This window comes from Rhinolophus ferrumequinum, chromosome 3, assembly GCF_004115265.2.
Source record: "Rhinolophus ferrumequinum isolate MPI-CBG mRhiFer1 chromosome 3, mRhiFer1_v1.p, whole genome shotgun sequence".
NCBI lineage: Eukaryota > Metazoa > Chordata > Mammalia > Chiroptera > Rhinolophidae > Rhinolophus > Rhinolophus ferrumequinum.
The window spans coordinates 36,512,855-36,627,627 of NC_046286.1; the positions used below are offsets into that span (position 1 = coordinate 36,512,855).

The 114,773-nt window shown below is 34.4% G+C and overlaps 2 protein-coding genes across 2 annotated transcripts; one reads left to right on the top strand and one right to left on the bottom strand.

The window, feature by feature from the left end:
* Positions 1-5,895: 5,895 nt before the first annotated feature.
* Positions 5,896-6,159, bottom strand: LOC117016477 (ATP synthase subunit f, mitochondrial-like). The gene has a single exon (XM_033095763.1). The coding sequence runs from the start codon at positions 6,157-6,159 to the stop codon at positions 5,896-5,898; it is 264 nt and encodes an 87-aa protein (XP_032951654.1).
* A 22,862-nt stretch (positions 6,160-29,021) lies between these two features.
* MYO6 (myosin VI) lies at positions 29,022-111,425 on the top strand. The gene is given in 36 exon segments (XM_033095751.1): positions 29,022-29,138; positions 34,078-34,147; positions 38,384-38,457; positions 41,438-41,567; positions 43,524-43,629; positions 48,352-48,407; positions 49,220-49,317; positions 49,637-49,801; positions 53,731-53,811; positions 56,501-56,681; positions 60,859-61,003; positions 63,602-63,759; positions 66,068-66,159; positions 67,996-68,068; positions 69,567-69,694; positions 72,041-72,136; positions 72,420-72,593; positions 76,405-76,443; positions 78,013-78,106; positions 84,850-84,980; positions 85,077-85,154; positions 87,289-87,418; positions 89,411-89,501; positions 90,289-90,319; positions 90,321-90,440; positions 92,038-92,246; positions 93,072-93,150; positions 94,051-94,211; positions 96,340-96,366; positions 96,931-96,960; positions 99,773-99,811; positions 102,656-102,759; positions 103,720-103,851; positions 106,249-106,275; positions 108,840-109,058; positions 109,589-111,425. Coding segments are annotated over 36 exon segments (3,885 nt in total). The 3' UTR covers positions 109,789-111,425.
* The last annotated feature ends 3,348 nt before the right edge of the window (positions 111,426-114,773 follow it).

Sequence of the window (114,773 nt, forward strand, 5' to 3'; positions counted from 1 at the left end):
TGGACGGTGGCTTTTTAATGGAGTTGACTGATGCTTTCTTGGTAACAGTAATTATTAGCATTTACAAGGTAGTTTGAATACAAGGTGGTTTGATATGTAGAGCACATAGGTGTTTTGTTTTGTTTTCCTGGAATGTGTAGCATAGCATTGCTCTATTCTACTCATCTTTTCATACTTCTTTCAAAGTGGCGCTCCTTTGTCCTGGTCCTGCCCTGCGCCCCTCGCCCTCAGTCCCCATGGCTGTGAATACTTTGTGTTAGCATTTTAAGTGTTACTATACTGCAGTTTACTTGTCTTTCTCCTTCAAAGGTTTGTAAACACTCTGGTTTTACTCTTGTATGTTCAGAGCCGAGTACTTTGCCTGTTATAATAGATGCTCAGTAAATGTCTATTCAGTGAATAATTTCGTCACAAATTCACATCACAAATGTGAATGTATTGTCTACTTCTTTAAAAAATTTTCTCCAATTATAAATTGTAGGTCATCCCATCAACATAAAATCTCATAGAGGTGTCGAGATTGGGATAGTCAAGGGCTTAAGGAGCCTGAGCACCAAGAATATTGCTAAAAAAAAAAAAGAAAAAATACCCCCAAACTAGTAGAAATGGTAAAAAAAGGTTTTTTTAGGGAAGATGAAACTGTAACTGAAAGTATATCTCTTAAGGACCCTTTCTTTAATAATTTGGGAGGACGTGGTACAGGATGCATAGCTGAGACGAGATCATTTCTATATGTGAGGAAAGTTTAGCCTCGGATTATTGTGTAACTATTAGGGTTGGAGCAATCATTTTGAAAAATTATGAAGCTAAAATTTGTGCACAATCCCGTTTTTTACCCTCCATCTTGAGGTTTTGTGATCATTAACATTTTTGGGTAATGGCAAAAATTGTTGTTAAAATAGGACACTTTAAATATATATGTTGAAATTCTACTTAAGCATGTTACGAATTTTTTGTTTTTTACAGAGACAAGGTACGGTATGTGCTGGATTTGAAATTCTATAGAGATGAACTAGTAATGGTACACATCTGCTTCCTTGGAAACTTTCCTCTTAGTATCTGACACTACTATATTGTTTGTACACATTCTAACCTAACATACAGCCTTGTTTAGCTGTTTAGGTTGAAGAGGGCGTTTACCACGCATCTGTTCAATCAACAAATATTTAATAATTCCCTATATACGACATACTATATTCAGTGATGGCAGTATATAGACAAGCAGGATATGATTCTTGTCCTTAAACTCTAAGGAAAAATTAAAATGTAACAACAAAGTACAAAACAAAACAGAGAGAAGCTAATGCTATACGAGTTATAAGCAGGTGCAGAGGAAGAAGCACCTAATTCTGAGAAGGATTATGGCGGAAGACCTCAGGGAAGAGAGATTGGCTTAATTTTTGAAGCAGTGAGTAGAAATGCAATACTTGAAGAGTAAGAGAGAGGCTTTTCTTGCAGGAGGAGTGCAAATTGTGTGTGTGAAATGGTGACTGTTCAGTGTGCTTGGGACACAGAATGCTAAGTGCAGAAGACACCCTTGGAGAAATTGACCCATTCATTCCAGTGGGAGGGATACTGTCTGCTTCATCTCCAAAATGGAGTTGGCATGATGATCTGTGTTGGGTGATAACTCAGATTTCCAGGTTTTCAAGATTGCGTGTGTTTCCTCTAGTGTCACTTGGAGAAACGGTTTCTGTTCAAGATAAGATAAAGGGATGGGGGGAGTGGGGTGTCACCTAAACCACACAAGGACAGATGAGGAGCTGTGCTGGAGTTCAGAGCAAAACTAATTATTGTGAGTAATCTTATTCCAAGTATTAAAGTGAGGTGAGTCTTATAAAGTTAGGCAGGATAATGGAGATAACTTTCGAATGGGTTTCACAGTTCATTCTTTGGCTTAATGGAATTTTCATAAATACATTTCCTTTGCAGTTTGAACCTGAATTTGTATTGGGCATTTTTGGAAGTTAATGATAGTTTGAAATGCAGCTAATATTCATTAATTACCTTAATTCATATAAGTTTAAAACAGCTTTATTTTTATTTAATTTTTATTTTTATTTTGTTTGTTGTGGATTTATCTTGGTTTCTGTCTCTTCTTTTATCCTCACATTCAAGAAGATGGTTAGTATCTTGTTGGCTGCTTCTTCCACAGAATCTTGTTTTTTATCTTTAAAGCTGGTTAAAAAGTAGAAGAAAGACTTACGATTGATTAGTCATTTAGTATGGTGATGTTTACAAATCTCCTCTAATTTCCCCTTTACCTGCTATTCATTTAGTTTACCATGCTAAATGAATGACTGTTTTCTTAACCAAGTTTGTGGCTCTGGTTGTTAAACTTTTCATCCTTGCTCTGATATCCCGTCCCTTGATTCATGTTTATTTTTTCTTCTTTACCTGTTCCGTTTTAAGGCTGTTTCCCATCTGTCCTTGTTTCCTTGCCCCATATTTATTATTTTTGTGCTCACTGTCTCTTAAACTGAAAATAGTTTCTCTGTTTGGCCAAGGATTCTGGCTATCTTCATGAATATCTCTGAAAACTACTTGTTGCAAATGTAGTTTTTCACAAAAGAACAAGTTGATAGTCTTTGATATCACCAGATAGCTTTTTAGTCTCTTTTTCTGCAAAGTACCTCTAGTTTTCTCCCAAAGTTTTATTTTTTCTTTCTCTTTTGGAAAAGAGCTTACTGGTATAAGGTCTTGTTTTGATTTAAAATGAGAAATATTGTGTGGATTACATGATTGGGTTCACTGAACCGGTAACCCCACTTGTGAAATTAGGACATTGAAATAGCCTTGTTAAATGAGACTTTCAGCATTCCTCCTTTTGTCTCTTCCTGTGTTTTGATGACAGCTCACAGGGTGGAGCTCTTTATTTTAATAATGAAATATTTTACAGAGGGGTTAGTTTCTACTCTAAGATAGCATTTGACATCACATTTGTTATTGTTGTTTTAAACATTCTACTTGTCTAAGTAATACTGACATATACGTGATTAGACAAGGTCTTGGGCTGTGTCAAGAGGTCCATAAAATCAATTATTTTGACAGTAAAGGCCTTTCTATAATCATTTTTGGTCATTTAGTGTTTGCCAGCATTTTTGATAGAGTTGGGAATTATCATCTAGATTGAAACACAATTACTTGAATTTTACTTACATTTGTGAATCATCTAAGTCAGGGAGAGCAAAAACGTAGGTTGTGTTTTAGGGAGAAGTGATGACGTGATTCCCCGAAAATAAGACCTAACCGGAAAATAAGCCCTAGCATGATTTTTCAGGGTGACATCCCCTGAACATAAGCCCTAATGCATCTTTCGGAGTAAAAATTAATATGAGACCCAGTCTTATTTTCAGAGAAACACAGTATTTCTGCTTAAAAGTGAAGGGATAGAGGGAAGAAGTTTAAATATCGTTCTTGTTCATCAGAGTTTGCCTTCAGTAAGATCATGGTAGAAGGACCTTTTGTATGAGTGGATTGAGAGATCCTGAATGGGGGTGACTTTATTTGAGGGGCTGGGGATTAAGGAGAAAAGTTTGAAATATGGTTGGGCACAGAATGGAGGTGAAGTTGAAAGCCAGAATTAGGGGTGAAATAGTAGGATCAGGCTGGGGAAAACCAACAGACCATGAGACGTGGCAGTAAGGATCAGAGCAGAGTGAAAGGGAAGTTTATACTTTAAAGAGGCAAAGAAAAAGGAAGAGGACGGAGCAGAGGAATAAAGTACCAATCTGCTTGAGATGGAAGACTTGCTGTAGTTTGAAGATTGTTGCTGTAGTTTGATTCGGTCATAGAAAAACTGAAAGCCATTTTTGTTTAATTTGTGAACCCTTGGAACTGCTGGAGGAGGCATGAGTATAATTATGTAAAGAGTCACTTTGTAATTCATTATGCATTAGTATTCAGTGCACACGTTTACTTTCCAAATATGGATTTGTCGTATGTATAACATTTTTCATTAACTAAATGTAAATTTTCAAATATTCATCTAGTCGTTTATTCAACGATTACTTTATTGAGTGCCAACAATACACCGGGCTCCTACGTCTCAGAAAAAGGGAGTGAGAAATGTAAAAATCCAGTCTGTTTTATTGCTGGGTAAACAAAGGAACAAGTTCCGTATAAGATGGAAATTGCGTTGGTTCATGTGTGATTTTTCCACAAGTTAATATTTTGAAGCACAGGGTAGCCACCTTTCTCATATTAAGGTAGAAAGTCATAGCAACATTATACGAAAAGCTGAAAATTCTGCTAAAGTAACTTCTTTGGGAGAAAGTAGTGGTGTAATAATTAAGAACACAAATACTTGATTTGTCAGATTTAGGCATCTTTTTCTTTTTGGTTAATTTTACTCGCTGTTTTAAGTTTTTCGCTATTCTGAGATCATGAAGATAATCTGTGTAAACTTACAGAAGCTTTATTATTTGCCTTTCACATGTAGATTTACAACCCATCTGTGTATAATTTTTGTGTATGATGTGAGATAGGTCTCAAATTTAATTTTTTTCTGAATGTATAACTAGTTTTCCTAGTAGCATTTATTGAAAATGTAGTTTTTCTTATATGGTGATGGAAGGAGAACTGACTCTGGGTGGTGAACACACAATGGGATTTGTAGATGATGTAATACAGAATTGTACATCTGAAATCTATGTAATTTTACTAACAATTGTCACCCCAATAAATTAAAAAAAAGAAAGAAAATGTAGTTTTTCTCCTGCATTGCTACTTTTGTTGTAAATCAAGTATATTAGCATATGTACTAATCTTTGTTGTTTCATTGGTTTGTCTATTCATGAGCCATTAGCACACTTATTATTGTAGTTTTATAGTAAATCTCATTTTCCCATTTAGTTTCGAGATTGTCTTAGTTATTTTCAGCCCTAATAGTTCTGTATGAATTTTAGAATAGCTTGTCAAGTTCTGAAAAGAAAATCTATTGGAATTATAATTGAAATTGCATTGAACCTAGAGATCACTTTGGGAAGAATTGTCTTCTCATCTAGGATCGCTGTGTATTGCTTAGTTTACTTAAGTCTTTGTTAATTTCTCTTAATGATTTATAATTTCATAGTTTTCTCTATAGTCTTACATATTTTTCTTTTTAACTTTTAATTTGCTCTGATTTCAGATTTTCAGAAGAGTTGCAAGAGTACTTTATAAAAATTCCTGTGTACCCTTCACCCAGATTCCTTAAATGAACACATTACTGCATTTTCTTTATCCTTCTCCCTCTTCTCTCTCTCTCTCTCTCTCTGTCTCTCTCTCTCTCCCCCGCTCCCTCCCTCCCCTTCTCTCCCCCTCCCTCCCTCCCTCCTTCTCCCTCTCCCTCTCCCTCTCTTTTGCACTTAGAATTTTTTGAATGTAAGTTGCAGACTTACACCTCCTTTACTGCTAAACCCTATCAGTGTGTATTTCCTAATAACAAAATAATTCTCCCACGTGATCACAGGCAATACTTATCATTTAAAATTTGCAGACTTTATTCAGCAATCACGAATTGTCCCAAATAATCACAGCAAAAGTACATCCAGGGTCATGTGTTGCATTCAGTTGTCATGCTGCTTTGTCTCCTGTAACCTAGAACAGTTCCTTATCTTCCTTTGTGTTTCATGACCTTCACATTTTTGAATAATTTAAGCTAGTTATGTTGTATAAATTCTCTCTATTTGGGTTTGTTTGATATTTCTTCATGGTGAGATTTAGATTATGCATTTTGGCAGGAATACCACAGATATGGTATGATGTACTGACCAGAGTTTTGTTTTGTTTTTTGAAGCAGCCCAGAACCAGTCATCTTTTATTAGGTGTTAGTTATGATATGAAAGGATTCCGGGGTGCTGGGCAAAGGTCATGGTCAGGAATGCGGAGTGTGCCCTCCTCACTGAGTCCTCTTCAGTGGTACTTGTGTCGCTGCTCATGTTTGAGTTCCTTGTAAGGACAGCAGTCCTTGAAAAGCACATAAGCTGTCAGTACCATAGAAACCCCAGAGATGCTCGCTTTCTTCACATTGACATACTTGTAATACCAGTAATAACCTCTTTGAAATGCTCCAGCAGTGCCTGTAAGGATGAAATCCTGTATCAGTATCCATCTTGGCAAGTCCCCTGTTTTGACATCCGTGACTTTCTTCCCCTTTAACAGTACAACTGACACCATCTTGGAATCTGGAGTGTCTGCTCTCCAGAGTTTTGATTGGTTAAGGTGCTGTCTGCCTCCTTACAAGTAAAGTTACTGTTTTCTGCTTTATAATTAATAAATGTCTGGGGAGATGCACATGTTTTTAAATTATATTTATTGTTAGGTATTTGATATTGTTTGATGCTATTGTAAATGATATTTAAAACATTTTAAACTATTGTTGGTATATAGGAATGTAATTCATTTCTGTACATTGATCTTATATTCCACACTTATTAAACTCATTTATTATAATTTATTTGTAAATTTAAAAACTATTTTCTTTGTATGCAGTTATGTCTGCAAATAAGACAATTTTATCTCTTTCTTTCCAATCTTTATATCTTTTTCTCCTTTTTCTTACCTTACTGCACCAACTAAGATCTCAAGTATAGTGTTGAATATATGGTAGCAGGCATCCTTACCTAGTTTCTATTTTTAAAGGAGAAGCTTTCTATGCTTTAGTGATAATTGTGATTTTTTTTTCCCCTGTAGACATTTAGATCAGATTAAGGAATATACCTTTCCTTCCTGGTTTTCTAAGGGTCTTTAAAGAAAAATCACAGTTGACTTGAATTTTATACTTTTAATGTGGTGAATTCTAATGATTGACTTTTTTAAAAGTCAAGTTTATGGAGGTATAATTTACATAAAGTAAAATTTACTTTTTTAGGAGTACAGTTTGAGATTTAGGATAGTTCTGTTTCCCCAAAAAGTTCCCTCCGTCCCCTTTGTAGTCTGTTCTATTCCCCTTCCTCAGCCCCTGATCTTACCTGATTTCTGTCATTTTAGGTTAGTTTTACCTGTTCTGCCATTTCACATAAATGGAATCTTACACTATATAGATATTTGCTTATCCATTCATCTGTTAATGGATATTGGAATTGTTTCCAGTTTGTGGCGATTATGAAAGAAACTGCTATAAACATTCAGATATAAGCCCTTGTGTGGCTATTTCTCTTGGGTAAATACCTAGGAGTAGAATTTCATGTAGTATGGTAAGCAATATATGTGAGTTCTAGTTGTTCTGCTTCCTTGCTAACATTTGGTATTGTCAGTTTCGAAAATGTTAGCCTTTCTAGTGGATGTGTAGTGGTTTCAATGTACATTTCTCTAATGATTATAGTATTGAACACCTTTTCCTGTGTTTCTTTGCCATCCATAATAATTCCGAGTGTCTTTTCATTTATTTGTTTTTTTGACTATTAAAACTAAGTTGATTTCCTGGAATAAAGCAAATATGGTTGTGATATCTGGTACTTTTAATTCATTACTGGACTTGGTTTGCTAATATTATGTTTAGGATTTTTGTATCTATTATTTATGAATTTTATTATTAAGATTACTCTACCTTCAAGATGAGTTGTGGAATTCTTTGCATGAAGGCTGTATAAGATGTGTCATATTAATTCCTCAACCATTTTCTTTTGATAAAATACTGATAAATGAAATATGTAAGAAAAGTTGAACTATGTTTTGTTTTTGTGGTATAAACATTTGTTTCTGATGCCTATTTGAATATTTCTGGAGTATACAGGATACAGTTAGTTTTGCAAGTTTTCTGTGGTGCATGCTAAAGGATATATGCAAATTATATCCTTGGCTTGGGGATACATAGGTGAGTGGGAGTGATCCCCATCTTCAGGGTGCTTGAGTGTAGTAAGAAGGACAGAAGTAAGTATTAGTAATAACATTTTCTCAGGCTTTGTTGGAAGACGGTATGTAGGATAAAGTGGGAAGAAAGATGAGAAAGAGTCATGGGAAGAGATTGGGCTGAGGTACGAGAAACCTTGGAGAAAGGGGATGCCAGAACTTTGTTCTGAAATGATTTTGTCAGCAGAAACTATTTGAGCAGAGGTGTGGTGATCGATCAGCCTGTAGTACTTGGGGAACGTGGAGTAGTTGAAAATGGATGGAAAGTGTGGACCTGAGAAAGAAGTCTAGAGAAAGTAAAGAAATTAGCATTTGCCATGCTATTAAACAAATGAAAAAAGTTAAGGCAGTATGATGTTCCTTTATAGGCAATATGCACTTTAACTAAAAACAGTAATAGATTTACTCTGTATGTTAAAAGTAGGTACAACTGATGAACTGAGGAAAGATGCTGTAGACTCTATATGCTATATAGATGACTAGTTTTAAGTCACGAATCTCAAAATATGGTATGTTTTTCAGATTTGTACCAGGCTCTTTAATCCATTACCAGGTTTCATTGAATCTGAATTCTACTCTAGTAACCATCAATTCTAAGGTGCACAATTATTTTATCACAATCTTAAAGGAGATGCCAAGGAGTGCAATAACTTTTAGGACCATTGCTCTGATTTTACATACAAGTTAAGTGATGCTTGAGGTGCAGCACAAAGGTTCTCCCTTTGTGTGGAGCAGGAAAAGCCTGATGTTCAAGCTGAATTCAGAAGAGGAAGAAGCACTTGGGATCTAATTATGAACATTTATTGGATACTGGAGTTCTCCAAAGAATTTCAGAAGAAGGTTAATCTATGTCTTACAGACTGCAGTAAAGCCTTTGACTGCATGGATCATGAAAAGCTATGAAGTTGCTGTGAAAGAGAAGGTTGTGCTTCAGCACTTGATTGTCCTAAGGCGTAACCTGTTTGGTGGACAGGAGGCCGCTGTAAAGCCAGAATATGGAGAGACAAACTGGCTTCCTGTCGGTGAAGGTGTCAGACCAGGGTGCATTTTATCTGCCTATATGTTTAATTTGCGTGAAGAACATACTATACGGAAAGCTGAACTAGATTCAGAGGAAGGAGGAGTGAAAATTTATAGAACATGAATAACTTAAGATAGGCAGATGACACCATTTTACTGGCAGAAAGTAGCAATGATGTGAAACGACTTTTGTTGAAAGCAAACAAAGAAAAGTGCCAAAGCAGAGCTACATTTGAGCACGAAGAAGACAAAAATCATGACTATGGAAGAAATACACAACTTAGAGACTGAAGATATTGAAATTGTTAAAGATTTTGCTTACCATGGTTCAGACATTAATTCAAGTGGAGACTGCAGCCAAGACATCAAGAGAAAGCTGAGACTTGGAAGGGCAGTGATAGAGAATTAGGAAAGATCATCAAGAGCAAAGATGTGTCGTTGGAGACCAAGGCTAAGGCCATCCATACCCTCATCTCCTCAATTGCTATGTACGGATGCAAAAGTTGGACAGTGAAGTAGGCTGATAGGAAAAAAAAAAAGGGCTCATTTAAAATATGATGCTGATGGAGAACTTTTTGCATACCCTGGACCACCAGAAAAATGAACAAGTGGGTCCTAGAGCAAATTAAGTCTGAAACAATGCAAAACATTGCTGGAGGCAAAAAAGACAAAACTGACGTCCTATTTTGGGCATATCATGAGAAGTGAGGTTCTGTGTAAAAGATAGTAATGTTGGGAAAAATAGAATGCAGCAGGAAGAAAGGAAGACCAAATATGAGATAGGTTGATTCCATAAAAGAAGCCATAGGCATGAGTCTACAGGAGCTGACAGGTCTGTGAGGACAGGACACTGTGGACACCGCTCATTCATAGGGTTGCCAGGAGTTGCAGCCAGATCAGTGGCACATACCACACACATTGCTGAAAAAGAAAAAACAAAACACGTAAGTAATGACACACCATTGATTACTAAATGCATCCTAGTTTTAAATATGTTAGTTAGCATGTGAAAAAAGTGCATATTAGAATTGTTGAGATATATGGTATTTCATTTAATCTTCACAATAAATTTTAAGTAGGTGTTACCCCCTTATAAATCACCAGTATATGCCAAGTTTTTGCAGAGTAGCTTTTACTGAATAATCAAACTTGTGGTTGTTGACTCCTTAAATGCTTAATTATACAGTACTATTATTTAGTTAATTATTCTTTAGTATTAAACATTTAGCTTGTTTCTAAGTTTTCAAATTTCTTTTTCTGTTTGTTTTCTTCTTTTTCTCCTCCTCTTTCTTTTCCTTCTTCTTTTTTTTTTAAAGCCCCACTTCAGGTGGACTTCTGATTATTTTCTTAAGTATAGTTGCCTAGAAATAAGAATAATAGATCAAAAAATCTAACCATTCTTAAGACTCTTGACATATGCATATAACTATGTTGCTTTTCAAAATTATAGTACCAGTTTACATTTTTCACAACAATGCTTAGAAAGATATAAGTTCCACTGTAACTTCTTTAGTATTACTTATTACAGTAAGTTTTTTCTAATTCTGTAGGCAAAAATCTCATTTTAATTTGCATTTTTCAGATTACAAGATTGAATACTTGATCCCATTAATTTTTATAGGAGCTCATCACTGGTGTATAAGTTTCTGGCATTTTTTTGTGGTTATGAGTAAATTATAAATTAAGTACAGATACAATTATGTAGCTGTTGGGACATTTTTAATTACTAGATTTATTTTCCCCCTACAGTAGCACAATAGCTATATTTTTAATTGTGAAAAATAATTGATACAATTAGAAAATTTTGGAATGTTGAATTTCTCATTTTGATCTGTGGCTCAGTTGTGTATTTTTCTAGGTAAGATTTAATGTTTTAAAGGATTAATGAACTTACTGTGTATAATGTTTATGAACCTGTTAATGCTGTGATTAAATTGCAATTGCTGTGAAGCCTGATTATGTACCTGAAAATTATTAAAATTATAATAGTTTGTGCTCAAAATGTAGTAAGATGTGCTATACTAAGTGATAACAAATTTTGGGACTTCAGTAATAAAGATTCTGCTAAGATCCTTTCCTCTTAAGCTTATTCCATTAGTAAAAAGTATTCTGTCAAGGAGACTGATTTTTCAGCTGATTTAAGAATGAAAAAAAAATATTTCCACTCTGATCTTTTACAAGGATCTGTTTGAATACTTGTAAAACAGAAGCATTTGGGTTGAACATTTTAAAAGATTTCTTTTGAGCCCCACTAACTGCTAATTATGTTTAAATGGCTTTCAGCAGTATATATTGTAGTGCATACTTGAATCCTTTTTTTGGGGAACAAAAATGGGATGTTATGTAATACATATTAAAATGCAGAATTTTCTTCTAGCACAATATTTCTACCAGGGAGTTCTGATAGAAACAGATTTTTAAAAGAATGTAGAAGTGTTGGCACAGTTTAATTGAAAGCAAATAGATGACAAAGGAGAGCTTTGTCTTAGTACTCTGTGTTATGTGTCTGTGGATGAGTCATTTAACTATTCCTGACCTTTGTTTTTGTATTTGGAAATGAATACAACAGCATGGTTCATTGATTGTTCAGATTGTAAAAATAGCCAAATTCTGATATTCTTTTGAAGAGTTTGTATACCTGTCACTATTGTTATTTGGCTCTAAGTTTGGGGTTAAGGTGGATTTATTTCATGGCTTGATCCAATCTAGCATGTTTTAAATGATTTTGCTTTTTAGATGTTAAATGAGGTACCCTGGATGATAAATAATATGGATTATCAATATTTGTAGACAAAATATTAGATTTGAAGACAAATTGGACTGTATAATTATTTTCTGCAAAGTTTAAAGAGGAGAATTTGTGCCACAGAAATTAGGATCCCCAAAATGTATTTTTGTCATTATTCCAAAAAACAACAGGTGTTTTCTATCAAGCTTATCAAAGTGGTAGAGCTTCTATGAAGTTTCTTGGATATTTCTACATCTGTTTTTATTCAGCTGTATACTCTTCATTTAGAATGTAGTGTTTATCAGTATTGAAATAAAGTAAAAACACTGATGTTGTAGGCCTTTTGTGGGATTGTGGCTATGTGGTGAATAAAATAAGTGAAGAATGATGAGCAGTAGTAAGGGTTCTGCTAGCTTTGGGTACTTATATTTTTCCCTTATTGTGTTTTCTCATCTATTATATACATTTGAGTATTTCTGTTAACATTTCTGTGAAACTTATTTTCTTTTCATGATGATTTTAAAATTTAAAAGATCGTAAATGATTTTACTCTACCTTAGGGTTAAACCTTTTTCCTCTGAGGGAACCATTTCCAATTTTATATTAAAAGTTAGTGAGAATACAAATCAGAGAACATAATTCACTTAATCTGAAATGCATTTTATGGCAAACTTCTAAATATTAAGTTAAAAAACTCTTAAATAAGGAATAACTGTGTTAATAAAGTATTGAGGCTTATTAAAGAGCAATGATTAAAATTTCATATGTGAAATTTTCAGATTAATACGCTTCATTAAAATTCCCAATGCAATGATGAAAATAACAGTGAATTATTCTATAAAAATCTTTTTCCTTGTTAAATATGCATTTCCTGTTTGCATACATTTATCTGTTCTTCCTCTTCTGATACTTTATTAAAATGATAGTGCAGGAATTTTTTTAAAAAAAGGTATAAATTTACAAGGGGATAGAGATTAGAAGAAGGTAATAGTAGATAAAGGATTTCAGCAGATTTGAATAGAGGAGTATCGTCTGACGTGGTTAAGCGGAGGAATGTATATTTAAGTTCTTACAGAGGGGAAAACCAACCAGAGGAGATCAGAGGCTTAGGTTTTGGAAATGTCAGTACTACAGGAAGGTGGGGGTGAAGACTCAGAGCTAAAGACAGTGGGGTTGGTTGAAAGGCTGTATGTGAGGAGGTTAGACCTCCAGTTCCTTAACTGTCTTGCCAGAGACCCGAAATTACAGAACTCTTAGAAAGAGAGAACAAAGAACAGGGAAGACATTTTAAAAGAAATAATATGAGAACATTCCTCAGCTGTGTATGACTTGTGCCTCCAGACTGAATGTACCCTTAGCGTGTGTAGCCCATGAATTGAAGCATAGCACAGTTAGCCATGTTCTCGTGGAAGTTTAGAGCATCCATTAAGGCAAGATCCTTTATGCGTGCAGCTTAGAGGCGAGAAACAAAGACGGAGTATAAAATGATCAGAATCTGAAAGGCGGGGTAGTTCTGGACACTAAAATACTTGTCATACCTTTAAAATCCTTAAGAAAAATGACTTTCAACCTAGAATTAACGAAGGTAGAATAAAGACATTTTTGGGGACATGAAAGCACTCCAGTATACATCCAGGAGAGAGCAGTGAAAGGAAGTGCCAGAATGACAGCTGGCCAGCAGGCCTAGAGAGCAACCATGCAAAGTGTGGGGCGGGGTCAGGAAGAGGGGAGAGGCACCCCCTAACCCCCATTATTGCTTATATAAACCTTTTTTAGTAGTATATTTGGACTAACAAAACTTGTTCTTATATCACTTTAATGAAATATTTATTATAAAGTATATCTTCATAAAACACTATCAGTATTGAATACAAATTGTTAGAAAATTGTACCTCATACTACTTTAATGAACAACTAAAATGAAGGAAGAAAAGCAGGCTCAAACCATGAGTGTGAAGAAATTCTTCCTTCATGAAGAGTACTCAATAGTTCTAATGGATTCTATTCTAGGATGGTAATTCTTGTGAACTGAGACCGAATTGTAGCTGAGTTGAATTTTAATTGTTGAATAATCACTGTGTAATTAAGTCCAAAAAAACGTATGAGATTATAAAAACAGTAACTGAGTGCTTGAACTACTCTCGGATTTTGGATTCAATTGACCTTAGCTAGGGACTTTATAAATAAAGTTGGTGCTGTAAAAACTCAAGATTGGATTTTGATGTAGGTTGAAAGCAGCAGCTTTAAAAGAAACTATTCATAGCTACATTGGTGGTTAGGAATAAAGGCAAAATGCCCAAAGTGCAGTAGAGGAGAAGGTTTTCATTGTAAGATCTACTTAAAAAACAAATCAAAACAGTTTGCTTACTTCCAACTCTGTTTAGGAAAACTGAAGCCCTTTAATCCTATAAATAGCATTCCTTTGCGATGTCATGCTTTATGAGCTGGGAAGATGTATGAAGCTTTGAATCACATAATCACTATTTTACATTTTACAGTGATTATTTTTGTTTGTGAAAAGTTAGCTATTTGGTTAACTTTTTAAATGCCTTGACAAAACCATTATGTTTTTATGAAACACTTTTTTTTTAATAAGGGATAATAGTAGCACATAAATTGTGTTTGTCTGAAGTCTTGCTGTGAAAAATCAAAAGTCCAAGCTGACTTTTCCACTCAGAGAAATCCCCATAATAGTGATTTATATGGTTACTTATAAATCCACTTTTTACTGAAGTCTACTTTAAAAAAATTTTGACTCACCTGTCCTTTACCAACTATTTGGTAAAATTATTTTTTTAATCATGTCTTGAGAATTTATTATGATACTCTATTTCCTTAATTTTATTTATCCAACACATTTGTGTGAAATGCTATGTTGGATGGCAAGCAATGAATATACGTATCTGATTTGAGGGATAGTTACAGTCCAAAAGATTGTAACAATCAGAAAAATCCAGTTGCTGTAACAATCAGAAAAATCCAGTTACTGACTAATAACCTTGAAATACGATTGTCATACTGAATTTGCTATTTAGTGGACTTATGAGACAGTCTCATACAATTAATGGTGAATTAATAATATTTACACGTAAGGGATTACATTTTTCATACAGTATTTTTATTTTAATTATGTTTGAAACACCCAGTGAGGTGTTAAACCTATTCAGTTTATTTGTTTGTTCATCCATGCATTCACAATTTATTTGCTGCTATCTTGTATTTATCCCATTCTGTCATTCTCTGATACTGCCCTAATTTTGACATTTTTTTCCCCCTCTCATCACTTGTGTTCTTACATACAATCACTTCTGTTAGAACACAGTGATTTTCTAACATGAATATCTAATCAGATGGCTCTCCATTGCCTGTAGAATAAAGAATTAGAGCTAAGGCCCTTATACTTTGGTATGGATCTGCCTTTCCAGCTTCACATCCCACAGAGCTTCTTTTTTTTGTCCTTCTCCTTCAGTTGGTTTCACATTTTTGAATTTCTGCTTTTGCTATTCCATTTGTCTAGAATACTCCTCCCTAATTCTCTTTTTGTTGAAATCTTTGGAACTTCACGATCTGCCTAAATTGCTCTCTATATCTCTAAAGTATCAGTTCTCCTGGTTGACTTCAGTTAGGCAGTCAGTGATCCTGTCTTAATGCGCCTATATAAGTGTGTTTTACTTTGGTCCGTTATTTATGTGGATGAAACTCCTCGGCCAGGGAAGAACACAGATGTTTGTAGGGGAGGGAGAGACAGGAGGATGAACCCAGAAAAAGCAATGTGAACATAGTGAATATCGTCAATGTTTGAAATGTTCAAATTAATATTTAAAGAAACTGTTAGCCCTAGGGAGTTAATAAGTCAAGCAAATGTAGATTATTTATAAAGCAAAAACAAATTTGCTTTGTTTCCTCTGCCCACATAATTTACTTACTAACAAGTGAGGTTTGTATAGCGGGGGGTTGGAATCTTCATCTTAAGGAATTAAGATAGCCCTTACGTGTTGCTTTTTGCCTTGTTTTGGAGGGTGTGTGTGTGTGTGTGTGTGTGTGTGTGTGTGTCTAAGTTATTGTTCTCAGATGGGGCAAAGATGAAACAAAAGGTGGTGCAGAATAACTGGACTCACTTTAGTGTGCTTAGGAACAGTGCCCCGCCTCCCCCCACCGCGCGTTAGGGTACTCACTTTAGTTATTCTACCCCCACTCCCAAAATAATTAGCTTGAATTCGTTTAATGGCAATGGGAGATAACTATAATTTTTGGAGTTTTAGGGTCTATTTCTGTATGTGCCTTTTTTTTTAAGGAAAAAATGTGCCTTTGTTTTTTGTTTAGGATGAGAAATACTAATTTTTTTTTTTTTTTTGGTGGTTTGTCTGACATAATAGGAATTCGGTGAATGTTTGTAGAATGCTGCTTTTGTAATAATGCTGCTTCATGATTCACAACCCCCTTGAGACTCTACTCTCCCCAAGTATTCCCCCATAAGTGTGTGACATTATGTACTGAAGAATTTACATTTTGTAGGTATAGTTCTTCCAGTAATAAAAGTGAGAAAAAGTGGATGTGGTACTAAGAACACCAAGGTTGCCGGTTTGATCCCAGCATGGGCCTCTCTGAGCTGCGCCCACCTTAAAAAAAAAAAAAAAAAAGTGAATGAAATTAAGTGAATCATTTAGTATTTTCTATAGGAGTTATTTCAGAATGGATTTGTTAGAAACTTAAAATTTTAGTGTTCTAATGTGTCCCTGTCCTACTGGTGGTTGATAGTTGAGAAAGAAAAAGTGTTCCTGAAGTCCATAAATGTTTTCCAGTTTGTCCTTCCAAAGCTTGTGAAATTAACTGTTACCAACAGGGGTTGGAAAATGTTATTAAACAATATATGATTGACTCTAAGGCTTCCACTCATTCATACTGGGACACTTGGTTGAGGACTAATTTTGTGAAGAAGATTTGTTGATTCTATTGTACTTGCTTTTTTGTTTTCTTTCTAAACTCAAGTGTTTGGAGGAGTCAAGTGTAATATTTACTCTATGACTCTTAATTAAAAGTTAACAATGTATGTATGCCCTGTTAAAAAACTGCTTCCTGAAAGCCTTTCTAGTTATTAAGAACGTTTCGTTAGAGCCCCATCTCAGTCAACAATGAGCTCAACTGTGTCAAATGATGCTTCATATCCCCACTTCAAAGTGGGAATACCAGCTAACAGTGAACATTTACCTTCTTTTTCTTGGATTCGTATTTGCTTTATATTGAGTCACATGAGACATGTGACATCAGCTTTAAGCAAAGAAAATTCAGAATTGGTATGAGGCTGAACAAATATGAACAGATCAACACTACTTTTCAGAAGCACATATCATGAGGTATGTTCCCTTACAAAATCAAGAGGAACCAGAAGCCGGATGCTGCTAAAAAGGTCCCGCAAGGGCCTTCATGTACACGTGGTTCTCCTTAGTCTATTGTCAGTATTTTTAAAAGTCTGATAGAAGGTTTATATTTGCTGTGATGGAACTCGCGTAGGCTAACTAAAGTGTCAGGTTTCTCTGCTTTCGGTTTCTTATCTCATTGCAGTAACACTATTTTATAGTTGTCAGGATTATAAAATTAATTTGTCAATTTAATAATCACCTATATTGTGCCAGCCTCTGTTCTGGGCTTCTAGATTCATAGCAGTGAATAAAACAAAGTCCCTGGATTGCAGATGCCTCTATTCCAAGGAAGTGAAATACATAGATATGTCAAATGTGAAGTACTATAGGAAAAACAAAGTAGGGAAGGGTGTTAGGGTGTGCTGGTTTTGGGTGGATGGGTGGGGGCTAAAGGGCCACCACCGTAAGAGTTAGGCTTTTGTGTGAATGAGATGGGAAGCATACGGAGAGTGTTGAGCAGAGAGATGATATGACATAGGTTATAAAAGGACCAAACTGAGAACTGACTCTGTGTAGGCAAGAGAGGAAGCAGGAAAACCAGTCAGCAACTACTGTAGAGCTTGGTGTGAGATGACGTTGACTATGATCAAGGTGGATTGGTTGCTTTGGGGAGATCTGGTCGGATTCTGGATATAATTTGAAGATAGTCAACAGGATTTGCTGAAGGATTAGATGTAGATTGTGGGAGCAAGAGGAGAGTTGAGATGATTTCAAAGTTATTGGCATGTGCAGGAGTAAAGATGAAATTGTCATTTAATGAGAAGAGGACTATGAGAAGAATAGATTTGAAAGGGAAGACAGGAGGTCTTGATTTTGGGATATGATAAGTTTGAGATGGCTGTTGGTCTCCTAAGTAGTGATGTTAATCTCATTGTTGACCCATTTATTGTTTAGTAGCATGTTATTTAGCCTCCATGTGTTTGTGTGTTTTTTCAGTTTTCTTCTCGTAATTGATTTCTAGTTTCATACCATTGTGATTGGAGAAGATGCTTGATATGACTTCAGGCTTCTTAAATTTGTTGAGACTTGTTTTGTGGCCTAACATGTGGTCTGTCCTGGAAAATGTTCCATGTGCACTTGAAAAGAATGTATATTCCGCTGCTTCGGGGTGAAATGTGCTACAAATATCAACTAGATCCATCTGGTCTAATGTGTCATGTAAAGTCACTGTTTCCTTGATGATTTTCTGTCTAGGTGACCTATCCATTGATGCCAATGGGATGTTAAAGTCCTCTACTATTACTGTATTACTGTCGATCTCTCCCTTTATGTTTGTCAATATTTCCTTTATTTAGGAGCTTTTATGTTGGGTGTATAAATGTTTGCAAATGTTATATCCTCTTGTTGGATTGATCCTTCTATCATTATGAAATGTCCTTCTTTGTCTCTTGTTATAGCCTTTGTTTTAAAGTCTATTTTGTCTAAGTATTGCTACCCCAGCTTTTTAACATTTTGTTTCCATTTTAATGAAATCTCTTTTTTCATCCCTTTACTTTCAGTCTGTGGGTGTCTTTCAATCTGCAGTGGGTCTCTTGTAGGCATCATATATATATATATGGGTCTTACTTTCTTATTTATTTAGCAATGTTATGTCTTTTGATTGGAGCATTTAATCCATTTACATTTAAAGTAATTATTGATACATATATAATTATTGCCATTTTATTATACATATTTTTTATCTTTTCTACTCCCCCACACCCCTTTAATGTTTCTTATAATACTGGTTTGGTGTTGATGAACTCCTTTAGCTTTTTTCTTGTCTGGAAAGCTCTTTATCTCTCCTTCGATTCTAAGTGATAGCCTTACTGGGTAGAGTTACCTTGGTTGTAGATCCTTGCTTTTTATCACTTTGAATGTTTTGTGCCAATCTCTCTGGCTTGCGAAGTTTCTGTTGAGAAATCAGCTGACAGTCTTGTGGGAGCTCCCTTGTAGGTAACTAACTGCTTTTCTCTTGCTGCTTTTAAGATTATTTCTTTGTCATTAATTTTTGGCATTTTAGTTATGATGTGTCTTGGTGTGGGCCGCTTTCAGTTCATTTTATTTGGGACACTTTCTGGATTTGTATGTCTATTCCCTTCTCCAGGTTAGGGAAGTTTTCCATCATTATTTCTTCAAATAGGTTTTCAAACCCTTGCTGTCTCTTTTCTCCTTCTGGTACCCCTATGATGCGAATGTTGGTACACTTGATGTTGTCCTGACGCCCCTTAAGCTATCTTCATTTCTTTTTGTTTTTTTTTTTTTTTTCCTTTTTGCTATTCTGATTGAGTGTTTTATGCTACCTTGTCTTCCAAATTGCTGATTCTGAGCCTCTGCTCATCTAATCTGCTGATTCTCTATAATGCATTCTTCATTTCAGTTATTGTATTCTTCATTTCTCACTTTTTTGGTGTGTTTTCTATCTCCATTTTTATATTTCCCATCTTCAATTTTATATTTCCTATGTGCTTGTGAAATTTCTTACTGAGTTAATCTACTCTTCCTCAAAGTTCATTGAGCATCCTTATAATCAATGTTGTGAATTCTGCATCTGGTATTGCTTGTCTCCATTTCATTTAATTCTTTTTCTGGAGTTTTGTCCTGTTCTTTCATTTAGGACATGTTTGTTTCCTCATTTTTGCTGACTCCTTGTGTTTGCTTCTATGAATTAGGTAAATCTGCTACATTTCCCAATTTTGGCAGAGTGTCCTTATGTAGTAGGTATCCTGTGGGGTCAAGTGGCACAGTCTCCCTGATCACATGAGCTGGTGGTCCAGGCATTTTCCTTGTATAGGTTGTGTGTGCCCTGTTGTTGTATTGAGCCTTTATTGCTGTTGGCATGTCAGTGGGAGGGATTGACCCTCAGGCTGACTGGCTGTGAATAATGGCTGTGACTACAGTGGATGAGCTGTTATACTGAGGCTGACCCACGTATTCCTTGTAGTGAGGCTTTGGTGCCTGCCCAGTCTGCCCTTTGGATGTGTTTGACTAGCTGAATTGAACTTCATACCAGCTGTGAGAAGAAAATTCTGTTTGTCTTCAGTTCTTTTTGTGTGATATATGTGTGAACACACAACCCAAGTTATTAGAGTTTAAAATAAAACACTTAGTATTATGAATTACATGAGTTCATTGAATATCCTAGATTTTATTGGCTCATTTATGAAAGAATGATAGAGATTACAATGGAACAATACCTTTTACCCTTCCTTTTTAATTTGTATGTCTCTCAGAGTTTATTCTTCCTGATCACAGCATTTGAGATTTTTTTTTTTCCATTTAATGGGTTCTTATCTCAAGAGAACTATGTGACCTGAATTGGGTTGAACTTTGGGGTCACCTCTTAAAATGATCCTGCTGATTGTAGGTGACAATCTTCAACTTCTATTTTGGAACATTTTAGGATAGTTAAAATGCCAGAGATGTCATAGACATGTTTAAAAGGTTAAGGATTTTTCAGACTTCTTATCACCTTGATTAATATAACATACCATCTAGATGGTGGTTTTTGCTCAATCCCTGAAAAATCTGAGTAACATTGATCTAAGACCTTCAATTTAAGGTCTACTACAGAGTGTTTCAACTTGAGCAGAGTGAGGCTATTTTACACAGGCAGGATCCTTCTAGAGAAGACCTTTTGGTTTGAAGACCAACTTGGTTTCTTAAAATTTGATTGTTCTTTTCATTAACCATTTATTAGGGGAAAAACATTGTCCATTGATGGAGAAAATGAATTAAAGTCTGTAGCCTCTTACAAACTTTTTTGAAAGACCAACAATCTTAAGAAGTAACTTTTCAATCTAGCACTAATATAAACATTGGACAATAAATAAGATTAGTTACAGTGTATGGGAAATTTAAATCACATGGGATAATATCATGCTATTCTAGTATTTTAACGTCTATAAAAGAAATTTTGAGCTTCTGAAGTTGAGATGTTTGGTCTCTGAAGAATGGTTTTCTCTATAATGGTCTACATTTGGGCCATATTGTTTTATTATAGATTGTCCACATATGTTATTTGAAATATGCCTAAATTCAAATGTGTTTTGTGGTAAAATTTTATGTAGCAGTTTATTATATCAGAAATATAGTTTATTATTCTTGTCTGAAAATCTGTAACAAAATCATATAACCAGTTCTTACAATTCAGGTTGTATATATTTGGAGTAATTTGCCTGATAGTATCACTTTTCAAATCATCTTATACATAATATTTTTAATATTTAATAACTGTATAATAAACTTATTAATAAAATATTTGTTTTAATTTTTTACCCTCTTTTTTGTTAGCAAGTTAATCCTAGCTATATCAGTTAAATTGAAGTTAGCTTTGGTGTTCTGGGGCTGTTTCTAAGAATCATGTGGTAATGGGCCTAGCTTTAAATGCCCATTGGTACATTGGGCTTTCTAAGGTTATATTTGAAAGTACAATTTTGTAACCTTTATAAAATAAAAAAATGGTCAGTCATTAGAACTGTAGCTATGATCAAGTGGACCTACTATTAAAATCATAGCTGGATTAGACATTTTTCTTTTCTAAGATGTCTTAGTCTGCAAAACATTAGAGTTCTGTATTTTCTCATCAATATCTAAGCCTGAAACAGTGACTGGCACATATTAGGTGCTCAGTAACTATTCAATGAAAAATAAATGAATCAATATCAAAATGACTTACTAATTAAATTGAAGTAGTCAGTTTTTAGATCTTGTTATCTTGAGATGTTTTCTTATTTTATTTCTTTGTCATGAGTTTGGAATTAGTGGTAGGTATTTTCTCCCCATTGTTAATGAGTATTTACTGTTGATGAAACCAAGATATTTACAACAAAGTTCAATACTAATGTTAAATGATGCATAATACACTATTATAACAATTCAGTAATTCTCATACTCTACAACTAGCTGAACAAGATTAACTTGGAAATGTTTTCTAGGAAGGCCTTTTCAAAGGTAATCTAGTGACTAAAGGGAACCTTGCTGAAATGTTTTTGAGAATTCTGGTGTATAAATAAGTTCTTATGAAACTGAAGTGCTCAATGAAAGATTGTGCTAGATACACACAAAACTTGCCAGCCACAGCCAACTGTTATCTGGTGCCCAGTTTTCTCAGTGTCTGGACACCGGGGAAGCTAATAGCCTTCAGGACACACTGATACAGATGAGAGAAGTTGCCAGTTTGAAGCGTATGTGCCAAAGGTGCACATAACATTCTTTTGATCAGCAAGGCCACGGGCCTTGCTGGCCAGATGAAAGAGTAGTCTTTTTAGAAGGCAAATTTGATACATCCGTGCCCCCGTCTTACCCCCAGTGAGAATTTAAGATCCTGGAGGGCAGGGATTTTTGCCAATTTTGTTTACTGCTCTATTCCAAGTGATTGTTTTCCTGTTTTAAAGATCCATGAGGCCAGACCATGTCTCCTTTTGCCCGCCATTATATCCCAGCACCCAGCAATATGGGGTACATAATAGGTGGCTAAATAAATAAGTTAACAGAATGAATGACTGTGGAACTGAGTGTTATTCGTACCTTATTAAGGGTTCTTCTTACCCTGTTTAATGCTCGTTTTCTTCCTTTTTGATATCTTATTTCTGCTCTTTCAGCCCAACTCTAAATTACTTGTAGCTAGCTAGTGTTCAGTTTCTAATACCCTAGATAATAAATGAAGACATTATATAATTATCACAGCTATAATTTTTAAAGGATAATTTTTTAAGGTAAGGGTAACATAGCAGGTGATGGCTCATATTTTGTGATAAGGATCTACTTGTTCCACTCGTGGCACGTGGCCATTATTGGGATCATCACTGCAGTTGCGGGGGAAAATCTTACCATGTGTGACAACATGAATAGACCTATAGGGTATTATACTAAGTGAAATAAGTCAGACTGAGAAAGACAAATACTATATGATCTTACTCATATGTGGAATCTAAAGAACAGAATAAATGAACAAACAAATCAGAAATAGACTCATACCCTGTTTCCCCGAAAATAACAAAGTAAGGGTAGATACAGAAAAGAAACTGATGGTTACTAGATGGGAGGGGGGTTCAGGGAATGGGGGAGAAAGGTGGGAGAAAGGTGAAGGGATTAGGAAGCACAAATTGGTAGTTACAAAAGAGTCATGGCATGTGAAGTGCAGTGTGGGGAACGTAGTCAAAAATGTTGTAAAACTGTATGTGTCAGATGGGAGCTAGACTTGATGGGGTAGGGCTTCACTTATAAATTGTATGGACGCCTGGCCACGGACTGCGCTGTACTCCTGAAACTAATATAAAATAGTATTGAATGTGAACTATAATTAAAAAAATATGTATATATAGTATATATAGTCATGGGATGTGAAGTACAGTACAGGAAGTATAGTCAATGGTATTGTAATAGCTCAATGGTGTAGTAGACTTGGGAGTTTATTACTTTGTGAGGGGTGTAAATCATTACGTTGTTTTGGACATTTGTTTTGGACATCTGAAATTATGTTGTTTTGTACACCTGAAATTAATAATAATAAAAAAAGAAAAGAATAATATGGATGTGTAGGTATTTGTCACTCTAGCCTACAGTGTTTGCTCCCCAAAGCCTCTTGGTGATACGCTTCTCACCTTTCAACAAGAATATATGAAAGATTAGCATAGTTCCTCTGAAAGGCTACATATTGCCTTCTATAGGTTACTTCGTGCTTCTGTAGATTACTTCTACAGATTACTGGGGTGTTTACTTTAAAAATATCAGTTTTCAATTAAATACTAAAAATGAGATAGTTTTCAGTTGATGATAGGGTATTGTAGGGTATTTCCTTTCTTTTCCTGAATAACAAGGAATTCCTTATACCACATTTCCCCGAAAATAAGACCTAGACAGACAATCAGCTCTAATGCATCTTTTGGAGCAAAAATTAATATGAGACCAGGTGACATTATGTAAGACCCGGTCTTATGTTATAGTAAAATAAGACCAGGTTTTACATTAATTTTTGCTCCAAAAGATGCACTAGAGCTGATTGTCTGGCTAGGTCTTATTTTCGGGGAAACGTGTGTGTGTATTTATTTCTTTAAGGAGGGCGCAGCTCACTGTGGCCCATGTTGAGATCGAACAGGCACCCTTGGTGTTATTAGCACCACACTCTTAACTAACTGAGCTAACCAGCCACTCAAGAATTTTAAATTTGGTTAACTGATTGCAATGATTCTTAGTTTATTTTTAGTTTGTATTCCTGCATTGCATATGTAGTCAGCCTTTAATGTGTTTAAGTACAGTAGCACTGGGAATTGAGAATGTCTTTTAAAAATTCCCTTTATAATATCTTTTTAAGTACTCTTCATATGCAAACGTGCTTAGTGAGTATGAATGTTAGAATAAGACAAATTCAGATAAGAATCTAGGCCAGATTCATCTGGTCCAAGTGTAGTGGATGTCTGTGATGACAGCACTCAGTGTGGCTGTCTCTTGGGTCATACTGCTTTTGTTTGGATGGGTAGTTTGCCTAAGTACAGAGTTCTAGGTTGGAAATAATTTTCCTTCAGAATTTAAAAGGCATTGCGTTGACTTCCTTCTTTCAGTGTTGCCGAAGGCATTTTGATTCAAGAACTTTTGCTATGACCTGTGTTTTTTTTCCTCCTTTTCCCTCCTATTTCTCTGGAAATGTGTAGCATCTTATCTTTATTTCTGGTGTTCTTAAATTTGACATGGTGTGTTTTTTGTGTGTGTGATTTTTCCGTGATTGTGTTGAGGACTTAATGGGCATTTTGGCTAGTTTCTAGAAGATCGTTTGGGTAAATTTTCTTTGGATATTTCAAAGCTTTTTTCCCCTCTATTTTTTAAGGGGGGGGGCAGGATGTTTGCTTTTCCTGGTATTTTGATGCTGAATCTTTCTGTCTCCTTTTCATATCTTTTTGTTTCCTTCTATCTTTTTCACCCTATTTCTCTTTTTTTTTCCCTTGGCTTTTTGAAAAATTGAAACTTTGTTTCTATATTTTCTAGGGAGTATTTCATTTCTGCTAGTAGGTTGTTGAAAGTAAATTATTCGGACAGTAAATTAAGCCGACAAGGAGGACTTTATTTAGGACTATCGCGATAAGAGTGTATAACAAAATGCCATCGGTTGGGTGGTTTAAATAACAGAAATTTATTTACTCACAGTTCTGGAGGCTGGAAGTCCAAGGTCAGGGTGTCAGCATAATTGGGTTCTGGTGAGGACTCTCTTGCTGGCTTTCAGTTCGCTGCCACCTTGTTGTAAGTTCACATGGCCTTTCCTCAGTGTGGAGGTGGTGGGGACGGCAGGGAGATGTAGGGAAGGGAGAGAGGCAGACTGAGTTCTCTCTTCTTTTTATAGGGCCACCAATCCTAATGGGTCAGGACCCCACCTTTATGACATCATTTAACCGTAATTACCTAGTACAAGCCGTATCTCCAAATACAGTCACATTGAGGGTTAGAGCTGTGACATATGAATTTCGGGGGTTACAATTTACTCTATAGCAAACATATGTATTCAGTCTGTAGCAAGGGGTATTACAATAGGGGAGAGAGATTAGGTTCAAATTCAAATATAGCAAAGACAGCAGGGGATTTATAGCCAAGGAGCAGAGTTAGGTGGGTTGGTAGATGTGAAATAATTAAGGAAGCAGCCAGGGTAGGGGATTCTTGCTAAACTGACTTAAGGGAACTCTTGTTAAACACAGGTCAAAGGTAGGGGATAAGGAACTTGGTCAGATATCAGGAGTAGAAAAATTTCTCTAAACTAGCTTAGCAGGATTCTTGCTATAACTGGCCTACGCCGACCCAGTGACATGGAAGGCCTAGCCGAGGCCTAGTCCAGGAGGCTCAGCGGAGCCTGACTGAGTTTGGTCCAGGAGAGAGTATCAGCATGTGCTAGTTTTTGTATGTACACCCTTAATTGTTTCTGGGATTTTTCATTCCAGACACCCTTTCTCGTCTCCAGAGAATAACCTCTAGGCTTCTCTTGGGGTAGTGTGGGAGCGGGAAGTCATTTACCCAGCAACATGGCGTGTGTGTGTGTGTGTGTGTGTGTGTGTGTGTGTGTGTGTGTGTGGTTGGTGTTAGGAAATCTCTTTCTCAAACAACTTTTACTTGGTCTTCCTTATACGCCCTCTTTTCACCCTTGGTTCTAGAAGTATCTTTATACTATAGTCCTTGTGTCTTTTGAGATTCAATGGTATAATTTGGGTTGTTTCTCATCTTTCCTCATTCTTGGGGATTCAGTTCTCTTAGATTTGCTGCCAGTTGCCTCTCAGTCATTTGCTTTCCAACTTCCAAAATGTTGTCCTTACTGTTTGCTCTTTGGTTCTCCGCATCCTAGTGGACTGATGTACTTTTAAGGAATTGCTTAGGGTTGGAAGCAATTTAGGGTTTAAAGAAGAAGAATATTAGGTGTGTGCCTTTAAATCTGTTATCTGGGAAGCCTGCAGCAAGTGGTTCCAAATGGGAAAGCAATTTTAATAGATCAAGGGAATTTGCCATTCTTTTCTGGACTTGGGGGCTTTGCTTGCTGTGATTTTTTTTTCTTTCGGTTACTCAGTTATTTCTAAATGATCACTCATGACTATTCTGTAGTTTCCCTTTGTATTTAGACCTATCACAAGACTATTTTCTTGAAATTTATTGGTGGCTTCAAACAAGGGATATGGAGGGAATATAAGAGGAAGAGGTGTGACTAGCATCTATTGGGTGTCATTAGAATGGTGATCTCAATTTTATGTCACTTAATCCTCATAGCAATTCTGTAAGGTAAGTGATATTATCACATATGGGTAAGGATAATGATAATGATCAGAGAGATTAAGTAACTTGCTTAAGAGCTAGTCAGACAGTGGTAGAGCTTAGTTTCAAGCCTGAGTTTTAAGACCTTTCTTTTTTTATTTATTTTTTTTAACTCTTTCTAGTCTACCATTTCCTTTTACTCTTCCCAAACTCTGTGGACAATTTATTCATTCACCCAGTGAATATTGACTTGCCTGCTCTGTGCTGGGCCTCGGGGTCATTGAGAGGACTGTCCTTATGGAACAGAATGACATCAGATTTACCTTTCAATAAGATTTCTGATGATCAGTGCTAATTGGCAAGAATGGGAGCAGGCAGCTAAGTTAATTACAGAAGTCCTGGTAAAGCGCCATGCTGGTTTTGACTAGGATGGCGGAGGAGAAACAGAGAAGTGGGTGGATTTAAGAGACTTATTAGAGATAAAGCCAACAGGATGGGGAGGAGGGGTGATATAGATTTAGAAGAAGCTGGAAGAATTGAGGATGACTCCAGGTTTGGTTTGAACTGAGTGTTGTTGGTGCCTTTACTGATATAAAGAAGAACAGGCTGGAATAGAGTAATAATAAAATAATAACCATGTTATATCTATTAGTTGTATCTCTAAGGAGGTATCCAGTAGGCAAGTAAATATCTGGGAACTCAGCAGTGTTCTGAGTTGGAGAAATAAATTTTGGCATCATTCACTTACACATGGTATTTAAGGCCATGGGATTAGGTATGAATATCCAGGGAAGGTGTGTAGTTGTTGCTGTTGTAATGTAGGTTTGAAGCAGTGTTACTGATTCACATCTATAGAGAATCCACATTTAATTTCTTAAGTCGAAATTATACTTAAACCTAATAGAATTTGCTGCATGGGGAAAGCAAGTCCCACTGTATAGCCATGTCATGGAAGATATTAACCAAAAATCATACTACAAACATGCCAGTAGTTAGCAGCTTTTTGATTGAACTATATACCAAACACCCGTAACTTTCATGAGAGACGAGGTCTGCGATCATTGACGTGGGAAATCCCAGATTTGAGAATGCCACACAAGAGGAGAGTAATGGCACATGCATCAGTTCTTCTTAAGTATAGATAAGTACCGAAAAATAAAATCTCATCGAGATGTTAAAACTAGAACCTCTGGGATCACTCACTAGCTGATTCACTGTCACACATTAGTCACATAGAATCCAAGCTCATTAAAATTAAATATTTTACATGTCATGGACCTTTCAGGACACTCTTAAAAAGCAGAATGGTAAATGTTAGATCTGCGAATGCCAAGCATGAAAGAAGCTTTTTAGGAACACTTGAAGAATTAGGTTAGAATTTACAGTAGGCAAAATCTGGAAACAATCCAAATGTCCGTCAACAGGACAACATATAAACAATTGTGGAATAGTCATTCAGTGGGCTAGTGTACACAATAACATGGTTGAATATCAAAAACATTTTGTTGAATGAAAGAAGCCAGATAAAAAAATCATATATCCTGTATGATTTCATTTATATGATGTTCAGAAAAAGGCAAAACTAATCTATGATGATAGAAACCAAAACAGTAGATGTCTGCGGGGAATAGAGATTGACCAGGAGGCATGAGGGAACTTTCTGTGATGAGGGAAATGTCCTCAGTATTAATTAGCTTTTTGTGACATGGGTATATCTTGTGAATGCTTGGGATTTGTACATTTCACTGTGTATAACTTCTACCTCAGTATAGGAACACTTGGGTGAAGCATCTCTGTAGTCTCAGGTTGTCAGGGAAAGTTTCCAGAGGAAGCAATCTCACATCTTTCATTTTTATCCCTTCAGGTCTAAAATGACTTACTATTTAACTCCAGTCTAACTCCACACAGTAACATCTATTCCTGGGACAGTTGTTTTTGCAATCTAGAATACTGTAGGTAGTAAAAGGGAGTGCTATTATAAATCACATTGGGACAATAGATTGACCATTGCTCTCTTTTTGTACTGCTCAAAGTAGAGTGCTTCCTGCAGTCACAACTGAAAGAGTGCTGTAGCAGAGCAATTGTTACCTGAGGGTAGAGCAGACTCTGCCTGGTCCTTATGTAAAGGTGGATACAGGTCATGGCTGGGTGCTACAAGATGGGAGGGGCTGGGGATTACCTGTGGGAGGGGTTTTATGAATTGCAATTTTCATGTTAACTTTTAAAAAAGATATGTTATTTGTTTTTTATTTCCAAGTTATTCATGTTGCTTTATTTATTCCTTTGACACAGGAGATAGTGGATAGCTCACTTCAAAAATGGAGGATGGAAAGCCCGTTTGGGCGCCACACCCTACAGATGGATTTCAGATGGGCAACATTGTGGACATTGGCCCTGACAGCCTAACAATTGAACCCTTGAACCAAAAAGGCAAGGTGAGTATCTCAGAAACATTTCAAAATTTGATTTCTTTCTAAGGTGTCTCCCTTCTCAATGAAGCAGATACTCCTTAGTACAACGTAGGGAAAAGCAGATTTCTGGTAATTGAATCTTAGTTTTCTACTGCATTATTTGATTAAATCAGAAGTACACACCCTAGGGGGAAAAATGTTGCCCTATGATAAAATTACACAGAAATTTAGTGAGCCTTTCATTATTACATTTTAAAGAAAAAAATAGCATTATGATAAAATGGAAACAGCATTTTTATTCCTTATACATATTACTAAAGTTACTAATATATTTGTGATGTTACAAAACAAAAGTATTAAAAGCGAATGGCGGGTGGCCGGATGGCTCAGTTGGTTAGAGCGCGAGCTCTGAACAACAGGGTTGCCAGTGCGATTCCCACATTAGCCAGTGAGCTGCGCCCTCCACAACTAGATTGAAGACAATGAGCTGCCTCTGAGCTTCCAGAGCGGGAGCTCTCAACAAGGTTGCCGGTTCAATTCTCTCTTGAGATGGTGAGCTGCACCAGTGACTGGACTTGGAGCTGAGCTGCGCCCTCCACAACCAGATTGAAGGACAGTGACTTGGAGCTGATGGCCCTGGAGAAGCACACTGTTCCCCAATAGTCCCCAGTAAAATTTATTTAAAAAAGTGAATGGGATTATGTTATCAAATTTTGCTTTTTACTTTAGCTCCTAGACAATTCCTTCTTTTAAGCTTTTTATTTACTTAAATTTATTAACATGGGATTGGAATAAATTTGTTTCTATTAAGTAAAGATACTTAAGTCTTATGATAGTTTTTAAAACATGAAAACGTACTTTAATTTTGTGCACATGGTATCTCTCTCCTTTTATGCTTCGACAAAGACCAGGCAATATTACAAATGGGAGTTTAGGGGTAAAATGACCTGGAGTCTCTGTCAGTCTTTATGGGGATTGTAAGGTCTCTTTTTGTGGGAGATCTTCACAATATTCAGTTTAATAAATATTCCTGTTAAATAGGTCTTCTGACTAAATTAAATTTGTTGATGTCATTTCTGTTTACTTTGGACTCTGCAAATATTCATGAATAATTTATATTCTACAGATACATGTTTAACTAATGCCATATGACTACCATCCTTCTGGGAACCTTAGAAAAACAAGGTGGATCTCTCATGAGGCCTTTTCACAGAGAAAACTATTCTGTTACTGTAAACAACCCAAGAACCTAAATGCATAATATATAATGTGGCATGTTAGAGGAGACCAATTAAAGATACCCTCAGGAAAGAAAAGACAAAGTGTTTCTGGTTTTTTCTCTTATTAACAAGTACCTATTTGTACTTACAATGCAGTACATGTTAAAAAAAAAAAAAAGCAAGAATTAAAAAAATAAGCTCAGTTATTTTTTTTTGTTTGAACTTATAGTGGAGAAAACATTTTCCTCTCTCAATTTGATTCTCTGGCTAGGCCTGAGAATTAAACTGACATAAAACAGATTTACAGTGGGAAAAGCATAGAAGTTTTATTAAATTTTCATATGCATATAGGAGCCTTCATGAGAGAATGAAGAACTGAAGACGTGCCCAGAGCAGAAAGCTTTTATATTTTTTAGACAAAGAAACAGTTTGTAAAGAATTGATAAGACAAAAGGGTTTGGGCTAGGGACAGTATATTGTGGAGAGTTGCTTAGGAAAATAAGGGTTAGTTTGACAAGGTTTGTTTGTACAGATTTCTCTTGGCCTTGATTCCTCTTCTCTGGTGATAAGATTGTCTTCCTTCCTTCTGGTTCAGGGAGGGCACCTTTCACATGGCAGTTCTATGTCCTGCTTTCAGAAATAAAAAGGACAGAGTGCCTTTCTTGTATCGGCTATTTCTCAAGTGCCTTTAGCTCACAATAATCAGTATGTCAAAGTAGCATGTTTTGGGATGACAGAAATTGAGTGAGCCTTCATTATCCTTCAAAGTCTTTTTTTCATTTTTGTTTAACATGTTTTATAATCACAGTAAATCATAAGGTTGAAATTAAATAAAAAGTATATATGCTAGGTATATTCTGTTATAGCCACACGTGACAAAATAGTTCAAGCATAGAAGAAATTGGATTTATGGATGTATGCTTTTTATATTTTAAATAATGTATGTGCTTTCAACTGTGCCTTATTAGTATTAATCACATACATGCATAGAACCAATAAAAATACTTAAAATGTAAATTGTGAAGCCATGAAAAGTATGCCTCTATAGAAAATTTTATAAACTAAAGTTGAAGTTTCTTTTCACAAACATTTTTTGAGGGTTAACAAAAATCTCAGAAATTGCTTTTAATCTTAATTTCTTCTTTGCTTTCTGATTGGGATCTTAATAAATTCTAAAGTGTAATAATAACTATATATGGTTAAAAAGATCCACAAGAGAAGCAGTTTTTGCCTAGATAATTAATGGTCTTGCGATCATAAATTTTTAAATATTAAGGAATTAAGTGCATAAAATGATGGACAAATCAAGTAGATCTGTTTGCTGATACAGTAGAAGCATAGACGAGGGAATGATTTAGCTCGGGTCTTCCGCGATAGCAATTGCTTTTAACGTTTTTTGATTGTGACCCATAGGAAGAGATAGATTTTACATTGCATTAGGTATGTGTGTTGTGTGTGTGTGTGTGTGTGTGTATGAAAAATAGATTTCACATTTCAGCAACTGTGTGTATTGTGTGCATGTGTCTATGTATCCATAAATGAAACAGAGTTGGTCAAATGAAACATCCTTACTGCATGTGATGCTTTCTGGTGTTTTCTAATATCTTTTATTCTGTTAAAAATGCTGTCTCGAATCTCTAAATTGATTTTATGTTCCCTATTTGCAGCAGATTGGCCTTCAGGCTAACGCCCTCAATATATGGCATTTAAGGGTCGACAGTCTCTCTTCCCTGCCTACTTTACTAGTCTTATTTTTTGCCAACCAACAATTGCTCCTTCATACTCTTGCCATATGCTTATTCTTGTGAATCTGTTTCTCTTTCGCTTCCACGCTGCCCCTCCACAGTGTTTATCAGGCCCTCACTGTGAACTAGGTGATGTTGGGTGCTTTGTGTTGTTCACAGTACCCTTTTTGCCAGGAATACCACCGTCCATAGCCCTTTGCTTAGTGAATACTTCTCTCTCTCCCAAGACTCTGATTGAGGTCACCTCCTTTATGAGAAATTTTCAGTTATCCAATCCCTCCCTTATTCCCCTCCCATGCCATAGAATTTACTGTTGATTACTCCTTTCTTTGAAGAGTGGTATAAATTCTTAGCCTCCTGTAATACTTAAGTGGAGATATTTATTTTCTCTCCCCCTCCTTACTAGACTGTAATCTTCTCAAGTGCAGGGACTGTTTGATTTGTCCGTTTCGTCATTGGAGCTTGATGCTCTGTGTGTGATATGTGGGAGATGTTTACTGCTGGGGGGCATCGTGTGCTTTTGTACGTGATCTTCTCTTGACAGGAGAAAAAGCCTCCTCCTTTTAAGAGAAAACAGTTGCCTTAATGAAACAAATTTTCTCTTTCTCATTGAGTAGGCGGTGAAGGGGAGAAGATGATGGGGGCTGGAGATAATTTGGGGGATGAAGAAATAGGAGAGAAGCTATCTTGTAGGACTCACTACTTGCCTTTCAGCCTTTATCTTAACTTTCTCATTCTAGCGACTCTTTGTCTTCTACCTCTCCCCATTTTCTGATCTCCTGGAGCCTGTTTTATTCCACATGGCTCTAACAGGATATAACCAACATCTGGAGTCTGGGGAGATCTTACCCCCATTTCTCTGGCTGTGGAAGTGGGCATGTAGGTCTGTGACATTAGCAGTTATTTCTGAATGCATTTCCCGATAGAATCATTTTAATAATTTGTGGGTTGTTCTATATTATCATTAGTATACTTAGCATACATTATGGATTAGTTCTGATTTTCTGATCTATCCTGTAAACCTTTCCACATTTATAATGTTAAGAACATGTACTGGGATCCAGATTATAAACTTCCAGTGTATTTAGAGCATAACAATTTTCTGATTTGGGTATGACTCTGAATTGAGGTAGTACCAGCAGCCTGGATTTACTCTGTAAACTATAGAAGTAGCCTTGTCTTATATGTGTATGTATACACACATATGTAGACCTACAAATATTATTTTAAAATAATTAAACAATTTTTTCTTAGAGTTTTATTTGATATGGATGACAACTTCAACCAATTGTAATTGTTTGAGAACTGTAAATTAATAGATAAGTCAGAATGGCATGGACAAAATTTAATTCTCTTTAAATGTAATTTGAGATTATTTCTTCTCTCTTACAAGATACTATCTTAATTCTAGAATTTCTACCATAGCAGTTAAGTGATATGACAAATACAAACTTATTCATACACACCTATAGTTTTATGGACCAAATAGCTTTGGGTACTGTTTATATTTCTGGCACATTATCTGTACAAGAATTCGTGTCAAATATGTTTTACTTAAAAACGATTAACAGTGAAATAATAATCTGTGCTGTTAGTATATCTGATTGAGTGAATGTTACTTTTTTCTTTTTAAAAACAATACGATTGCTATATGTACAAATGTTAAAATTTTTATTTTTAAAAAGTTGTTAAATAGCATACCTATATAAATTTAATATACTTCACTTTTTGTCCTACTCTAGGTATTAGAGCATAGTATTTTTTTTTATTGATTTCCATTATTGATTTCATGGTCATTGTAATAATGGATAAAGTTTTTGTGTAAAGTTATTATCCTGATTTTTGGGTTTGTGTCTTGTTAAGTAATAGGATCTTGTATTATATTTTAATGAAGAACATATTGTTGCTATTATTACAATATATGCAACCAGTTAAGCTTCTTTATTTTTCTTGCATTTATAAACCTCTACTTTAATGAGTTCTTGTTTTGTTTGTTAGACATTTTTGGCTCTCATAAACCAAGTGTTTCCTGCAGAGGAGGACAGTAAAAAAGATGTGGAAGATAACTGTAAGTATCAAATTGAAAAATAGTTCTCATCACAGAAAAGGAAACTGTTCCTCTAAAAAATAAATTAGTGGTTATATTACTAGGTACACTATCCTGGTTCAGAAGAAATGTAGCGTTTTGACATGAAGATTCATATAAATGGAGGAACTCAAAAGCCCTAAATTCATTATTGTCTCACATTTGCACTTTGGTGAAAGACTCTCTTGAATGTCCTTTTAGTTTACTTCAGTTGTATAGATGTGGGGAATGGTAATAATTTACTATGGAGCCTGAACTAAAGATCTCTTGTTAACGGTTTTGAAAGAGTTATTTTGAACTTCATCTAGAATCAGATGATATTTATAGTAGTGTATGTGTTTCAATAATTTGGAAGTTGAGTCAAGATGACCCATTTAATGCCACTGTTTGATGGGAAAAAAAACATTTAAAAAGTACTGTGTTACAATTACTAATGGAAAAATTGATTTCAGAACATTAAAATAAAACATTAATTTCATATAACTACCTTAACGTGTTTGGTGGAAAAAACTTTATCCAGTAAACAGGCCATGTTTATTCTTGCATTTTTAAGATTAATTATTAATCATATTTCATTTTTTTACCTGGCAATATTTAAGTATCATGTCCAGGGGTTGGCCGTTAGCTTTAGTTGGTTAGAGCTGGTGTTAATAACACCAGGGTTGCCAGTTCGATCCCCACATGGACCACTGTGAGCTGCACCCTCCTTAAAAAAAAAAAAAAAAAAAGAATCATGTCTCATTGTCAGGGATTTCATTAAAGATATCTTACATTAAAAACTTAACATTTAAAGAAAAATTATAAGAGAAAGGAATATATTTTGTCCTTGTTGATTTTCTCTGGAGTTCACATCTGTGTAAGCCTGTAAGATTCCCATATGTGAATGGGCAGTGTGGAATAGAGTAATAGGAGAACTTTGGGCTTAGGGAGCCTGAATTCAGATTCTGACTATGCTGTTAGGAACTGTGGCTGTGGACAATTTCTCTCTCCTCTTTGAGCTTTTCATCTGTCGAGTGGGAGTAACAATGTGTGTATTGCGTGCTTGGAGATGATATATTTAAAATGCTTGGCACTGTGCAGTGCTTACTCTCTAATAGTCTCTCAATAAATGGTAGCTGTTATTAGATGTAAGAGTTTGAGGAAAAATGTGGAGCTCCCTTCCTTTTCAAAACTACTGGAAAGTTTGATGGGATAATATTTTTCGTAATAGCAATCAGAGCAAAATAAAAGGAATGAGATTCTACCCTATCCAAAATAAGAGGGAATATCTCTTTTCTTAGAACTTGCTAGGGTATTCCGAACTAGAAATTAATCCTTTTCATATATTAAATGTTTTTTTGGTTTATATAGCCACGTGTACCTAAACATAAGTGGTTTTGAATTATTTTTAATCATTTTTTAAATTAACACTTTAAAGCATTCTCCTTCAGGTTATTTCATCTTGATATGATATTTGTATAACTATGATACTTGTCCAGCCTTTTAATTTTCCCGGTCTCTGTAGTTTTGCTGGCTCTTGCAGGTGTTTTCTTAGATGATGCCAGCTGGCAGCAGTGTTAATATGTGGATGTTAACTAGCCTTATCATTCAGTAGCCCAGCCCTACTTGAAGTCCCTTTTTTGAAACCATACCATTAATGCAACTTTGGTTGTTGAGTTTAGAATGTAGGTTTTCCAACTAAAGTGGTTCTGTCACCTATTCTTTTGTCTAGACTTGCCACTATACCACTGTCCTCTGCCAAATGACACATGGCATTGTTCCTTAGGGTTTCACATGCATAGTTCTAAAATCCTTTTCTCTATTTCATGGTGGTAATGTGTTTATTAAAAGTTTGATGTCTGTAGAGTGTTCTGAACTATGTGATAAAAGTTCTGTTGAAAGAGATGCATGAGTTGTCTTTTGATAGTGCACTAATAATATAGCAAAATTTTATTACCTAGTTTTAGCTCTAGATTTTCTGTGTGAAGGGTTTTATATATGGAGGTTAGTATGTTGATTTTGCCTTTTTACTTGACTTTTGGATATTAATGCCATGAAAGCTGTTAGGAGGCCCCAGCCACTTCTTACTGCTTTATTCTGCCGTAAGTGGCATTACAAAACAGTGATGCATGTGTTCTTGAAAAGTGAATTGGCTACATATGAGTGTACAAACATGGGTAGTCTTTGAGATAGGTATATCAAGAGGCTCTTGTTTGACAGAATTGGCTCGGCATTGAATAGTATGTTATGCATACACCCAGTTTAAGCATATATACAACTCCAATGAGGGATCAAGCAAACAAGCAAGTGAATCAGGCAGGGTCCTATTCTCAAAGATCTGCTTTAGTAGCGGAAACCAGATATACTAGTATAATATTATAATTGCAATACTGGCAGTCCTTGGTAAGCACCATAAAGAAATTACAAAGAAAGTAATTCTAGTGGTGGTGAGAATGGGGAAGTACCCTGTTTCCCCCAAAATAAGATCTAGCCTGACACTCAGCTCTAATGCGTCTTCTGGAGCAAAAATTAATATAAGACCCAATATATTATATTATACTATACTATATTGTGTTATATTATATTAGACCTGGTCTAATAGTAAAATTAATATAAGACCCGGTCTTATAGTAAAATAAGATCGGGTCTTATATTAATTTTTGCTCCAAAAGGTGCATTAGAGCTGATTGTCCGGCTAGGTTCTTATTTTTGGGGAAACGAGGTATCATTTGTGAGATAATCTTTGAACTAACTTTAAAGGATAGGTAAATTTTTAACACCTGGAGATGTAGAGATGGAGTCCAATGCGTTCATGATACTTGGGTTTGATAAATAGTTTAGTCTGCCCATAAGTTAGACCACATTAAAGGGAACTGTGGAAAATTACATAAAAAAATCAGTTGAATGCAGGTTTAATAAGGGAGTACCAGATGTGAATATGGACTTTGGTAGTAGATGGAGATCCACTGACGTTTTTTGAGGAGGAGAGAGATTTAATTAGCCCTCCAGTTTAGTTAATGTGCTGAGCAGTCTATATTAGGCAGGAGAGAGACTGATGCAGTAGACAGTTAAGAGGCTACTATGATTACAAACAAGGTAATGTGACCTAAACTGGGATTGGGGCAGTGGAAATGGAAAGAAAGGAGAGACATTTCAGAGATTCAGATTATGCTAATTTTGAGTGCCTACTGTGAATCTGGTATTGTGCTACCTACCCACTTTATTATATGGTGTGAAGAGTTGGAAACTGGTTTAGAGCAAGGAGGGAGGGAAAAGATGATTGTAAGTATTGACTAAGGTTTGCAATCTGTATGACTAAAAAAATGGTGGTACTAATAGTAGAAACACAGTGACTGGGAAGAAGAGTGGTTTTGTCTACTCTAGCATGTGGTAGCAATTTAGAAATGGAGCTCAGATGATTGGAGAGCTGGGAGAGTAGATTAGGCTGGGAGAATAGACTGTGTCAGAGTGTGTGTGTGTGTGTGTGTGTGTGTATATAAATGTATGTATATTCTGACAAATTAGTAGAACAGACATCAGAAAAACAAGATTTCCACCCTGATTCTGATATTAATTAGCTGCATATCCTGGGTTAAGACATACATGTGTTTTCAATCTGTGTTGGGAATTCGAGTATGCAGAGAGATGACATAGTTATTATAAGATGATATAAGTTATACGCAGATTTTCAATTGAGAGAGTGGTCAGTGCGCCTAACCTCCGAGTTGTTAAAGGGTCAAGTGTACAATTTCTCTGGGACTCTTATTTTGTCCTATCAGTTGTGAGGCACTGGCTGAATGGTCTAACGGTCCCTTCCCATTCTAAAATTTTATCTTCTGTGTTTTTGCTATAAAATTTTGTCAGATTTTATTAGTATCATCCCTTTGTTGTGTCAAAGTGTATTAAAATCGGCACTATTTAAACTAGTACTTTCTTTCCACTTGAATTGTACTCAACTTTTTAACCAGATTTCATTAATGTATACTCACCTGGTACTCACTAGATGTACTTACCTGGTTGGAAATTCATTGTTTATAAATATCACTGTCACACACATGTAAACTGGATATATTTTAAATTGGCCTCTTGGGTTTCCATGTACCATGGTTTTAAAAAGATGGAATTAAATCTAACAGGTGAATTTTAGCTTGGACCAAAGTGACTCAGATTAAGATAGTGTTTGTGTTATTTTACTTTTTTCCTTCAAATATCTAATGATTTATACATTTTATGTCTCAGGTTCACTAATGTATTTAAATGAAGCCACACTCCTCCATAATATCAAAGTTCGATACAGTAAAGACAGAATTTATGTAAGTATTTTATCTATGGTTTAAGTTTCTGTGGGGATAATTACTTTACATACAACTGTTTGATTTTGTTGAGCTCAAAATTTTCTGAAAGGAAATCATATTAGATTGAGTGTGTTGAATAAAGTGTGAGCTCCGTGAAGATAAGGAATTTTTTTCTAATTTACTACTCTAACTCCAGGAACATGCATGGTACATGGTAGGCACTTGCTAAATATTCTGACTTAAAAATGTCCAATTTTTTTTTCAAAAACATACTAATTATTTTGGGTTTTGAGTTTTTATTTTTGGTATATGTTTATAGATCCATTTAATTCATTTTCCACATTGTTTTGCCACAAATTTAAGGCAGACTGTAAAAAATGTATATTGAAATTAAAAACTTGAATAACCTAAACAGTACCTGAGGAAATATCAAGAACACTGAAATGCTGATCTTAGAGCCTAAATAGTTACACTATTTCATTAAGCCCTAAGGAGATACCTTACCTTAGAAATACAGAATATTAAAAAATGAGAGAGCATGCTTTTAATGTAAATATGGTTTGTACCAAATCATTCAGATGGATACTTAACTAGTATGTTTTAATTATAATTACTCATTGGGCACATGAGAGGTTTTATTTTAATATGACCTAGTTGTAGATTCCTTTGTTGGCTGGAGATAAATTACGCCACTGTAGTTCTCCTGTTATAAAGATGCGACTCTTCATTATTTTTGAACGAAGAAAACACATGGCTTCTTTGACACCTCCTAGATCAAATGACAGTCTTAATCTTTTATATCACTATCAGTTTGCCTAATTGTACTTACTTAATTCTGACTAAATTACCTTTAGTCTTTGCCATCTGTCCAAGTGGTGACAGCTGGGAAATAGAACTAATCTAGTCTTTTCCAAAAGAGTTCACTTGCCATCTTTCGGTTATACATAGCACAGTATTAAGTCTTTACGTTCCTCTATTTTTTTTCTTTTAAATCAACTAAATAAAGAGCCTATATGGTTATTCTTGATTAAAAATACATTTAGAAGCAAAATTCACTCAATCAGCAGACTAATACTGAGCATCTGGTGTGTGCTAAATGCTGTTTTAGGTACCAAAATAATAAAAAAAACTTTTAAAGTTTGTTTTTAAAGCAGTTTAACTTGTAAAAAGTCAATAAAAGTTGATTTGGATTTAACCAGGAACATCATCTTTCAAGTAGAACTGGCCACTGTTTTTTCTTATATCTCTTGATGGTGGTGGAGCAATCTTATTTATTTGATCAAATTTTGATTCTTTTAAATCTTTTTTCTTGAAGTTCAGACATTTTTCATTACCTTAAAGAATCATTATACTTTTAAAAATTGATAGAAAAAATTTTTTAAATTGTTTTAAAAATTATTTTTACTTAGGATGTTTATATAAAAGTTTAACACCCAGGGGATTTTAATTGGTTTTTTAATGCTTCCTGTGTTGCAGTGATACTATCCTTACTGAATGTGATGTTAATTGAAGGTTTTACATGCAGTATTAACTGTATTTTAAAAATTAGTTGCTTTTTTTCCACATTGAATTTAGTTGACCTGCAAGCCTTTGCTAAATTGCATGGTTGATAGAAAAAAATATGTGAAATTTAAGTTTTTGTTTCTCTTGTATAATGTCTACATCACTCTGGAGAATTTTAGGGGTATTCCTAGCTTTTTTGACCCTTCTATTCCTAAGATATTGTATGCAGTTGGACAAATGACCTCTGTTAAGTGGCTCTTTGGCATCATCAGCTCCTTTTAGAAAACCAGTATTTTCACGTTAACTGAAGCCATGATTGGTATGTTTTTTCCTAACCGATTATGCCTTTAGTTAATAAAGCCATTAAAATTAGCAATACATAAATATAGTTATTACTGCTATAGTATATGTAAGACAAGGAAGCATTGCAATAAGAGTTGAAATTTGATATTTTTATATTTTTCACCGACCAGAATTAACACTATTCTCCCTTACATTTGAGTAAAACAATAGCTAACTCACTTTAACATTTTCACTGGTTCCTAAAATCTCTTTTACTTTCTTTTTGTCTCCCATAGAAAGGTTATTACCTGGAATTTCTTATTTGTTTACTCCAGGATACATCTTTGGGAACATTCACTGAATTTTAGATTAGTAGTGGGAGAGTTCAAGCTTTTTGCATCATTTCCTTTCCACAACTAGAAGCAGAAAAGGGGAAAATGTGGTTCTGTGTGCCCTACTTTGGCCAGTAAACCACAACTAATTGCTAAACCACAACTCGCTTCCTACCCACAAGGAATTTTATAGATCCTATTGGTGCATTTTTTTTGGTCTTTTAAAGCCACAGTTAAATTCCAATTTTAAAAGCAAGCTTAAGTTGCTCATTAAACATTTTAGCCTGTCAATATTCTAGGGAATGGTTAGCATGTGTTGTTTTGCAAAATCAGGGACCAGAAGCTAAATCAGTCCTTGGTATTCAGTGATGGGGATAGGCCTAGAGGTTCTTATGACCTATGTTAAACGCTTCAGTAACAGTGAATAAAATAGTCTAGGTGAGGAGTATAAATGACCAAAACTCAGGCTGTAGGGCTAGAACTAGGAGAATAGATTTCACAAGTAGTCAACAGAAGAAGGATGATTGAAATAGAGGCTTAGAGCCTCTGCTTGGTGATAATGGTGTAAACCAGGAGAGCATATGGGAGGAGAATGTTTTCTTTGAGGCAAAGAGAGGTCAAGAGAGCTAATGTTGATTTTAGATGTGCTGAGTTTGAGATGCCTATGGGATGAGAAGATGTAAATATTTATTAAACATTAGAGAAGTATGGGTCTTGTAGAGATAGGGAATGTTTAGGCTAGATATGCAGATCTGAGAGTCCAAGTTACATAGAGAATTGAAGGTATCTATTTCCTGTATTTTCTTTCTTCTATGAGCCTTATTTAGTTTTAAATGAAAATAGTAATTGGAAAATTTTATGTTTATGCTTTTCTTGTTTAGACGTATGTGGCCAACATTCTGATTGCAGTGAACCCATACTTTGACATACCTAAAATATATTCTTCAGAAACAATAAAGTCGTATCAGGGAAAATCTCTTGGGACAATGCCACCTCATGTCTTTGCAATTGGTAAGTAATTTAATAACATCTTAATTTTTACTTTTCCTTGCATTGTACAAATTTACTCAGTTTTCTTATGGTTTAATAGAAGATACCATTAACTGAATATATCTTTTGGAGGGTCTGCATGCAATTTGAATGTATCACCATTGTTGGGAGCATATACTTTACACAGGGTGGGGAAGAATACTTTTACAGCCAAATCATGGGGCAGTTGTACATCATTATCTTTGTTCAATGCCCGTGTCCTCTTAAGAGTGTCCACTCAGTTGAAAGTAGGATGTATAAAAAGCTGACCTAATGGTTCTTTTTAATTGCGCAACATGATCAACTCCTTAAAAATGTCCTTCTTTATGGCGTTCACACCAGAGTCATCATTTGTGAACATGTTACTTGGGCTTCATATGAGCTGTAAGAGCAGACAGCTTCCAGGCATTATCTTGGCTTTACAAAGGGCTTTATAACATTTAAAGGGTTGAAAATGGTGTATACTTCATATCTCTGGGGAATGTGTGTGGGAAGACAGCAGTGTCTGTCTTTGCCTTTCCCAGGCTCTCTCATCTTAAAGCACTCGAGCTCTGAGGAACACAGAGATGGAGTTATGTAAACCTCCCCCTCCCCCAATGGCTGATAACTGCAAGTACAGAGATGTTAGCTAATCCCTTGGAGCCAGACATAGCCAACAATTACATAATGACATGTTTTGGTATTGATTCTTAGTGCAGTCTGTTTTTCTCTTTGGGCTTTCACTTCATGCCTGTGTTTTGGCCGAACCAGGCTTCATGAACTTTCAGATTTGGCTAACTTGTGTACTAGGCAGAGTGAGTATGTTAGCCAAGACCAGTGCGACAGCTGATTGACTTCTGGTTCTCAGATACTCTAATGAGCGTTGGTTTGTTTTCTGTGAGTTACCAAAATGGTGCAAAAGCCTTAGAACCTGAACGTGAGCAAGCTCATCACTGGAGAGAGGTTATATGTCTACAAAGTAAATAAACTGTTTTTTGGTTTTTTAAAATTTACTGTTAAAAAAGTATTTACAGTGATTCCACAAGAATGGGTGGGACATATTACAAAACTGATAGAAAGAATGGGTATACTTTTGCATGTAGTTTGCATTTGGTCCTTAGAGTAAAAGTCATTTGTAAAGCCTTCAATATTAGTATAGGTAGCATGTGTCTGAGGTGAGAAGTAGTTGTGTTACAGGATTAAATTGGTAAGGACCTAATTTTGAATTAAAGTAGTTTTAATTTGAGATGACTTTAACAGAATTAAATTGTGCTCAACTTATCTGTATAGTCTTAAAATTTAAATGTCTTAAAATTTAAATGTCTTAATGTCTTAAAATTTAAGACATTTATAGCCTAAATTGTTGGAGTATAATGAAGTTAAAAATTATATATGTAAACCATTGCAAAATTAAAAGAAATTATAGCAGTGAATTTTGCCCGTTTTTGAAATGCTGATAAATTCTATATGATGTTTAAATTTGATACTAATACTGCAGGAAAACACAGATTTATTTGGCAATTATTTTGCAAGTATGTATTTTTTTCAAGCTGAATTTTTGGTTGCAGATTTTTTTTTCAGATTTCTTTATTGATAGCTTGTTACTTCTTGTTTTTCTTTGAGAACTTCATTAGTGACACATAGTGAGATTTTTTTTTTTAATCTCCAGCTCTTTGGGAAGAGCTGAATCACAGCTCTTAATATGGAGACATTCTAGTACAAACATAAGAGTTGTTTATTTGGATTTCTTACTATTTAGCTGTAAGGATAATAAACCAGAACATACAAAAAATTTTAGAGATGTTTTGAATTCTTTTGAATGATTTTTAAAATTTTATTAACTGTAAACAAACAATTTCTTTTGGAGGAAGGTCTCTTTGCTAGTAAACAAACTTTCTGTCATTTAGTAAATTGGTATTTAATAACTGTTCATCATTAATGTATTATTTTTGACTCTAGCTGATAAGGCTTTTCGCGACATGAAGGTGCTCAAGATGAGTCAGTCCATCATTGTATCTGGAGAATCAGGAGCTGGCAAAACAGAAAATACAAAATTTGTTCTCAGGTGAGAAATATTTAGCTAACCTGGAGTAATTTGAACAAGTTGATTTTTTGTATTATGGTTAAAAAATATATATCATAAAATTTACCATCTTAATCATTACTAAGTGTGCAGTTCAGTGGTGTTAAGTATATTCACATTGTTGTTCAGCCAATCTCCAGAACTTTTCCTCTTGCAAAGTGGAAACTCTGTACCTTTAAACAGTTCCTGGTTATCCTCTACCTCAGTCTTTGACAACCACCGTTCTACTTTCTGCTTCTGTGCTTTTAACTGCTCTAGATACCTCATATAGGTAAATTATACAGTGTTTGTCTACTTGTGACTGGCTTATTCCACTTAACATAGTATCCTAAAGGTTCATTTATGTTGTAGCATGTGTCAGAATTTTCTTTGTAAGGCTGAATAATAGTCCATTTTATGTACATATTACATTTTGTTTACCTATCTATTGTCAGTGGGCACTTGGATTGCTTTCACTTCTTGGCTATTGTGAATAGTGTTACTATGAACAGAGAGATACAAATGTCTCTTTGAGATTTGAACAGGTTGACTTTGAATACTTTTGTATACTTTATGACATAGTTTAAAATAGTGGACTCTATCCCTTTTAAAAACAGACACCTTATGTGGAAGCCTAGGTGTAGATTGAAAACTGCTCTGTCTTGGTATTTTTATTTTTTATTTTTATTACTTGTTTCGGGTGCACAAAACAAAGTAATACTTAGACGTTTATCATTTATATCCCTCACACAGTGTCAACCCCCCTCCCCCCATCCACTATCCCTCTGACATCACATACAGCCATTACATTTCCACTGTCTCTATTCCTAATGCTGCACTCCGCTTCTTGTAAGTGTATACACACAAACACACACACACACACACACAAACTTGTAGTTGACATTCATTATTGTTCAGCTTCAGCTTCAGGTGTACAGTGTAGTGATCAGGCATCTACATCATCCCTGAGGTGATCTCCTTAACGAGACAAGTGTCCATTGGATACCCTACAGAATGTTTACAACATTATTGATTACATTCCCCAAATTAACTTTCGTAACCCCGTGGCCATCTTGTGGTTACTGACTGCTTTCTAATCCCCTCACCTTCCCCCTTATCCCCACCCCCCCATCTAGCAACCCTCAGTTTTTCCTCATTGTCTCCCAAACTGTTTCTGATTAGTTCATTCACTTATTCTTTTCTTTAGATTCCACATATAAGTGAGATCATATGGTGTTTGTCTTTCTCTGTCTGACTGATTTCACTTAACATAATGTTCTCTAGGTCCATCCATGTTGTTGCAAATGGTAAGATTTCTTTCTTCTTTATGGCTGCGTAAGACTCCATTGTATAAATGTACCACAGTTTCTTAATCCAGTCATCTACCGATGGGCATTTCGGTTGTTTCCATGTCTTAGCTATTGTGTATAGTGCTGCAATAAACATAGGGGTGCATAAAATTTTTTGAATTAGAGTTTTGGATTTCTCTGGATAGATACCTAGGAGTGGAATTGCTGGACCATAAGTTCCATTTTCAGCTTTTTGAGATACCTCCATACTGTTTTCCATAGTGGCTGCACCAATCTGCAATCCCACCAACAGTGCACAAGCGTTCCCTTTTCTTCACATCCGCGCCAGCACTTGTTGTATGTTGATTTATTGATGATAGCCATTTTGACTGGGGTGAGGTGGTATCTCATTGTGGCTTTTATTTGCATTTCTCTAATGGTTAGTGAGGTTGAGCATTTTTTCATATGTCTGTTTGCCATCTGTATGTCCTTTTTAGAAAAATGTCTCTTTATGTCCTCTGCCCATTTCTTAGTTGGGTTGTTTGTTTTTTTGGAGTTGAGTTGAGTGAGTTTTTTATAAATTTGTGATATTAACCCCTTATCGGATATATCATTGGCAAATATCTTTTCCCATTCAGTAGGATCCCTTTTTGTTTTATTGATGGTTTCCTTTGCTGTGAAAAAACTTTTTAGTTTGATATAATCCCATATGTTTATTTTTTCTCTTATTTCCTTCACGCGAGGGGATATATCAGTAAAAATCTTACTCCAGGTAATGTCTGTAAAGTTTCTTCCTATATTTTCTTCTAGGAGTTTTAATGGTTTCAGATCTTACATTTAAGTCTTTAAGCCATTTTGAATTTATTTTTATATATGGTGTAAGGAGGTGGACCAGCTTCATTTTTTTGCATGTGTCTGTCCAGGTTTCCCGGCACCATTTATTGAATAGACTGTCTTTACCCCACCATAAATTCTTGCTTCCATTGTCGTAGATTAAATGGTCATATAGGCATGGATTTATTTCTGGGCTCTCTCTTCTGTTCCTTGATCTATGTGTCTGTTTTTATGCCAGTACCATGCAGTATAATTTGATGTCAGGTATCGTTATACCTCCCACTTTGTTCTTATTTCTCAAGATTGCTGAGGCTATCCGGGGTCTTTTATGGTTCCATATAAATTTTAGGATTATATGGTCTATTTCTGTGAAAAACGTCGTAAGTAGTTTTTTTTGTTTGTTTGTTTTTTTAATGGGGTGACAAGTGTTAGTAAAATTACATAGATTTCAGGTGTACAATTCTGTATTACATCATTTATAAATCCCATTGTGTGTTCACCACCCAGAGTCAGTTCTCCTTCCATCACCATATATTTGATCCCATTTACCCTCATTTACAACCCCCCTGCCCCCCTTGTCTTCTGGTAACCACTAAACTATTGTCTGTGTCTGTGAGTTTTTGTTTCTCATTTGTTTGTCTTGTTTTTGGTTTATATACCACATATCAGTGAAATCATATGGTTCTCTGCTTTTTCTGTCTGACTGATTTCGCTTAGCATTATACTCTCAAGATCCATCCATGTTGTCACAAATGTTCCTATATCATGTTTTCTTACCGCCGAATAGTATTCCATTGTGTATATATACCACAACTTTATCCATTCAGCTATCAAAGGACATTTTGGTTGTTTCCATGTCTTGGTCGCCATAAACAAAGCTGCAATGAACATTGGAGCACACGTGTCTTTATGTATAAATGTTTTCAGATTTTTTGGGTAGATACCCAGGAGAGGGATTGCTGGCTCATATGGTAATTCTATTCGTAATTTTTTGAGGAACCTCCACTCTGCCTTCCATAGTCGTTGGTAGTTTGATAGGAATTGCGTTGAATGTATTGCTTTAGGCAGTATGGACATTTTAACTATATTAATTCTTCCTATCCTTGAACATGGGATGTGTTTCCATCTATTTGTATCTTCTTTCATTTCTTTCTTCAGTGTCTTATAATTTTCTGAGTACAGATCTTTTACTTCTTTGGTTAAATTTATTCCCAGGTATTTTATAGTCTTTGAAGCAATTGTAAATGGGATTGATTTTTAAATTTCTCCTTCTGATGTTTTATTATTGGTATATACAAATGCAACTGATTTCTGAATATTAATTTTGTATCCTGCTACTTTACTAAATTCATCTATCAGCTCTAATAGCTTCTTGGTGGAGTCTTTAGGGTTCTCTCTATATAGTATCATGTCATCTGCATATAATGACAATTTTAGTGTCTTGTTATTCTTATGAGGATCCTGTAGGAGATCGTGCTGTTTAGGCAAAGGGAAATCTACAACTATTCTTTATATTCGGTTCTCAATAGTCCTGCTATTAGTGTGGTTGAAACCATTTTTTACATTAGGCTTATAACGATTAACATTATTTCTACCTCCCCACAACCCTTGTTGTAATGTATCTCCTTTGCTGCCATCAAATTAAATTCTACAACTTGTTTAAAATCCTAACATTTTAAATATGGAAGGAACCTTCGTGCGCATTTATAGTTTAATTCTTTCAATTTACATAATCAGGGATTTTTAAATCTAGTGTAGAGGCTACGTGCTAGGACCAGTGCATTCTGAGTTCTTGCCAGTGGTGTTCTCATAGTATTACAGTTCTTAGTTGATTGCTGCATGGTGGGTCCCTTTTTGAAAATTTGCTATTTTTTAATGCAAATATGTATGCTATTTAGAGTTACTTGTGTGAAACCAATTTGAGTTTGTTATTGTCAGATATGTATATGCAATTCCGGTTAAGGGAATACTTTCTAATACTCTTGGAATTCTAAGTGATTCAGAATTTGTAATAATATGTAATAATTATGTGGTGAGTTTGTAGTTCATATACACCTTTGAAAATGAACAAATAATTAAGAAATGGTAAACTTAACACTGTAACCTTATGTTGTAAATCAGAGATTGCTCTGTTTTGAAATGTAGCAGGCAAGGAGTTGTTCCATCGTGTTTTATCTTTCACTATAACAGAAAAAGTGGTAACTGCCTAGTTGTTCAATGGCAGATTACTGTATTTTATCTCAGCGGTATGAGTTAATAGACTGTCACAAAAGACTTTGGAGTCTAATGCAGAAGATTAATATTCCTATGTGAAACGTGGGGCATATTTAAAACCAAATGGTTGATAAAGTCAGAATATTCCCGAAAACAGTTTTAAAAAATAATGCTGATTGAGATGTTAAAGGTAATCCAAATAGAATTTTACATCTTTACAAAACTATAACAGAATAGTTGCATTTAAATATAAATTTGTGATTTTTAAATAAATAATTGCAATGATCCAGGGTTAAAATTTTACATATGTTAAATAAAATTAAATTTATAAATTTAATGTGTGCAATATTATTGTCATCTAAATTTTTTTATCCTATATTTTAAACAGATATCTGACTGAATCCTATGGAACAGGTCAAGATATTGATGACAGAATTGTTGAAGGTATTGTTAATTTTAAAAATTTACAATTATGTAAAACATGCATGTAGATGCATATACGAGTAAATCCAACTAATAAATATTTTTAAAGTTTGCATCAATAAAGTTTTCCATGTTTCTTTTTTTATTTTTGACTGATAAGGAATGTTTTTATTTTCATAAAATATGTACTCCACTTCTTGTGACTATATATGTAAAATAATGTATATTTATATATATATAAAATTATAATTTTATATATATTATAATATACATATAAGACTATATATGTAAAATTATAATTTTATGTATATATAAAATTATAGTTGACATTGATTATTATTCATCTTCATCTTCAGGTGTACAGTGCAGTGGTCAGGCATCTGCACCATCGCTGAGGTGGTCTCCCTAATAAGACAAGTGTCCATCGGATACCTTACAAAATCTTTACAACATTATTGTATAATCATTACTCATTGGCTGATGTACCTGTGAAAACCTTCAAATTTTTAGGGAGTGATTTTTAAATTTGAGTCATAAATTTTGTAAACCAGTGACTTTTAAAAATTCAGTCTTTCCCATTACATTTACATTTAACAAATGTATTTTGAGTAATTTTCTCATTTCTTACACTTTAGTAGGTTCTGAACATAGTGGTAGTCAATAAGTATTTGTGGGATTTGACATTACATGTGAATTTTCATGTTAGTATTTTTGAGAACATTTTTTTCTAGCTGTGTATATTTATTAGTAAATGGAAACATACTATGCATATTGTTTTTAACTTTCCTTCATGCTAAGTTTTTGATGGAGTGTTTTTATTTCTTTTTCAATAGCTAACCCACTCTTAGAAGCCTTTGGAAATGCAAAGACTGTTCGCAACAATAATAGCAGTCGATTTGGAAAATTTGTAGAAATACATTTCAATGAAAAGGTAAGTGAGAGTCAGTTTTGCGATGGTATACTTAAAAAATACAAGGATCTTGATAGAATTAGTTCTGTACTTGAACTCACGGTAAATTTATTTAAGTTTCTCTCTGTCACTTAAGAGAGCTTGGAGAATATATGTGCATTATGACCTCTATAAATACTCTAATTTACATTTAGTTATCTAATGTTTTTCCCCCTTTATTTGATAAATACTGCAGTCTTTTGATAGACCAAATGTTTATTAGAAAATATAATACTTTAACATTGTTATACTTTAAGACTTTCAATGCAAAAATGTGTTTTCTCTCTGTTTTGTTTTTTAGAGTTCAGTTGTTGGAGGATTTGTTTCACATTATCTTCTAGAGAAATCTAGGATCTGTGTTCAAGGCAAAGAGGAAAGGAATTATCATATCTTTTATAGGTTGTGTGCTGGTGCTTCTCAAGATATTCAGGAAAAACTTCATTTGAGCTCCCCAGATAATTTTCGGGTAGGTTGGATGAAAAAATTTCATACAATTTTTGCGTATTGAATTGCTTTCAATTATAAAACTTGTATCAGTGGATTTTGATACCTAGTTTTATGTAACTTGCATGAAATCTAGTTTAATGTGATAGAATGACTTCTGTACTAAGTAGATCTCTATTGAGGTTTGCTGCTGAGTTTGTAATACAACATTATATGAAGAGGTAAGTAATAGGATAGGTAAAAGGATGGATGTTAAATCCCCCTTATCAATTTACATTCAATAAGAAATTGAGTAATGCTGGCTTTAAAGTTTCCTTTGACTTTTTGTTAAAAAAAAAAGTTTGACCACTGAATTAATATTAATAAAGGACCTGTGATTATCTTTCTTAATTCAATTCGACAACAAATACTTATTGCTTGCCAGCTGGGTACCAGGCATAATGCCAGGGTTAAAAAAAATAAGTGAGACACAGTTCTTGCTCCTGAGCAACTTAGAATCTGGTGGAACTGCATGTGTACACACACACACACACACACACACACACACACACACACACAGTCTGATATGTTTAATGATAAGAAAGAGATATGCATAGGATGCTGTGGCATAGGATGCTGGGTATTTTGGAAAAGTTTATGGAACAGTGATGCTTGATCATAACCCTGAATGATTTTCAAGTGTTAAATAGAGGAGAGATGCAAAGGGTATTCCGGGTGGATGCAAAAAGATGAACAAAGAAAGGCAAGAAACAGTGTAAAAGGTAGGGCAGGAACTGGTAGGAGGTGAGGCTAGAGAGTTGAGACATTTATAGTTAATAAGGAGCTATTGAAAGCCTTTAAGGAGAAAATTGGATGTCAGATCTATACTCACCTCTGGCTTTAATATGGAGATGCCTATAAAGGGGAAGAGGATGGGATAGACAGAAATTGAAACCATGGGTAAATTGTTTGGGAACCTATGGCTATGCATGAAGTAGCAGTTACTCAGTGCCCGAATTTGGTTTATTTATGGCAGGGTTGTAGAGGAGGTGATGTGTAAAATATTAGGAGGTAAAATTGATAGAGTTGGAGACTGGATATGGTTGGGATAAGGAGTAATCTGGAAAAGTTTTCCAAAATTTTACTAGGGGACCTGGGTGGATGTAAATACCATATTGGGACCAGGTGGAAGATTTAGCATATAGGGTGAGTTCAGTTTTGGAGCCTGTGGATCATCTGAGAAGAGATGTTCAGAGGACAGTTATGTATACTAATCTGTGTCAGTGTTGGAGTAACAGGTTTGGGAGATGCCAGGACTCTGGTGGTAGTTGAAACGATGACAGTGGTAGATGAGATTGTCTAGAGAGATTGCGTAATGTAAAAAAGCCTGTGTCAGCATCCAAACTCTGGAGATGAAGAGGATGAGCAGATGAAGAGTTGCCCAAGAAAGAAAGCACAAGTGAAGTTGTGAGATAAGTACAAGGAAAATTAGGCTTGCCACGAATCATAAGCCAGTAGAGTTTCAAGGAGCGGTGACTGGGGATGGTTAGCAGAACTTACAAGTTCTCAGCTAGGAAATAGTGAAGGATATAGGGGAGTTATGAGATGGGGGTAAGGCATGTAGTTTGTATACATTTCTCCAGGTGATTTTCATAGTCCTCTTTGGACAGGCGTCCTCCATTTGGGAATCATGACACACATATTTAATTGTTTTGTGTGTGTGTGTGTGTGTGTGTTTGCAACCCAGCTTCTCTCTATTACTTCAATCAGTTTCTTTTAATGTGTGTTTGGAAATTTTAAAACTTTATTGTTTTAAAATGCTTTATAACTGCATCTATTTATATACTTCTAAAATGTCTAAACTCTAGAACTCACCAAATTCACTGGGATTTGAAGTTACTTGCCCATATTATTTTCATGAAAGTAGAAGAGGCATATCTCTCTATGGTGATTTTTGAAAAGAAATTACTGTGAATCATATAAACTGTAATAATGATGACGTGGCTTTGTTCACAATGAAGTAAAAATAAAGCGATATTACTATTCTTGTCTTAATGTAGCATTTTTTTCTGCTTGGAAGCTTATGAGTATAGTTTTTGTGTGTCTCAGAATAGATGGCTTTTCCTGGCACAGTGGCAGGCATCTGAAGAGGGCAGCTGCTGAAATCCTTGATCAGATCAGAGTTTCCTGCCTCTGTAGTGTGCACTGGGAGGCGTGATTTCCTCTCTTACAAGAGGAGACTAGAGGAGAACAGCATTACCTTTCATCCAGACATTCCTTTCATGAATGCACACACACACCTCTGTTTCCCTCCCCAGAAAAATTAGACCTTCAAGTGATTTGAAAGTGTGTTGGTAATTTCATCAGGTTTTTCTGTAGTTTAGTTTAGGCCTCCGATTATAACTCATAAAGTTGTAAAGCAAAGGAAAACCCTATAGTGGGGTGAACACTTCCATTTTTTTTTTTGTCACTACTCTACCCAAATTAGTATGTAAAGAATTGTAGACACACCTGTTTGAAAACATTTGTATTAAAAATTTGTGTTTTTATTTTGCAAAATAAAAGGTGTAAAATTCTTGCATTATTTAAAATTTTCAAATATTTTGGCATGTTTTATGGAAGCATTTGTTATAGTCATGCAAAGGTCCATGAACATAAGTCAAACTTGCAGAGAATGGGTGGCAAGAATAGTTTGCAGCTTTCTAGTTACGGAAAAGTTAGAAGAAATGAATATTTTTCCTTGGTTTTAATATTAAGTCAATCTGTCCAAAAGTCAGGTATTTGATAAAACAATTGGGGTGGGGGGATAAAACTCTTGCTAGCAAAGAAAGCATTTGTTTGGGCTCTTTATATTTAAGTAGTATTATATTACTAAATAATAGAGTTCCTTTTTGAAATAGTTAATTGGAAATGCTGACCAGTATTATTCTCCTCCCTTCTCTTTTATTTTTCCCCCCAAGATTTTAGGGTAGAAGGAAAAACTCATTACATGTCATTTTCTGGTTTTAACTAATTTTAATATTTCATTATAATAGAGGGTGAAAGATAAATGCATTGATCATCTAAAATATTAATTTATCCCCAAATTATTCAAAATTTACTATAATTTTTCCTTTGGTGTCTGTATGATGTGGTATATATAATCTTGGAATTCATGCCATGATGTAGTGTAATCATAGTAACCTGATTTAAGAGAAGCTGAGATGTTTTTAAAAATTTGCCATCTTGTCCCCATGTGTACTTCCTTCCTGCCTCCCCTCCCCTAAATGTGGCTAATAGTCTCTTTGAGACCAGTGTAGTGTTATTTTCTTCTCGACTGCTTCCCTTGTTCTGTTTTGAAAGCACTTAGCAACAAAGTAAATCCTTGAGATAAAAGCTGAAATTATTTGAATAACTATGAAGGTTCATAAAGCAAGTATTGTAATTTATGTATAGTCAGTGTTCACTATCAGTGAATATGAAAGGCATGTTTTAAAGAACTGTTTCTAAAATCAAAAATTAAGAAACTCAGGGATAATATGTGTTCATTATTTAAAATTTAAAATATTACTTGAAATATTAAACCACACCGTGTTCTTTTTTGAGACTCTGCATATTTAGTAGGAAGGTGATTTTCATTATTGCCTGTAGTACTTATGAACTATATATATCTTTAATAAGATATTTGACACTGAGAATATTTAAAATTGCTATCTTTTAAATATAGGAAAACTTTATGGTATCGATTTTTATGTTAATCATTTAATTTAATCTACTTTCAGGAATTGGGATTTTCAACATCCCTGGTTTGATTAGTAGGAGTAAAATATTTAAAATAGATAGAAGGATGGATTTTAATTGAGAGGTTAAATGATACTCAGGTGATACTTAGAAATTCTTTATGGTTAGTACTATTTGATAAGTGGTGTTTTCTTCTGTATTGTTTCCTGAGGATCATATTTGTTAATTATATTTTACCTTTCTTTGTCATAGTATTTAAACCGAGGCTGCACTAGATACTTCGCTAACAAAGAAACTGACAAACAAATTTTGCAGAATCGAAAAAGTCCTGAGGTATAGTAGACTGTTTTTTAAATTAAAATCTTTAGTACAAAAATAAATCATGCTGAAAGATATAATTTTTATTTTGGAGTCCAAATAAGATTTCTTACTTTTAGGCTTGTACTTTAAAAAACTAAATACTCATCCAATCTCTTAGCGTGTATGTAATACTTTATGCCTATGTTGGTATCCACAAAAGCTATAGGTACCTTTTCTTCTTGGTTAGGTCTCAATGCACTGCCTTCCTCTTGTTCTTTTTCCCAGCATGATGGTGTTAAATTGGAGAGAATTATCCTTCGCTAACATTTTTGAAACTTAGTCTAATATTATTGATTTGGGATTAAGTATAAAATATATCCTTTATAACTTATTCCACGCTGAAAGTAAGCTTTGTAGTAGACACTGAGTGAAGATTCTTGTGAATTAATGCTTATATATTACTGTATTTCTCTTTAGAACATCATATTTCTGTGATATATTATGAAAAGTTTTATATATAGGTCTTGCTAAATATATATGTCTTACATTTTTAAGAGTAATTGCTTATAATTATACCATTATTTTAAAAACATTAAATCCTTAATCTAAAAATCTACAATTCTTATAAATTTTAATATGCATTGTTTAAATAATAAGTGGTATTAAGTTATATTTACTCAAGGAGCTTAAATGATGAAATACTAAGTCAGGATTAATTATAGGGACTAGTTCATATTGTCTGTATTAATTTTATTAAAAGATTTATATTGAATATTTAATTGAACAAGTTTTTATTATACTTAGTTTTTAATGCTTCTGCATTTGTGAGTCAGATCTTTTGGACTCCTTTCAAAACTGAATGAGATGAATTACGTCTTTATTACATTCATGGAACAGAAAGCAAATGAAAATTCCCATTATTTTGAATTCTGAGCAGATGACCCTACAGTTAATTTTTTTGAAGTTGACATTTTGTTTATTATTTTAGACACATTTTGTCTGAATTATAAGTCGTAAACTTTGTCACAACAATGGTTGAAACTTTAAGAAATAACATTAATGTTTATTATGGGATCTTCCTTTGTCATGATAACCTATATTTTTATAAGACATCATCAAAGTATAGAAATTGTATTATTTCCACTAAGATAATGGAGGCATTTTTTAGTGGGTTATTGCAGCTGTCCTCAATGAAAAAATAATATATGTATATATGTGTAAATTTGATCTTTTGGCATGGAATAAACTGAGTAGAGAGGAAAGAACTTGATTTTACTCTTTTAAAGAGTGACGTATACATTTTGTACTTTGCTAAGAAGAAAGTGTACTCTTTCTGATTCTGTCAGCATACTGTGTTAGGAATCTCATTTATATTATTGAGTGTATATATAAAGATACATAAGTCAGCAATGGATTAATATGTTTAAATTACTTTTTATGTCTTCTTTATCAGGAGGATGAGGTGATCATTTTGACTAATTAAAATCCTTTGCCTGGTCCCATTTGAATGTCTTTCAGCTGTGTGTAATTTTTAGGAGAATGCAGTATTTTTAGTCTGCCATAACACCAATATATTCATTAACATTTGATTAGAAATAGTTTCCAAATGAAGTAACTATTCAATTGCAAGACTGAAAATTCTGCATGATGTGTGTATTCTGTTAACTTTGGCTGCACGTGATTTCCTTTGCTTTTAAGAGTAAAATTAAATTTCTTTATCTAGACATTTTCCAGAAATTTCACACAAATATACTTGAACATTTTAAAGAATTTTGTGGGAAGAGAATTTCAACTTAGCTTGGAAGCAACTGGCATTTGGGAGGAAAAAAACATCTCCTAGTGGTGTCTTTATTGGCGAGTTAATTTTCATGCTGTGTTACCTAATGTTTAATTTTATTTATTTATTGTCAAATTCTGGAAAATTCCTAGTTCAGCCTTTCTGTGTCCAGTAACTTTTATTTTTCTCTTTCTAGTTTTTGTAGGCCTGGCTTTTCCTTTCTCTGAATTTGTTATACATCTAACAATTGAATACTTTAGATGCAAGTTCTTTTAAGAGAGAAAGCAAATTTGCTCCTCATTTTTTCTGAAACGTTTTCACTCACTGCATAAATTCTTAGAGTAAGCATAATACTTGCTAATACACTTTACCGTACATTTACATATGCAAAAAGATTTAAAAATAATTCTCAGGCCATGAAAATTGTTATTAGCCTGTTTGTCCACTATTTACTACTGTTGAATATTGGTGTCGTTCATGGCAGTTAACCTAAAGGGGCATAATGCTGTCAGATTAAAATTTTTATTACAATTTTTCATCTCAGTTTTTTTTGACCTATGGTTCATGTTGACTGATTTTAACCACTGGCATTCCCTTCTTTTGTACTCAATTTTTATTTTTACCTAGCATTATAATTATAATATTGTAGCATTAGAATGCTATAGAGTTAAAATTGTAGTTCAGTTGGAAAACATCTCATTCCATTTTGACTGAAATTTTTATTGAGATAATTGAAGATTCACATGTAACTGAAAGAAATTGTATAGAGAGCCTGTGTACACTTTTTCCAGTCATTCGGTGTTTGAATGTGTTAGAATACTGAAGTTTTTCCACTGACACGTTTTATTTTTGCATGTTACATAGTGCATCAATAGATTTCATGAGTTTTTAAAGTACACTTAAGTAAGGTAAAGTGCAGTTAATCGATGTATTTTTATTTTGTAGTATCTTAAGGCAGGTTCCTTGAAAGATCCTCTCTTAGATGACCATGGAGATTTCATTAGAATGTGCACAGCCATGAAGAAGATTGGTTTGGATGATGAAGAAAAGCTTGATCTGTTCCGGGTAGTAGCTGGTGTCCTGCACCTTGGAAATATTGATTTTGAGGAAGCCGGCAGCACTTCAGGTTTTTTTTATTTTGTTTTGTTCTTGAAGAGGAGTAAAATTAGTTCTGTCATTTTTTTGTCATTTGTAAATTGAATCTATTTGTGTGCAAGTTTGTTAATATCCTGAAATTTCTAGAATATACTGTGTTACATGGCGAATCATGCAAATGAAGGATGCTTCATTATTAGTCATTATGAGCTCTGTTTTGAAGAATTTTTTAGTGATGCTGAGGAGGAATAAACTCATTTTCTGAAGGACAAGTAGCTGATTACCATGTTTAGTTAAATTTTTCAAATGATATTGTACTTTCCAAATAAGTGAACATAAAAATTCTGTACCATCTGTTAAGGTATTTTGACAACTTCTCTGGTTAATTGATTAAAACTTGCATCGGTTAATTAGGGCAGCTGAATACATAAAAGTCGATATCCTTTATTACTGGAAAATGAGACTAGGCTAAACTTTATGCAAATTAAAAAGAGCATTTAAATGCCTGCATGATAGTAACTTTTTAACTCAAGTGTTTCAGTCCCTACATAAGAGTAAGAATTTTTGTATAATCTGAAGTTTGATGAATGAGTACAGGGGTTGACAAACTATGGCCTATGGCTAAATTTGACCAGCTGCCCGTTTTTGTAAAAATAACGTTAGAACACAGCCATACCCATTTATTTCTGTCTCGTCTATTCCAGCTTTTGTGCTGTAATGGCACAGTTGAGGAGTTGTGACAGAGACTGTAACGGCTAGCAAAGCCTAAAATCTGATGCTTTAGAGAAAAAGATTGTTGACTCCTGCATCAATACATTATTTAAAAATCTTTTACTGAGTTAAAAAAAATTGAATGCCCCATTTAATGTAGTAGTCAGCAACACGAGCCTTAGTGTTAGATTCCAGAAGCTCTCTGAGCCTTGGTTTTGTGATTTGTAAAATAATGAATAAACAGTCCATGATAGTTATCCAGCAGTAGTATGCATATAGGGAAGGGGCATGAGAGTAAGGGAAAGGCATTTAAAAAATGGGTCTGCTTCGTGCAAGACCCTTTTTATATATGGTATTTCATCATAATCTAAACTTCATAAAGATAATCAAATAGGGAATATTATCTCCATTTTACAGAAGTGAAACCTGTGTATAAGTTAAGTAAAATGGTTATTAATGAAGTTGTACGTGTGAGAGCCAGGTTTTACCCATGTCTAACTGACTCAAGTACTTGTGGTAATTGCCCCTCACTGTCCCCAGGCACTGAAGCTTCCGGAGTGTCCTGATCTGTGAATGAGCAGATTGACATACACAGTCCTAATGACTTTCAGATTTAATGTCCTGTGATGCTGTGAAGTCAGTAACGTCAGATGCAACGTAGTATTTAAGAGCACTCGCTCTTGAGTCAGACTGTTGACCATGTGTTAACTGCCTGTGTCACTTTGGGCCAAGAACTTAACCTCTCCATGTCTCAGTTTTCTTACCTGAGGATAACTGGGGATAGCAACATTCCCTAACTCATGTTATAAAGGGGACTAAATGACTTAAATATTTGTAAAATGATGTGGGTACGTACTACGTGTGGCACATAGTTATCCCTATTAAGTATTGTTAATGAATAAGTAAAATAAAAATAGAGATTGTTACCAGTTTAAAATGCAAAAAGAAAGCAAAATCAGATATGTTTTTAGTGTGCATTCAAATTTTGTCATTAGTTTTGTTTTGAGGGATTTTAAAATTTATTTTGCAAATGTAATGAATGTTAAAATTAATTTCATGTGCTCTATAGCATGGTTATAGGAAAGGAGCATGTGGGAGTTCTAAGTAACACAGAATAGGTTTAGAATATTTAATGCATTCTTTGGAAGGGTTGTTAGAAGTGCTAAGTGTCATTGTCACACCTCATGTTATTACCCTGTGGTAGAACATACAGGTGTATACAGAGGATCGTAAATGTGGCATGATCTAGTTAGTTGAAAAGCACTTAATGATCAAAAGACACATAACACGTATTTACATTATCTTCTATTTTTCTTCTCAAACTTTCTTCTGTTGAAAGGAAAATGAGCAGAAAGCAGAAAGTATTGGAATGAGGCAGTGAATCAAGGGAATTAATAAACTAGGTTATTTTTATTTTAATAGCTAAGGTTTTATTTATTACTCTGTATCCTTCCTATAACCCTTCCTATGATCCAAATGGTTTGGATCAAAAGACCCAAATGGTTTCCTTCTAATAGAATTGATTTTTTTCCCTGCTAGAGAACTCGTTTTGGCATGTCCTCACAATCTGAAAAAGCTCTTAAATTTTTGTAATATTTTGTCAGAAAATTTATTCTGCAATAGATGTTTAGAAGACTCTTTCTATATTGAAAAGTTTTTGCATGATTGAAATACAAAAAATACCTTTTGGGACTGCCAGTGTTTTTAAATTTCATGTAACAAAAGTATGTTATTATGTATAACAAACAGTTTTTAAAATATTTAAAGTTCTCTTTTGGAAGGGGAGTAACATGAAAATCTTGCATTATTTTATAATATTTTCCCTTTTTAAAACTTTAAATGTTTTCTTATGTTAGCCTTACATAATTCCTGGAAATGGGTAAGATACTTTGCAAAACAGTAAAAGAGAAGTGTTTAAATGAATTAATATATTATTGGTTGTCAATTTTTCAGAGTAGTAATAAGCTTATTTTCATGTCTTCTGCGTATTCTTCCCTTATTTTTTCGTAATAGCTTTATTGAAATATAATTCATACCATACAGTTCACCGATTTCTAATGTACAGTTAAGTGGTTTTTAGTATACTCAGTGTGCAACTGTAGCCGTAATTAGTTTTAGAACATTTTCATAACCCTAAAAAGGAACTCCATACCCTTCAGCGGTCACCCCACCCATTCCCTCACAAATCCCTCAGCCTTAGGCAACCACTGTTCTACTTTCTATTTGTATACATTGGCCTCTTATCACATTTCATATAGATGGAGTCATACAATATGTGGTCTTCTGTGACTTCATTTTTGTCTTTATTTATTTTTATTGTTGAGTAATATTCCATTGTATGGATGTACTGCATTTTCTTCATCCTTTCATCCTTTAATGAATGTTTGGGTTGTTTCCACCTTTGGCTATTATGAATAATGTGCTGTAAACATCTGCGTACAAGTTTCTGTGTGGACATATGTTTTTATTTCTCTTGGGTATTCTAAAAGTGGAATGGTAACTATGATTAACCTTTTGAGGAACTGTCAAACTGTTTTTCAAAGTAGCTGTACCATCTTACATTCTCATTAACAGTGTATGAAATCTCCTGTTTCTCCACACCCTCACCAGCACTGACTTTTGATCAGAGTATAGCCATCCTAGAGCATGTGAAGTGTTTACCTTATTGTGGCTTTTATTTACATTTTCCTGACAGGTCGTGATGTTGAACAACTCTTCATGTCTTTATCGGCCATTTGTATATCTTTTCTGCAGAAATGTCTTCGTGTCCTTTGCCCATTTATTAATTGGATTGGTTTTTTAAATATATTCTAGATACAAATCCTTATCAGATATATACTTTGCAAATATTTTTTCTCCGTGAGTTGTCTTTTCAATCCTTGGATACTGTTCTTTGAAACACAAAAGTTTTTCTTTTTGATGAACTTCAATTTATCTTTTTTTGTTGTTGTTGCTTGTGCTTTTAGTGCCATATCTAAGAAACCATTACCTACTACAAGGTCACGAAGATTTATATATGTGTATTTTTCTCAGAGTTTGTTTTAGCTCTTACATTTAGGTCTTTGACTCATTTTGAGTTCATTTTTGTGTATGGTGTGAAGTAGGGGTCCAACTTCATTCTTTTGCATGTGGATAGTCAGTTTATCAGAGTCAGATGAATTTTAATGGTAAAGCACTATATTTCTCCAGAGATTTAACATATTAACAAGGATTGTAATCCATCATTATTATTTTTCACTTGCAGGGTCATTAAACAATGAAAGTGATAGGTTAATATTGCTGGGCTGCAGGGATTCTATCTTGGACTACACTGAGTGAGGGTCTCCTGTTGACCTTGTTAGTATGAGTGTCTGACAAGGGTGGTGAAATTAAAAAAGTCATAAATAAACCTCGTCTATTCCATAGTTTTATATAAGTGAATTATACTTCTAAGAACTAGATCTTGAAAATCTAGTTTATATAATGTTTAATTTCAAATTAATGTGTGTTTTCATTAGGTGGTTGTAATCTGAAGAATAAATCTACTCAGTCATTGGAATATTGTGCTGAATTACTGGGTTTGGATCAAGATGATCTTCGTGTAAGTTTAACTACAAGAGTCATGCTGACAACAGCAGGGGGCACCAAAGGAACAGTTATAAAGTAAGTTCCTTAACTCATTGCTCTAAAAATTCTGCCTTGTGGTTTGTCAAGGAAAGATCTTTTTTTGAGAATACTGACGTTTAAAGTTGCTCTTTATATGTGATTCATTCTCTTCGTTATAATGTTCTAAAATATGTGCTTGATAGATCAAAAGTCTGTGCATCTCAACATGGTAATCCATCATAAAAATTAACACTGACTTCCACAGCTTTTAAAGTTGTTCCTTCCAGATATATACTGCGTGGGAAAAATTTGGAATTCATAAGGCAAGAGAGGTTTACCTTTTTACAACTATGAAAATATGAGTTGATTATGTTAATATTTGACTGGTTTAGGCAACAGATAATTTTTTTCAATTTTTCAGAACTGTGTATTTTGAGGTATAATGTACTTCTAAAAAGTTTGAAATTTAGTGGGTTTTAGTATATTTACAAGGTTGTGCAATCATCACCATTATTTAGTTTCAGCAGGCAACAGATCATTTTACTTTAAAAGTGATTTTTTCTTACATATAGCCCATGCTAAAACTTCTATTAGCAAATAATGAAACAGGAAGTGAAATCTGGAGCCTTATTCAGATTAATCCCAGTTGCTTGAATTGCACATGTTCTTATAATTTATATTGAATTTTGATTGGTTTTCCTTAATATCTCCCTATTTAAACATTTTTTAATCTAAAAATTACGGTATAATTTGAATTTAGGCATTCTGTGTTTGTGTTTATAATTTTAAATTCAGAAAACTTGTGGGAAGTTTATGCAACTAGCCTGGAGGTGACTTGAATAAAGTTTTTAACTAATGACCAGAGTCATTGTTAGTATTAATCTTCATATGCTCATCATTCTCCTGAAGGACATTCATTCAACTTTGAGTTTCAAAGCTAATTGGAAGTCGTGTAGGTTGATAAATATTGGAAATAAGGCTAATATTATCATAGCATTTATTCCTATTTCATTAATTCTGTAAAGAAGAAATACCTGCTTTCTCTCTGTAAATAGTACATTTTTCATTATTATTCATGACTGAACCACAATTTTATGAAAAAATGGCCACTATTTTAATAATATCCCTATTTCCTTATAATTAAATTTCTGCTCATAATTATACTTGGAAGAACCATTATTCAGGAGTTATAATGTAAAGAGTTATTAGGAGTAAATTGAATAAAATATTAAAAAAAATAAAACTTCTAAGTAGAATTCACTTTAGTAAAACACTCAGCAAATGGGGTTTCCCTTTATTTCTAGGATTCTTCATTTAGAGGAAATTACAAATGACAAGAAAATAAGAGCCTAGCCAAGATTTTTAAAACCAGTAACTAAGAACTCCTAGATTTTGTCTGGATCTGTGTATACTTTTGGCTTAATATTCTGTGTTTTAGGTACTTCGTTTTCAGTACAGTGAAATAAAATTGATGTTGAGTCATCATTCTGAAGCACTCTAAGCTCTTCATTTGTGGGGAAATAGTAAGATCCCCTATACCTGGCTAACATAAGGCAGGCAGTAAGTTCTAGTGACATATTTCAGAAAAAGTTTCAACAAATTGTTAAAGCAGGGATTACAAAAGCCTTTTAGCTACAAAAAAAAAAAAAAAATTAGCAGCTTTTGCACTTTGGGAAATATTAGCAAAGTGTGCTTAGCCTGATTCATTGCTTAGCTAATTCCAAATTAGTCTTATTATAAAGAAAACCTTGGCGAAGAGGATGTATAGTAGTGCCCTACAGTTGCTTGCTTCCTTAGAGATATTTCCGGGCCGAAAAGAAGGCTAGTAAAAACACAAGTAGATGTCCTTAGGTGTCATTTCCTCCATTTCCCTTCTGTTTCGGAACAGTTCTTTTATGTGTTTTATGTATGGGTTGTTCATATAACATTAACTTTAGGAAAGAATTTCATTGTAGGAAATATAAATTGGAAAATTACTATTTCAGAGGGATGCAAGTATCTGTCTGGCCTGTATGACACTTAAGGTTACTTCTCTGTGACTTTTTTTTCTGGTGCTCGCAGGGTCCTCATGCTTACCTGTATGACAACATTTATTGTGGTGTTTGGGTTTCTCTTATGGCAGTCCTTCTTCATCAGACTGTAATTTTCTTGAGGACAAGCACTGTGTGTCTGTATCTGCAATATCTAATACTGTTATATCATGTAGTTACTTGTGTCAAATCATAGAGTTGGACAGTTCAGATTTTAAGATGTAAACATTATTTTTCCTAAACAATGTTAAACAAGTTACTGAGCTTTTAAGGTAATCCTGAATTAAACACAATTTCTTTTGCATTTAAGGGAAGTCGAAAGGAAGATTATTCCTCTGACTACTTTTTTAGTATTCAGCATATACAGTGAAGTATAAATTAAAGTTAAAAAGAACTTTGAGCCTCAAGTTCTTTTACTCAATAATAGATTTCTAAAAATTTAATTGTAGACAATTCTTTTTGTTCTCTTGTACCGTTCTACTTAGCCCATTTGTCTGTGCCTATTCAAAAATGACCTTTTGTAACTATTTTGTTCTTCACAATGAATATATTTAGACATCCTTTGATTTTGGGTATCTAGCATTATTTTTACAATTGTTACTATGAAGAATTTTCATTTTTATAGGGTACCCCTGAAAGTGGAGCAAGCAAACAATGCTCGTGATGCTTTGGCAAAGACCGTCTATAGCCATCTTTTTGATCATGTGGTAAACAGAGTAAATCAATGCTTTCCTTTTGAAACATCAGCCTATTTTATTGGAGTCCTAGATATTGCAGGTTTTGGTAAGTATAATTTAATTTGTGAATTGGTAGTTAGTTTGACAGTTTTTCACACATATTTAAAATTAAAAAAAAATCACCTTTTTCCGTTTACAGTACTTTTCACTTGATGTATTTTCAGTTATATGTCTTTACCTACATTTCATTTCATAATATGATTTAAATAGGAAGCTGATGCTTTAAAAAAAAAAAGAAGAAAGACTCATGGGTTCTGGTCACACTAATGCTAAAATTAAAACATGTTGATTGAAACCATTGTACAGTTAAGTCCTCGCTTAACGTCTTCGGTAGGTTCTTGGAAATTGACTTTAAGCAAAAAGGTGTATAACGAAACCAGTTTTACCATAGACTACTAGATATAAACAAAAGTTATATCTTGTTTTGTCACAAAAACATCATCAAACTTCTAAATAAAGACCCCAAACACTTCTAATATTAAACATTGAAATGTGAGCTACTATACATACATTTAAAAAAGATGTAACAAATAAGAAAGAATAAAACAAGTAAGATAATTATTTTCCAAATTGCTCATTCAAGTTTAGGGTCGTGGGTGGCAGGAGCCTATCCTGGCAGCTCAGGTCACAAGGTGGAAACCAACCCTGGATAGCACACTGGTCTATTTCAAGGCACTCTTACACACATATTCACACTGTGAGACTGAGGCAATTTAGACAAATCAAGTAACCTAATGCACACAGCTTTGGGGTGTGGGAGGAAACCGAAGTACCCAGAGAAAACCCATGCAAACATGAGGAAAAAGTGCAAACTCCACACAGATAATGGCTGCAGCTGGGAATCGATTTTTTATTTTCTCATCAGTGTTATAATAAAATAATGCTATTCGAGAACGTGCTATAGTTAGGAGATATCTCTGTACTCTTGAGTGCAGCTGCATAAAGATAAAGTCTTGAGTGCTACTAATAAAGAATTAAGTCAGTAAAGCCATTCACTACTATGTAGAACTAGGTACAGGATGACCTAGCATACAGACTAAACTCATTCCTATGTGTAAAAATTCATCGTTAGTGCTAATTGTTAACAGATAGCTATTTCCAGTTAGTTTCCACCAAATGAATAAGATATCAAGATAAATATTTGAGAACAACTGTGGAGCTGTGCAACCAGAAATGGAATGAGTCACCAACATCTGAATGCTGCTTTGTCCTGAATGACTGTGTTGTAATAATCTCAAAGTATATCTGACTGTTTTTGTATAGGGCTTTGTCAGTGTTGGCGTTCCTTCTGGCCGTATATGAGTGGTATCTTCCTCTTTTGTAGTTTATTTGCCTTTGCCTAGGGAAGGTCTGAGTGTTTACATTTTGAGAGGGACACAGTTTTGTTTTAATGTCATATATATTTTAAAATTTATAATAAATCATTATCTTTTGTTCAAAAGTAGAGAAATACTTAGCACTTACTTAAGATATCAATATTCAGACAATTGTTTCCTGTCTACACCAGTTTTCGTATAACACACACATACACAGAATCATAACATTTTAGAGCCACAGGGATCTTAGCGATAATGTAATACAGTCCCTTAATTTTTTAAAAATTTTATTGGGGAATATTGGGGAACAGTGTGTTTCTCCAGGGCCCATCAGCTCCAAGTCGTCGTCCTTCAATCTAGTTGTGGAGGGTGCAGCCCAGCTCCAAGTCTTAGTTGCAGGGGGCGCAGCCCACCATCCCATGTGGGAATTGAACCGGCAACCTTTTTATTGAGAGCTCGAGCTCTAACCAACTGAGCCATCCAGCCACCCCCATAACTTTTTTATAACTGTAATTTTATAGACAGAAAAAATTCTAAATACTTGCATTTTAAGCCATTTTCTTTAATTAGATTAATACCCGTGCTTAAAAAAATTGTTACAAGTGACTTACATTTTGTATCTTTTACTATATGACATTTATCTCACCTGATAAACACCTTTTTTCATCAAGCAAGTTATTTTTATCACTTAAATATTTTAATAGGTCTTTTAGATTAGACATAAATTTTATCATATACTATTCTTGAAGGAAAATTTAAACTATACAAGTGATCATAATGAAAGGAAAAATTGTAAGCGAAATAAATTGACTAAAAAACATTTCTAAAATTTAATCAAGTTATTTTTGATACTTAATTTTAATGCCTAACAAAATTTAAGAGTTGAAATGAGAACATTTGAGGAGTATGGAACAATTACATGTATTTTTTAACCTAATCTTCAATTAATCATTTGTACAATAAAATTTAATCCTAAGATAAATTTATCAATGCGAAGTTACCTGCTGATGACTCTTGATTATGGTTTTATGTTTTCAGAGTACTTTGAACATAACAGTTTTGAACAATTTTGCATCAACTATTGCAATGAAAAACTTCAGCAATTTTTTAACGAAAGGATTCTGAAGGAGGTAATTACCATTACAATTTAAGAACTGCATTCATCTATTTTAAGTTTCAAGGAACAGAGACATGCCAGAGGTGACCCGATTGATGGGGTGTAATGTGAGGTCGCCCAGCCCAGGGAATCAAAGATACTCAGCATAGGCCCGGGTGGCTTAGCAGTTGCCCTGGCACATCAGAAGTGTTAATGGCACAGCTTACGGACCAAACATAAATTCTAATAGGCACTTCCTCAGAAGTGAACATCTGTTGCTTCTTACTAGCGACTTTTACCAGACTTGAAATACTGCTTGTTTCTTTTTCGGTTTCTGTTGTCTTTACTCCTGCCACTGTCACACAGCTTTCTACTCTCGTCCCTGACCTTGGCTTCTCCTCACCTTCCTCTGTGTCTCCCGCTTCTGCCCACTCTGCTGCCTGCCTGCCTGCCCTTTCTTTGTGTGTGGCAGGAAAGCCACCTATCAGGAGATCCAGTGGAGCCATTGGCCTAGAGTGCCCCTGGGCAGTGCTTTCCCTGCCTCGCTACCTTGTGCACCGCCAGTGACCTGTGAATGGTGTGCCTTTGGCTGGACACCAACTCTTGTCGAGTAAAGAACTTCCTGCCACTGATTGTAGTAAATAACTGTGGGCATGGCCAACAGTCACAATGCCAAGTCTAAGAAAGTTAATTTATACTTGTTGATAGAGTACAGAGTGAGTAAAGGTAGCTTTGGATCAGTTCATTTGTGATCAGGTTCACCATTTTTCCTCTTGTATTTGAATTCTCCAGTGCTTTCCTACTAATACCCTTGACTTCCCATCCTTTGGGCTATTGGAAATATGTCTTAACGAATGAAGGCAGTAGAGTTAAAGAGAACTCAGAAGCAATTGAGCCCACCCCTTATTTTACGGATGAAGAAATTAATTCCGAGAGCAGTCCATTGACTTCTGCAGGTTGAACCTGGCTTCCTCGCTGCTGGCCCCCAACAGTGTATTCTCTTAATCTTAGCACTGCTGCTTTCTCAGGTCCGTTCTCTGCGGTGTCTGGGCTTGAAATGTGAAATATTTTCTTTCTATTCCCATCCCGTTCATCTTTTCTCACATTTTAAGTATGTTTTTGTCTTAATGGGTTTCCCAGCACATTCCAGCTTTTATACCTTTACTGATATACCATAGTTAATCCAGTTCTGGCATAAATAAGCAGGTAAAACAAGCACTTACAGTTATGATAGTTTCTGTGAAAATGTTTTATCCAGCTGCATTCGTTCTTCCATTACTATGTGAAGTTTTACCTGTAGCTTCTCACTTAACATACCCTAATTCTTCCCTTCCATGCTTCTATATTTACTGTCATCTATGACTGCTTTCGCACTGTGATGGCAAAATTGAGTAGTGTGACAGAGACTATATGGCCCACAGCTGAATATATTTACTATCTGGCCCTTTACAGAAAAAGTTTCCTGAGTCCTGGTCTGTTCTACTGATAGGTTTGACTTTACAATTGCCAAAAATATTTCAAAGCCCTGGTCTTTCCTTGGGTTTGAATGGTTATACACAGATCTCTATATTTGTGCATATCTTCTCTGCATATTTCAAGAAAAGTGTGCTTATCTGCAGGAGGTAACATTTCCACATATGTAAATTGTCTGTTTTGTCAGCCATTTAATTTTTGATATTACATTGCTTTAGGAGCAAGGATTTTGCTTCCCTAATGTTTTGTAAAATTCTTCAGCCTCCGAATTCGTTGTTATGAACCTTTGCACTCTGACTTATCAATAAATGTTATAATCAGAAATGGCACTAACCAATGAATCCATTTCATATCACATGGTATTTCCATATCTATGACGATGATTATTTCCTTTTAGGAACAAGAACTCTATCAAAAGGAAGGCTTAGGTGTTAATGAAGTGCATTATGTGGATAATCAGGACTGTATAGGTATGTATTTTTTTTTTTTTTTACTCCACTTTTGGGAAATCTGGGAAGATAAAGTGAATGCTTTTACTAGTAAATTTTCTGTGGTCTGTGATTGATATTATTGGTTATGAGTGTTTATTTAAAATTCTGGTATTTGAGAGAAGTTTTGCTTTTCTAGTATCACTAGCAAGTTATTTTTTTCCTACCAAGGCATCAAATTTAGTGTTGAAAGTTTTCTGAAAATTTCTTCTGTTTACTCTGGTATTTTTTTTCTTAAACAGCTAATGTGAATAATTGCTTAAGCAGTAAAGGGGTTTATTATATTCTCACTCATGAGGAAGTCTGTAGTCTAGGCAGGCTCCCGGTGAGCTTTGCCAGGGCACTGCTATTCTGTACATCTCTCGTTTCTGTTTTCTGTGCATTGGCAGCACCCTCTGGCCGGTTGCCAGTGGGCTTCACAAGTTATGTGTCACCTCCAGATAATATTGTGCAACATGAAACTAGCGTCTGTGTTTTTCTTGTCTCTGTTTATCAGTTAAGAAACTCTTTGTCACCACCTCGCTCTTGCTCAGTCTTCCTTTTCTTTCCCAAAACGAAATCAACTGTTGGGTAAGCCTTGTTTTGAAAACCCAATTTGACAATTGTGTCAATAACTCGAGTGCTAAATTTAGACAAGATAGTAAAATTAATAGTAATAATAATAATAATAATGCTTTACAGTAGTATAACTTTTCAAAGCACTTTCACATCCTACCGGTCCACTCAACATTCCCTTCACACATTATATCCTTTCTCAGATCTCTGTGCTGTGTGGTTGACTGTGTGGTTTGATTTCTTGGCTGGAACTCCTCCCTTTCCATTATCTTTCAGGCTACGTCCACATCCTTCTACAACTATCAAAATACTCACATTTAAAGCTTAGTTCAACCTGCTTCCCCCACTCCTTCACCACTACTATTTGCCTATGAAGCATCATTCTCTCACCAATACAGTTAGAATCTTGATTTCTCTTCATATATCCTGTAGCTTTTAGAGTCTGTCCCATTTACCTGTTCTTATATCCAGTGTTTAAGCACTTTGCATTTTATAGTTATTTTGGACAAGCAGGAAATTCAAACATGAATGAAAGGAACATAAAAAAATGTGCTGTTACTGAAATTTTGCTGGAAAGTATTTGAGGAAATATCTATATGTAGTTTTAAAAAGCTAACACATGCAGAATCTTCTGTAGTTTTATTTCATTTGAATGTAGATATCATCTGGTAAAATAGCTGGTTCCTTCGCCTCTTGTCCTTAGAAATGAAGTGATTATTTCTTTATGGAGCTGTTTTTCTAAAACCTACATTAAATATATAATGTTACTTCCTAATAAATTGGCAGGTTTGAAATAAAATTTACCTACTGTCTATAGCTTTTGAGAGAATACTTATAGAACCATCTGTTACATTGTTTCTGGCCAGTCCTTGTAATATGTGATGAGTAAATTGTTCACATATCATATTTTGATTTTTTGAAATAGATTTAATTGAAGCAAAATTAGTGGGAATATTGGATATTTTGGATGAAGAAAATCGCCTTCCCCAGCCAAGTGATCAACACTTTACATCTGCAGTTCACCAGAAGCACAAAGATCATTTCCGACTTACTGTGAGTTTGCCATCCCAGAATTGAGACTGTGGTGGGAAGAGAAATCTTCAGAAAGATGTACTGGAAATTAGATAATTCAGTCATATGTTATGTAGGGCTTAGAGCAACTATAATGTATCCAGCACGGCATCTTCTGTAGATGTGTATTTAGTATATAGATATAGATATATATCCATATATATAAAATATATATGTATATAATTATATATATGTTTATATGTATATAAACATATATATATATATATATATATATATATATATATATATATATATATATATATTTATGATAGCTATCTAACCAAGGCTCTTTAGCTAGATGGAAAGTGTATTTCACCTGTTTAAAATGTACAAAGATTTGCCTGCTGTTTTTATGTACTCTTTTCTCGGTGAAGTGGCCATCAGTTGTTTTGTGTCATGTGACCTGTTCACTGTTCACGGTCCAGGGGTTAGAACCTAGCATAACAAGCAACTACCTGTCTGCACATTTATAAGATTAGCAGTGAAGTTTATGGCTTAGAGTCTGACTGGTAGAAGCAATCCATATTTGATAGTGATTCACCAATTCATTTTTATGCTCTTTCTTAGGGAGTTTTGAATGGAAAATGTACTCAGAGAGGGACATAGAAGCTGAAGCAATAAAAGAATTAGCTAAAGGGAAAAACAGACACAGAGAGCAGTAGAAATAAAGGAGAAGTACACTTCTAAAAGGGCCAAAACACCTGGTGCAGGTGCCTCCCATACTATTCATTGTTCTGTGATTGTAATGTATAACAATCATTGCTTTGACAGATCCAGGAGTTCAAGTGAATAATAACAAGTATTCTTGTTTTCATACACCATTAACCAAATCATGTTAGGTAAATAGGTTTGAATGCATTTACTTGGAAAGTTGATGTAATTGTGAGAGCCTTCTCTAGAGACGGGAACCCACAACGCCCTGTTCTGTTGACTTGGAGTTCTCTTGTATTGTTAAATATTTCTTATAATGTGTAGCCTGCTTCTCTGACTTCAGTATGGCTAGAACTAAAACTGTGTATCCTCAATAAAATTTTTGCTAAGATTGAAGCTATATATCCAGTCCTATTTATTCACGGCTCATTGGTCTTTTTTATGACCAGCCCATGGTTGCATGGTTTACTTTATCAGGAGTACTGATTGCTAGTCAACAAAGTTGTGGCCAAGGTCTCGGAGACACAGAACTCCAAGGACAGTACATTAAAGCATCAGGAACGGGCTTTGGCCACTTTTCTCAAAAGAGAACAAAAGCAAGACAGTAAATTCTAATTTGTATAGATCATGACTTTCATTGTATTTTTTTGGAAATAAAAGTAATAATAACCACTTATTGAACACTTAGCATGTGCCAGACACTCTTCTAAGGGTTTTACATGAATTTAATCCTCATAATAATCTAGGGGTAGTTCCTGTTTGTATCCCCATGCTAGAGATGAGGAGACATGCATGCAAGTGACCTGCCCTGTCCAGCCTAGTGAGGAAGTGTTGCATTTGGGAATCAGGCTACGCATTTGGACTCCAGGGCCCTCACTCTCACTCCTGCTGGTATGGTGCCTCATACAGAGACTGGGCGTTGTGGTCTGCTAGCTCTCTCACACAGAAAACTTAGCTTCATCAGTGTGGGAAACAAGTTTAAGACACAGACAAATCCTGGTAACGTTCTGAAGTTAGTTTTTCTATTATTAAATAAGTTTGTCTTTCTTAACCTTAGGTTATTTTGAGAGTCAGATGTGATCTTTTATGGGAAAGCAGTTTGGAACCTTTTAAATATGATACAAATATGAGAAATTATAATTAGATAGTACAACCCTATAGATTCAGGCTCATTGTGTAAACATGTTAGGATGTATGGTTTAAAACCGTGGGAGAGTTCCTGTGCTGAATAGCAGGTGTTTCTTTAGAACAATGCTTCTCAACCTTGGCTGCACCTACATAGGAATCCTCTGATGTAAATGGTGTAGGCTTTGGGAGGTTTAAACATTCTCTAGGTGATTCTAACTCAGCAGCCAAGGTCAAGAACCACTACTTTAGACGTAGGCTGGTAACTTTATAAAATATCCACTGTGTTTTGTATGTGCTTCTAAATAGTGGGGTGTTTTTTTTTGTTATGTTTTTTTTGGGTCTTTTTTTTCCTAAGAGATGACAACCAAATATTTGCTGAATTCCACTGGTATTTTAAGTCTTCCTAGATGTTTACAAAACAGTATAATTGCATAAAGTTTGAAAATTTCCTTTATAATTTTAAGTATTTCACATCCCAAATGTTTTCTGAAGGAAATTATGTGGTATATTCTTGATAATTTAATAGCTGATCTATGTATTGTTTTTCAGATTCCCAGAAAATCTAAGCTGGCAGTTCATAGGAACATCAGAGACGATGAAGGCTTCATTGTCCGTCATTTCGCAGGGGCAGTGTGCTATGAAACAGTGAGTAACTTTTACCAGGAGAACCATTTGATGTTGAAGCTGCACTGTACAATGTGTAACCTCTAATCACATCTGGCTGTTTAAATTAAGTAAAATTTCAAATTTATTTCCTCAGTATATTGGCCCCACTTTATGTGCTCAGTGTCCACAATGGCTGGTGGTGACTGGATTGGACAGTGCAGATACAGAACATTTCTATCATCCCATCAAGTTCTGTGGGACAGTTCTGCACTAAGGGAAAGTATCACACGATGGACTGATTCCTGTTTGCTTTGTTTTTCAGACCCAGTTTGTGGAAAAAAATAATGATGCTTTACATATGTCTCTTGAATCCTTAATATGTGAATCCAGGGATAAGTTTATACGGGAATTATTTGAATCATCCACAAATAACAACAAAGATACTAAACAAAAAGCAGGAAAACTTAGCTTCATCAGTGTGGGCAACAAGTTTAAGGTATTTGTGTTAAATATGTTACTTGCATTTTTAAATTTTTTTACTGCATTTAAAATAAATTGTTTTTTATATTCTACAGTGGATAATGTAGACACTGTCAGAAATTCCAGGAGTGAAGTTCAAGAGCAGCCCCTGCATTGTTGATATTTGTATGCAAAAAATAAAATAGGTGTAGTAATTGGACATACAGAAATTCTCGTAATTTTATGAATATGTTCTTTCTTGGTGCTTAACTATCTGATTGCTTCTTCTAATATTCTTGCTTCTGCTTACTGTCTGACTGACCTTCAAACCTTCTCTCTCCCACGTGTTTTCTGTTTCCTTCCTCATTCAGCAGTTTTGTTGTAGCTGGAGTAGTCCAGCTCAGGATGGCTAGAGAGGACTAGTTGAGTTGAGAGGAAAAGCAGGCACAGCCAGGGGCTTCAGGTAAATGATCACCTTCACGCACTCCTATTTATAGAGTGGCTGCCATGTTCAAAAGAGCCTGTCTCAAGCTAATGATTCAGTTTGCAATTCATTTTCAGCGTTTTCTCTCACAGTGCATTATGGATGTGCATATTATGCTAAAATTTGACTAAAGCTTTAAAAAACTGTGTGGCAAACCCTTCACATTGCTTATTTAACATTTCACTTGACAAAAGAACATTTTATTTATTACTTTTGAATCAGGAATTTATTCTTTGAGGTCTGACAAGAAAGTGTCACATGATGTGTCTTAGAAATGGAACAATATTAATTGGTTCTAATTGTTGAGTATTTAGCATAGAAAAAGAATTTTAAAACTTTGTGTCACAAGTTTAATGAATAAAAAATTGTAGCAAATAGAACAAAGAAATAGAATTAATTTCTCTCTTACACAGTTCCATAAAGTATTGTATTTACAAGAAAGCTCTACGTATATTTTTCATGATGTGTACCTACTTTAAATATTTAAAAAATGATGTAATTAGAAGTAATATTTAAGTATCAGCATACTGTGATACTCTCTAGCAGTGTAAGCCGCCTGAAATTCCTTATGGATTGGAATGGGCTCTAAATAACTAACTTGATAAAATCACGTTTATAAAGCTAATTTTTAAAAAGCTTAAACATAATTATATTTATAATATATTTTCAGGTTACTGAATAAAAAGTTTTTAACTTTGTTATAAGTTATATTCATTAATTACGAGTTTCTGATTCTCTTGAGCAATATTTATTCTCTTATTAGGATATTCTTAAATTCCTGAATAGACATATTAACAGAATAATGAAATAGATATCATTCATTAAGTATTTTCCTACTGTAATGGTAGAAATATAGTAGTAGTATTGCTTGTAATATTATACTTGAAATTTTATATAATGTAAATAAAAACAAAACATTCTTAGAACTTTTTGGGTTATTCTTTTATGTTGAGACTTGAAATGCCTTAAAATTGCTATACACACTGAGGTGTGTTTGACGCATTAAACTGCTGAAAGCTCTGAGTGACATTAATAGTAAAATTTCAAATCTTTTCTATGAAATTCTTTGAAATGAACTATTAATAGTAATTCTTAATTTTAAATATAATAGAATAGCTTATTAAATTCAAGTCATGTGAGGCAAGAAAACAGGCTAACATTTACAGGAATACTTCAGTTATCTAACATCTCTGAGAACCACCGAAAAGTGACATTTTCATGTTATTGAAACCTAACTCACTGTTAGTATTTTAGTAAAATGAATCCATTTTGATGGAAATCTCATTCTGTGATTATATATATGAATATTTGTCTACTTTAAAATAAAAATAAAATACAAATAAAACCTGAGTTGCGTAAGGCTGTTTACCCTTATGGTCTTTGATTGCTGCTGTTTGATATTTGACATTGTTCCCTCTTTTTTCAGATGCTATTAGTTTATTTTTACTGCTTCTACTCTTCTGATTTACCTCTATTACCATTTTTTTTGGACAATACTGTTCTTAGTCTATGGATTAAGGGGCATGGACTTGGTGACAGTTGTTTTCTTTCTAAATTAGTGGCTCTCATACCATTTTTCCCTGAAAATAAGGCCTAGCCAGACAATCAGCTCTAATGCTTCTTTTGGAGCAAAACTTAATATAAGACTCGGTCTTATATAATATAACGTAAGACCGGGTCTTATATTAATTTTTGCTCCTAAAGAAGCATTAGAGCTGATTGTCCGGCTAGGTCTTATTTTCGGGGAAACATGGTACTTGCTTTTCATTACAGATTGATTATATCTTAAGCCTGTGATGTCTGAAGTATACTGTAGTATCATGGGTAAGAGAATGAACTAGGTGTTAAGCTAGGCCTATGTTGAACTCTTGGCTGTGCCATGACTAGCTTCATGAATTTGGGCAATTTATCTCTCTGGGCTTCAGTGCTTTCACCTGTAAAATGAGACTAATAATAGATTCTTAATTAGAATTGTTGTGTGGTTTAAACATGATAATGCCCATGAAAAGCTTTGAACAGTGCTGACTCATAGAAAGCATTCAGTAAAGTATACCTTTTATTATTATTAAATGTTGCTATGATTGATCCAATATGTTAATTTAAGAAATAAATATTTATCTTTCGTAAAGCAGTATAATAAGCATCTTAGTATAAAACTGATATAATAATTTTACATAATTTACTTTGCAGAGAAGTAAAACAAATATATGAATTTGATGTACTAAATTAGTAAATTATAACCACTTAATATTAAAAGCAGGAAAGCATAGAAACTTCTAGTGTTCATTGTCAATTTTTTTTTTTTTGGAGAAAACTATCCAAGCTTTTAAAAATAGTTGAGATGCGAAATATTTTAAAATAGTAAGAAGGGTTTCTACAGCTCATGAGGACAATTTCATTTATGCTAAGTGTTATATAAAACAATCCTAATATATACCATATATTTTAAGCATATCTTCATTTAAAAAAATTTTTAAAGATTTTTATTAAAATATAGCTAACATACAATATTATTTTAATTTCAGCTATACCCCATAGTTATGAAACATTTATATACCGAAAGAAGTGATCACCATGATAAGTCCAGTAACCATCTGACACTGTACCAAGCTATCACAGTATTATTGACTACATTCCCTATGCTGTATTTTACATCCCCAAGACTTATTACTTTTATACCTGGCAGTTTGAATCTCTTATCCCCCTTTACAATTTCCTTCTCTTTTTAATTTTTCAATTACAGTGGACGTTCAGTATTATATTAATTTCAGGTGTACAGCATAGTGGTTAGACATTTGTATAATTTAAGAAGTGATAACTCTGAATAGTCTAGTATCCACCTGGCACTGTGTGTAGTTATTACCTTATTATTGATTATATTCATTTACTCATTCTTTTTTTTTTAATTTATTGAGGTGACAATTGTTAGTACATTTACTCATTCTTAATGGAGTCTGACACAAACTGCACCAGCTTGCCACATATTCAGGATATGTTGATCTCTAATTGAATGCATCCCCAGCGTTTTTACGTACTTTCTTTGTTGCCTGTACACTTGTTCCTCATTCATCCCACCTGCAAGTGTGCATGTATGTTTTTTTAGTATTGCTAATTTTCAGTCTTTTAATCATACAAATTCTGTGTAAGTAAAATAGATTATTGTCCTTGGCTTTATATTAACCATACATTTTGCATGTTATTGTCTGTTGAAGAGTTTGTGTACCAGAAGTTGTTAAATTATGATGTGTTATGTGTTCATATTATTGCTCGATACTATACTCTAATGACAGAGAGCTAATTTTAACTTACAACATTGTGTATTTTTGCTTTTTGAAAAAATAAAGTGATTTCATTTGTTTTACAGACACAGTTAAATTTGCTTCTGGATAAACTTCGAAGTACTGTGAGTACACTTAAAAAAACAGTGTTTTAATGGACCTCTTAAACTATTATTAGTATTTATTCAAATAAACATAATAAACCTAGTATGATTAGAAATTCACTTTAAATTCCTTCATTAAAAAAATTGGTTTGTGAAATGGTTGTCATTTTGGTTAGGTTTGTTCTGAAAAAAAGGTCAAATATACAGAGGGTGCCAAAAAAATGTATACACATTTTAAGAAAGGAAAACTGTGTTAAAATTGTAATACTCAAAATATACCGATAACAAAAGATGAATACAAGTCACATTTGAACTTCTGCAATTACGAGAGGTGCTCAAAGTGGTTACTGTCTGTGTAACTTTAATACAGTGTTTTTCATTTCTTAAAATGTGCATACATTTTTTGGGTACCTCTGTATATGTGAAGTCAAATTATTGTATAAATATATAGAATTATCTGAATGTTATTAAATTAAGGTTATCCTGTAGTTTGAGGAGAGTGAAAATAATTAGTTATTATGGAGAAGGAAAATAATTTTTTTAGGATTAAAGATAATGCATATAATTCATTTTAATTTTATTACTGTAGTAGTATTCTCCAACATGACAATGTTGATACGGAAAAAATGGACATAATATTCTATGCCCTATTCTAGAGGCAATATTTCCTAGGAGAGTTTTATTTTATCACCCAAATATAGTGCTACTGTAAAGTAATGAGATTACTTTTGTGATTTATAAAAAGAAGGCATTTCTAAAAAGTGTTCCAAAAGTATTTGTAATGAGCATCATTGTTGAAATAACTGTTACGTTTTGCAAGGTATAACTGCTTTGAAGAGAAACAGTTACTTGGATGTCTAGTATATTAGCTTCAGTACCCAAGAGTTTCATTTGTACATACCAGTATTCTTTCTGCCTCATTCAACATAATCTGATAACTGATTCCAAAAGGAAGCCTTTAAGATTTTAAAAATATTGCTTAACAAACAAAACTTTAAAATGTGCCATGGTGCAGCTGAAGGACGTACTCGGTATTTTTGAAGAAGAAGAAAAAGATTGATTTTTTTTTTTTATATACTTTGGCCTAAATTTTAAGAGGCCTAATTTTATTTACTCCTCTTGTCATAGGGCAATTTTCCTATCACAGAAACATAGCATACAAATACACTTAAATATAGACTAACATCACGTGTATGTCAGCCTGTGAAATGTATTGTTTAAATATGTTAAAAATGTTTCACAATGAAACTCTTTGCTTTTTACAATAACATAATTTTTGGCACTCAAATCTAAAATGTAGTATTTTTCTAATATTAGTATATAATGCAGAATTTTTTCCAAGCTTTAAATTATTAAGGTATGCTAATAAAGTTACAAGTTTCTTAGTGATCATTTATTTTGAAATTGAAAATATTTTATTAAAGTATAGTTGGCATACAATATTATATTTGTTTCAGGAGTGCAACATAGTGATTCAACATTTATTACCTTAGTTATCATTTTAAAAGAATTTCATTTGCTGGTATTCATAGAAATAGAAAAATATGAATGCGATATGTATTGTCTTTAAAAGTACCTTTATTCTCCTAGGGAGCAAGCTTTATTCGTTGTATAAAACCTAACTTAAAGATGACAAGCCATGACTTTGAAGGTGCTCAAATTTTGTCTCAACTTCAGTGTTCAGGTAATTCCATATTTTTATAATTTATATCAGTGTGTGTCAGGAGTCTAAGCCCAAATACAGTTTAATATGTCCAATGTTTTCAAATAATTCACAATTATGTTGACTAGTTTTAAATGCAATAAGATTTTTATCTTATATTTCCTTTAATTGTAAGAAAGGCAGGACTGGCAAACTGTTTGAGCAGTATTGGGGTAACGTTTATTGTGATATAAAACTATTTGACATTGTGGAAGTAAAATTTATAAAAACTCTTCAACTACAGATTTCCCCTAAGTGGGTTGCTTTCCTATAACCTTCTCAGAACAAATAGCACTTGATTTTTCATTCCCCACATAAGCGGGTCAGGAGGTAGGTTTTGGTGTCATTGCCTCCCACGCCATCACTTGTAAGAAAAGAAAACAACACAAGGTGTTTGGCTTCTGTGGAACTTCTGTGCATTTGGTTAAACTAGCACTACCTACCTCTCACCCGTCACATGCTAACCTTGCTCAGTCACAGAAGCCGTAGACACCAGCCTGTTTCTTCTTTCCTTGATGGCCATCCTCCATCTCTAGTTGAACTACCCCTACTAATTCCCAAGGCATCAGTTTTCTCCTCTCCTTTTAATCCATCTCAGGCTTGTGACACTTCCTTAAACTCTTTTGCCTCTCTGACTCCTTATTTTGCTCCTCTCAGAGGTGGATTTATTATAAAGCTAAGGTCACTTAAGCTTCTGAGTCCCTCATTTAAATGGGCTCCTTCCAAAGCCCTGCACCTGATTTTGTATTCTTTTGTAATTTGTATTAGGTTGGTGGGAAAGTAATTGCAGTTATTTTTAACCCTTTAAACCGCAATCACTTTTGCACCAACCTAATAATTGTTTGTACCTTTTTCTTAAACAGTCTTCCCTCCAGTTGTAAAAACCTCAGGTCCCCCCCAATCTGGATTGACCCTTGACCCCTCTCATAAAACTTTGGCTGTTGATGAATTTAATTCTATCCTTTCTCCTCATCTGCACAGATAAGGTAGGCAAGACAGATTGGCACATTATAAATTTACGATCACTAACCTTTAAAGGGCTCTCAAACCCGCACTGCCAGGTTTCCCTGGTCAGCATATTCTGTTTCTCCACGGAGACCAGTCACACCCATCCTGCTCTCCTCAAATCTCTAAGCCTCTGCTCACCTCTTAACAAAAATACTGAATGCTTCACCTGTCTGCTACCAAACACTTCTACTACCTGCATAGCCTCCCCTTCTGTTAAGAAAGTGCCTCTTTTCCTAGTTAAGTCTATAGTTCTTTTGGATCCATCCCTTCCTGCTTCCTCCTCCAATATTGACTATATACATTGAATCATTTCTTTGAGATGGATCTCTCGATTACCATTTAAACATGCTAAAACCTTGTCTTAATTCCCTCTGACCCACATTCGTTTCTAGCTACCTCCCTATCTCTTGCCTCACTTTTTTCTCCCTTTCTTAAAAACAGCTATATTGAGATACAATTCATATACCACAAAGTTCAACTGTTGAAAGTATACAATTCACTGGCTTTTATTATATTTACAGAGTTGTGCAGCCATTGCTGTAATCTAAATTTAGGACATTTTCTTTAATTTATTTAATATATTTTTTTTATTTTTCAGTTACAATTGACATACGATATTATATTAAAGTGTATAACATATTGATTAGACATTTATATAACTTACCAGGTGATCCCCCTGATAAATCTAGTACCCATCTGACACTGTACATAGTTATTACAATATTATTGACTATAATCCTTTTGCTGAACTTTACATCCCCATGACTATTTTATAACTACCTATTTGTTCTTCTTCATCCCCTTCCCCCTTTTTACCTATTCCCCAACGTCCTTCCCATCTGGCAACCCTCCAAATGTTCTCTGTATCTATGAGTTTGTTTCTTTTTTGTTTGTTTATTTTGTTCTTTATATGTAGAATCTTATATGATTTCACATGTAAGTGAAATCATGTGGTATTTGTCTCTGACTTACTCCACTCAGCACAATACCTTCTAGGTCCATCCATGTTGTTACAGATGGCAAGAACCATTACCTTCCATGGCTGAGCAATATTCCATTGTATATATGAGCCACCTTCTCTTTATCCATCAGTGGACACGCAGGCTGCCTCACATCTTGGCTCTTATAAACAATGCTGCAGTGAACATGTGGGTGCACATGTCCCTTCAAAGTAGTGTTTTGGGACTTGTTTAAGACGAAGAATAAAAAGATAAAAAATATGAATAATAAAATGGCAGTAACTACGTGTCTATCAACAATTACTTTAAATGTAGGAGGATTAAATACTCCAAAAGGTGTAGGGTGGCTGAATGGATAAGAAAACAAGACCCTTACATATGCTGCCTACAAAAAACTCACTTCAGATTGAAAGACACACAGACAGAAAGTAAAGTGATGGAAAAATATATTTCATGAAAATTGAAACAACAACGAAAAATTGGGGTAGCAATACTTATACCAGACAAAACAGACTTTAAAACAAGGCTATAACAAGAGACAATGAAGGACCCAGTAATCCCACTTCTAGGTATTTATGCAAAGAAACCCAAAACACTACTTTGAATCATGTTTTGTTCTCTAGTTTTTCCTTTTCTGTCCAAGAATACTCTGTTCTTGCTTTCTCAAGTTTCATGTCTTCCACTCACTCTTTAACCCCAGAGAATTCAGCTTCCACCTTGACCAGTCCAACAAAATAATTGATGGAGTCGCTAGTGATTTCCTTGATCCTAAGTCAGATGTTCTTTTTGCAGTCCTTAGTGGATTTTACAGAAGCATTGACTCTGACCAACCCTCTTACACGTCCTGAAACCACATATGTCCTTGCTTTTGTTTTGAATTCACTGGTCTTTTATGACTCCTCTGCAGGGTCATCACTTCTACCTGGATCTTATTTATTAGACGTTTTCAAGCTTTGGGTTAGGCCTATTTTCCTATTTTCACTTTTGTCCAACGTAACTTTCCACAGTGATGGAAATATTCTATATCTGTGTTGTCAAATATGGTAGCTACTAGATACTTGTGGCTGTTTGAGCACTTGAAATGTGGCTAGTATGACGTCGGTATTGAATTTTAAATTTTATTTAATTTTAAGTTTTTAAAATTTAAATAGTCACTTATGACTAGTGCACCTGCAGAGCATGTGGCTGGTTGCTGCCATGTTAGACAACATAGCTATACATTCTCTACGTCTCCCCAAGTCCTTTTGATGTGACCTGCTAAACTGTGTATCCCCACCCCCGATTTATTGAAGTATAATTGACATATAAAATTGTATAAGTTCAAGGTGTACAATGTGTTGATTTGATACACTTATATATTGCACAATGATTACTTCCATAGCATTAGCTAATGCTCCCATCGGGTCACATAATTGCCATTTATTTTTTATGCTGAGAATATTTAAAATCTACTCATTTAGATATATTTCCTCTTAGTGAGTATTAGTACTTCCTAATCCAGGCTGTCGTCATCTTTCACCTGGCTTTTTGCTGTTGCTTCCTAAGTGTTCTCCTTGCATCTGCTCAATCTATTCTTCACACACTTCCAGAATTACTGCATTACAACTCAAGTCTGATCATGTCTTTTTACTGCTAAAAATGCTATAATGGTTTCTGATTATTATTAAAGAGCAAAATTCTAGTAGCTTATGAGGCCCCATATTGTCTGACCCATGGGTCCCTCGCTTCATCTCCTTCCACTTCTTTCTCTCTGCACTACAGCCACACAGGCCTTTGTGTTAGTTCCTTAAATACCCCGTATTTCCTCCTGGCACAGGGTCTGTGCTCATGCTGCTTCCTCTGGTTCCTTTGTCTGCATCTTTCCCATTCAGCTTGTCATTTCCTTATGAAAGCCTATCTGTATATCCCTCCTTAGGAAGGAGGCCTGAGTTACAGGTGCCGAGTGCCTTCATTTCACAGTCCTAAATTTTATATGTATTTATATCATTATTTCATTTTTCCTTCCTCCACCCTATAAACCCCTTGAGGGCAGAACCTGTGTCTGATTTGGCGTGCACATATATCCTTGCCTCCTGCCAGTGCAAGGCATAAACGAGACTCAGTAAATATTTGCTGAATGGAATGCATAGTCTAGCAAATATGAAGATTTATTTGTGACTAATTTAACAAATACTGGAAAGTTAAATAATTCATGTCCGCAGTATTCCTACAAACAGTAGGTGTATTTTCGTAGTATTTCTTTAGACTGTTTTACTTGGAGTTTGACTTTTTTTCTCGTGTAAATTTCTCTGGGATTTGCTTAGCCTGATATGATAAATCATTTATTTTCTAAGTGAGCATCTAGTGTCCGGGCAAGTCAAACAGGTTTAGATTTTGCTGTTTATACTATGAGATTAGCAGAGTATGGGCTTACTGATGCTCCTGGCTAGGATTCCTCTTTCAGTAAGCAGTGTATTTTCAACATACTGGGATATGTTGGCAGTTTAATAGGTGACACTGATTCATAATATTTTCATTTTTTTTTAAGTACTACTCATAGTAAAATGGTATAGAATTGGTTCTAGTCATGTGGCTAGGTAATAAGAAAAAGCCCAAAATACTAATAACAGGTAGAAACAAAAATCTTTATGAAGCTTTCTAAGATAAAGACATGTAAGATTTGAATTCTGCGTTGCTTTTCTATTATTATTTCCAATTTAAGAATTAATTAGTTTAGGACATTGTTTACTAAAATGACCGGCTGCTGATCAGCCACCACCAGGGCAACGTGGGGGACGGTCGGTGAGAGAAGGCAGGTGGATCTTCCTCTGTAGCTTGGGGACTGTGCTACCTGTCTGGTATCAAAGAGGGGTTCTGAGTATAACCACCCAGGACTGCCCCAAGAAACCCCTCACCAAATTCCCAGTGGAAGGTCCAGGTCATGGGAATTTGTAGGAGAAAGAGCACTTGGTTTAGGGATTTTTGTTTTTTTAAGCGTCAAAAGATCTTTTGAGTAAATGACCTTCGAGTGCTGAGAAAGCAACCGTAGGCTTGATAATTTGTTAAAGCTCCATGAAAGTCCTAATGAACTTCTTTGAGCCAGTTCATGTGTTGTCTGCAGTGACAGGGCAAGCCTGGGACTCAGATGTGTACATTTCCAAGGGTACTTGTTTATTTGATATAAATGGGCAAAACGTGTGACAATACCAAACAAGTCTTACTTTTATTTCTTCAAGCAGAGCTGAGAACTAAATCTAGTTCTGGATCTCTTTCCACAGGAACAATTGCTTGCATGTATTTCATTAATTAGTATTAAAATTACAATAGTTACATATGGTCAATATAACAAAAAAATGAAAAAATTACAAAGAAATATACATAAAAAGAAATCTCATTTCTCGGGGGTGACCACTAAACTCCATGTCTTGAATATGTTTTTTTATACTGGTTAAAGCTCTTTTTTATACTGGTTAAAGTTCTTTTTAGTTAATACATCATATTCTGTCATATGGTTGTAACATAATTAATTGATACTTAGGTTATTTCTGGGTTGTTTTTTTTTCCTGTTACAAACAGTGACTCCAGTGGACATGTGGGACATTCTCTGTATATATCTTTACCCTCATATGTGACAAATTGTAGGATAGACTCTTAGAAATAGAGACTACTGAGTCAAAGGGATAAATACGCGTATTTCCAAATTGCCATTCAAAATTCTTGCCCTGGTTTACTCTCCCAGTAAGAATGTGTGTGTGTGTTTTCCTGTGCTGTCATCAACCCTGTATACTATTGGTGTTTTACACCTTTGCCAATAAGATAGGTTAAAATTCAATCTGACTGCCTAGAAAGGCTATATTTCCTGTGAGGTTACTCTTCTTTTTATTTTGTAGTTTCATTTTGTTAATTTAAATTTTTGACTAGCAAAAATTTATTTTGGTATAAGGAATGTAAGGTAAGGATACAATGTTATTTTTGTTTTCTAAATGGCAAACCATTTGTTCTAACACTTTTTGTTGAATAATCTTATTTTCTTCATAGATTTGAATAGTCCCAGAGACTGAAATCCAGGGTTTTTTGGTTTTTTTTAAAAAAAGCAAAAGTTTTTGGAGTTATCTGTAGTTGTTGCACCTTTTTCCCTGACTATTTTATGCTTTTACCAACATGAAAAGCTCACATTGACTCAAGACTCAAATTAACCACCTACTAAAGTTTCACTGAAAATAGATGTTTATCCTATAAACGCTTTACCCTGATAGTCTAGTTTTCTCTGAGAGGCGAGTGAAAGGGGATCTTTGTAGTGAGTTTGTGAACGCTCCTTTCTTTTCCATTTGCTTTACTTTAGCACTGGTAAGAACTTGGGAATGTGTTTGACTACTTCTTGGAGACTCTGTGAGGAATTTTGTTCTAAAATTAACCTTTGGACTTGGAAATGGCCTACTGCACACCTTTTATTTATATATACGGTGATTGTGACATTGGGGTTTCTAGCAGAAAAAAAAGACAGAAACTAGATTTGAGCTTTCTAGAGAGCAGTAGTTTGTCTTTAGAAAAGGGTTAGTCAGGCTGGTTTTAGATGAAATTTGCTACATTAGTTTTAGATGGTGAGTAAGTTGGGACATATTGGGTACAAATATGATACTTGCTATGTAATATTTCATTGCTGATAATTCCTGTAAATTGCTCCTTTCTAACATTAATTTGTGAAATCGATCGTTTGCAAGGTGTTTTTGGACTTCTGTACAGTGATTGGCAATAATCTGTGTTTGTTTATGAATCTAGGTATGGTGTCTGTTTTGGACTTGATGCAGGGTGGGTTCCCGTCACGAGCTTCATTTCATGAACTCTACAACATGTATAAAAAGTATATGCCAGATAAACTTGCAAGATTAGATCCAAGACTGTTTTGTAAGGTACAACTACCACCTAAACTGAAATTTCTTAGCTATAAAATTATCTTTTTTAGTAATTACTAGTTGGCATTTAACTTTTTGCTTTTTATTTTTCAGGCTCTTTTTAAAGCTTTGGGCTTAAATGAAATTGACTACAAGTTTGGGTTAACAAAAGTATTTTTTAGACCTGGCAAGGTAAATATATACTTATATATATGTATTTATAAATTTTTATTAAATTGATTGGGGTGACGTTGGTTAGTAAAATTACATATGTTTCAAGGGTACAATTCTATACTACATCATTTGTATATTGCATTGTGTGTTCACCACCCAGAGTCAGTTCTCCTTCCATCACCATATGTTTGACCCCCTTTACCCCTTTCACCATTCCCTGCTCCCCTTACTCTCTTGTAACCACTAAACTGTTGTCTGTGTCTGTGAGTTTTTGCTTGTCTTGTTCATTGTTGCTTTCAGTTTTATATCCCACATATGAGTGAAATCATACGGTTCTCAACTTTTTCTGTCTGATTTATTTCACTTAGTATGATAATTTTTATTTTAAACTTTAACATGAAGAAGATGAATAAATTGGGTCAGTGAATATTTTTAAGTGTTCAGTGATTTGTATTATTCATAAATTATATGATCACTAACAGCATGCATATATGAATATGTAAGAAGTTTACAATGGGTAGTACTCTGTATGAGTTTTAGAGTTTACTTCAGCTTTGGAAGTATTGGAATCAGAGCATTGTTTAATTGGATTTTTTGCTTAAATAAGGATTAACCTGAAAATACTTCTGTTTTAAACAAGTTGAAAGCTTTTCTAAAACATACTAAGTCACTCTTAATTAAAAATTTTGAGTCTGCATTGTAAAAACAAGTTCTATTAGAGCATGATGGATTTATAAGATATAGGAACTTGGACTGGTGTTTGTGCTGACTTCTCTCAAACCCTAGAATGACCGACTGTGTAAGTACATGATTTTCTTAGGCTATCCCATAGTTTTAGTATTTACAGGTTCTTATACTAGGTTTTAAGACTGAGTTAAGAATATTGCATAACTAAATATACATAACACAGAAATACCTAAATGCTATTCACAATCTGTTTATAATATTTTCACCATTTCTCTTATTTAATATCGATTGAATTGCATCCTCATAATTTTAAACACAATTTTACTGTGTAATAGCCAACTCTACTTAGCAGAATCATTAATAAATATGTGTATTTGACTTACACAATACACAAATACATGTATTGACTTAGCAGAATCATTAACGAATATGTGTATTGCCTTAAAGGCTACATTAATCATAATAAATCTGATTTCACATTTTTGGGCATGAGATAAAATCTATGTAATGCATTACCAGTATATGTACTTCCCTGTGAATATTTTCACTGCAGAAAATTTACTGTAAGAGAAAAAAAAGAATACAAATATATAAATATTCATAGTTGGCTTAGCTGTAATCATACATATTTATCATAAACTCAGCGTTTCTCTTATTTCAGGTCTATAATAGTAATATTTTAGAATTAATAGCCTGATAGAGAAGGCACTTGGTCTTGTTCGCCTTCAGAAAAATTAGTCAGTCAGAAGGATATGTTGAAAGCCTAAGGCAGATTTTCACAGATCTTTAATCTCATTATGTTAGCTCTAACTTAATTTTGATTATAAGAAGCCATTATATTGATAGGTATGTGACAGCCTCAATATATTGTAGTGGGATATTTGGTAAAGGATAGAAATTATTATGTAATTAGGTGATGAATTGTGGAAATGATGCATTTTACTAATTAATAACCTAACTATTTTGTGTTGTCTCTTAGTAACAATTTCTTATCTCTGACCGAAATAGGGATGGGTGTTGGAGGAGACAGAATAGTTTTGGTGGTACTGGATATTACATAGATGACCTTCATTTGTCAGGAGCTATATACAGATACCTGAGAATGTGGATGAGCCAATTCAGCGATATATTAGCCCTTTTTACATTCTTTTCTCAATAAGAAAAACCTTTTTGTAAATAATCTGTAATTATCATTTAAAATTTTTTCCTATTTTTATTATTGAATCTGCTAACTAGCAGCGAGTAACACCCCGTACCATCAAGAACTGGAAGGAAGGAAGGGCAGCAAAATACAGCCAAGTGTATTTGGGTTTGCTGTGTATCCCACTGAAACATAACTTATGTAATGGCTTATGACCATTTCCAGAAAGATAAGATTTTGGGTTTAAGTTCTAGTTATTTTGTATCTCAGTATCTTTAAACACATTTATCTTTTGCTATTGAAATTAATCATTTTATTTCCTAGTTTGCAGAATTTGATCAGATTATGAAGTCTGACCCTGACCATTTAGCAGAGCTGGTTAAAAGAGTCAATCACTGGCTTATCTGCAGTCGCTGGAAGAAAGTTCAGTGGTGCTCACTCTCAGTCATCAAATGTAGGTGTTTTCTTTCACCCAAGATCTGTAATTATTCTTGAAATGAGTTAGTTTGTGGAATGTTATGAAGTTGTCTTAGTGGTGAGCGCTGGACAACAGGGACTGTGTCTCTTAATAATGTTGTGTCCCTGGCTCCTCAAAATAGCACATCATGTGTAGTATGTGATAAATTAGTATTTGTGGCCTTTAAGTGTATATGATACTTCTTTATCCCAGTGTGTTATAGGGGAATTAATTTCATCGTGTCCTAAACAAAACAGAACTCACTGTCTTGATTCTTCTCTCTCTGCCCCGCCACCCCTTCTTCTCTCCCCACACCCCCCAATCTCCCAGACAGGAGCCATGACTTTTTCTACCTACATGACATCATCAGTACCGCATGCCCAAAATTTCAAGATCCATATGTTCTCGACTTCCTTGTCCCTGAAATCTTGTCAGTCAAGAAATGTTGATCCCTCCTCCAAATACTGTACATTCTTTCCCCTTTATTGCCAGTGTCTTGGAGGAGCCCCTCTCCCACTTGCATAACTTCCACAGCTCCCAAACTGCTCTTCCTGAGTTCCCAGAATTACCGTCTCCGAGTTCTATCTCTGAACTAAACTCCTTTTATTCAGTCTCTCCTTTAATGTAGAGCAAAGTCTGAAGCCTTAGAGTGTCTTTCAAGGTCACATAAAGTGGGGCTTGAGCTTCCCTTTCTGCCTCTTCTCTTGCCTCAGCTCTTTTGGAACCTGTTCTCGGATACACTGGACTGAGCTGCTTTTTCCTCTTTCTGGCCAAGTCGAAGTGGCTACTTATCTCTGACCCAAAAGGGTGAGGGGCAGATATTTTTGGATTACCTGAGAGTCTATGGAAAACCCTTAATTGTAGGGAGCTATTGTCAGTGACTTGATTAAGTTTATAAATGCCCCTCCCCCTACACTCATGAGAGTACCTGGAACAATGCTAGGCATATGAAGAAGATTCAGGACATTGTTCCTTATTAATAGAAAAAAATAAAATTCCTTTGACATAATGAAAAGGAACCAGGCAAACAAAAATTATTGTTTATGTCTTTTGTTACACAGTTGTGAATATAGCTAAAAAGAAAACTGTAATAAAGAAAAAAATAACAAAAGCTCTTTTCATCACTTTCCAAGTAAAACATAAACATATTTGTCATTATAGTTTAATGCTTTCAGCTCTAAACATTGCATTGTGATGGAAGACACATGATATTAAAATTATCTGTACCAAACCATTTGTTCATGGACTGTCTTGTGCAGTGAAGACAGTAACCAGCGAGAATCTTTGCAGGATGTTAGGGAAACTCTAAAAAAAATGTTTCAAGGTCAGATCAGTTTATGACAATTCTGGGTAACTGAAGTTAAGTTACAAATAAATGCCTTGGTTTTTGTGAAGATTTTCTTGTAAGTGTAGGATTATCACAGGCCTCATTAAGTATGTTCATTGTGAATCTCCAAAAGTAGATTATAGCTTTTCCTAAATTCATTTGCTAGGCGAATACTTTTTTTCAAGACACACCTGTTAACATTTCATTGACCATATTGCCTAGGACAGTTTGGGAAGCAGTAATGTAGCATAATAAGGAAATAATATATTTAAAATGTAAACCTAGTTTGTATACATGATGTACATTTTATTTTAAGAAGTATTAGGAGGGGTGGCCGGTTAGCTCAGTTGGTTAGAGCGTGGTGCTGATAACACCAAGGTTGACGGTTCGATCGCTGCAGGAGTCACTGTGAGCTGTGCCCTCCTTCGAGAAAAAATAGGTAAATAAATACTTTGTTTCTAAATAAAAGATAAAATTGCTCTTTTTTAAAAAAGTATTAGGAATTAAAGAAATGTTAAACTTCCTGATTTTGATGTCTGGAATAATATGTTCAAGATTTCATGTTTCTTGGAGAATTGCTTCATGAAAGTGAGTGATTTTTTAAAACTAGTATGTGTCTGATTTAAACTGAATAATTTTCTATCGTTATATTTTCCTCTTAGTGAAAAACAAAATAAAATATCGAGCTGAAGCCTGCATTAAAATGCAAAAAACTATTCGAATGTGGCTTTGCAAAAGGAGACACAAACCTCGGTAAGACGAACAGTACCTAAAGAATGCTACAAAGCCTAGTTATCCAAATATAAAATGGCTATAAAGTCAGAATGGAGGGCAGTTTGGATATTCTAGAGTTTTCTCTTTTTCTTTGTAAAAAGATGTATTAGTCTGTTATTGTATTATTTATTTGAAATTAGTTATTTAATTCATTACTTCCTTAATTCATTACTTCCCTCATTCTACAAAAGGATTTGAAGGAGCTTACAAAAATGTAGACACTATAAGAGGTTGAAATAAATGGTTGAAAGAAGGTCTTTTATTTTGATTATTTTAGTGACTTGAAATTTTTGATAAATGTCATATTGATACTGTTTTTAAAAACACCTCATTAATATTTTGACGATAATTTCAAGGGTATCTGTAAGAATTATATTGTGTCACTGTAAATTTAATCTTATTTGCTTTTATTATTAACTCACTATGTTTATTATTCTTTAAACTTGGAGGTTTGAATAACTGTTAATCCTTAACACCTTTTCAAAGAGGTTAGATAACTCAAGTTCTTCTATAACTTGAATTCTCATATTTTTCAGTGTAAATATAGAAGGCTTACATCCTTTTGGCAGGCATCAATGTTATTTACACCCATATTTGATTGTTTCTTTTTTTACCCTCACCAAGTTATCTGAAAGAATACTGAATAATATGAAAACAGAAGTGAAATATTCTGATTAGCAATATGTTCAGCATTTTATTAAAATGAAAAATCTGCCTATAGCATTAAATGGTGAAATTAAACTCTGATGAAGCATTATCTTTGCAGCATTGATGGCCTGGTTAAGGTGGGCACACTGAAAAAAACGACTTGATAAATTTAATGAAGTAGTGAGTGCACTGAAAGATGGAAAACCAGAGGTGAATAAACAGGTCAAGGACCTTGAAATTTCTATTGATGCTTTAATGGCCAAAATTAAGGTATGTAATTTTAACCCAAATGACTTTGACATTTTATAATTTAATATCTTTTGTTATTGTTACTGAAATTTTATATGAATATGTCCTTTTTTTTTTTTAGTTAAAGTTTATTGGGGTGACAATTGTTAGTAAAGTTACATAGATTTCAGGTGTACAATTTTGTAATACATCATCTGTATATCACATTGTGTGATCACTACCTAGAATGAGTTCTCTTCCATCACCATATATATTTGATCCCCTTTACCCTCATTTACCTCCCCGCCCCCCCTTACCCTTTGGTAACCAACCACTAAAGAATGTCCTTATTTTTTAAGGAGACAAAATGCTACAAATGTTAAGTCCCAATGATGGCAAGAGATGCTCATTATATTACTCTTGCTACTCTATGTTTGAAATTTTTCACAGCAAAAAAATGAAAAAGAACACAATTTTTATGCAGTTTCCTCTGTTGCTAGGAAAAATTTCCCCCCCAAAAATAGTAACTAAAATACTCTGTTGGTAAGTTTTTGCATTATCATTACTAGGGATTAATGCAGATTAATTTGTTTCATGTTTTTGTACTTTGAGAATCTAATCTTTAAATTATAAAAGTAATGTAATAATACTGAAAATATGGAGAAAAACACCAAAAAAACCCTTAACATACTAACACATTTAATTGTTGTTCTATTGCATATTTCCCTTCCAGTCTTATTTCACATGCACATATTTTGCATAGTTCTTATCGTAAAGTACATTTACTCTGTATCCCTATCATTATATCATACGCCTTGTTCCTGTAACTACATTATCTTCTTATGGGCTGTATCATAAATTACTTAGTTGTTACGAAAATAGCAATTAATTTTCCCCCAAATTTTGTAGGAAAAAAGTGAGCCTCTTTTTTTGTAATTGATTTTAATTTATTTGATTACTAGTGGGATTGAAAATGTTTTCTGTATGCTTGTTTGTTAATTTCATTCCATCTGTCTCTTCTGATACCTTTTTCTGATATATTTTAGGGTCTTAATTGGTTTTCTCATTTAGTTTCATAAGTCAGTGCAGTTATGTGGGATATATAATACCTTAACGTAAGCCTTTTATCATATTTCGTGCAGATATTTTATGTAGACAGTAGTCAGTCTTAGAGGTAGAATGGAGAAAGAAGATCAAGAGAGGAATGAAAATGCTTTGGATAAATTTAGCCTGTTTTGCAAATGCCAGGAGCCATCCTGTTTATGTGGTATTAACCAATTAAAATAAACCCAGCCACATTTGTTGAAGACTCACTTAGGAAAATCTTCCAACAGTTTTGGATATATTTAATAATATCTTAAATATTCCTGAGGTACTATTTGAAGATTATTATTAAGGAGTAGTAAACTGGCAAAATAAACTAATCATTCCTTAAAAAATAATTTTTAACTGCAGTGTGTTACTTTGTCCACAGTACCCCCTTAGATATCTGATTACTTGATTAATAGGAAATAGATGTAAATATTGTAAATATTGTATGTAAATATTGTATGTAGAGATAACTTTAAAAATTTTTGAATATTTTAAATGTACAAACAGCATAATAAAGATAATCGATAACTTTTTTTGGTTTTTAAAGTCCACTATGATGACAAGGGAACAAATACAGAAAGAATATGATGCACTAGTGAGAAGCTCAGAGGACCTCCTCAGTGCATTACAGAAAAAGAAACAGCAGGAAGAGGAAGCCGAAAGGCTGAGGCGTATTCAAGAAGAAATGGAAAAAGAAAGAAAAAGACGTGAAGAAGATGAACAACGTCGAAGAAAGGAAGAGGAAGAAAGGCGGATGTAAGTCATTCACGTTGTTGGTTTGAATTAGGAGCTAACAGAATAGTGAATTCTTGGTGTTGTTGGTTAACTAATATTCTTATTTTTAAAAGTCATTCTTATTTTACAATACTAAAGTCATTCACTGTTTAGTGATGGGGATGTGCTCTGAGAAATGTGTCGTTAGGCGATTTCAGCATTGAGTGTACATCATAATTTACTTTCACAAACCAAGATGGTTTACCCTATTATACACCTAAACTATATGGTATAACATCATCGTGTATGCGGTCTGTTGTTGGCCAAAATGTTATTATGCAGCTCATGACTGTAATTTTAGAATAAGTTTGAAAATGGGGAAGAGCTAATTTTATAATATAAAATAATTTTAACTGTATTCTGAATTTTGTTTAGATTCTTACACCTGGAGACTTCTTTATTTGTTTTTAAAGTGATGGCTTGTATATCACATTATTTTACAAGCTAGAAAAGAAGCACTTTTACTTTTCTGCAGTTTCATAACTGATAACATTTTGAAAGATTGTCAAAAATTGTTTTATTGGAGGAATAGAGGGAAGCACATGTAATCACATCCTTACAACAAGATTTTATAATCAAGTTATCTAGAGATGTTAAAGGTTATGCAATATATTTGTTTTGTTTCAGAAGAATTACTGTCAGTAGAGGTAGATTTTAGTTTTTTTTCAAAATAAGCTGATAAGGTGTAGGGCCAGGAGGTTAATTTGATCCCCATTCTGTAATCTTTGTTTATGAAGAGTTAAATTGCCTTCTGAAGGATTCCTGATTTTCTGTTAAATTTTTTAAGAGTTTTCTATTTTTTGTTAGGAAACTGGAGATGGAAGCAAAGAGAAAACAAGAAGAAGAAGAAAGAAAGAAAAGGGAAGATGATGAAAAACGTATTCAGGTATGTAATGATTAGACAATCAGACTGAATTTCTATCATAATAGAATCTTCAAACTTATAAAACAAAAGAAGTGAAAACAAAATCTTGATTTGTTAGGTAAACTGTTAATGGTTTATTCCAGAGATGAAAAGCAATTCTGAAGTGGTTATGGGAAGGCTCTTTGGGTCTAGGAAAGTGAGTTCAAATCCAGGCTCTGTCACTGACAGAAATTATGACGTTGCACATGCCACAAAGAGTAACTGTGGGCCATAGTTTTCTCTCTGCAATGGTGGTAAATAATAGTTGTGAGTGTCAAATGAGCTAACACATGTTAAAGAATTTAGAACAGTGCTCAGTTCAATAAATATTAGTTTGTGTTTATTATTATTATACCTAGGGGAAAGTCAGATGAACATTTACCTAAAACATAATTTTTTAATATACTCCAATTACACAAATTATAAAATGTTATTTTATAACTTTGTAGATACTAGGATTAGAAGGCTAGGATTAAGATTCTCCCCTCACCTCTATTTTTTAAAAATCCATGTCTGAGAATAATTGGTCATGTATTTGTGTGTATGTTTCTCTTGGCTTTCATAATTTTTCCTGAACACAGCCAACGCTTTAAATTCCTGACATCTGCTTGTCTGGTGTTGGTGTCTATGTAATACCGAGGATACTCATGTGATATTTGGGATACTCGTGGTAATAGAATGGTGGAGCTGTGGTCTCTCTGCCTTCTGTTGGATTTGGAAAGAGGAATCATGGTATAGAAGAGAATAGAGACTGAGAGATTTCTGGTTAAACAATACAGATCCCGTAGTAAAGAACTTGTATGGAACAATTTAAGTAGTAACGGGAATGATCAAGTAAACAGCTGGAGGCACTTTGGTGGAATGGCATTCTGTCCTTGGCAGGCAGAAGTAGAGGAGCAGCTGGCCCGACAGCGAGAGGAGGAATCCCAGCAGCAAGCGGTTCTGGAGCAGGAGCGCCGGGACCGGGAGCTGGCCCTGAGGATCGCGCAGAGTGAAGCGGAGCTCATCAGCGATGAGGCCCAGGCTGACCTGGCGCTGCGGAGGTACTGGGCCGCTGGGTGGGCTGGAGCGCTCTCCCCGCTTTCCTTACCTCTCTGCCTCTCGTTTCAGCCTGAAAGGAATAGGAGAAAATCATATTCCTTAGGTTCTGATATATTTTAAGTAAAATAATTTAAAAATTATCTGTATCCGCCTTTATACCCAATTAAAGGAAACAATTGAATTTAGCAAATTGTTAAACTGTTGAAAAAACAGCAACTGGTATTTCAGTTCATGACTACTTTGTTAAGAAAACATCTCAACTTTTACTCTAAAATTGTCAGTATTACGTAAAGGGCAGACATCTAATTTCTAAATACCTTCCCTTGAGTACTGGCATAGAAATCAGTGAATATATTTTAAACGAGTTTAATACATTTGAGATTGGGATTTATTATTTTTCTAATGCAAATTAAAAAGCTATACCATGTATCTTAACATTTGGAATGAGGAGAAATTTTACATACATGCACAGCCCCATGTTTCAGAATAGATTTCCCTTTCCAAAAAGGAAGGTTAATCACATTGAAATATTTTGGCTCCTCAGGTTTCTGAATTTTCTCTAACTGCTATATGTTATTGGAGTGTTATTGGAGTATGGAGAAATATGGAAGTTTTTACTAAAAATTGCAGGAAAATTTTATAATAATAGATTCATTTAAAAAATTTAGAATGTAGAAACATTAGTTATTTGATTATTTGTAAAATCAAAGCAAAACAAGTTTATGGGGTTTCTTTATATGTTTGTGTGTATGTTCTGTATATACTATGAAGCACACAGATATATGAAACCATGCTTTTCAAAATGTCCGAGTACTGTTTATGACAAAATATAATAAAAATACAACCACTAGAGGTTGCTCTTCCCTTGTGAAAGGAAAACACTTGGTTCATATTGCAAGGCAGTGCTTAGATTTTATTTAGCTGAAAACAAAGATAGGGAAGGAAAAGTTGTATGTTAAGTTGCCCTTACACTTTTTCTGGTAAGTGATTATGTTGAGGAGCTCTGGGGCCTGAATTGTATATGAAAGTATATTATATTTAAATAAACTGAATAGGCCTAGCAAACACAAGGTATTATAATAATTGTTAAGCTCTTGGGCTTGAGTCCAGTATTAGAGCTCTTAATTAACATTTCACTATCGTTCAGATATTTCTGCCTGTCTGTGGCTTTTGTAGCAGCAGCTCAGCTCAGCTGCTGTTCCATCCCTTCCACCTGTGTTAGCTTGGAATGTGTGGGAGCTTTTATGTATAACTGACCAGTGGCTTGGCCAGGCTCCTAAGTGAACCAAGCTCTTACAGCTGCTGTCCCTGATGTGTGTGAGGAAGTTCTGCACCGGACAGAGCTGCCTTTATTATGGCTGAAAGTCATTTCTAAAGCATTCATTGATGGAGTCATTATCAGTATTCATTGCCAAGCTTTGTGTGTAAGTATTTGAAATATTAAGCATAAACCAGTGTCATTCCATCTAATATGTATAAGATACTGGCTCGTATGTGGACTCCTTCCTGTCCTCAGAAAGGTGCACTTTTTCCACGGTGAGTGGTCTCAGAGAAAGACTGGACCATTTAGGACCTTTAACATCAGTGACAAGTTAACCTGTGATTTAAGGTAAGCAGAATTAACTGTAGGTAATGGGACCCTACTAAACAATTAGGTGGTATTCAACCAGTTGTAACTTGAAAGGCAGAAGAGTTAGTTTTAGTCCTCCTGTGGGACAGGCTTGGAGATGCTGTCCCCACCCTCTGTAATGCTCATTTAAGTCCTTTCTGTCAGTTCCTTTTCCAGGAAGCTTTCTCTGTCCCCCAGGTCCTGTAAGCTCCTTCCCTTCTGAACCTCCTGGTTATTTTATACTCTGTACTACGAGCAGTAGCACTTTACATTATGGATGATGTTCTATACAGATTTTTCATGTTTGATAATTTTATCTTACTCCATGGGCTATAACTAAGTGGTTTTGAATGTTTATTTTACCTTTGTTAGCACTGAATTCTTTTCTAACAAATTTGTAAGAACTCTCTAACCCTTTTCTCGTGTATAGCATAAAAATGTTGTTCTTGGGTTCTATGATGCATTAAAAATACATGTAGATGGATTCTGCTGCAATAAACAATTTCAAGTTACTTTTCCAGCTTGGATTCCCGTCCAGGAAAGTCTAAGTGAGAATTGTTTTCCACATATGTAACACGTCTTAAAATATGATCTCAATCAGTTACACATAATGATTCTTGATGCAAAGTGATGATTTCACATTACATGCATGCCTTGGAGGTATTGCGGGTTCTCTTCCAGATCACTGCAATAAAGTGAGTCATAATCTTTTTGCTGGTGGAGGGTCTTACCTTCAATTTGTAAAAACATTTCTGAGGTGCAATAAAGTGCAAAGCACAATAAAAACGAGGTATGCCTGTACCTAACATTATAAAATAATATCCAGATTCTATTAAAAAAACAAACAAGCAATCCTCACAACGTATAAATTTTCTAATCTAGATGTAATATATTTGCACTTTTATTTTCATTGAATGCCTTTTATTTATTCTAATGATTTTTAATGAAGATTTAAAAATGTTAAATTTCTGAGTGATCTCACACATAGATTAAAGATAATGGAATTTTTTAAATCAGTAATTAAAGTCACTGAAACATAAATGTGGCACAATCCAGATTTTCACAATTCAGCAATGGTTGTGATGTTAACTAAAATGTATTCTTTTTCACAGAGTTGATGGAGCAAGACCCAAAATGACACCGTATGTCATTTCCCTTTTTAAAACTTGATTTAGTCATATAACCTTCTTTTACTAGGTTGTGGATACTTTTTGGGAGAAATAGTTTCCTCATTGAAGTAAATTTTAGTAAACAGAATCCCATTCTTTATCTTTTTTTTTTTTGTTTTTGCCTGGCAAAAATGTTTAATGCTCTTGTTTGGTGTTTAATGACAGTAGTCTATGATTTCGTTTCCTTCTTTGTGTTTTCTAACTTTGTTTAAACTTTAACACCCATTTTGTTTTAATTGTTCCCTTCTTACGTCTTTATAAAAACAGGTGTGGAGATATAAACAAGAATAAATAAAATATTTGAGTCATGGCAGATAGCTTAGTTTTCAGTGTATATGATAGTTTATTCTATTAATGTCTAAAATAACTCATAACCTGAAGTTATATATACAATGCTAATTTTGGTGCTAGTGTATTTTTTTGTTATGAAAATCTCCCCACAGACAGAGAATCTAAGTAACATTTGGGATATACATACAAAATACATTTTTGCTTGTATTTTATATATATGTTAAATATATAAAATTTTGAATTATATATAAAATCTGAATTTTAACAGCTTTTAGAACCCCAACTGTAATGTTTATAGTGATGGTTCTAAATGGTTATAAATGATGGTTATAAACGATGATGGTTATAAGTGATGTAACTTACGTAAATAATTCTGTCCAAACAATACATAAAAAAGAAAAGCACAACAATTTATAGTAAAACAATTATTTTAGTATGAAAGTGGTCACAACTATGGGAAAATATAATCAAGTACTTAGATATTTGTATTTATACTTAGAATCACAATGAATGCAATACCTACAAATGCAAATTTATATACAAATGTTACATCAGTCAAGTAAATGCCATGAAATTGTGAACAGTCCTTTGTAAAGTTCTGAAAAGAGTTAATTACAATCTCCTCTCATTATACAATAGTTGCATTCCTATAAAAAATTTGTGAATATTGAAACCATGGAAAAAAAAGAGGTTGTTTTACATGTAAACTTTGTTGACATGTAAGAGTATATGTGTATGTGCATTTCACCTCAGTATGTCAGGTGGACATGTTAAAGTCACATTGACATGGACAGCTCTTCCTTATGCAGGACATTTGGCATCCCTGACCCATCACCTCATCAAATGCCAGGAATGCATTCTCACGACATCGCTGTTTACGATGGTGCACCAAACACTTTGAAATTGTCACTGATTGAGTGCTATGGCCCTCCTTCAGAACAACTTCTTTGCATTTACCATTTGAGCTTGAATTAAGCCCTGCAGCTGCTGTCTAAGGTCAAATTCTGAGCATTCGCGCATAGTTTGGGAAAATCGGAAGAAAAGCAGCTGGATGCTAGAACCATTTCTATCCAGTATAGTTTGTGTAGCTCCTAGAGCAGTAACATAAGGTCAGGTGAGATACTGACTCTCAGTAGAGATTGCCATCCAGTGATGTGTTGGGGCATACAGAGAAATCTCTATATGGTCAATAGACCAAGTAGGAAAGAGCTTTGAAAGGCCATGAATTCCCTTGAAACCTGCTGTGGGAAAAGAAATGGAGGAAGCTTTGGGAGAAAGAGATGCTGTTTTTGGCAAAAACAGATGCTCTTGGATATTAAGATAGAAACCTTGAGGTAGGGTGATAATAGAATGAAAAATAGTTTTCAAAATCATGCTGAGTTTGAAAGTTAGAAAATTCTGAGTAGCCTTCAGAGATTGATAAATATATCACTAAGAGGTAATTTCTTTAGATTAAATTTGTGTTTTTTACTTTGTATTTGTTATCCTTGATCATCAGTTTTGAAAGATTACTTTTTCTCTGACTGCGCTTGCTTGGCTAGACCTCTGTCAGTACCTAATCTTAGCCAGCGTTCATTACAAGGAAAGAGAAATACAGGAGTCCTCCATTTCCTTAAATAAGGGCATCCAGGCATCTTGGCAGGCATTGAGGAAGCTGTGCCTTGAAGCAAGCATACCCGGTTTCTTATGATTTTTACTGATTTGTAAGATTTTGAGATTTACCAGAGTCTGATGAATAGAATGAGTGAGAAAATGATTAGTTATGAAGGAAGAGAGCAAAGAACAGGAACCTAAAATAATGAAGTTAGCAGAGTGTTGATGAACATGATGAAACATCCATCCCATTTCACAGAATTAAACAAATATTGAGAAGTTATACTCTTCTGGGTAGTAAAACTAAGTTTTTACCTTTGGGAAATATTTGTCCTTGAACACTTCTGATATTTAATTTAACAAGTACTTGATGCATTTGAATTCTTCTGTTTTTTTAAAGCATGCTTTGATTTGAATTTTAGAACTTTGAATACATCAGACTCTTCTTTAAATTCTGGCACTATAAAATGGGTCAGCTTGGTTTAATGCCGGTATGCGTTACCTATTATTTACTAAGCAACCCCAATGCAAAACCCTTGTGTAGAATCTATATCCTGCCAAGTTTCCTGTATGCATTTAGAACATGCTGATTATATTCTGTACATAAAAAAAAAAAAACCCAACAGAAGCATGGCTCTCATGTGATTTTATCTGAAATCTCCTACTGCAAAAATGAAGTTCAAATGCCTTTAACTGTATTTAAACAAAAATTTTGCTGTATTTTATAGATATAAATGTTGAAAAGTATATTATAGACTTTTATGAAGTAAAATAATAGTGAGTGGTTAATAAATCAACAATCTTATCAAAAATATAAATTTTATTTATATCTTTAGATATTTTAAGTAATTTATATAGATGTTTTTCATATAACGATGTTGTATTATCATTTTCCTTATAGGGAACAGATGGCGAAAGAAATGTCAGATTTCTTGAGTAGGTTAGTGCAGTGTAATTTGGAGAAATAAAGTGTCACTTCAAAATCATATTTTTAAATTATTCTTCGTTATTTGGACCAGAACCTGTTAAAGGAATAGGCTACTCTTCCCACGTAAATTTTCTGTACAAGAAATATCACTTTACCCTCACACAGAAAAAGGTAAAAACCGGTGTTCCTCCAAATTGGTGTTTCTCCATGGGGATCCCGTTGGCATTTTGGATGGGACTATTCCTTGTCGGTAATACTAACATGCTTATCACTAGCCCCCACCAACGTAGTCTCAGTAGGAGAACCCTTCCTCTCACTCTGACAGAATGAGTATTGTGAAACTTGCCTTGGAGGTGGTGTTGCCCACTGCTGGGAACCACTGTGCTTAGTTGAAGGGAGGCAAGTAGAGGAAGAGTTTGGCTGCTGAGGGCCTCTACACCACAGAACATGGTTTAAATACCACTGATGTAAAAATTGAACCACCAGAGGGTATAGCTTCCCAGCAGGATCTGGTCCATTGCCTTTATAAGTGGATATCAATCAATAACATTTTGGCTGTCGATTTTGAAGTTAGAGTTAATTGGAAGTGTAAAGTTAATATATTTTTCAAAATCAAAAGTCAATTTTGTTACTACCTTACTGTATCATTTACATGATTGTCTTTATCACAGTCTAATCAGTAAATTTGCACCTTTATTTTACTATTTTAGTAACTCCAGATATTGGAGGGGGAAGCACTTAAATACGTTTCATTCATGTACTTCTTAGGAATGCTGACATATCTTTTAGCAGGTGTATTTTTGTTTGAGGTAATATGAATGAAAAGTTAGTAATATGAAAACCACATTTTAAGCAATAACAATTTGAACTCAATGCTGTTATTTTTAAAAATATCAAAACACACCATATGTATATTGACACCTTATATATTTTCTGACAGTTTTACAGCTATGTACTATGTAAATTCACTTTCTCTTTCAAAAGAGAACAACGACGAAAAACCCATAATAATTTTCAACTGCTTTCCCAGAAAAGACTCTTAGAAGAGCTAGGAAGAAAAGAGAATTTTTTGTTAGTTTATTGAATGGTGGTTTAGGGGTGTAGAAAGGAAAAACAGAATATGTATTTCAATAAATGTTAAAGCATAATTTATTGTTTAGGGCAATAGAGAGACCTTGCTGACACACAGCTGGCTCTTTTTGAGCAAAGCAATTAAGAAGAAAAAGCTATATGGAAAATTGCCAGTCACACAGCTTATGAAAAGTATAGATTCTGCTATAAACCTAAAACAGATTTTAAACACAAAAGAGCAGGAAGGACTAAATGGCCACACATTATTCTTTAACCAGGCTTATATGTGTCTAACAGTTTTTAAGTTATGTTATTTTTTATTCTTTAAAATGAATGCATAAATAAGTCTTTTAAAGAGGCAGAATTGCCTTATTTATTGTTAATATTGAAGGAGTAATTTCCTTTATTTCAGGAAGAAGGATACATATTTTCAATAACATCATCTCATTAAATGTCTGTGTCTTGACTGTCAAGATTGCTCGTCTTTCAAAATGTAAAATATGAGAAAAAGTAGCTCATTTTCGAATATTGTACTTTGATCGTCCCTCATTAAGGGGAAATGTTTTCCTAGTAGTGGATGATAAAGGCAAAATTCCTTGTGTGACACCTGAGAAGCAATATTTTAGTTCTTTAATATGTAGTTCTTTTAATATTTGTGCCATCTTCTTTTCATGTCTTGAAATGTGATGTGTTTAAATTCCTTTGTTACATTGAACTTAAAAATCCACTTGCAGATTATTTCAAGTGTCTGCTTTCTAGCTAGTATAATCTTCTGAAAAATAACGTTCATTACTATGGAAAAAAAATTGTTTGCCATTTTTGTCTGAATAATTACTTCAAATTATGTATATAGAGACAAGTCTTAAGCCCTGGGTAGCACTGCCATGAGAGCTGAATTTATCCCATCTTATTTTAAAATTTATTATTGTTATATTTTATATTTTACATATATTGTTAATTTTTTAAAATTTATTTTCTCTTTCCCCACTCAAATGTTCCTACTACACAGGGCAAGATACAACACTTGTGCCCTTTGAAATTTATGTTATCTGCCTCATGATTTAAAACCTCTTTATTCAATGTACTAGTTGTCATAGTAGTCACTAAATATGGTATGGTTTTATCTGCTTGTAGAAATTTTCTAAGTTTTCTGTAACAGTGAAGCAAAAAAATTACAGGAGTTTCCAGAACCTAACAGCTCTTGGAGCCTACCTTTAACGACTAATGCAGTGGGTTGCAGTTTAGCCACTTACCTGGGGACCCTGTAAACACCAGATGCCCAGGGAGAGTCTGCGCCAGTAGCTATGGCTGGAGCTTGGTCCTCTGTAGCTTCCAGTAGTCAGTAGGTGATTGTACTGAGGCCTAAATGGCTCATAAACACCTTATGTGCTACTAATGATGTTTCACATACGTTGAGGATTTCTTTTCTGATTTTGAGGAATGTATATAAATGTATTTTTTTAACTTTAGATGTTCATATATCCATCAGTTAGAACACTGAAACTGAAATCTGGGAGAAATCATGATACTATACTAGAATTTTGGAATCAGAAGTTCGGATTGAAAACCTAATATGGCTATTAAATGGCATACTGGAAAATTTTAATTTTTCTGGGCATTCTGTAGTATACCGTTTGTAATTTCATCTGTCAAAGATGAAAAAATTATTATATTTTTCTAGGAGCTATTTCCAGTTTTTAAACTTATGCTCATTGTCTTGGCTCTTTAGTCAACATTTTATTCATATTTCTAGTTTAAATACGCCCAAATATGTAATAATTACAGAGGTCCTGCTGTACAAGCCACCAAGGCAGCTGCTGGTACCAAGAAACATGATCTTAGTAAATGGAAATATGCAGAACTACGTGATACCATCAATACCTCTTGTGGTAAGTGTATAGAGAGAATGAAAAATGGGAAGACTCTGTACCTGACAGGTAATACATACTCAGATTGCGGTGGGATTTTAAAAATTTTGCTATAAATCAGTATAAGCCATTCTCTTTGTTATACTTAACTTGAAATGAAGACCTAATTTTCTCACAAAGCTAGAAGAAAGACATAGTTACTAAATTAAAGTCCTTTTGCCTATATCTTGCCCTAGGTCAGAAAGGAAAAGCATGGAGCAATTATAGTTTGGGCTATGTTACTGACTGGCCCTTCTGATGTTATTTATAATAAATACTCATATATCAGACTCTTTTGGTCTATGAATGCAAAGTAAAAAATGGCAGTGCAGTGCTTTCTTTTTAACACTGTTTTTCTTCCAATGGAAGAGAGTACAATACTATATCAAGAGCATCCCACTTGTAGTTATGATCTTGGTTAAATCACAGTGTTTGAATTCAGGACACTATGACTAGGAACTAAAGTGTCATAGCTATACAGAACTTCTTACTATGTTCTTTCCCACCTCTCTATCTGTGTAATTGCAAACATAAAAATGTGTCGCATGTAAATCTAGCTTGCATTTGAACACAGTGATTTTTCTGTTGTCGTGGCCTGTGACCTTGGGCAAGTGACAACCTCTGTGATTTAAGTTTTTCGTCTATAAAAGACCCGTTTAGTCTAGGGTTCTTGTGTGGAGCAAATAAGATAATAATAATGCATAAGAAAATGCTCTGTAAATATAAAACATAATATTACCACAAAATGCTCATCTTTATCAATAATTAGCTTTCTTTTGATTTTGTACTATTAATTGAAAAGTGAAAACTTTATATTATGTGTACTATAAATATGTACTTGTTAATACCACAGAATAATTATGTTAGAAAAGTAAATTAAGATGTTCCTATTTATTTATTTATCTATTTGTTTATTTATGGTTCTTTCTATGTAATAAATAGATATTGAGCTCCTGGCAGCTTGCAGAGAAGAATTTCATAGGAGACTAAAAGTGTATCATGCTTGGAAATCCAAGAACAAGAAGAGAAATACTGAAACAGAGCAACGTGCTCCAAAATCTGTTACTGATTATGGTAAAAACAAATCTGTACTTTTGACTGTTCCAAAGTATGTGTGTGTGTATTTTTTTTTAATGAGGTATCAAAAAAATTAATTTTGTTACTTTGTTATGCAAAAGGCAGAGTTGTATACTTGGAATTGGAGAATAGAGCAGGGTAGACATAACCTAGTTGAAGCATGCACTAGCTTTAACATTAATTGAGAATACCTGTGATATATGAGTTGTAATTTCAGTCTTAAAAAGCAGTAATTGGAATTTGATTTGTTCAATTTGCAACCTTTAAACTGGCACAATTTATTAGCTTAATTCTGGTTAATGTCAAGGTGACAGCATATTTAATGTCTTTTTTTTTAAAAAAAAAGGGTATAGTAGTCCCAGCGCTTGATAGTGCGAGGATAGTTTAGCAATTCATGACCCATGTTGACTTAGAAAATGAGCTCTCAGCTATATTTTACCTTCCTCACTTTCCTCGCAAATCAGGGTTTGATTCAAGTCATTTAAATGGTGGGATTTCAGTGTTTCTAAGTTGTTGCAAAGAATAGATTGAGGGCAAATTAATAAAAGAGATGTTAGTGCTAGTGATTGCTCTAAGGGGTGTCGTCAGTCAGAATATAATAGTCTGGAAGGGTAGTGAAACATCACCTGGAACTAAGAAATGGCAAGTGGAAGGCCCTCTCAACACTGATCTTCTTGTGACCCCCATTCTCTCCTCCAGTTTAAAAATTTGTCTCTGGGAATTGAAGATGACAGGATGATTCTATTACCTGGTCGCTGTCTACCAAGTTTCCAAGCAATTACTTTTATAAATATGGCACTGGGCTGTTCTTTTTAGCTTTAATTTCTAATCATGACCTTTAGCTGATAGGCTTTCATTATGTTTTATTTCAAAATTGATACATCTGAATGATTGTATTTCTTAAAAAGAAATTAATGTTGCATATGCATTTGGAATGAGTATACAAATACTTCTTGTATTTTTAAACCAAACCTTGATACCTTACTCATCCAACTTTGCCTCAAAAGGAGCAAATAATACATGGCTTACCTTGCTGGTTCTTATGTTGTTTCCATTCTTAATGTGTATGTATGTATGTGTGTATGTATGTGCACACACATACATACATACACTATTTGGAACAGCAAAAGAGTAGAATAAGAAAATATTCCAAGTCCTATTCAGGTATATGAACAAATTTAGGAATTTTATAATTTTATGTGAGCACACTCCCCATATACCAAGGGTGCCAAAAAAATGTGTACACATGATTTGTATTCATCTTTTGTTATTGGTATATATTGAGTATTACAATTTTTATACAATTTTTCTCCTTTCTTAAAATGGGTATACATTTTTTTGGCACCATCTGTATAGAGCCTTCAAAAAATTTGATTATGGACCTTTTTGGGGCGAAATTGTAATTTCTGCTCTGAAATGTACTTTCTTATTTTTCTGGTTTTTTTTTTCCTCATGTAAAATTCATTCTGACACAGGAGTACAGGTACAAGGAAAGGTGAAGAGCACCAAGATGCTTAACAGCTTAGTTGAGAAAATTCTATCTAAGTTGGTTTCCTAATGGAGCAGATAATCAGCCTTTTAAAAGAACTTCTCTATAGTTTACTATCTGGAAGGATTAGAATCATTAATTCGAGAAAATAATGACAAGTTATGAACACAAATATAACAATATTGTTTTTAAGAGTAATACATTGACAAAGCATGGTAAATGCTTGTAATTAGGAGTTGGGATCCTCAAACGCTCTTGCTGTGTGCTGTACTGGGTGAGCTTGCTCGCCTCACATTTACTGCGGAGAGAGATTTTCAGAAGTAATGTTGCAGTCAGTGGAAAATTACCCAGTAAAGATACACAATATTTAGTTGTTTAAAACAATGACTTGGGAGAGTAGCTTTATTTCATAGTTCCTAAAGAAAAAAAGGCATGTGTTTAAGATTTAGACCATTTCAAAAATTAAAACAAACTGTGTATATATAAACATGGCAATGCTTTATCTCTAATGCATATAAGTTTTTGATGAATTTAGAATTTGTCTTCTTCTTCTACAAAAATTCGAGTAATGTTTTAAAGGTACTATAATGTCCATTATTAAGTCATTGTGTTGGATTTTTGTTTGGATATTACTGTGTCCCAAAATTACAAATGAAGTAACAATTTTAAAATGTTGGTCCTCTTTATGTGTCTAACAAATAGAATTTCCTAAAACATAAGCAAAATACTTTATTTTTAAATAAGAAAGCATCCAATTATGGTAATTCTGAGAGTATTTGACTATGGATGTGAAATTTACTTGTTACCACCTCAATTGATGGGAAGGCATTATAAATGAGAAGAAAGCTCACTTAACAGTTTTTGGCATTTTTGTCTTTTCTTCAACATACAATATTTGTTCACAGATTTTGCACCATTTTTGAACAATTCACGTAAGTCAATGGGTGGTAACTCATGAGCTAACTGGAAGATGGGTTAAAAATACTTTATAAAGTACTAACTTCTATTAAACATTGTTTTGCTACAATTTTAATGGAATTATAGTATATTAATGTTGGTTTATGTGTACTAGACACTAAATTTGAGATCATGTTTTCATTCGGTTCACTTCAAAATATATATGCAGAGTAAAATTGTTGTTTTTTTTCAAATTACTTCCTTTTAAAAATAGCATTTTAAACTGTGAATATACATAGTTCTTCCTGTAGCAAAACTCTGTCTTAATAAGCAACTGAGCTTTTAGAATAAAGACTAACTTGAGGTGCTGGTTTCAGACACCATCATGGTTTAAGCATTTCTGTCCAAAGAGATTTGAGTTTTATAAAATAGAAATACAGGTTTAATAGGATACCACCTAATAGGAAGAGATTATTCTGTTACTTTTAAAGCTTCCTAAAATGCATATTTTTTGATAACATAAAAACTTTGAGTCATCTTAATGTACAGTAAATTTCTTCTCCAATCAGTTAAACAACAATGATTTGACATATAGCAGGTCCTCAAATAACTTCGTTTCATTCGTCATCGTTTCATTACAACGTTGATGAAATACCATAGGAACTTAACTCTTGTTGATATCAATTAGCCTGTGGTAAATTGGTTTCATTATACGTGTGTCATTTTGCTTGAAGTCGGTGAACCTATTGACAACATTAAGTAAGGACTTACTGTAATGCCATATTTATATGCCACCGGTGGGACCTGATTGTTTTTAAGTGCTTCTGTAAATTATAGGGCTACATTTGAAAATTATTTCACACTTTTGAAGGTAACATGATTGAATGTGAAAGAAACAGTTGTTTGGAAGATTGGCTTTTAACGTCCATATCTGTACTTTTCCATATGGATATTTGTTTCAGGCTTCTTTGATACAATTTCAGTTCTCACATTAGTAGAAAAAGCTATCAAAGAGTTTATGTTGGGTTTTTAAATTTTACCCAATGTGTTAAGTTATAGGAGACTGTTATTTTAAAGAAAAATGTAGGTTAATCTGACGATTAGCTGTCAGTATCTTAGTAAGTTTCCTATCAACTGGACATTGAATCCTAATTCACTGCTTAAGATGGAAGGAAGGGTTTTTATTTTTTTTCCTTTTAAAATGTCTTAGTTTTGAGTTTTGGGTGTATTTTCTGCAAAGTAGGTAAATTTTCAAACTTAAAATGGAAACACGGAGCTGTAAGTTTTGGGGGAATAGGAACAAGAGAATACATAAGCTCATCTGTGTTAACATGCTAAGGGTGATGCGGCTTTTTAAAGTCACTAACAAAATGGGGCCTCTTTTTCATTCCTTTGTAGGTATGGTACAGCTTTTCTTTTCTAACTGCTTTTTGCTTTCTCTGCTTGGCACAGAAATAAATTCAGCCTCTGTAAAGCTTTTGCTACGGGTGTAAAAAGTAAAATAAGAGTATTTTCATGCTTTCAGTATTTGGAAATTCTTACAAAAGCCATGTGGCTGTTCTTGATTTACACATATTATATAATTTTTCACTGACACTTAGCTTTTCAGTCAGATTCTTAATTGAGCTGAAGTAAATGGTTGGTCCACTTTGAAAGTTGTGAGTATAAAGTGTATTAAACAGATTTACCAAAATTATGCTGCTGAAGGTGTAGTCATTGCCCCAGAGAAATGTTTATGTTTGCAGATAAAATAAAAACCTGTTTAGTAATTAAAATTGAGCAAGGGAAAAGAGATTAATATGAAAGCAATGCCCAGTGCTATCAGAAAAGCAAGGATTTTTTTTTTCCTATTGCAAAGAGAACCAACAATTTTCACTTATTTAAGTTGATTTTATTCCAAGAGAAATCTGATTTCAGAGTAAGTAAATATCTCTGAGGAAAAGTTCATGCTTACTTTTACAGTTTTTTTTGGTCATTGTTGTCATGAAGTTATTTAAAAATTATTCCTAAAATATTTGTATTATCTTGGCTATTTTAAATCGCAAAATTGGCAAAAGAAAACTTATGTCTTCCTCTTTTTTGAGGAAATTGTGATTAAATTCACAAAAATCTATACAGCTTCAGATTTGTGAAATTACTGTTTGTGTTATCATAAACAGTCCTGTAAAGTTATTCTTCAGCCTTCATTTGAACTCTTTGGAGGAAAAATATAAGTCTAGTAAATAATACCAGTTTGCTTTCCTGCCATGGGGGTTTATTTTAGGTTATGGATGCAGTCATTTGTGGAAATCTGGTAGGGGTTGATTATTGTTGTGGCGGCTGCTGGATGGCGGGGGAGGGGTGTGTGTGTGTGTGTGTGTGTGTGTGTGTTTGCAGTGGAAAGGAACATCTTTAGGGAAAGAAAAATTCTAAGAAATCACACTGTGAATTATAGTCATCTATGGGCAATTAATTTTAACATTTTGTTTAAAATTTACAGTTAGGAATCCCTCTCCTTCCTTTTTTTTTTTAAAAAAAATGTGTGGTGTATTTTAGGATTAAAGACTGTTTTTGTTATCCCTTGGGCTGCTGGTGTAACTCTCCTTGTTCTGCGTAATAGCTCAGCAGAACCCAGCCGCTCAGCTTCCTGCCAGGCAGCAGGAGATCGAAATGAACCGACAGCAGCGCTTCTTCCGCATCCCATTCATCCGCCCTGCTGACCAGTACAAAGACCCGCAGAATAAGAAAAAAGGCTGGTGGTATGCTCATTTTGATGGACCGTGGATTGCCCGGCAAATGGAACTCCATCCCGACAAGCCACCCATCCTTCTTGTGGCTGGTGTGTATGATTCACATGAAGAAATTTTGTAAAGCAAAAAATGATTATAAACTCTCTGAATGAAACAGTCTAACATGTAATGTAAGAATTCATTAAATTTCCGGGTTGAGGGATGGAGTTTTGTAGTTCAGTCACATTTTCAGTTAATTGAAGATTAACTTATTTACAGTGTGCCATCGCTTGGATTAATTATATCCTGTAGAGCACATAGAAACTTGTCTGTGTCCTAAGAACCTTTTCACTGGCGTTTAATCAGTTATGTAAATGGTTTAAGAAGATGTAGCATTTTTATTAACCCTGATAATTTGTTTGACCAGCTGTAGTGTTAATACATTTTGAAAGGGTTCTTGGTGGAGGACAAATTTTAGTTGTTTCTGGTGAATTTATTAAGCACATTTCAATCTTAGAGGAAGATTATAAAGTTTTCAAAGTTCTCAATCTATGTGAATTGATAGATATTTCAGGAGTAAAGTTTATAATAAATGTTTCTGAAAGAGATGTGGTAATTCTCTTATGTCTCATCTATGCAGGTAAGGATGACATGGAGATGTGTGAGCTGAATCTTGAAGAGACAGGCCTGACCCGAAAGCGAGGTGCTGAGATTTTGCCAAGACAGTTTGAAGAAATTTGGGAACGCTGTGGAGGCATCCAGTACCTTCAAAATGCAATTGAGAGCAGACAGGCTAGGCCCACATATGCAACGGCCATGCTGCAGAATCTGTTAAAGTAGATGTTGCAAACTAACCTTGCAGCTGGGAGCCCTTTCTGTGGTACTAGGTAGGGTGTGTGCCCCAAAGATGTAACCCTTCCACGGTCATGTTAGAATTACTTATACCAAGTGAACAGATTTTATTAATCTTGGCTTTTCGTTAATTTAAGGTTAATTATGGTAGTGATTTGGGGACCTAAAAATTATTTTCCTATCCAGCTGTAGCTATTAAACCTCTCGTTATTCTAATACTTGTTACACTTGGACAGATTCTGACATGTCTCATTCTTTGCCAACAGACTACCTTAACTCCATCATAATTGTTCTCTAGGAAATGAAATTTTTAAAAAAAATTCAAAATACCCAATTTTTAAGGATGGCTCAATACAATATAACTGGAATAATGAAACCTTGCTTAAATTTTCTTACAAAAATTAAGACACTTAAAATGACTACGGCACTGATATTTTGATATGAAAAGCTATATACTTTCTTTACTCATTTTTGCAGAAATTCATGGAAATTTCCATTAAAGGTGGAAATTTTTATTTTTCCCCCTCCTTTGCAGTGTGTCTTAGTTTGAGTAAAGCAATTCGCCTGATGTCCTAGCATTCTAGAAAGAGCCTTAATATAATTGATGTACTTTGTGATAAAGAAGTACTCATAGCATCCTGCATAGATTTATTTTTCTTCTCTGTCACATTGTGTTATAAGAATATTTTTCTTATATTCCATGGATAAATAAAGGAAATTCAGATCATTTAAATGCTTAAAAGTCTTGAGATAACTTTTGTTTCATTTAGAAAAGGAAATAGGTTTTAGGTGGCACTGTGGCTTAACTGGACTGAATTTAAATATTTTTTCATCTTCATCTCAATTGGCGATGTTTGCATCAGAATCTTGTCCAAGTTGTTTCATGTGATTTAAGCTAGTGTTCTGCTTGAAAACATCCTTGTTTTTAAAAAATTCCTAGTGTCTTTTTTGACCTTTAAGATTTTGGTAATTGTAGAGCTGTTTTATAAGCTTTGTAATTCAAAAGCCCTTGTACTTAGTAATTGCTTGTTTCAAGTAACTGATAATTTAAAAGAAAATTTTCTTTGTGTGCTATTAGTTTTGATTAAATGTCAGCAGTTTCTATCCTAATATTTATGACTTTCATATTAGGAATTTGGAGACAAAGATACATAGAGGAGTTACGTTGACATAATCTTAAAGAGTCTTGTTTGTATTTTAGAATAAAATTAGAAAATAAAATTATTCTCTGCACTCTTTTTTCCCCCTGATTTTTAAAGACACTAACCTTTGAAATCAGTTTTCAGTGTTGTTTTTTTTTTTCCTAGAAAGAGTACCTCAGTTAGGAAAATATTTCCCAGCTGATTACATGAGTGCTTGTGAGCCACAGACACTGTTTGCAGAATTGCTTCTCTCATGTGTCTTAGTACAGAAATATGTATTTATTATGATGCTGTGCAAATGATTGTCTTCTGTTAAAGAAATTAAACGGTCCTGTCTGTGCTACTGAGAATGTGAGAATGATTGTCTTTTGAAGGCTGTACTACTCCATGGACTCACCCACCCTTCGGTCATTTGGTCCTTGTGATTGGTGACAGAAGGTCTGGTTACTGAAAATAAATGACCTGTTCTAGCTCTTCTCATCACTCGCCTTTAATTGTTTTTTTGTTTTTTTTGCATAGGAGAGTGAATGATAAGCTTTGTTTCTTAACTAATAACAAGTAAAATCCTTGAAGAAACCAAATAGTTCCCTTAGTACTGTTTTCAGAAACAGTTTTATGTATCTCCTAGGTACATACAGGCGCTAGAGGGAAAACTGATCAAACAGCTTAAAAATTATTGGAATGAGAAAACTTAACGTTTTAAAGAATTTGTAAGCAGTATACCACAGCAAAGCACTGTTACAAATCTTTCGTTTTTTATTTTAATAGCTAGTAAAATTAAAGTCTAAACCATTTTGTTGCTAATTGTGTCACACAGCTGTCCTAGAACTTACCTATTTCGCGCAGTCTCCTGAGTTCACTTTGTCTACCAGGAGAACTGCCCTAAATTCAGATAGACTCACAGTAACCTACATACAACAGACGCACATACACGCAGGAGCCCCTTTGCTGGAGACAGTTCGGACCCCGTCAACCTTTAAGGGAAAGAGCAGAAATGCTGTTCTAAAAGATGTTGATGTAACTGTTGTACAGTGTTCACAATCACACCCACAAGCTCTAGGTGAAAATGGTAGGAATCAAAAGTAAATTCATATTTTAATCAGACATTTTGAGATTTAAAATTAGAAGTTTAAACCAGCATGTTAGATATTAAGAATTAATCTTCTCTTAATGCTTATCTCATTTAATACCGGCTCCTTCCTTAGTGGTTGCTTTGCAAAGGTAGACATACAGAAAATATTAAAAATGAAAATAATATTTTTACTTTCAATTATAAGGTAATCCCTAATTCCACTAACACATTTGAGATGTGTATTATGCACTGTGGGTACTCACAGAGAGAGGGAGTTTCTCTAATACATGTCTGTCAAGTGAACAGTGACTTTTGGTTGTACAGTTGAGTAGGTGGCACCTTCTCAAAGAATTATATGAAGAAGAAGTAATGCATGTAGGAGCACAGGCCCACGCAAAAGACGTTTAATTGTAACTGGAATTCTGCTTCCTGTAATGACTTCTTATAGGTCATTCTTTCCAGTAACATCGTGAATGCTTTCATTTTGCAAACAACCAAGAAGAGATCACCTTAAGTGGAAAATAGGTGGTATTTGCAGAAGCTTAGAGAGAGAATAGAAACTCACCGGCAAGAATAATAACGAGGATTTATTGTTTGTAGAGCTTTATTAATTGGATTTTTAAAAGGATATTTTAATTCACAGGTTATTACTATGGTTCTCAGGGGATCCAAATCTGTAGCTTTTTGGTTTCTTTACCTGAAGTACCGTAAAAGTACTTGGATCAGTAGGATAAATATATATTGAATGAATCAGTGAATTAATACAATGTTAGTGGTAGACCTACCTCCTTTTACAGAAGAAATAACACAGATACAGAGAGGTCAAGTAATGAAGTTCTAGACCATGAAAAAGGTATAAATGGCTTTGCTTCAATCATGTGGAGCAAAAAGAATCAAAACAAGCAAACTTTTTTGACGAGCCCCCTAAGGATTTACAAAGGGATGCTCTTCTGTCACTTCATATCTTCAGAAGGTGTGGCAGGTTTTCTCTGTCATTACCAGCAATAAGAAGTATTGAGAGTTTTTATTTCTCACAGAAGATAAACTAACAAGGGAAGAGAGGGCAGAGGATATCTAAAAACGAGGATAAGGACAAGTTGGGGGTAACAGTTATAACAGTAAGGAAAGAGAAGAGCAGTGGTGGAGGAGATAGAAAGGGGTGCCCCTGAAGACCACCCCCAGGTTGAAACACTTTAGGTGACAAAGCACTCCTAGATCTTTACTGAATTTTAGAATGAATTGTGTATAAGAGCAGGACGTATGGTTATTAAAACGTGGATCAAGATAGACCTGGTATATAAATTCTTAGCATATGGAAATGGCACTGCCACGTTGGAGAAAGCCAGCAATGAGCAGACATTCTGTGCATAAACCTCATGCAGGAGTCAAGTGGGGATACCTCAGAGGTAGAGCCTACCTGTGCCAGAACCACCAGGTCTTTGAATATAATTAGGGTCAAATAAAGGTGTTCTTCCTTCCCTATCACTGACTTAGTATGCGAAGTAAGTTAGGTTGTCATACTTTTCAAGAAGTTTTTCAAGGTACAATCGGGGAAAAAATGCACATCAAAAATATTAATAGAATCTTTAATCCTAATTTGTACCTATGTGGAATCTCACCTTCAAACCTCATATTACGTTTATTTAATTGGCTATTTTCTTTTCACTTTTGAAAATTCATCTAATTGCAAGTGTTACTTAATTTTTCCTCATTACCTTAAAAATGTATACCTGACACTTTCCTAAAATACTGATGTATTTACTGGAAATAAAAATAATAAATGCTTTCTGTGTAGAACTTCTCTTGCATCTTGTGCTTTTAATGCAGTTACGGAGTGTTATAAATATTAAAAAGTCGTTGTAAATGTCGCACTTGTTGCCCCATGTCTCTGATGGAGTAAGTTGGAGGAGTCTGAGATCCTGAAGCTTCACCCAGTCACTAGAGCTGGAAGCCCTGTGCTAGGTGGCTGTAGGAAGGAGGCAAGGAACTCAGGTAACTGAAATGTCCTCGAGCTTTGGCCCCAAACTCCTATGAGTTTTCCGTCTAGGGAACAAGCAGGACTGTACTCCTGTGGGAGCCACAACTCATGTTGCCTAGATTAGAGAAAACTAAATCTTGGCTGCCTTTCCCCCAGGTCCTTACATTGCAATCTGTGAGATGAAACAGGATGTAAAAACGGGATCCAAAAAAAAAAAAAAAAACAGGATCCAAAGAAGAGTCCTTTGCCCTAAGACTTCGAATACAGCTGCCTCCGTAGGCTACTTCATACCCCTCGCCTGGAACCTACCGTGATCCAGGTGGGTCTTCTGAGACTGCACAGAGACTCGGGCTGTCTTACCTCAGCAGCTCTTCCCTGGCTGTGTGGAAAAGACCAGTCTAAAATGTGGGTGATCCAAAGAGTGAGAGGCAGTTTCTTCTAATCGGAACTTCCCCTTCCCCACAGGAAGGGAGTGTTGCCCTCTTTCTCTTTCCCCATCCAAAACTACCTTCTCTGCAGTAGTTAGAAATGTAGAGGGTGGATTGCACATTATGGGCGGTGATAGTACTAGATTTTCATATTTCTCTCGATGTGATATTTTTCATGTGCTTTTGGTCAGCTCATCACGCTTCTAACAAGCATGTTTTCCACTGGGACGTTCCAGGGACATGGAATTAAGTAGGTACTTCTCTTGCTTTGTGTCACTTTATCACCATTTCACTATTTGAAGTCTTTGTCCAATATCACAACTCATGTTTGGGGAGGATTGGGACCGGAATAG

Excerpts from the sequence above, each read along its gene's own strand:
- LOC117016477 (XM_033095763.1), bottom strand. The coding sequence starts at position 6,159 with ATGGTGTCAGTTGTACTGTTAAAGGGGAAGAAAGTCACGGATGTCAAA.